This window comes from Trichosurus vulpecula, chromosome 3 (genome assembly GCF_011100635.1).
Source record: "Trichosurus vulpecula isolate mTriVul1 chromosome 3, mTriVul1.pri, whole genome shotgun sequence".
Classification (NCBI taxonomy): Eukaryota; Metazoa; Chordata; class Mammalia; order Diprotodontia; family Phalangeridae; genus Trichosurus; species Trichosurus vulpecula.
The window spans coordinates 334,021,502-334,165,680 of NC_050575.1; the positions used below are offsets into that span (position 1 = coordinate 334,021,502).

Below are 144,179 nucleotides of genomic sequence, written 5' to 3' on the forward strand. Positions count from 1 at the left end.
AGCCTACCTGTTCTCACTTGTATTTTTATCAAGGCTACATTCCAATCATTCTCATAGAAATTTTATAATGATGAAAAGGTTGGCATACAAGTCAGTAGTTGTTGAAGCCCAATTAATCACCTCTTGGGAGTCATAATGCCATTTGTAATTTTATTTAGTATTTGGGTGTCATTCCCTCTTTTAACTGGCTTGAAAATCAGTCTCACAATACTTTCAAAACTGCTTCACCTCTAACATACACATACACACACACTGCGTATATATACATTTGTATGTAGCATGTTTAAGTGTATGTGTGTATACTACAGATATAAAACATATAAATAGTATGTAGTATATATATATATATATATACATATACCCACATGCATACATACATACACACACTAAGGAGGCAGCCTGGGGCAGTGAAGAGTAACAAACTCGGAACTGTAGAACCCATGTTAGAATGCCAGTACTGCTTTCTACTGCCTTTATGACTCTGGGCAAGTCCCTTTCTCCCTCCAGCCCTCCTTCTCCTCACCTGGAAGGATGAACTGGTTGAACTAGATGAAACTAGAATAGAAATGATGACCTTACTTGGTTTGTTCCAGTTGTTCTTCCCGCTTTCTTCTTCCTCAGGGCTACTTCTTCATATAGTACTGAAAATTTTGCTCTATTTGTGATCCGTTCGTTGTCCTCCTTACAATTTCATCTATAAAATGTATGGTCAGAAAAGGGCATGTGCCAGTCATGTTATAAGGATGAAGGAGACTAGATAGAAAGTGAAAAGCAACAGAATGTTTAGAAAAGAACACTCCTAGGAAATTTAAATTTTAGCAAACTACTAAAAACTCCCTTCGAGTCTTGAGTTTCCGTTCTTTTAAAATGCTTCTCCAGAATAAAACAAACAATGGGTAACTTTAATGCCTAACAGATGATTCAATCATGCAGGATTTTGTTGTTTTGAAACAACTGCTAATTGACAAAAATATAGAATTGAAATTCTAAATAAAAAGGAAATCATGTGCCATGATATGCAATACCTACCTAGCTATAACATAAACTATTCCCAAAAAAATGTTAAAGAATTCCTCCTTTGAAGAGAAATAGAAAATAAAACCTAAAACAACAAAACTATACCATACAGAATAAACCAAAGAATTGCCAGTTATCCATAGGATCTGTCAGTTTCAAGGGCCAGCTATCCTAACAATTCAGAATTTTAAATAATTTTTATTTATTCTCCTAATTTAAGATATTTTGGGCAATTTACTTTGTGTTTGTTCTATTTCTTCTATTTGAACGTAGACAACTTGTGAACAAACGCTGTGTGTTCTCTTGCCCTTACAATTTCTCTACATATCTCGCTTAGTCTGCAAGTAATGACTTTAGTAAATAAAGGAGGATGAATTATAAATGAGTTAAGGGAAGGAGTTATATAAATAGTCTAGGATACAAAAAAGCAGGATGGTGAAGTGGAGTGGCTCCTGGACTGAGAATTAGGAAACCTGTGTTATATTCCTAGGGGAACTTCCACTAACTGTTTGATGTTGGACAAATCCCTTCCTTAACTTCTCTAGGCCCAAGACTCATCAGGGATAGGCCATATGTTCTGCTTCTCCTCCCATTCCATACTGGATGCCAATCTAAGAACAAAGACTCTTCTGTTTCCTCCTTCTACCCAATGGAGAAATAATCTAAATATTGAACATCACAGTAAGTCCTGATGCAGAGAAAAACTCACCTGGCTGAGGGGGAGTACTCCAAACATGCTTCACCACTCTATATAAAAAAATGGCTTTGGGACTACACCAACTTCAATCTGCACAGGCAAGACCAAGGACTGGATATCTACTCTGCCACCATCCCTGTTTAACTCCCCACTCCATCTTCCAGTTCTTTCATTGGGACTGATGGTCAAATCAATGTTACTTTTGCTACTGTGAAAGAGGTAACAATCTATTGTCCTATTGATCTAGTCAGTATGCTTCTGAGCTGTTAGATGTTTTCCAAGTCAAAGTTTACTGCTCTCTCATACCCTTTCATATCAACCCCATCTCTCTACTGTCCCTATCCCACTCTTCCCTACCCTACCATTGTGCCCTCTGGAATTCTTGGTCTATTGTTGACAAATTGCCCTTAATATTAGACCCATGCCCTACCTTCGGGAATCACTTTGTGTATATTCAGCATTTACTTATATGTATACATATTATTTCATCCCAATACATTGGTTAGGGACTATTTAGTTTTGCCTTTGTAACCCCTACACCCAGTGTAGGCTAAACAGAGTACCTGGCAAAGTGACTGGCATGTAGTATTTGCTTAATAAATGTTTGTTGAATTGAATTCATTCAATAAGCATTAAGGGTCTACTATGTACCAGGCCCTGGAGATAAAAAGGCAAAAACAAAACAGTTCCTTCCTTCAAGGACCTTACATAGTTTATAGTACATAGCACATAGTACAATGGGCACAGGGGTGGGGAGAAGAGGGAAGGAATAAATAGCATGTGTGATGTACACAGAGATATAAAATATATCTATAGATAGATAGATAGATAGATAGATAGATAGATAGATAGATAGATAGATAGATATAAGTATATTATATAATGTATTTGTATAAAATATGTCTAGAGTTAAAATACAAAATACACCTAGAGTTAAAACTTAAGGGAAAGTATTAACAAATGGGAGTTCTGGGGGAGGCCTTGAGTAGGACATTGCACATGAGCTGAGCCTTGAAGGAAGTTAGGGTTTCTTTGAGGCTGAGGGGAGGAGGGAACATATTCCAGGTATGGATGATAAAAAAGTGGTGGGAGATGACATGTTGTATATGGAGAAATAGCAAGTAGAACAACTTAGTTGGAACTAATCAAGGGCATGAAATGGAGTGGCACATCTGAAAGACAGACTGGAGCAGACTGTTAAGAAATTTTGGTGCAAAACAGAGGAATTTGTATTTTATCCTAGAGGGAATGACAAATCACTGAGGGTTTTCAAGCATGGGAGTAACATGGTCAGTCCTATGCTGTAGGAATAGCAATTTGTTGGTCACATGGAAGATAGTTTGGATATGGAAGAGTCAAGCAACCAAAAGGAATTCAGGGAATAGGTAATGAGTGTCTGATTTGGACTGGTGGCCAGGTAAATGGGGAGAAAGGGATAGATACAAAAAATAAAATGGAGATAGAAAAGATGAGACAAGACTTAGCACTTTATTAGATATAATTCGATATAAACAACAGGGATAGTGAAGAGTTGGGGATGATTCAGTAGAATACAAGCACTTTGAAGGCAAGGATTATTTTGGTTTTTTATAATTTGTAGCCCCAGAATGCGAACTATGTCTGTGTAATATTAATGGGATATGAAGATCTTCCCTGCTCATTAATATGCCTCACATGGAGCCCATTAAGGGAAGCTTGCTTAGGGGAGGCTTGCTTGTAGGAAGGCTTTCACACCTTTTGGTACTAAGTTAATTAGGCATTGAGTCATGAGGGTTGTGATCCCTTCTGGCTCTGAGAAATGTATATATACTCTGAGTTGGTATTTTGCTTTGGGGGCTTGCTTATGAGAAGGACCAAAGGACATTGTGATTTCCTGGTCGAGACTCTGAGTAGCCATATGTTCAGACTCTCCAGACTGCTCAGATGTAAAAGCTCTCTCCATTCAGTGGTATATTTAAAGTGTATAGCAATATTGCTTTGATTCAGACAGTCAGAGCCCTGTCTGTTGGTCTTTATGCTAATTTCTCTGTTTGTATTTTCTCTGACATTCAGGGGGCTGACTTTTCCCCTGAACTAATGAATGTAATTAAAGAAGATTGTTGACTCTTTTAAAATTGCTTTCCTAGAAAAGCAAATCAAAGAACCTGTGGTCTCAGTCCATCCTGGGTGTGCTAGGGTGCTTGCTGTTACAGTCTGGCATGTAGTACATGACAATAAATACTTGTTGACTGATTAAATGCTTGTTGGTGACTTCAAATTGTGAATCTGGATTCATGGAAGGACTGAGGAATATGGAATGAGGGATTTAGCCTAACTCATCTCTAAGGTTCCTTCTAGCTCTATCCTTCTGTAAATGTTTCTCCTCTATTCATCCATTTCCTCATGAAGTGAATTCAAGTGTTGTCAACAATTTTTAAAAATTAAATTGAAATTAAAATTAGTTGAAAATTAAATTGAAGCAGTCCTTTCTGTCCCTAAAATCCTCCCAATTGAATTCAACCATTTTTGTAATTACTATCCCTTTAAAAATATATAATTAGAGCTTAAGTATCCTTAAAAGCTTTCATTAAAAAAAACTCAAATATAAGCAACATTTATCCAAGTGAAATACTCTAAGGATAAACTTTCAACCTGTAACCTTAAATAAAATTTCCGTATTTGTCTTTTTTAATCAGTAATAAAAGTCAAAGATGTCATTTCTCATAATTTATCCTTTACCAACATACTATAAATTCCAAGTTGAAGAACTTTTTTCAGCTTTTCTACGTTCTATAATGAAAGTAAAATCAGTCAAAACTACTTTTATCAAAATAATTTATGCTCTAAAATTCCTCTAAGTGCAGAGAGAAAAATAATAATTTCCATTCCATTTTAGGACTTCGTTTCAGCAATTCCTGTGCTACATGACATGACATAAGGGGGAAGAATCATAAATTACTCTCACTAATATATCACAATGTTTAAAAGTTAGATTTAAATACACATAAAGAATCATATTGTTTTGTTTCTTCACTGACACCCAATACTTAACTAAAGTATCTACAAAACAGATCTTTAATTTTTTTATGATTTGGGGGTAGGGGTGCCATACTTGGGATTTCATTGGTATTGGGAAGTGATGAGAAAACTACCAATGAAATTTGGAAACTGCCCTCCAACTTAGTCTTAGTTGGCTTGTCCAGCCACACAGCCAGTACGTATCACAGGCAGAACTTGAGTCTTCCTGACTCTACATCTGATTCTAGCCATCACACATCATTCACATGCTTAGTATCAAAACGCAGGTCCAAATATTCACAGAGTGCACATATTAAGCATTTTTGTTGTGATTGACCCTTCATAAAATGAAGGAAGAAAATAATTAGGACGAGATTCAAGATATTTTGAGAGCCATATGCAAAAAAATTATAACATTGTTGAGGAAAATAGGCAAAAATAAAACACTGGCAGACTATTGTAATGATATATTTCCAAACTACAAGGATATGTGAGAGGCAGCCAGGTAGAGTAGAACATGACCTGGATTTGGAGGCAGGAAAATTAGAGTTTTGATCACTTTTGACACTTACTTCATGTGTGATATGCTCAAATCATTTAATGTCTCTGAGCCTCAGTTTCCTCATCTCTAAAGTGGGGATGATGATATTACTTTTAGTACCTACTTCACAGGATTGTTAGGAGGCTCACATAAGATAATATATGTAACATGTTTTGCAAATTTGCAAGTGCTATCTGTTATTAGCCTTTGTTTTCATTAGTGTAAGATATCACAACCCCTCCTTCACTAATTGGCCATCCTGGCTATGAGCTTCTCTTTTTTATTTGAGGGGGGAGGCAAGCTAACTGGTGTTAAGTGACTTGCCCAAGGTCACACAGCTAGTAAGTGGCAAGTGTCTGAGGCCAGATTTGAACTCAGGTCCTCCTAACTCCAGGGCCAGTGCACAGACTGCCTTCACCAGGCCAGTTTTTGAAGCTTTTCTCACAGACAATCTTTGTGATTTACTACCTTAATCTTTGGTCACCTCGATCACTGTGAAATGATAAAGTGAAGCAGGGATTTTGTTTTTAATTATATATTTAAATTACTTTAAATTTAATTTTAGGGGCAGCTAGGTGGTGCAGTGGATAGAGCATGGACTTGGAGTCAGGAAGACCCAAGTTCTAATCCAGCCTCAGACACTTACTAGCTGTGTGACAATGGCCACACTTAACCCTGTTTGCCTCTGTTTCCTCATCTGTAAAATGATCTGGGGAAGGAAATGGCAAACCACTCCAGTATCTCTGCCAAGTGAACCCCAAATGAGGTCACAGAGAGTCAGATATAACTGAAAAGGACTAAATAACAACAAAAATTTTGGAAGTTCCTGATATTCTCAATCCATGCTTAGCAACACAATAATCTATGATCTCAACCATTTAAAATACATAAGAACTGTGGCAGAAGGCAAAACACAATGTGTGTTACCACAACTATGCCCACAGTGGAAGCTTTTAGATTTAGCATTGTGTTGAAGGGCACTAGTTTTTTTCTGTTTGTTTTTTTGTAATGTGGTAAATTTGTTAAATAACTTCATCTCTCTAGTGGTTCTAGTCATTCCTGATTAATTTCTTTTTTGATCATTCAAGATAGAGTCTGTTCTATGATGAAATCAAGCCTCCACTGGAATTCCAGGCATTTTAGAGTATTTTTTTACGCTCAAAATGAAAGATTGCAAGTTTTCTCATGCCCATTTTGCGGACAAGAAAGAAACACCAAGCATATTTTAAAAGATGGGCTTGGTGTTTACAGCAATGAAAGACTTCAGGCAAATCAATTTTATGTAAATACTACTCTGCTAGAATTCCTTAATCCTCATCTGCAGTTCCCCCTCCACATTCCCCATCTGAGATATTTCCAAAGCACAGACCACCCTAGTCATGATGGTTAATGTTCAGAATTCTCAAAGAAATCAAACAACCATCCATAGAACATAAGACCTCATGACTTCTCATACAACAGATAATTTTCTACAAGTTCAGTTAAAACTTGCAAAGTAATTTTTCCTCTTCATCTAATCCTGGATTCAATCTAGGTCTCCTCTAGGGATGAAAGATTAAATCCATAGCATCACAGAATCTTAGTGCTTGAAGGGACCTCTATATATTTGCTTCCTTTTCACTTCCTCTCTGTGAAGTTTATTTTGGGCATTGTTTTCACCTTACAACCACTACAGATTGTTGTGAAGACTATCTTAATGAACATCCTCCTTAAGGATTTAAGGAGTTGAAACCTTATGACTTCTATAACTTACAAAGAGGTTCATGAAGTTAAAGCTGAGTATGAACCTTTTAAAACTTTATCTCTTGGAATTTATGCCCAATGAGTTAAAAGAAAAGAACGTGTTAAAGAAGACTTAAGAATGTAAGATTGCTTTTGTAAAGCAGTACACGCATAGATAATGGGGGAACCTGTTTAGAAACTGCTCACTGGCTCCTTCCTTAAACCACATGAAAGGAAGCCAAAGTCAGATTCCTGAAGGAGTCATGCTTGTCATCATTAAGTGATTGTGAAAGCAAGAATTAGTGCCTTAAAACTTTGAAGATGTGGATATGCAAGGTCACAAAAATAACTACATTTGGAGGCTGCTCCAAGCAGAAAATAGCTCCAGGACTCAACCTGCCTCAGAATGGAAAGGCCTTTAAAATTCACAACAACCTCTCTCTGGTAAAAGTTCAAGGCATCCCCAATGGCTGATACTCTGAAAACAGAATATGAAAAACTGTCCAATGGGGCCCAGTTCACAAGTGTATATACTTACATATATGCACACATACACACACACACAGACACACATCACCTCTCAGCTTCCATAATTCATAATACTGAAGGCTTCCTATCCACACCGCTGCATGTTACATGTCTTCCTAAGTCCCTCAAGTCTCTATAGTGAAAAAAGTTTCCAGAGTTTCCTTTGGGGGATCATAGTGAAGCACATGCTCTAATAGGCAGCTAGGTATTGCAGTAGATAAAGTCAGGAAATCCTGCATTCAAATCTGACCTCAGACTTTAGCTCTATGACCCTGGGCAAGTCACTTGATTGTTCTGTGCCTGTTTTGCCATCTGAAAAAAAAAAATAGAGATAATAATAGCAACTACCTTCCAGGGTTGTTGTGAAGAGAAAATAATATTTATAAAGCACTTTGCAAACCTTAAAGCATTATATAAATGATGGTTATCGTTGTTATTATTATTATCATTCCAGCTCTCACTGATGAGTCAGGTCCCCAGAATACAGCTACTACATTGACTCAAGGATCCAGAGGTAGCTCTTGAAGATTGGTGGAAGTCTTTTCAAATGCATAGCTCAGGAGCCCCCACCAGTGTGCTTCTTGCCACAATTGCCAGTTGATTGCCAATTAGCCAGATTTAATTAGCTTTTAGAAAGGGCTATGTACTAAGGTAAATAAATGATATAGTAGATAGAGCACTGGGCTTGGAATCAGGGAAGACTTATCTTCCTAAATTCAAATGTAGGCTCAGACACTAGCTATGTGACCCTGGGCAGGTCATTTAGCCCCTTCTGCCTCAGTTCCTCATCTGTAAAATGAGCTGGAGAAGGAAATGGCAAACCACTGCAGTATCTTTGCCAAGAAAAATCCAAATGGAGTCACAAACGTCAGACACAACTGAAAAAAATGACTGAAAATAGTAAGAACAATTGGTATAAAGCATCCTATTCCTAACAAAATCTCTACACAGTCTTCCACAAATACAAAGTCCGAGGGAGAGTGAACTGATGCTTAGAGAACATATGTGGCAAAGGTAGAACTCAGAGCTCCTGCTATTGCTCTTTCTAGAGCCCCACAATAGTCCCCTTAGTTATGGTGTTGCTTCTCTCCTCAGCTCTTTGTGGAGCTGTCAATCTGTGTTCCATATGCCCTCAATTCTCAGTGCAGCTGATCTGGGGACACTGCCAGGATATACATTGAAAGACGAGAAGTCATCTGGACCTCTGAGGTACACAAAATCCTCTTCCAGTCAAGGAGATGGGGAAAGGACTCTGCTCTTCCCCCAAGCTGATTCCTTCCCAGGGACTTAGCTGGAGTGTTTTCAAATCTCCTAGAGACTCTCTGGTTCTAAACCAGCTCCCAGGTTTGATACAGGTCACCCAAGGCTTTACCTAGTTTCCTTAGACAATCTAAATATTCTTCCTGTATAACTGACTTTTTCCCACTCACCTGTTCTCACCTAATTAAAGTATTAGGGTATATCTTTGTATCTATTACTCTAAATGAGGCAGAGTGACTCTATTGATTTATTCAATCAACCACTACCTTTTTAACAAAATCATAGACCTAGATCTAGAAAGGACTCCAGAAGTCACCTAGTTCAACACCTTCATTTTACATATTAGAAAAAAGGTCCAGAAAAGTTAAGTGACTTGCCCTATAAATGATGAGGACCTATTTTCAAATGACATTTTGCTGATATTTCAAACTGTGGAACGTTACAGAATTTCCTACATGAGATACATACCTCAATCAATCAATAATATTTATCAGGCACCTACTATGTGCCAGGCACTTTTCTAAGCACTAGGGATACAAAAAGAGGCGAAATATAGTCCCTGCCCACAAGGAGCTTACAATCTAATCTCTAACTCAAAAGAGTTCAACCTAACTACCTACAAAGGAAAAACCAAGTGGATAAAGAATGTTTATTGTCCCAGTCATGATATCTAATTAGATGGAAAAGCCATAGAGCTGGTCCATCCAATCCATTGCAATATAGTAAGCAGTCATTAAATGTCACTATGTTCAAGGCACTGTACTAAGTAATGAGGATGCAAAGTCAAAACAGAAATAAGTCTGTGCCCTCAAGAAGCTTACATTCCACTAAGGGATACAACATTCAAACAGAAAAGTGTCTGCCTAATAATCTGAAGAGGGAGAAAGCACTTACAATTAAGACATGTTTCCCTTAAGAAATAGCCTTAAAGGAAGCTAGGGATCGTAAGAGGCAGAGGTGAAGATAGAGCGCATTCCAGGCAAGAGATAGCCAATGGCAAAGGTATAGCACCAGGAGACAGAATGCCCAGTTCAGGGAATAGTGAGTAGGCCAGTTTGGATGAAATGTGGAGTACAGTAAGAGAAATAATATAAATTAATATCGGAAAGGTGAAATGAAGCCAGATTATAAAAAGTTTTAAATGCACAGATGAATAGATCCCAGTTTATCCTCTAGGCAATAGGAAGCCACCCAATATTGCTGAGCAGAGGAGTGATATGATGAGTTGTGTGCTTTAGGAAAATTATCTTGCCAGGTGTGTGGAGGATGAAGGGCCTAGAAACCAAATTAGGAGTTGTTGCAGTAATCCTGGTGAAAACTGATTGAGGCCCTGTCCCAGGGTGGTGGCTATGTGAGTGGAAAGGAGATAGATGGGATAAAGCATTATGGTAGAGTAGAAATAGCACTGTCTCTGGAGTCAAAGGACCCAGGTTCAAACACAGCCTCTGATGTTTACTACCTGTGTGACCTTGGAGAAATCACTGGCCTTTCTTGGTCCTGCAAAATGAGGGATTTGAAATAGTTGGCTTCTGAATTGCCTTATAGATCTATGATTCTATGATATGTCATGGAAATAGAATCAACAATGTTGTCGACTGATGGGTGGAGGGGAAAAAGGGAACATTAATTCTCATACGTTGGATAGACAATGTGGACAGACCACGATTGAGGACTGAGTGGAATGCTGAAATAGTGAAGCCCCCTCAGTGTGGGAAAAGACCTTACCTCTCCTACCACCCACCCACCCCCCTGCACCCCTCCTATATTTTTAGAAATTGCTCTGCTGAGAAAGTAGAGATAAGAAATTACATCAGTAAGGTCCTGTTTATCTAGCTTTTACTCCCTTTTTGTTTAATAGTAGTCCCTGGTCTCACACCTGTTTCTTTTGTTCTTTGTTCTGTGTTGCTGGGAAAAGATTCCACATTTAGAATGTGAGCTCCAAACCCAGTCAATGGGAAGAGGAGCAGTTGGGGGGGGGGGGGGGCAGAGGGAACTCTACGTTAGGGCCTATGTAACTTGCTTTGAGCTGTATGCCACACACGCATGCTTGGTGGCATTATCTTGGGCTACTCTGGGTGTGTCCTTTCTCATGAGAAAGCAATAAACTCCTTTTTGCCTTTTTCTCAAGAATAACCTCTGTTTATTTTTAGTGTGACTGTTTTCTCAAACCCACACAGGGACCATAATTGAACAGGAGACACCAAGTCCCTCCAAAAACCTATAAGAAATGGCTCTGAACCAATTCTAGAACTGCAGAACCCACAAAACAGAAGAGGGAAGCAGGGGTCCAGCCCAGGACAGCCTGGATGGTTGCTGGGTGAGGTCTTTCACGCTCGGACTGGGAGTGGAGCAGAGCCCAGCGTAGACCACCAGACCAACCAGACCAGGAGCCAGACGGAGCATGCCCTAGCGCCCTGAATCAGTGAGCTGCAGCAGTTACCAGACTTCTCAACCCACAAACACCAAAGACAACAGAGAAGGTTAGTGGGAAAAGCTGCTGGGAACAGGGGGATAGAGTTCAAGGTTCAGCCACAACCCCGGGGGCAGTTGAGGTGAGGCAGCTACAGAACTACAGCTACAGTTGCTTCCGGCCCCAGGCCCACCTGATGGGAGGAATTAAATGGCGAATCAGAGCAGGAGTGCAGAGCCTGCTGAAGATCTAAGTCCAGTCCAGGTTGGGGGTTCTTGGGGAAGGAGGAGTGCTGGTGTGGCAGAGCTAGCTGTAAGAGCTCTGAAATCAACAGCGCATCCCCCCAAGCTTGGAACATAGGACTCTTTACAAGCAGTCATACCCCGACAAAAAACTCAAGGGTCAAGTAAGCTGGCTGGGAACATGGCCAGGCAGTGAAAATGCACCCAGATTCAGTCTCAGACTTTGGAATCTTTCTTTGGTGACAAAGAAGACCAAAACATACAGCCAGAAGAAGTCAACAAAGCGAAAGAGCCTACAACAAAAGCCTCCAAGAAAAACATGAATTGGTCTCAGGCCATGGAAGAGCTCAAAAAGGATTTTGGAAAAGCAAGTTAGAGAAGTAGAGGAAAATTGGGAAGAGAAATGAGAAGGATGCAGAAAACCATGAAAAACAAGTCAATGGCTTGCTAAAGGAGACCCAAAAAATACGGAAAAATATTGAAGAAAACGACACCTTAAAAATAGACTATCTCAAATGGCAAAAGAGCTCCAAAAGCCAATGAGGAGAAGAATGCCTTGAAAGGCAGAATTAGCCAAATGGAAAAGGAGCTCCAAAAGACCACTGAAGAAAATACTACCTTAAAATCAGATTGGAGCAAGTGGAAGCTAGTGACTTTATGAGAAATCAAGATGATATAAAACAGAACCAAAGGAATGAAAAAGTGGAAGACAATATGAAATATCTCCTTGGAAAAACCACTGACCTGGAAAATAGATCCAGGAGAGACAATTTTAAAATTATTGGACTACCTGAAAGCCATGATCAAAAAAAGAGCCTAGATATCATCTTTCAAGAAATTATTAAGGAGAACTGCCTGATATTCTAGAACCAGAGGGTAAACAGAAATTGAAAAAATCGACCAATCGCCTCCTCAAATAGATCCCAAAAAGAAATCTCCTAGGAATATTGTCGCCAAATTCCAGAGCTCCCAGATCAAGGAAAAATACTGCAAGCAGCCAGAAAGAAACAATTTGAGTATTGCAGAAACACAATCAGAATAACCAAGATCTAGCAGCTGCCACATTAAGGGACCGAAGGGCTTGGAATGCGATATTCCGGAGGTCAATGGAGCTAGGATTAAAACCAAGAATCACCTACCCAGCAAAACTGAGTATCATGCTCCAAGGCAAAATATGGACTTTCAATAAAATAGAGGACTTTCAAGCTTTCTCAGTGAAAAGACAAGAGCTGAGTAGAAAATTTGACTTTCAAACACAAGAATCAAGAGAAGCATGAAAAGGTAATCAAGAAAAAGAACAAAAAAAAGAAACTGCAAGGGACTTACTAAAGTTGAACTGTTTTGTTTATATTCCTACATGGAAAGATGATGTGTTTGATTCATGAGACCTCAGTATTAGGGTAGCTGAAGGTAATATGCATATATATATGTATGTATATATGTACATGTGTGTGTATGTATATATGTATGTGTGTGTATATATATATATGTAGAGGGGGGGCACAGGGTGAGTTGAAGAAATAAAATCAAATTAAGGGATGAGAGAGGAATATACTGAGAGAGGGAGAAAGGGAGAGATAGAATGGAGTAAATTATCTCACATAAAAGTGGCAAGAAAGAGCAGTTCTCTAGGAAGGGAAGAGGGGGTAGGTGAGGAAGAATGAGTAAATCTTGCTCTCATCGGATTTGACCTGAGGAGGGAATACCATACACACTCAGTTGGGTATCTTACCCCACAGGAAAGAAGGAGGAAGAAGATAAAAAGGGGGGATGATAGAAGGGAGGGAAGATGGAGGAGGAGGTAATCAAAAACAAACTTTCAAAAAGGGACAGGGTCAAAGGAGAAAATTGGATAAAGGGGGATAGGTTAGGAAGGAGCAAAATATAGTTAGTCTTTCACAACATGAGTATTGTGGAAGGGTTATACATATTGATACACATGTGGCCTATGTTGAATTGCTTGACTTCTTAGGAAGGGTGGGTGGGAAGGGAAGAGGGGAGAGAATTTGGAACTCAAAGTTTTAAAAACAGATGTTCAAAAACAAAAAAAAAGTTCTTGCATGCAACTAGAAAATAAGATACACAGGCAATGGGGCGTAGAAATTTATCTTGCCCTATAAGAAAGGAAGGGAAAAGGGGTTGGGGGGGGGAGTGGGGTGACAGAAGGGAGGGCTGACTGGAGAACAGGGCAACCAGAATATATGCCATCTTGGAGTGGGGGGGAGGGAAGAAAATGGGGAGAAAATTTGTAATTCAAACTCTTGTGAAAATCAATGCTGAAAGCTAAATATATTAAATAAATTAAATTAAAAGAAAAAAAATAATTGAACAGGAGAAGGAAAGTAAGCCAGATTATTTTTTGAAAATTGTGCAGGAAAACAATTTACAAAGGCAAAGATATGGAGAAACATTAATTGGCTTATAAGAAGGTCATGCCAATGTAATAAAAATGGCAATACTACCCAAATTAATTTGCTTCTTCAGTGTCATACTAAACTACCAAAGCATTATTTTTAGAGATAGGAAAAATAATAGTGAAATTCACATGTAGAAACAAAGGTCAAGAAGCTCCAAGGAAATAATTTTTAAAACTAGGAAAGGAGAGCTAGCAGTGCCATATCTCAAACTTACCACAAAGCAGTACAGATCAAACAATTTGGTACTGGTTTAAAAATAGACAGGCAGGTTAGTGGAACAGATTAGATGGACAAACTACAAAACACACTAGAGATTGGTGATCACTAAACTCATAGACCCCAAATACTGGGACAAAGGTTCACTGTTCAACACAAACTGCTGGGAAACCTGGAAAACAGTATGGCAAGAACTAGGTACAGACCAGCATCTTCCAGCTTAAGATCCAAATAGATTCGTGACTTAAATATAAAGGATAACACCATAAATAAATTGGAGGAGCAAAGAAGAAATGAACTTTTGGATCTTTCTTTTGGATTTGAATAGGGGAAGTGTTCATGAGCAAGCAAGAGATAGAGAAGATCACAAAAAATAAAGTGGACAATTTCGATAGTATAAAATTAAAAATTTTACACAAACAAAACAAAAGCAGTTAAAATTAGAAGGGAAATAGGTAACTAGGGTCAAGGAGGGGATCTTCGCAGTAAGTTTCTCTGATAAAGATCTCATATCCAAGATACATGAGGAACTCATTCAAATTTACAACAAGAGCCATTCCTCAATTAAAAAATGGTCAGAGCATATGAACAGGCAGTTTTCAAAGGAAGAAATCTAAACTAACGACAAACGTGAAATATGCTCCAAATCACTAATATTTAGAGATATGCAAATTAAAACAACTCTAAGGCTCCACCTCAAACCCACCAGATTAGCGAAGATGAGAATAAAGGTAAATGACAGTTTTTGGAGAGGCTTTGAAAAACAAGCACATTTAGTGGAGCTATACATTGGTCTAGTCATTCTGCAAAGTAATTTGGAATTACGTCCCAAAAGTTACCAAGCTGTGTACACCCTTTGGTATAGCAATACCATTACTAAGCTTATAACCACAAAAAGATCGAAGAGGAAAATGATCTATATGTATGTACAAAAATATTTATAGCAGCTCTGTTGTGTTAGCAAAGGACTTGAAATTAAAGACCCACTTATTGGAGAATGGATAACAAATTATGCTATATGAAGTTAATAGATATTATTGAGTCCTAAGAAATAATGAACGAATGCTTCAGAAAAACCTGCAAAGACAAGTATGAATGGGGCAGCTAGGTGGTACAGTGAGTAGAGCACCAGCCCTGGAGTCAAGAGGACCTGAGTCCAAATCCGCCTCAGACACTTGACACACTTACTAGCGGTGTGACCTTGGGCAAGTCACTTAACCCCAATTGCCCAACCTTCCCTCCGAAAAAAAAAAAAACAGAAAAAAGACAAATGTGAACTAATCTAGAATGGACTGAGTAGAAACTAAAACAATTTATACAATATAATTATATTGTAAAAAAAAACTGTGAAAGACTTGAGAACTCTGACCAAGGCAATGAACAACAATGATTCCAGAGGAGTGACAATGAAGCTTGCTACTCATCACTCGAGAAAGAGGTAATGGACTTAAGAAACAGAATAAGACATATTTTTAGACATAGCCAATGTGGGACTTTGTTTTGCTGTTTCTGTGAATCGTCGTTATGTTTCTTCTTTCAATGTGACAGATGGAAGGATGAGGGAAAATAGGATAAGAAAAGAAAAAGAGAGGAAGCAAGGGAGGGAGGAGGAAGGAAGGAAGGGAGGGAGAAGAAGGGAGGGAGTGAGGGGATGAGGGGATGGGAGAGAAGGGGGAGAGGAGGGGAAGGGAGGGGAGGAGAGGAGAGGACAACAGGGGAGAGGTAAGGAGAGGAGAGAAAAACAAAATGAAGCATCTTTTTTAACCAATAACATTTATTAGGCACTTATTATGTGCCAAATATGCATTATCAAAGAAAACAAATTCCCACCTTGGTCATGTCCCAAAATATGTCTCATTCTGTACTTTGAGTCTGTCACCTCTCTGTCAGAAGGTGGGTAATCTGCTTCATCATTGGTCCTCTGGAACTGAGGTTGGTCATTGCAGAGTTCTTTTTTTTCTTTTTTTTTCTTTTTTTTTTTTTTGCAGGCAATTGGGATTGATTTGCCCAGGGTCACACAACTACTAAGTATTTGAGGTTGTACCCAGGAAGATGAGTCTTTCTAACTCCAGGCCCCTCTATACGCTGTGCCACCTAGCTACTACTTACTAGCGGTGTAAAGTGAATGGGTTGTTGGTACAAAAATACTTAGGACACCTCTTTTTGTGATGGTAAAGAACTGAAAACTAAGGGGATTCCCATCAATTAAGGAATTGCTGTTGTAACAAGTTATAGTATTTGAATATGTACCTCCATGAATATGATGGGACATCATTGTGCCCATAAGAAATGAAAAGGGGATAGTTTCACAGAAACTTGGGAGGATTTATAGAAACAGATACAGAAAGAACTGAGCAGAACCAGGAGAACAATTTATACAATAGCAAAAGTGTAAAGACAAACAACTTTGAGTTCTTTTTAAGAACTCTGTGCAAGGGCAGTTCCAGTGGATAGAGCACCAGCCCTGGAGTCAGTAGGACATGAGTCTCTTTTTTAATGAAAAGAAAGAGCAGACAAGCAGGGCATCTTTGGAAGTTACAGGGTGAATTATATACTCAAAAAATAAAGCATACATAATAGTACGTAACAGAGATCTGCAGTTTCATATATAATCCTCTTTTATGCATTTCTATAGATATAGAATTTCCCACGTTGTTAAGTTCAGAAGAAAAATAAACATTATTAAAAGAAAATTTTGCAGGGTTTTTATGACCCTGAAAGTCCCATCTCTCTAAGATTCCTGTTCTTCTGTTGATTGTGTATTGCTGCAAAATATAGAATACGAGAATACAATTAAACAATTAAATTTGTGGGTTACCCAAAAGAGGAGAGGCTCATGATGGGCTTATCAGCAATTGTGCAGTGGTGCGATGTTATCAGAGGTATAGTCCGAAAACAAAGTATGATGGGTTCTGTGATGAGAAGGAAAGACAGCAAATGGACAACGTGCCCCATTGGTAGCCCCGAAAGGACCAGAGGAAGGCTCCCTGCACCTAGGGTAGAGGCTTGTGGAGATTTATGAGAGGTGGGCATGAATAAGTAGGAATAGGATGAGAAGGCATAGTGAGTTGCTCACTGAAGATATGCGTACAAACTATTAGTCTGACTCTAACATGAAAAATAGATGTTATGATCTGACAAGACTGGGAAGACTTCCCCTTACCCAGAGGTGCCCCTTACTATGCCTGAAATTCTACATTAGGGAAGGGAAGACAGGAAGAGACAGGGAAGAGAGAAGGGGAGGACAGAAAGGGGAAGGGGGGAGGACAGAAAGGGGAAGGGGGGAGGCAAAGGGGCAGAACCTACTGGATGTTCATCTTTTAAACGCTGGGAGTAACTTGTTCTTTAAAAAATAAAATAAAAAGAATAAGCCTAATCCCTGTTAAAATCCTGTGTGTCCTGTGTATAGCTATACACAAGCATGTTTTTAACTGAAGGACTGGAGAAAAATGAAGTCTTATTTCAAACCACGAGAAAACATAGCCAAATGTGCCCCAGTCCAGTCTACATTTTATAGTTCCCCGAAAGGCAAAGCCCAGAGGGAGGGAGGGAAAGAGCGAAGAAGCTGAAGGTGGACTAGAAGAGGAGGTGGCGGGGGGCGGAGGGAAGGAACTGAGGCGCCAGGAGCAGGGTGTGGGGAGGCGGGGCGGGCGGGTCTGGAGAAACCCGGGAGGCCGAGAGAGGAGGGCGCGCGCCGGCCGGGGCGAGAGCGCGCGGAGAAGTGAGCCGCGGTCTCCCGTAGGGGCTGCCTCACTTGCACCGGCCTTGCGCCTCCCTCAGTCCCCTCCCCCTTTCCCTCCCTCTGTCCTCTTCCTCCTCCTCCTTCTGCAGCTGCTGCTGCAGCCAGACTTCACCAACTCAGACTTATCTAGCTTCACTCTTCATCGCACACACCTTTACTGCCCCGGGCTGGAGGGGAAACTGCACCCTTGCAGGTAAGAGGCCCCTGGGGCGATCGTAGGGCTTTTAATGTTTAGGTAGCGCAGGAGCAGCGACAAAGCGCAACAGTCCGTGTATGCAAAAGTTCATAAGTGGGTCCTGGTGAGAAACTGAGACTTGCGCTTCGGGAACGTGGGAGCGACTCTGCTGGCACACGGGTCTGCGTATGTCTCTGCACCAGTTAAAACTTTAGGTAGCAGGTGTGTACACGCGTGTGCGTGAGTGTGTGTGGTGTCTATGTGTGTATCTGTGTGTTTAGAGGTAGGTGATATTTCAGAATATGTGTCCATACATCGGAATGCATATAAGCTCGTATTTGCATCAATGGGCTTTTTCTTCGTTCAATTTATGTGTGCAGGTAAGTCAGCAAGTTTGCGTGGATGTAAATACGATTTTGTATGTTTCAGATTGCTTGCCTGTGTATGTGCTTGTAGGTATGTATGTGGATCAGCGTGGAGTGTGTGCTCTAAGCCAAATCTCGAGTCCTTCAAAACTGAGTTACTTAAAAGTAGGAGCGCTTAGTTCTGCAGCTCTGTCTCCTGGAGTTAGGTAGGCTCCTCAAAGAAGCTGGAAAACACCTCCATGCCCGCCCAGACCACAGCCAGCCGCGCCCCCAACGTTCCCAACCCCCAACCCTGGCTACCCTGCAACGCCTTTCTCTGTGCCCTCTGCCTGGAGGCTGTTCAACCTCCCAGGTCGTACGGGGGGGAGGGGGGGGACGATGAAAAAGGGAGCCAACCACTCCAGGTTACTTATCTTCATTGCGTGGGATTGTAAGGCTATACCACTGTTAGCTGGGAACCTCTATGGAAGCTCCAATAGGAGAACTTGTGCGGGGGAGGAGAGAGCTGCCAGGAGAGGACTACCGAGATGGGTGGGTAACGAGTAGGGAGAGGGAGGAAAAAAAATGCTTAGGAGATCTCTACAAAAATCCCGAACTAAGGAAATATGAGGGTTTTTTTCCTCGGGGACTTTGCTGGTCTTTGCAACCGGTTATCAGAAAGATAGCGAAAAGCCTCAAGAAATCTGAAGTTGTGTTAAAAAAAAAAAACCCACACATGACTCCTCTCTCCAAAAGACTAGTAATGAACGTACATTATCTCTTTTGAAATAGATTGTGGTTAATTCTCCCTCTAGGTGTGATATCCAATGTATATATAAGAACATCTTTATTGCTTTGGGACTTTGTATATGTAGATCTGTCTGCCAGGTGATGTACACTGCACGGTGTCCAAGGGGTTTCTGCTGCTTTTTTGCTACCTTTAGTGCCTAGTTTGGCAAAGGGGAAGGGTGGGATAGGGACCGATGAGAAAGTGAATTCTTAGTACAGGATGGTAGACAGCTTCTCCTGCCCTCTATTCTCCTTCAGAAGTTACATTACGACTCATGTCTTGTCCTTTCAATCAGCAAAGATATTAAAAATCCATTTGTCTTGTGTTTCCTCTGAGATTCAGGATGTTGAAAATACTCTTCCTGACCACTTTGACTCTTGCTCTTGTAAGGTCCCAGGAGACCGAGGAGACCATCACATACACGGTAAGGTTTGATGGAATTTGAGATAACTTCAGTTTATAGAGATTCTGTGACACTAGAGAAACTACCTACCTCTGGCAGCAGATGTGGGATTATACCCAGTGGTCTTTACCATGATGTGTGTAATAATTAAGCAATACTACAGCATCAGAGCAGACCTTTCAAAAGTTTATTACATCATGAACTGAGATAAGAACCAAAAATATGTTAGCCAAGGCAAGAAAAAAACTGATTTATAAACAAAAATGAAAGATATTTATACATCCTAGACATATTTATTAAATCAGAAAAAACCTGAAAGGGTAAGTAGGCAGTCATACACTAACTGATAAAGCCAAAAACTTAGTCACAGGTTGCTCCCAATTAAAACCTAAGTTAAGTACATAGAACATTACAGAAGTACCTTAGACCATGTGTACATCTAACTGGCATTTCTCAGATGAAGGGACACTAGTTTATTAAATGTCTTAAGAGCTATGTGTGTTTAATAATGCTGACAGCAAAGTCAAATGTTTTCATGCATTTAAAGTCCCCCATTAGTGAGAGACTTTACTCGTGTTAGTCAAAATCTAGTGTTGGGTAAAAAATTGTCTTAAAATGTACTTTGTGGAAATAGGTTATATGAAATTTTTATTAGAATACATAAAATTTCCAATAGTTCTTTGAGAAAATAATTGTATAGTTATGACCAATGGTTAATAAAATATTGGAAATATCTTCTCACTCCTCCCATTGCCGGGAATTGATGTGGTAAGAACAGAGGAGGGTCGGGACTGCCTCACTTCCGGTAAGTTTTTCACCCTGCTTGTGTTTTCTGCTTTCTAATAATCAGTGTTATGAGGAGAATACTAACATTTGCCCTGGCTTAAAATGTTCAAAACAACAGTTGATCCCAATTTGCAAATTTAGTAAGTTCTCTCCAATTACTGTGGAAATTTTAAAAAATTTTCTTGAAAGTAAGTGTATTACTGATAATAAACATCATCTCACTTTTGCAATACCATTTAATCCTCAAAATGCTAATTTTATCTGGCAAGATGTGTTTGTGTTATTAAGGCTAATTATAATGAAATACAATTTACTATAAATGATTTATTAATTTAATGATCAGATGATGATTTCTTCCTCTCCTGGGACTAAGCCAGGTCAGAGAAATACTAAATTAGTGCATCTCCTTTTTTTTAATCTCTAGGCTTAATGTTCACTTATTAATTCAGCCCAAAGTCACTCTTTCAGAAAGCTAAAATTAAATTTGCTTCCCCTTTATCCAATTATTTAATAAAAGACTGTTGCTTTAATAAATTACTTAACATAAACTAAAGAATGAATTAATCTTGTAAGTGAATATTTATCATTCACTTATACTGCCTTATACCTCACTTTACTAATCACCTAAAACTTTTTCAACCTTAGCAGTCATATCTGTGGATTTCCTAAGAGTACATAATTTCACGTTCTTGATTTAGAATCCACTATTCATACATAATAAAGACTTCCTAAGTGCAACAATACCCTTGTTGTACTAAGCCTATACCTGTTCTGACAGTATGTTTATGGCTCACATTAATACTAGATTTAGTTTGGTATATGCTTAATATCAGCTCTACATAAAACATATTAGTGCTAAGTACCTAAAACTAATTGGGAAAGCATTTTCAATTCTCATATCTATTACTTGAGTAAATCAGTTTTCTCTCATTAAGAGGATACATAACAAAGGATTTCTCCTTGTCTGACAAACATCCCTGTGTTACCCATCCATACTATGACCACATTTCATTAAGCAGTTATGTTAGCCACTACTGGAGAATGGTGGAGTGGGAGAACAACCTTCATGCCCCTTGTACAGATAATGTAACACAGTGTACATGGTAAGGCAAGGCAGTAATCAATCTCAGATTAATTAAGAGAAGATTGAAGATTGGTTTTGATCTGGTTCTTGAATGGAGTGAATGAAAGAAATTGGCAGAGAAATGAGTTAATTTTAGGGAATAGCATGAGCAATGGTGTGAAAATAGGAAGATCCAAAATGTGCAAGAAATAATGAAGAAATCAGAATAGCTCATGTAGAATATTAAAGATAGCAGCGCAAGGAAGTTGAACAGGATGGAATGGGTTAGACTGGAAGGAGTGGATTCAATGGTAAATTGAGATGGCAGTTCACAAGTTTTCTGGGCAGAGAGGTGATTTGGGGAAGAGTGTTTAAGAACTATTATAGTTCTATACTGGCAAGTATACAAAGGGTTGTTGTTGTTGAGTCATTTCAGTCGTGTCGACATTTGAGCTTTTCTTGGCAAAGATATTAGAGTAGCTTGCCATTTCCTTCTCCAGCTTATTTTACAGATGAGGAAACGGAGGCAAAACAGAGTAAGTCACTTGCCCAGAGTCATACAGTGGGTAAGTGTCTGAGGCTGGATTTGAACTCGTGAAGATGAGTCTTCCTGATTCCAAGCGCAGCGCTCTATCCACAATGCCACCTAGCACCCCATATAAAGGATAATAATTTTAAATTTTGCTCAGTGCTTTACATGTTATCTCATTTGAGCCCCATGACCCTGGGAAATAGGAGATAGGGTTACAGACTAGGAGTCTGTTGACATAATCTGGGGTCCAGGCATGAAGGCTCATGACTAATGTGATGATTATAGAATGGAACATATTTGAATAGGAGACAATGATGTAAAGAAATTAGCAGAACTGGGTGAGTAGTGAGGAATTTGGCATTCAAGGAATAAAAATGAATTCACTGACAAAGTGGGAAAGGAAGACAGGTTTGGAATGTCAGATGATATGGTTAGTTTTCACGTTATTAAGCTAACAGTATTAGCAGGATATCCATCTGTAGGATATCTGACCACAGATGACTACAGATATAAATGGAGAGATGATGAAAAGTTGAGTTTGTTGATAAAGATTTAGAAGCAATTTAATAAAAATGATCATTAAAGGCATAAGAGTAGATGAGCTCTCTGAGACTATAAATCTAGAGGAAAAAAAAACAGAAAAAATGAACTTTGGGGGAATTTCCACAGTGGCAGAAAGAAAATCAGCAAAAAAGTGAAAAAATTAGGAGGAGATCTGAGTCATATTGGTCAAATGAAGAAACTCTAAGAAAGTGGTCAGTAGAGCTGAAACAACAGATAAATCAAGGATTGGAACTGAAAAGAGATAGTTAAATTTGACTAATAAAAGGTGTGCCCAATTTGCATGCTTACCTGACTTCTTCCCAGAGAGTTAGATAGTACTCAAACACCCATCTCATGAAAGGTCCATGACAGAAAAACACATAGATTGTCACTACAACATAAAAATGATGCTTCAGAATGTTTTAAGGGAAAGTATGCATTAATTAACTGTTTTATGGACTCCCTTTTGATGTCTTATACACAGCAATGTACAGATGGATATGAATGGGATCCTATAGGCAGCAATGCAAAGGTAAATAAATTCTAAAAGCTTTATATTTTAACTTAACCATTTTTTATTTCATGAGCAATTTATTTCTATACATTTACTATTGTGAAAAAGTATGATATGCACCGAAAAGTGCCCTACTTGTAAGAAACATTTACCCCACTAAGAATATTCCTCACTTATATTATTACTGACTACAGATATTGATGAATGCGAAATTGTCCCAGATGCCTGCAAAGGAGGAATGAAATGTGTAAACCACTTTGGTGGATACCTCTGCTTACCTAGAACAGCTCAAATTATTGTCAATAATGAGCCATCACAGCCTGAAAGAGCCCCAGAAGCACCTACAGGTCGAAATAATTTGTCATTCGAAGGACCCCAGCTGACCCACAACGCGTGAACTCCCATCCTCCTCATCAGATTCAGTGTGTGGCAGGGTATGAACCAAGTGAGCAGAACGTGTGCCAAGGTAAGTGGATTCTCTTTTAAACATTAAAGTGCTTATTTTGTCATCACTTTATGATGAGACTGGGTCATAGAGACACCTGTTTTCTTAGTGGGTATCTATCCATCTGGAATTTGAAATAGTGTCATTCAACGGAGTGTCACTCTTATGCTTTTAAGATGTTTAGTTTTTTTTCAAACTAGCCACTAACTTATTTCCTTTCTGGGATTCAAGGACCAGAACTATGTTCCATGCTGCCATTGAATGATCTCCTCTAGCCCACCCACATTTATCATGTATTTTAAAACTTGATTTGACCACATTTCATTTGCACCACTGGTACTGTCTTCTGCCTTTTGTTTGGTTTTATAAAGAGTACTCATCTCTGTGTCACTGCGGCAGCTGTGTCACTGTGGCAAAAACAGTAAAGTTAAACTTACAAAGTTGATTAAGAATCTGGTGTTTGAAGAGATATAAGCTACTCACCAAATAGCAAGACTGTAGTGAGGGATTTTTGTGTCCACTTCTCTGTCTCCCTTCCTAAGAATAGCCCATTTAACTTACCACAAACCAATTGTTGCCCATCTGAGCAGTACCTTGGAGACAGGCTGTTCCAACAGACATTATCCCTCATTGTATAAGAAATGATAGGAGCATGACCAAAGTTAGGGCAAGCAGGAGAGTATATAACTACAAAGATCATGTCATCCATAGCAATCTAGGTCTCCATACATGGATCTGCCCTTTGACTTAGTGACACTGTATAATTCATTTCCCTTCTTTACCAACATGGGCCCAGGAGGACAGTCATTCATAGTAAGGTAAAATATTGCAGCCCTTGAGAGAGAGCACACGCTTTGCATTGGTCCTAAATATGAAAGGGAGAATACAGCCATGGTATTCAGTATTCTCAGACCTATCCCCCTGGAGCTATCTATGAGATTGTTTCTCATGCAATAGTGTTTGGTCATTATGACTATTTAATGTATATATCCTCCTCAAAGATACTGCAATTTGGAATGCCCCATTCAGTGAAGGATCAACATCTGTGAAATCCATCATATTCTGCCTTTTTTTATTCTAAGTACTCCCACATCATGTACTGACTAGGAACAGGATTGTGTCACTTTTCAGAGGATTCTTCATATTAGCATCTGTTTTTTGTTACTTCCATGAGTCAGTATTTAAATATTGATGATGAATTCTTAAACATCTGCATAATGTCCAGTGTATTTAATTCAAAGATTATGTCACATGGGATGGAAATTAATCTGATGATGCTGATAATGTACGTTATAGTGAAGTCTGACAAAGTGTGTTGAGTTTGTTGCAAATATATCAACTTTCTATTCTATTATTTAAACACATAAATTGGTAAGCTGGTGTGTTTTTTATGTAGAATTTGCTATAATTTTTTTCAAAGAGTATAACTCACTTTTAAAAGTGCTGATTATTTTCAGTGCCTTGATTTTAGGTATGTTTGTATCACACTGTCAACCATAGTTAAAAAAATAGTGTAATTTCCCAGAGCTGTATACAATCACTCATTCCAACTGGTACCATTGGTAAGTGATCTACAAGGTACCTAAAGGTTAGAACAAGGCCTAGAGTCGAAAAGAAAGAAAAGGGACAGATATGTAGTTATAATTAAGCATTCCTAGTACTAAAACTAATTCAGATGCTTATTCATTGGTTATACTGTAAGGTCACCATTTTTCATTATTGATGAGAATATATCTAAATCATATTTTCTTTTCATTGAAAAATTTAAGAGTACTAAAAATTAGTCTGAACTACTTGATAATACCAAAAAAACCCACAATACTTAGTTTGGGGAAAACTTAATTTGTAAGTTAGAATCATTAAATACTTCACATATAGCATGAACCAATAAATAACTGTTGATTAACTGAGTGCACACTAGTAACCTCCAAATCAAAAAGATTTTCTCTCTAATCCATCTTGTAAAAAAAATGTGATGGGGTCTGTATAACTTTCAAGCAAGGTTAAAAGTCTTTTGGATGACTTAAGGCACAAGCTGGATTTCTTCCTACTTTATAGTTTTGCAAACTTCTATAAATGTGGATTTACTTAATTGTTGTTAAAAGGAGAGTATTTCATATGATAACAACTGGCTAATCTGTCAAGGGAATCTGACTAACTTAAGAATAGTCACACTTAGGCTTGTCTTATTATTTAATCAAACGTGCAGTCCAGCTTCTTCTAATTGCCTACAGATGTATGACATTCGCATTCCAGTCCAGCAGCACTAATAATATTTATACCCAATGTGACGTGTGGTGGAGACCTCTGTTTAAAACAATAGTGCACTCTGAGGACCTATATTACTGACATCATATTGGAGTTTGAAGAGCCTTCTGCTTTAATAAAGATGCCCACTCCTTTTAAGTATTGTCTGGTCGTGCTGGTAATGCAAACACATTTACCATGAGCTGCCGCCTTCAAATAAATAAATGAATGAATGCCTAAAGATGAGTCACACTGGCACTAAACGTATCTCTCATTTCTCCCCACAGATTTTTCAACAGGTGGAGTTCATTGGCAGATAATGTTTTAAAACTGAGACTATTTTATAACTTATTTGCTGATAAGTCCATACTAGCTTCCTACTTAAATAAATTTTTCATTATACTTTAGCTACCAATTTTAAACAAGGTTTTATTAATGTAAAACAGATAATTGTATTTACATGCTTTTTGATAACTACTTAGAGATACTTTTTATTTAGTCATCAATGTTTCTACTGACAGTTATCAGTTGAATGAAAAACAGTCTTACAAAAATCTGAATATATAGTGAAATAAACACTATACATTTCTGCAATATTTATTTTTCCATTTTTTTTAGTTTTCATGGGAAACAAAAGAATTTTAACAGTGTAATATGTGACTTACAATTCTCAGTGGCTTGTTGGGCAAACTTGCACTACAAGAGTGTCCAGTAGCAACCCACAGAAAGATTTTCCAAGGGAAGAAGCTGTGTACATATAAAGTAGATGAAATTTACTGTTACTACAAATTAGACTTCTAACATGTAAATGACCTTTTACCAAATTAATTTTATATCATCATAACAATAGCTAGCATATATATGCATATGTATGTATATATACATGTATATGCGTGTGTGTGTGTGTCGCTTGAAGCTTCATCAAGCACCTTCAAATATCTCATTTATCCTCACAACACTAAGAGGTAGGTGCTATTATTATCCCTGTTTTACAGATGAGGAAACTGTGGCAAACAAGTTAAGTGACTTGCCTAGGATCACATAGCTTCTAAGTGCTTGAGCCTGGGTTTAAACTCAGGTCTTCCTGATTCCAGGTCCAGTACTCTATGGACTGCCCCACCTAGATGTTTTATGCCACCAATGCATCAAAATGTAAAGGAAAACTATCAGTTATACTGGTTTTGCTCTGTATCTAAGTCTTATTGCATTCTCAACATTTTTATAATATAAGAATCATATAATCTCAATATACTCCTTCAGTTTAACTGAAAATACCAGTTAAGACTAGGAAGGATTTCTGTTCTCAGTCACTTTTTCTGTTACTCATAACTTTTCAAAAGATGAAGACTTGATTGTGAAAATGAAACAAATTATCAAACCCCTGACCAGTGGGAGAAAAATAGATTCTGACCAGGGCAGGGGCAGGAGGAGGAATGGAGGAATAGATAGATAGATAGATAGATAGATAGATAGATAGATAGATCTATATGTTTTATATATTTCCTTTACCTAATGATTTAGTTAAGAGAAACAAATGTTAATGCAGTAGTTAATTAATCCAATCCTAAATTTTGTTCCTATATACAAGCAGCTTTTGAAAAGAAAGATTGTATCCTTAGATTCATGAAAATAGGGTTGAGCCCTGGCACTGTCACTTGGGAGGGCAAGCCCGAGTGGGGCACTGCTGCCAATGGCCTTGGGCAGCATGAGGCCACCTGGAGAGTGAAGAATAAATGAACCCTGAAAGGCAAAGAGGGAGAGAGCCAAAGACAACCTTACCTTAGCCACAGTTTTGCCTAAGGTTGGCCTTACTGAAACCGTTTTTCAGGGCTTCAAACATTAGTCATCAACTATCCACAGCGATTAGGGGCCCCTCTGATCACCTAATAGCCTAGGCGCTCCCGGGCTTAACCTCTCCAAATGTGGATGCCATGTGGCTAGAGACTAGGTGCCCACATTGCCTCATTTTGGCACCAGCCAGCCCTCAACCTGAATGACTGTGCCATTACTGAGTTCTGGGTTTCCTTAAATCCCAGAGCCCTGGGAGTGAGTAGACTGCAGTAGTTTCTTGCCAGTCTTAAACCCCACCCCACATCTTTCCCTGTTTTCCATGAGTAAATGTCAATTGAAATGTCTTGAAGAGGATTTGTCTTGAAGAAAATTTACTAGAAAGCACTATGATGGAGGAAGTCAGTCAACAAGCATTTATTAATCCCTTACTGTATGCCAGGCACTGTGCTAAGCATAGCAAATACAAGCTGAAAGACAGACAGTCCTTGCCCTCAAGGAGCTTACATTTTAATGGGAGAAGACAACATTAAAAGAAAGCTGAAAGCTGACATGGGGGGGTGGTAGAAATCTTGGAGTAAGTGCTTACCAAAAAAAGAAGGGACTTTTTTTTTGAGGGACCACAATGCTACTTGATAGGGTGACGGATTCACCCTAGGGCCATTTCCTCTCACTTGCACTTCCCTAGTCAGACCTTCCATGGAATTCCTCATCCAGACACTTAGAGAGGACCCTTCTTGTCCCACTTCCCCATTCCTCAGAGGATCTTCACACTTGTGTAGCAACTCTCATCTTGACATCCTATGCCCTTTCTCTCTCCTAATTGGTCTTCTAAACCAAATTCAATAAGTTGGATCTTCCTCTATTTCACCTAGTTCATCCCCTAATGTATAGCTGTCACCACTTCCACCTATGACATTCAGTCTAAGACTATGTGGCCCTGGACCAGACCTGGCCTCTCTGGATCTGGTTGTCCTTGTCCATATGTCATGGTTCTCACCTTCTCTTGGTAGCTAGTTCATTGGATCCTTACATCATACAATTAAATTCAGAAGGGATTGTAGAGGTCATCTAGATCAACTTCATTTTCCATATGAGGAAACTAGGGCACAGAGAGATAAATTGACTTCTAAATTACTATTCTTAGGTGGCCCCACCTCTCTCACATGCAGTATTGATTGTGGCAGATAACTGAATAATTTTTCTTGTTCTCAGCTAAAATATTTGCTTTTTCTCACACCTGGACAATGAGTCATTAATTGTACTTGAATCCCTCCCCATTTCATACTAAATATTTTTATAGTCTATGTATGAAAATTGAATAATCATAGAGCTATAACAACTTTTCTTATGCCCAAAACCCTCAGCTCTCCTTTAACTAAGTGGATCATTTAACCACACTAAGCATTTAGATCTAATGATGTTAGAACTGTCCTGGAGTTCTACCTAGAAACTCTCAAAGCCTTTGTGTAGACTTCTGTTACTCCTGGGGCAGCATGGCACTGAGACTCTTATTAGCTATGTTACCCTGAACAAGTCCTTAACCTCTCTCTGCCACAGTTTCCTCAACTATAAAAGAATGGGGGTGGACTTGTGCAAGTGAAGTGGGACTTTTGCTGTTTTTTTTTCTTTTGGAGTGTTCCTCAGCACTAAGGCAGTCAAGTGCCTTTGATTGAGTCTTGCCTTTGTTTGAATCAAGAGTCTTTGATTGAATCAAGAGTCCTTGATTGGAAACAGTACATATACTCTGAGGTTAGCATTTTGCGTTGGGGCTCATTCATTGGAATTGAAATTGGTTCGTGTGATTTGGCCAGACCAGACTCTGGGTAGCCATTAAGGAGTCCCCTGCCCTGCTCTGGCTTTGAAAACCCAGATGTTGGTGCTTCTCTGTCTGGTAACTATATGTATTGCTATGGTCAGACAGTTAGAAGCCTGTCTGTTGATTTGTGTTATTTTCACTGTTTATAATTTCTGTTTGTATCAGCTCTGAAGTTCAGGGTGCTGACTTTTTCCCCTGAATTAATGTATGTTTAATTAAAGTAAGATTGTTAACCCCTTAAAGTTGCTTTCCTTTAGAAAAGCAGATCAAAGAACTTGTACTAGTAGCCCTCCCGTGTACTGGCATAATTGGCCTTATGCCTCCACAGTAGCTGCAAGTAACATTGTTGTTACAACTTGCTACACTCTAAGCACCCTTCTAGTTCTAAATCTATGGTTCTGATCCTAAAAACAGTAGTATCTCTTAACTGCCTAATCAATGGGAAAATCCATACCAAATATACTTATTGCACGGTCCTGACTGACAGAGAGGTCAAAAAGCAAAATGAACATCTACTCAAAGTTTCTACCTTTATCAAGGAATTGCTAGTTATGTGAATTCCAGATAGATCGGTTATTCTTATAGACTATACACACAGGGCTTCAGTGAAAAAAGGAAAGCAACAGAAGTCTTAAGAGAGATTCTGGGTTGTGTAATTCAGTATTTATCAACATTATGATCCCAGACAGGTTTCTTTGGACTAGTCTAACACTCAGGTCAATCAATCAGTAAATCAACAAGCATTTGTTAAGCACCTACTATGTGTCAGGCACGCTGGTGGGTGCTAGTTTTATAAATACAAAAATGAAAGCCACATAAAAGTATGGTTTCTTATTCTTTTCAACTTTGTTTTCCTTTTAAAAGAACAAAAACAAGCATTTAGACACCAAAAAAAATTGCTTTTGTTGTTGTTTTTCAGTAGTTTCAGTCACACCCAATGCTTTATGACCCCACTTGGGAATTTTCTTAGCAAAGATAATGGAATGGTTTGCCATTTCCTTCTCCAGCTCATTTTACAGATGAGGGAACTGAGGCAACAGGATTAAAGTAATTTGTCAAGGGACAGCTAGCTAGTAAGTGTCTGAGGCTGGATTTGAGCTCAGGAAGATGAGTCTTCCTGAACTCAGGTCTGGCACTCTATCCACAGTGCCACTTAGCCACTCCAAAGGGAAGAGAGGGAGGTGGAGCTTATCTAGGGAAATAAGTTACATAAAGTATGGGAGGGTAGAGTAAAAGAGGAATATGTGGAGTAGGTCATTGGTATCAAACTCTGATAGAAACAGGAACCACTAAACCATTCATAAGGATCTGTACTGGCTACATATTGAGCCAGAAAACTACATATTGATGTTATCTTTGTTTTGTTTTGTTTTGTTTTTATTTATTTGTTAAATTTTCCCAATTATATTTTAATCTGATTCTGGCACCCTCGGGAGTGTTATGTGGCTCTCTGGAAGAGTAGCTGATCCGAGGGCCTTTTGTTTCATCAAAGTAAATAGAGACTGGTAAGTTAAAGTACACAATAGCAAATAATATCTCTCCATGTTATGCTGCCCCAAAGAAAAAGGTATGCCTTTTTCTAGGGAATTAGTTTTTGGACTCTTCAAGAAAAAGGTAAAGATTGAGGAATTCTTGGCCTTAGAAATAAGCAGCATTCCTCCCTGATTACACATCCTATTCGTTTTCAAAATTAACACTTCTAATAAGAATACTCATAAAATCTTCCATGTCTTTGCCAGTGTCAGTAAAGCATATAGCCATTCATTATTATCAGGGAAAATAATGGTAAAAAGTTGAAGTCATTTTTTTAAATTAGCATCAGTGATCTGAAACAGCCTTTTGATTTTAATTAATTTATTTTTAATAAATAATAAATTTATAATTATATACTATAACCTATAATATGTAATATATATAAATATAATTTTTTAATGTTTTAAAATAAATAATAATAAATAATTTAATTAAGATATGTCACAAATGAAAATAAACTCAATTCAGCATTTACTCTGTGCCTGGTATGTGCTAGGTACTAGGGATAAAAAAAGACAAAAACGAAATATCCCCTTCCCTCAAGGAGCTTCCATTCTGCCGGGAAGAGGGAAACATGACAACTAGGAGGATTCATAAACCTTTCACAGAAGAGATGACATCAATGGGAAACTGACCTTCAGACAACTAAAATCTACAGATTTTTGCCCCATATTCATTTTATTTATTGGTTTAAAAAACTGAACTACAATAGTAATAACTGAGTATGTAGTAATTTAAAGTTTCAGAGTATTTTCTATACCTTATCTCATTTGACCCTCATAACCACCCTTTGAGCTGATGCTGCAAGTATTACTATAAGGAATCTGTGGCTTGAGGAGCTTAAATGACTTGTCCAAAGACACATATTTAGTGTAGTTATAGTGTAAGAGGAGATTTTAACCCAGGTCTTATCAACTCCAAGCCTGGCTCTCTATCCACTGCACTACACTGCTTCAAGTCATCAGGTTATCTGTCTGCTCATATAAGTTCTTCCTTTCAAGTCTCCATTGAAATAAGTTGCCAGATTAAGTGATAAAGTTCTTTGTTGCCAGTATTCACTTTCTCTTAATACATTTTTATTTCCCTATGAGCCTGCAGTCCAAAAAAAAAAAAGCCTTCTCAAACTTAAATACTTAGATTCTTTTTCCAAACCAGAGAGGGTGTGTCAAAACACAACAAATTCAGGGGAGAGGGGGGACTTAATTTGTACTAGTCTTTGCATCAATCTGAGAACTCATGTTAACTGTCTCCCTAGAGTATGGAACAGGGAAGAATTCCAAGCAAAAGGCACAGTATGGCTGTTCTGAACAATTTTCTCTCTCTTCCTAAGTTAGTTCTTCATGTTTGGCTGAAAGTGTTATAAATTCACAGAACATCAGAAGTACTGTTTATAAATCTACATAGAAGAGATTCTGTGGCCAAAATCGAAGTGATTTTTAGTATCTATCACTTCTCATTATATTTGCTACTATTCTCCTTCTCCAGGTCATATAATCAAAACTGATTAAGGTTCTTTTTTAAAAAAATATAAATAAACTGATTATGAGAGTAGAAATACAAAATATGGCCAAGTTTTTAAATATTAAAGAAAACCAACCTTATGAGAAGCTTGCCTATTAATAGATGAGCCATCTGCAAACTAATATATTATGTCCAGACCCATCAAAGCTTTGATTCAAGGTTTTCTTTAATTAATGGCTTTTTAAAATCTTAAATTCATTAAAATAAACAAACCTTCTTAATTGTTTGAAAGTAAAATCTGCTAATATAATTATTTTAATGCCATTTTTGTTTAAGTGAACTTAATTGTTGGGGGGGAGGGGTTTGAGTACTGAATTAAATTTGTCTATACTTGGCCACTCTAAAGGGACCATTTCAGGCATACAGGATATCTAGCACCTCCTTACATACATGTAAAACTTTCAGGTTGGTATACATGAAAATTTACCTACATTCCCAAAATACACATTCTGATTCATTTATAAAATCCCCAATTAGATGAAAACTGCATTCCCCAAATTTACACACAGTATTCAGTTGGATATTCATTGATTGATGGATTTTTACCATCTGTGACTAGGGTGCAATTTAAAGGCTCAAAAAGCCTAGCCTCTGGTAAGAAGTCTATGATGTTAAGCAGATTATCCTCAGTGATTAAATATTTTATGCTCTCTGGGATCATCTATTATCTTTTGATATTTCCTTTACAGACATAAAGAAAGCTAAAATATTGTTTTGAAAAGGAAAGAAGATCTTAGCCAGCCTTCTATTCTAAAAAGAAAAACTTGAACTAACATGTATGGTTCTTCTTAGCGGTTGAAAAAGTCTCACTTTGACTTCTTTAATTTGCAACTTAAGTTACTTAACAATACAGAAAAGATTTTTTAAATTACAGTGTAACTAAGTAGTTTAGCACACCTGAGGTTATCATTTCCAAATAGCTTTCTACATTGCCTTGCTGTTGATCCACAATAATGTTGTTGTGGTCTAGTTAGCTCCATTCATTTTTGTGGGGAAAATACCAAATTTTGGTAGCATAATTACATAGTATAGCAAAGAACCTTGAAATCAGAAACTATATACTAAGAGGGGGATGGTAAACTCTGTGCTATAATTGAGTAAAATTATAGTATTAACCTCAAAAAAGTATTGAAAACATATAATACAATGTATATTTGGTCTACTAAGGCATTTCAATGCTTTTTGGTTAAGTCTTTCTATACTTAAAAAATCATTAAAGCTTTATGTAGTACAGACTAATTTTATAGAATTAATACTACCAAACATGGAATGTTAAGTTAAAGAGGTCACAATCGTCAGTTCTGAAGTTTTGATGTCATATTTAAAAGTAACTTTTGAGAATTCCTTTTATTTATAATTGTCTTTCACTTTAAAATATTTGTGTTTATTTAGTGATGAAATTGCTATTTAATTGTACATAGAAGCAAGTTTGGGAATTATCACCAAAAGCTTGATGTGAGGAGAGAGAGGGATAGGAAAGACATGAAAAGGATAGCTCTCATTTCTGCACAATTCTCAAAAAACCTACTGTTCTCCTTCTAGCAACCCAACCTTAACTTCAGCTCTAGAAAAAGGAGATCAGAGGCAAACTTCTATCGTCAGTTGGTTTAGGAAAATAAGAGGAAAAGAATATTGGCAGAATCTGCTTATTCATTCTGCTCCTTGGCTCTGAACAGTCAATTAGCACTCCTGTTTTGGTTCTCTGACCTGGCTACTGAGCACTGGCTTTGATTGCCAATAGTCTGACTTCGAAATCTGAGCTACAACCCAGATATTCTCAGAATTTATTAGAAGCATGTAATTAACTCCCTAAATCATGAGAATAATGTTTTGGGATGTAGGCCACAAAAATGGGCATCTAAAAAAACCAGCAAGTTGCTGTCATCTTTCTGTAATCCATGAGCTTTTTTTCATATATCAATGTGACACTAATTACCTGCTATCAATAGGGTTTTCACTTTTTAGTGTTTTTCTAGTCATGTTGATGATTTGTGCAATGGAATTTTTTTCAACCATTCCCCCTTAAGATAAATGACACAAACTTATGAGATGACCTCTGGGACTTAGGAATTCAATTTGTGATTATTCATAGGAAATAGATTTAGAGTTGAAAGAAACCTTGCTACATAGCCCAACACAGTCATTTACAGATGAGGAAACCGAGACCCAGAAAGGTCACACAGGGAGTCTGTGACAGAGCAAGGATTTGAACAAGGTTTTCTGACACCAAATCCAGTAATCTTTCTGTTATACCAAGCAGATTATTCTCAGGAAGGCAGTAGCCTCCAGGTGGAAGTCAAATTCAACCTTGCCTCGATGCACCTTTCAATCTCGTCAGTATACTATATCCAGTTTCAAAGAACAAAAGAGACATCTAGTTAATTATAGTTGACTGTTTACAACTGAGTTGTCAAGCATTTGAAGAGTTTTATTTGCTGTATCATCTGGTCAGTTTAGTTAAAAGATTTATTTTCTAATGATGGAAGATGATTCTTGTTAAAACCAGTTGATACAATCTGTAGAATGGAGTCTCATCACATAATAGTAGCAATGAGAAGCAGATTTAGTAAAAACTGCAAGCCTGAGTAACCTCAGGAATGTGTACTGGTCTTGCTTATTATTACTTTCTCTAGGAGAAGCCTCAATATTTTGTTTTCAGAAATCAACAAGTGGCCCAGCCTATAAAGACTACTCTTGCACTTGCTGAATTATTGGCACAGTTTTTCTTCTTAAAAACCAAAGAGTAAACTGGATTTTTCCCACATGTGCTTGGTTTTGCACAAATGCACAAACATATAATTATATTCTACATCTAAAACTCATCCGTGTGTTTTTGCAGGCAGTAACTATAAATTGAATGCTGAAAAATAGAACTGCTCCAAAATTAGCAGAAGAAATCATGTCATTACAAAACATTAACCACAATTTAACCACAAGTAGCCCTGTAGCATAACCTAAATAAATGATTGCAAACATTTAATAAAGCTGAGGATGAGGAAATTATGTGAAAGGGAGTTGCATTGCACAGATCCTGGTCTTAGCATGGATGGAATTTTGCTGTAGTTTCCATATGGTTACAAATTTAAACTGAGAAGAAACCAATTATCAGGCCATTTAAATCATACCCTGACCAGACTCAGAAGCTTTTGAATAAAATAAAATTAAAGATTGTGTCCTTCTCAAGTAAGTATGCATCTATTAAAGCTGTTGGATGCTACATAATTGGTGATCAAGTTAACTTCCAGAATAAAAAAAATCAACTGATAGGATTGTCATTCACTAATTAATGCAGTATTTCAAGGACACATGATTTTGTCAGTATATAGATTTCCTCCACATGTGCAAATTACAACTCTTCTTTGCCTTGGTATATAATGTTCATGAGATCACAGCATCATAGATTTAGAGCCAGACACCACCTAGTCCAACCACTTCATTGTACAGATGAGGAAGTAAAGCATAGGAAGGTTGAGTTACTTGCCCAAGGCCAGTCAGGTGGTAAGAATTAGAGGCAGAATTTGAATCCAGTTCTTTCTTCCAAGTCCAGTGCTCTGTCTGCTACACCATCATGCCTCACAAGAGTAGGATTTAAGTGGAGGAACTTAATTCAATTAAAGATAAATACTAATGAACTTCTACTAAAGACAGAATGCTATGTTAGGGCTTATGGAAAATACAAAGTATAGATAAAGCCCCTATGCTCAATCTAGTTATGGAAATGGTATAAATACATAAAAAGTTAAACAATAATACAGTAGCTACGTAACAGTTCCATAGAGCAATGCAAGAAATGGCATATGCAAGATGTGATACATTTACACAAACAGACAATAAAAAAAATAATGCTGACTTGTATCTGATAACAGGCTCTATTCCTATTAACCAAAGCATGAATTGGGACAAACAAGGAAAGCTGAGTCTTGAAGGAACTCTAGGGTTCCAAGATGTAGAAGTAGGGAGAGAAGGTAGTCTAGACATGAGGAGGAAGCCTGTGCAAAGACACGGATGGTTTGGAATAGAATGTATGGAGTGAACAGAAAGTAGACTAGAGCATGGGGTGTGTGAGGATGAGTAATATGTAGTCAGCCTAGAAATATAGTCCTGGAGCCAGATTGTGAAGGGTTTTAAATGTTAAATGTTTTGTTTAACATTGGTATTTTATCATAAAGTTTCTCTTTTAGTCTATTGGGGAGTCATTGAAGCTTCTCAAATAGAGGAATGACATGGTTAGATTTCATTTAGAAATACCAGTTGGAAGTTGTGTGGAGGATAAATTGAAGAGGGGAGACTGGAGGGAGGGAGACCAATTAGGAAACTATTGTAATACTCCAAATGAGAAGCCATTAGGGAATGGACTAGAACAGTTGTGATATGACTAGAGGAAAGTGGACAGATGCAAGAAATACCAAGAAGAGCAAAATTGATAAGACTTGGAATCTGATTGGATGTGGGAGGTAGTCACAGTGTCAAGGATGACCCCCACGTTGCCAATATAAGTGACTGGAAGAATGATGGGTGACCTTGGCAAATCAGGAAGATTCAGAGGAAAGGTGAGTTTAGTAGGAAAGATAATGAGTTCTATTTTGGACATACTGAGTTTGGGATGCCTTTGGGACATGCAGTTGGACAATCCAGCAAATAGTTGGAGTTGTAGGAATGGAAATTAAGAGAGAGATTGGGACTTAATGTGTAAATTTGGGGCATATCTGCAAAGAAGGAATTGAATCCATGGGTGCTGATGAAATCATTGTTGGGGGGGAGCATAAAGGGAAGAGGCCTCAGGGAAGAGTCCGGAGATGCACATTTGCAGAGAGGATGTGACATGAATGATAAACCCAGAAAAGAGGCCAAGAAGGATCAGTCTGACAGGCAGAAAGAGAATCATCATATCAGAACAGTGTTACAAAAACCAGGTGAGAAGAGTATGTCCAGAAGTGATAGTCAACAGTATCAAATGCTGTAGAGAAAGAGATAATGGATAATATTACTAATTAATTCTGTTTGGAAGAACTGTCTTGCTTCAACCCACACACCCAGTTCTCTGAAAAGACTATTCAGTAATAAGGCCTTCAACAAAATTCAACTTTCCTAGTCTTGTAGTATTATTTAAGTATGTCTTTTATTATAATCATTATTATTTCAGCATACAGGGGCTTTTCTATAGATATCGTTGTGTGAGGTATATCTCCTCTGAATCTATGGCCCCATTCAGATTGGTTATGTTGTGTCTTTTCATGAGCAGCTTAGTTCAAGACCTGGTATCAAAAGATCCCTGATCTCAGAATCTGTCCAGAAAGAAAAAATCCAGGATAAGCTTTTAGAAAATATTTTAGAAGCCAAATTATTCATTCAGGATTAATATCTTGCTTCCTTACCTAGATTTAGCTCATTTACAGTTGTATTTATATATCACACACACACCACACACACACACACACACACACACACACACATACACACACACACATACACATACCATTTATATAGAAAGAGAACTAATATTATCTGAAAGTGTACTAACTAAAATGGCATGATAAAGGAGTACATGGTAATCCACTTCACTTTTCTCTAAATTGTATTCTCTGCTAAATATGCCATTAAAGCTCCAAAGTGATGTGATTTATCTATCAAAAGAAAAATTATCTATCAAAAGAAAAAGGGGCACCTTGGACAGCTACCACATAGTTTTTTTCTCAGCTAGTTGTTCTAAGGACTCCTATTAAATGTCAAAAAGGTCATCTAATATAAAATAACCTTCAAATATATAGAGGCAAAAAATATAAATGTTTCCTTTGAAGACATAAATTTGCCTCATCTCACATAATGAAACATCATTAACCAATTTCTTTAATTTTGTCCTTAAGAATTACCCAACTTCAGCCCTCACAGGCAAATGTGTATTTCTTCCTGCAGCGTATTTTTTTTAATTGAGCAACTGTATTTATGGTGAAACTTAATATAATAAAATAGAAAATAATAATGTTCTAGAAACTGATTATATTACAAGCAGAGCCCTTTTACTTTTCGGACTTATAAAAGTTTTATCATCAGGAGACATTTTGGAACAGAATTCCATTCATTGAGCAAGGATAGAAAAATCTAGTCATTCATGATAAATTAATCCTCCTGTTTAGCTGTACACTGATCCCTATTTTCCTGCTTCAAGGTTCAGGTCAAGGAAGAAGCAGGAGGACTAATAATTACAAAAATCTGTGGTACGAGGATATCGTTGGGCATTTCCAAAGTCTCACCAGAATTTTATTTTCCCTTGCTGTTTTTATGGCTTTAACAATATCTAAATTACAAAGTCACTCAGATACCTCACATGCCTAACCCCCAAAGCAGTTCTTATTCCTTATTTCTTTATCCATCCTCCATAATCAGCTTCTTAGTCCTGGCCAAGAAAATATCTAATGTTCATAATTTTGCTTACAAAATATCTCCAGTTGAAAACAACTTTTAGCAATCCCATAACACTTAGGTACTGTGAAGTTTGTGTGCTCATTTCTTATTTTTACTCTTTAATGGAGAGAATTTAGTGAATAATTTTTAAACCCTGTATTAAATTTAGAATATTAACAGCATTGCCCTCCATGGTTTGGCTTTATAGTGGATATCAGTATCCCATGAGGATTTTCTAATATAGCAAGTATTCCTCTCTAAAGTTACCAGCCATCTGCAATAGCTCAGTTGATTGGATAGACTGGCTATCTAACATGATCCCCTTTTCTCTCCACTAGAAAAGTCAATGAGATTTTTTTCATCCCACTTAGGGATTCACTCATATATACATTAGTTTCATTGTTTAACACTTTCCGGAATGCAATAGATCAAAAGAATATTTCCTGTTCTGTCATTAATGTCCTAGAATTGTAAACTAACTTCAGAAATTTGCACCAAGACTAAACGTTGTTTTGTCATTTGCTAGTTGTGAGAAACACAGTTTGGAGGATCACCGGACTTCCTGGGTAGGGCCAAAGCCCTGAGGAAGAACCATGTGATAACCCCTAAGGAAGACTGTGCAGACCACAAGACTCCCAGAGGAAGACCAAGTGGTAGCCCCCACCCCAACTGTGGGCATCACAGGGCTTCCTAGGGGTTAGACCCTGAGGAAGACCCAAGAGATGGCCCCTTAGAACGGTTGTGGGGATCACAGGACTTCCTAGGGTTGGACCCTGAGAAAGACCTGAGTGATAACCCCTAAGGAAGGCTGTGCAGACCACAGGACTACCAGAGCAAGACCAAGTGGTAGCCCCCCTTTATCTATGGGGATCACAGGGCTTCCTAGGGGTTAGACCCTAAGGAAGACCCAAGTGATGGCCCCTTAGAACAGCAGTAGATCACAAGGCTCCCAAGACAGAGCCAGAAGACCCAACTGATAGCCTCTATCAATTAATTCTTTTACCTCCTATCAGTTAGACAAACCCCTTAACTATATAACTGACATTTAAAAAGAGTTAAACAATCCATTTTCAGGAGAATCAAAACTCGTTGCTGGTAACTAAATGACTTAAATACCAAGCTGGACATGGATAAATTTTTTTCAATGTATATCCCATGTTGTGTTGTTGGAATTATAAGACCACATATATAATTATACTAATTCCTCCTCTTCTGAATGGTTTATGCAATACTGTGTTGAACTGGCTTGCAGAAATATAAATCCAGGGACTAGTAGACAAAAGGCAAAGGAAGCTGAAAAAATGGCCAAGCTAGAGAGGAGCAAAATATAAAATATAAATCTTTGCATTATACCATAGTGTGGGCTCCTTAGTTTGGAATATGGCAGCACAGTGTATGGGGGAAAAAGAAAAAGAAAATAATAGGAAGGAAAAAACCAATACTGCAAAGAGAAGAGAATGGGACTAAGATGATGATGGAAAGAGATATTGGCCAGCTGTAATGGATCCTAAGTCTCTAGTAACTATAAATAAGTTCTGTCAAATAATCTTAAGGGTATTCAATTCAACAAGCATTTATTTAGTGCCTATTGTATGCTATGATTGGTGCTAAGGATACAAAAACAAAAATGAAACAGTGTGTACCCTCAAGAAGCTTATATTCTACTAAGATATAACTATCAATATCCACGTTTCCATGTACAAACCTATTTATGAGGTAGGCCCTACTTTAAAAGCAATACAAATCTTGCTGAAGGAAACAGGCTAAGAAGGCAAAAAAAAAACATAAAACTTAAATAAATGGATTTTACCGTAGGTAAAATTTGACTGACTAAGAAGGTTAAAAACAATGGCTAACAAAACTTTAAGGTTTTCTTTTGTTTCATACTTAGTGAACATCCATACTTTGTTTATGCTATCAAAAAAACCTTAGGATGCCTGTTTAACAGGAACTGACATTCATTTCTCCATTCAGTTGCCAAGAACAATTAGAAAATGGAGACCATGTTTAATAACCTTTTTAATGTGCTTTCTGTACACAGATCGATGAAAGATGAGAGATGGCGAGAATAGAGGTGAGAAAAGTGGAGTGGGGGGGAGAGAGAGAGACAGAGACAGAGATGGAGAGAGAGACAGAGACAGAGAGAGAGAGACAGAGAACGAGAATAGGGATAAGAGATGTTACGAGATTATTATAAAGTATATAATAGAGGACCAGCCTTGGAATCTAGAAGACCTGGGTTCAATTTCCCCTCTGACACATACCATCTGGGTAACTGTGGGCTTATCAACGGTCATTTAATCCATAGGTCTTCAAACTTTTTTGTCATATACCTCTATCATATAGAGAAATAGGTAGAATATTATTAAGCACTTAGTATGTGCTAGGCACTGTGCCAAGCACGTGGCATACAAATACAAGCAAACAGGACAAACAACTTACTTCCTCAAGGAACTTATATTGTAATAGAGAAAGACAACACATAAAAGGGATCTGGGAAGCAGGGAGGGGCACACAGCAGCTAGCAAGGAGGAAGAGAAGACATATAGAAAGTCAAAGCATGAGTGAGGCAAACCATGGTTGAGGCTCTTCCTGAAATGGAGTCACCAATTAGGAGAGTGAGGCCTGAGGACAGAGTTTTTCTGGGGTGAAAAGGCAGCATAAAAAAATTTTGGAGCATGTCCCCTAATATGTCTATATGCATATATTTATTCATTTGTAAATTATATACCTATATTACCATACTAATAATTAAGTATATTATTAATGTATATATTTTATATACCAGAAAATATAATATAAAAAATATGAGATAAAGATGAAATCCTAGCCACAGGAGGTTACTTAAAGGTGCTAGGGAAATTATCAGACATGTCTTTTAGAAAGATCATTTTGGCAGTTGTGTGGAGCATAAAACAGAGAGAGAGGAGAGGTTTGAGCCAAGGAGACTCAATAAAAGGTTGTTGAAAAAGTCCAGGTGAGAGGTGATGAGGGCCCAAACTATGGGGGTAGTTGTGTGAATAAAGAGAAGGAGGAAGATACAAGAGATGTTTCAGAAGTGGAAATGACAAGAGTCACCGACTGGCTATAGACATGTTGGATGAGGGAGAGTGAGCAGTTGAGGATAACAGAGATAGTGAAAATGGGTAACTAGAAAGATGATGGTGGGGAAGTTTGGAAGAAGAGTCAGTTTGGGGAGAAAGATAATGTAATAAGGTCACAATAAGATGAAGATAGCAATCGATCCATGCCTCCTTATCCTGAGTGACTTTCTTTAAACCACCCAAAACAAAAAAAAAAAAAGAGAGAGAGAGAGGACTCTCCCTTAGCAGGTAACAAACTGCCCTGAGGCTCAGAGTTTGAGGGACACCTGTTGCAGCCATATGGTGATCTGGAAGGCATGGGAGAGTTTGCCCAATGGCAGTTGTGCAGCTGCTGAAGGTACCTAGACAGCATTAGGTTATAACTGCCCCTGAGCGTACGATACCCAGTTCAGAAGCTGGAGCAGGTTGGGAATTTGTACAGAGAGGGAGAAGAGGGAGGAGGAAAGTACTGGGGGCTAGGTATATGTGTGGATGAATTGGAGGCAAGCCCTAGGATATCTGTTGTGGGGAAAGTGAGATGTGACCCATCTTCTTACTCTCTGATATCACACGTCCCTTGGGGTGCTAGCATGGTCCTCACTTTGGAGATCACTGATAAATTTCTGGGGCAGTTGTCCAAGACGATGAGTTACAATGGGGCCATTGATCTACATGACTACAGAGAGTTTCTTTACAGAGAGTTCCTTGTGCTGACACAGATCTGGACCAAAATAACAACATCTGTGTATACATATATGAGTTTTAACAGGGGAAATGGTTTTACACAGGGTAAATCATTCAAAAGTATATTTTCTAATTTGCTTTTTATTTTCAGTATTTTATAAAACAAATTAAAATGTAACTGTTACTCTTAGAGATATTATTTTTAACTGCCTGTCAGTTAATATGATTTTTTTTTGCTTTAATGTAATGGGAAGGCAAAAGATGAGGATACTAAATAGTTTTTTAAAAAAACTTCCTGATTATTGACATTTGCATAAGTTATAAAACTTTAGAAGCTTATTCAATATACAGTACTGATACATATAACATACAGCTGTAATTTTTTATTAATAGGTTTTTTTCTTCTTTATTTGGATGGTATCTTTATCAGGAAAATATGCCAAGGCATGTTAAAATGTGCCCTCAGAAGAGTTCATGTGTATCTATGACCATAACATGAATGACTCAAGGACAAGAACCCAAAAGTTTTAGTGTTCTGATGCTTTATATCTGTAAAATAGGAAGTATGATGGATGATGTAGGAGATAGGGTGCTAGACTCGGATCAAATAGCACCTAAAAGTCAGACCTAGTAGTCGTGTGACCAGAGTCAAGTCCCTTTTCTGTCTGAAGAATTAAAGGGAGAGGGTTAGGACTCAGTGCTTTCCGGAGTCCCTCCTAGATCAATGGTAACTAGTAGGAGTAGTTTGCTAAAAGTCTGGACCATAACACTGAAGCTTTTAAAGAGTAGAAATTTTTTATCTTGTAGTATATTCAGGAGCTAAAGATTTTTAACTCAATTCAAATCTTTAAGAGTTTCTTCTGTACTACACAATGAATTTATAACCCCTCAGAGATTAGGATAAACTGTTTTGCTTATGATTATATGATGATAGACTTAGATCAAGATAGCATCAAGAGCCCAGAGTAGTTCTTTCTCCATTTCCCCCAAAGATGGATTTAATGCAGGGAAATAATTTCTTAGACTGTGCTTAAAAGAAAACAGAAAGTAATGATTAATCCAGAATTTCAAAGACAAGGCAAGACCATTTTTAAGCATCTACTGACTTTCTGGCATTGTGATAATAAGCACTGGAGTACAAAAGAAGGCAAAAAGGCAATGCTAAAGGATCACATAATGAAAAGGAACTTATTTATACTTGATATATCAATCCTCATAATGTATTTGCTTGACTAACCTCCCCTGTCTACATCAGAGACATTATTAGTCATTGTTAATATGGAATAATATGCTTCTATATTTCCCAGCTGGTATTCAGTCTTAGGCAAAAATTTACAGGGTGTATTACATTTTTTTGCTTGAGCTAACAAATGATTGTCTTTCACAAAAGAATGACAACTAGAACCATAATTAATTAAAGTGCTAATTTTTGGTTCATGGTTATCAACGTTTATCACTATTTTTCTGGAGCTTGACCTTTCTAGTCACATCTGGATTTTTAATTTCACCCCCCCCAAAAAAAAAACTAAGTAGGAGTTAAAAGAAAAACTTGTAACCCCAGAAGGGCAGGAGCCTGGATGATTCAGATACACAGCTTGATGGGTGTGGTCAGAATAGGCAGTGTACTGTCCAAAAGAAGATTGGGGCTGCTTCTAATATCTTTCTGGGAGGTTTAATAAATCTGATATATTTTCCTCATAAAAGTGAAATTTCTAAAAATGGTATCAACTTATCCTAAATGACTTAATGGCTATCCTTTTTGAGTTCTCTGTTTTGATTTTTAAAATTAAAAAACACTTTTATTTGGGTCTACACAGAAAGAATACCCATGAAACAAAAAGAAAATAGAAAAATATACATGCTAAATTAATCTGTGCAGATTGGCATATTCTCACATTTCACTGGCATAAAAGAAATTCAATAAACACCATTTCTGGTTTATATTAATTACTTTTTTGTTCCATTTGGGAATTTGTATTTTGGAGGAATTAAGAGTATGACAGCAAATTCAGAACCTTCTAATTTCAACACAAACTTTCCAGTGCTCTGAGGAGTAGAGTAGGGTATACAGCTGGGTAGTATAGGGGATAGGGTATGTGTAGACATGGAGTCATAGAGAATTAAGTTCAAATCTAGCCTCAGACACTTAAAAGCTATGTGGCCCTGAGCAAACCACTCAACCTCTGTCTGCCTCAGTTTCCTCATCTATAAACTGGGGAATAATAATAGCACCTACATCCAGGGTTGTTTTGAGGATCAAATAAGACGATATTTGTAAAGTAAATTGCAAATCTTAAAGTTCTATATAAATGCTAGCTATTATTACTAAGGAAAACAATGGTTTATTGTTAGGAGAAAAATGATGAAAGAGAAATGAGCATACATGATAAAAATGTTTGTTGAGAAGTTTGAGCTAAATCTTAGCATACAAACAAAAAACAGAAGGCTATTTTATCAGCCCCATTTTGAATTAACTACAAGAAAAATGCTTGGCATCAGTGAAAGAACAAGAAAAATGCTGTAGCATTTAAGAAGAGAAGTGACCAAAGTGGATTCTGTAGGGAAGATGGAAAGAAATCAAATATTCCTAAGTGGCTTTAAAAACCACATAATACAGTACTGTGTGAAGGACGGTCATTTTTTTCTTCTATTCACTCTCTCATCTGGGTTTTTCCATGCTTGTTCAGTTTTTAGATGCCAATATTAAACATTATGCAGCTCTATTAAAGTGAATTTAGATGATGAATGGGTGCCATGCAAGCCAGGTACATGCCAGCCTCTGGCTCCAGCATAAGAGGATTCCCAGGGGGTGAGCCTGATCCAGGGCTATAACCAGGTATTCTGGGCAGTTCCAAAGTGGGGGCCCTGGTATACATTACTTACTGGGGTAAGCCCCAGGGTGTCCAGGTTGGAAAGAGAAGCTTTGTTTCCTTCGGTGTTCTTGGTGTTGTACTTTGATTGTATGGCATACCTGCCTTTCTATTTGTGAATCCATTTCCTTGACACAAGTAGTCCCTCTGAATTCTCTCTCCCCTCATCACTAAATCCAGATTGATAGTTTAAGGATTGCCCTTTCTGCTATTTACTGTGAAAGACAGATCCAAACCAGTTTGTTTCAGGTTTTTTACCTTAACCACATAGCTACAAAGCTGAGTAGATAATCAATCATCTTACAACTAAATCCATCTGGAATAAATTTGAAGAAGTGGTCATGTATGTTTCTTTCTTTAAAAAAAACTAAAATCAGAGTTGATCATTTCAATAGTTGAGAGGGAAAAAAATGTAATATAATCTGTAAACAAGATTTATTCCCTGCCCTTCCCTTGCTACCCCAGTTCCCACCATCCAATTACTATGGAGCTTAATCTACCTGAGGGCAGCATAAGAATTTCTGGGGAAAAGGGATGCCTGTTTCCCCCTAAGCAATGAAGTCATAATCTTTGCTCTTGACTTTGATTAAATGAGGCTAGGATACTGTCCACACATTTCAGCACCCAAACAGGTAGAGACCACTTTGGACACTATAAATTAGAATGACAGTCAATAAGGAAGAGCATGTTGTTAGGAAGCCACTTTCCACAGCTCCATGCTCTGCAGATTCTAAATAGAAATTTAGGCATCAAGGACCATATTTGTTTGTTTTTTAATAGCCAGCCTTTAATTCATAGAATTACAGAATTTCAGTATTAGAAGGAGCCCTAAAAGTCATCCAACCAAGATCTAATTAGAACTCTGACATCTCCAACAAATTGTCATCTGGTCTCTGCTTGAGGAAAGCAGGCCTGTTATGGGAAACCCACTAATCTCCCAGGATATCCCATTCCACTTTCATTAAGTTCTAATTATTAAGGCAACCTCTTCTGCACTCCCCAATCTTATGAAGTAGGTACTACAAGTATTTCTTTCCATGTAATAGATGAAAATAGCAAAGCTCCCAAAACATTTGCCCATAGTCATGCAGTTGATAAGGAAAATTTGAATTCAAGCCTTCTTGACTTGAATTCTAATGCTCTATCTACTATGCTTGGATAAGACAGAAGTGGGAAATGATCATGCAAAAGTTTATATGTAGCCAGATTAAGAGAGTCTTTGAATGCCAGGACAAGACTTTGGACATTCTTCTCTAACTAATGGGGGAAAATGATGGGGGGGCAATATGATTCAGGAAGAGATGGGTTCAAGTCCTATTTCTGGAACATTCTCACTTTGTGACCCTGAGAAAACCATAAGATCATAGATTTAGAGCTGGAAGGGAACTTACAGGTTATCTTGTCCAACCCCCTTATTATACAAATGAAGAAATTAATATCTCCATGCCCCAGTCAACTTTCTTAAGACTATGTATGAGTTGCAAAGCAGTTGCGGATCTGCGTTGATGGACGGAATAAGGAGCCACAGAATACTTATGAACCAGAGTAACATAATGAAAGCATTAACTTCAAATACTTTTAGTGTGGGAAGCAAAGCAATTACACATATGTAATTGAACTTTGCTAATTTATCCTCATTGTGATTAGTCAGTCTGATAGTAAAAAGTAAGGACATTTCTCAAGAAATAGTTGTACTAATTTCAAATACACCTAAGACTTTATAGGTAGGAAAGTAAAAAACAAACTTAGATCTCTATCATAGAGAACTTTATTAGAACTTTAATAAATAGTCTAAAATAATTTATAATGAGCCCATTCATATTTGGAATGTAAATGCTATTTAGAAACAGTATTTTCACTCTTAAGTAGGGTAAATGCTTTCCCAGTTAATAGTAGTAATTGTTCAGCAATCACATTTATTCTAGATAAAGACAAAGCCAAACATTAGCTCAAAAAGCCATGAGTTCCCTATCACAAATTCCAAATTAGCACAATCCTAGTTAATATTGTTTTAACTGCTATTTTGGTTCCATGAAGCAATATGCTATCTAAATAAGCTCTTGAACAATCTTTTAAACCATTGTTTGCTATCTTCTACCTATACCTAGTTAATTGCAGAACATTTAATAATTTTCACAGTAATGTAGTTGGAATGACTGGGGACAAGTCCCCTGCCATAAATGGTTTAAAGATAGAAAGTTGAAACCAATATTCTTTTCACATTTTCCAAAGCAGTGACTATGTGAGGGCAATGAACTCAACCTAGAGTTAGAGTTACCACTCTACTTTTAACAAGGTGCTTTGAGCCTACAGGTAATAATAGTTGGAAGGTAATAAGAACTCATAGTCATATAGAACTTGTAAATTTGCAAAGTACTTTGGTCAGAACAACGTTTTCATGTAGGTAGGGTAAGTATCCCCATTTAAAAAGGATAATAAAAACTGAGGCCCAGAGAGATTTTTTTCTGCCACCAACAGCTCATTGATCCAACCCTTCTACGAGGAAAAAATGGGTAAAGAAGATAAATCCATTCTCTCCTCTGCTTCTATGGAAAAAAAATTTTCAGAGAAAAAATTGTAAGAGAAGAGAGTGAGACAACAAAATCTTAAAAAGTTGAAGTTTGACTGCTGGACTAATAAAAGCAGAGCTTAGAGGATTTGAGGATATATTGGGTAGCTTATAGTAAAACTCCAAAAGAATTTTAACTATGTTTAGATCCCATTTTATTCAATCTTGACTTTCCAACTTTTCTTTGAAGACCTCCCCACAGCCAAAATCTGGCAAAGGTAAAACACCTGGTTTATCCATTTATTGGCCAATTTAAGTTTCCATCTTGGAACACCTCATAAACAGGGAGTATGCCTTTACTTGTACTTCTCAGAGGTGAAGGTCTGCTTGAGATGATCTATATTGATTGTATAAACACTCCCTTTTTATTTCCCATTAGATTGGAGAATCCTGACATGTGGCAGGGAATTTGCTTTGTGAGAAATAGCACAAGAGAACAGCATACGCATAGCACTTCAGAATCCATAAAAATCACTTCAAAGTAGAAATGAGCTTAGTTTGAGTGCCCAGTAGAATATATTTTATTAATAGAATGCCTCAGATCATGTTCAAATATAGATCTTTCAAAGAACTCCTTCTAATGTGACTAGTTAACAAATTTCAATAGGCAAATCTGACAACCTTTCATTCTCTGCAAAATTTAGTCTTTGGTCCATAAAATACATTTTATTTTCTCCTACAGCCTATTTCTGACAAATAGGTTAAACTTGTTAGGCTTTTTATATAATTAATTGGAACTGACTTTATAAGTGCTACAAATGTAAATAAAGATGCATGTCATTAAAAAGAAAGCTAAGTTCTGTTATTATGAACTTATAATGTCAAAACCTAAGTTCTTGAGGGAAAGCAAGTCTTTTATCAGAAAAAAAAAAATACTCCACAAGCTGCCACTTTTGTTTTTCTTGCACAAAGTATCATGACTTGCTGGGTATTCATCTCTCAGGGTCTATTGTAGGGAGGATTTAAGTACTTTCTTAAGGCTACAGCTAGGTCCTAATTAGTTCAAATCCCATGAAGTGGTCATATGTATTTGAACACACTCGTCAAAGTTATAATTATGTAAAATATGCTAACGGATTGTAGCCTAATGGAAATATACAGTGCAAATTCAAATGATGCAACCACTGGGGGTTAAGGGAATTCATTAATTGCACTAACAAGGACCTAGCTGTAGTTTGAAACTAAAATCAGAACATAACTAAGAATGAATCTAAATATTAATCTAATTTAGTGTACCACCCCACAGACCTCTGAAAAAATAAAGTAGTGTCTATGTAATGGTGCACAAATCTCTAAACATATGATCCTAGCTATCATTTTAAAGAAATAGATGAAATTATTCTTCTCTTTAATATGCTTATATTAGTCTCTATACATGTGTGAAGCATCATTTTTAAATGAATATTTCATTTTTATTACTTCAGGAAAACGGAAAGAAACATGGAATCTAAAGTGTCATTATAAGCTAAAAGCAATGCTTTCATGCCACTGCTGCTGCTCCCTTCTTCATCTGTCCATTTCTTTTTTCCTATATTCCACAGAATTATATACTCATCTCCTAGGTCAACTCGAGGCTTGGGAATTTACTTTATTTTCCTGGTAATTTTAAACAAATTAACAAATGAACAGTCTTTAAAGTGAAGAAGGTGGTACAAAATCTTGAAAAAAAAACCTGGGGCAATTTATTGACAATACTCTCTTCTCCCCAATCCTTCCACACAACCCCCTCCACTGTCTCACTAATGAGAATATCATCTCATGCTTGAGAAAATAGAGACCATTCACTCTGAACTTCCTCTTCTCCCCTTCCTTACATCTCACAACCTCTAGACATTATTTCCATTCTCTGCTCCTTTGCTCCAATCTCTGATGATGAAATGACCCTTCTCTCCAAAGCCAATACCTCTCTACGTGTGCATTTGATCCCCTCATCTTCTCTAGCAAATCATTCCCCAAATCATCCCTTCTTCCTCTCTTTCTCTCTCTGTCATTTCAAGCTTCTCTTTATTTCCCTAATGCCTACAACATACTCAGGTCTCTCTCATTCTCAGAAAGAAAACCTCACTAGACCCTAATATTCCATCAAATTGTCATCTTATACCCTCTTCCGCCCGGTCATACCTTTTCAGTCCCCAGCTCCCTTTTCTGTGTTGTTTCCTTCAAATAGGATGTAAGCTCTTTGAGGGCAAGAACTGTCTGAAATGCTTTTATTTCTATCTACCATGCTTAGAACACTGCCTGGTGCATAAATAAGCACTTCATACATTTTCTCTCCATCGGATCCCTTATGAAATTTCATGTTCTTAAGTTTGGTCCATCATTCTGGCCTACTTGTTAGTGAACAAGTTAGCAATCTGGAGCTTCATGGCACTTACGAATGTGAGAATAGGAGAATCCAAAAATGTTAAAGCTGAAAGGGACCTTACAGATAGTGCAGTGACTTTATTTTACAGGTGAAGTAAATGAGGCTCGGAGAGTTGAAATTTCATAAGTAACAGAACTAGTACTTGACCCCAGGTTTTCTAATTCCAAAGCTAAGTTTTACTATGACATGCCAGCCATGCATATATATGTCCCCAGAGGAGTGGGGACTATCGAGAAACATAAAAAAAACAGACTTAGCCATAGGAGCATCAGTAAGGGGTGTTTCAGGACTTCATTGCATCCCCTCTAGCACAGGGATTCTTCACCCTTTTGTGTCATGGACCCCTTCCATCCCCTGGAGACCCCTCTCAGACTAATATCTTTAAATGAATAGAATAAAATACATAAATCAATTGTATTGATAGTTATCAAAATATTTTAAAGATCAAGTTCATGGACCACGGATTTAAAACCCCTTCTAATGTTTCAGATTGTGACCCATTCTTAGACTTGTGTGTGATGTATCCTCATGTAAATCCTTCAAAGGGAATCCTCCTAATGGGCCTTTGTGTTATTATGATGGTAACAGTGCAGCCCTGGTTTATTCATCTCTTTTCCCTTCCTCTCCATATGTTTACTGGTCTACTTTTCCAGTTGATATGTTTCCTTTTAGGCCACTTCTGATGTGCAAGTGTTTGTTGTTGTTCAGGTCCCCTAACCTTTCACCCATCGAATAGGTGTTGTTGCGCAATCTTTAGATCACCCACAATTTTGACAATTTGGAGATTGGGATTTTCCATGACTTTTAGCCATGTAGCATTATTGGAGGAATTTTAGTGTTTAGGAGGTAGATTTTTTGTTCCAGTGAGAATCACGGATCATTGAAAGTACTGCTTAATATTTGTAAAAGTGCTTAGTCCCATGGGGCAGCTAGGTGGCGCAGTGAGTAGAGCACTGGACCTGGAGTCAGGAGGACCTGAGTTCAAATCCGGCCTCAGACACTTGACACATGTACTAGCTGTGTGACCTTGGGCAAGTCACTTAACCCCAATTGCCCTGCCAAAAAAAAAAAGTGCTTAGTCCCATACCTATCACATAATAGGTATTACATAAATGCTTATTCCTTTCCTTTCTTATTAATTTTAAGTACCGTAGAATATGTCCTCTCTCTTTGAGGCCTAACATACACCTAATTTGCCTTCTCCTATAGTGAAAGTATCCTTTTTGTCATTTGAGATTAAATTAGGCTTTTAAGTGGAATACTGTACTGTTTCAAATGTCATTTGTCACTTTTAACATTAGCGCTCAGTCAAATGCTTTCTGAGCATTTGGATTCATACAGCATGACTTTTTTATTCAGCCCCAAATCAAAGTCATGTGGATTCTAAGATTAAATGTTTCTTCATTATGTACATGTGGAACTGATCAACAAGCAGTTTTGGGGAGTCTTCCAAGGTCTGCTCATCAAGAGGCCATCAGTCCAATTTTTGTATTTCTTACAAACCCTCAATGAATCTGACCCTGAGCTCTGATCTATATAAATAGCACTCCCTTCCTGTTCAGCATACTTACCTACCAGTGATCACAATGCACAAGAAAGTGATGAGCTCTAGAAAATAATCCTTTCTCCATAAAGTGCTGTTCTTATTTAGATAAACCATTTATTAGATTGATTGGACTAGATCAGAGATTTTAAACCTGGAGTCCATGTTTTTTTTTATATTTTGAAAACTATTTCAATATAATTGGTTTCCTCTGTAATTTTATATGTTTTGTGCACTTTCGAAATATTATCCTGAGTCCATGACTCAAAAATATTAAAACCTCTGAACTAGATGTTCTTTTAGCACCCTTCTAGCACTGACATTCTTCTGTCTATAGCATGAGGCTTAGAAGAATATCCCTTTCTTTTTTGTAAGTAGTATTTTATTTTTTCCAATTACATGTAAAGACAGTTCTCAAAATTCATTTTTATAAGATTTTGAGCTCCAAATTTTTCTCCCTCCTTCCCTTCCCTCCCCCTTCCCCAAGATGGCAAGCAATCTGATGTAGGTTATACATGTGCAATCATGGAAACATATTTCCACATTAGCTATGTTGTGAAAGAAGAAACAGAACGAAAGGGAAAAGCCAAAAAACCAAATAAAAATTGAAAATACTATGCTCTGATCTGCATTCAAACTCCATAGTTCTTCCGCTGGTTATGGATAGCATTGTCTTTCACGAGTCTTTTGGAATTGTCTTGGATCATTGTATTGCTGAGAAGAGCTGAATCAATCATAGCTGATCATTACACATTGTTACTGCTACTGTGTACAGCATTCTGGTTCTGCTCACTTCACTCAGCATCAATTCATGTAAGCCTTTCCAGGTTTTTCTGAAATCCACCTGCTCATCATTTCTTATAGCATAATAGCATTCCATTACATTCATATGCCACAACTTGTTCAGCCATTGTCCAATGGATGGGTATCTCCTCAATTACCAAATCTTGGCCACCAAAAAAAGAGCTGCCATAAAAATTTTCCTTTTTTATGATCTCTTTGGAATACAAACCTAGCAGTGGTACTGCTGGAGCAAAGGGTATGCACAGTTTTATAGCTCCTTGGGCATAGTTCCAAATTCCTCTCCAGAATGGTTGGATCAGTTCACAACTCCACCAACAATGCACTAGTGTCGCAATTTTCTTGCAACTTCTCCAACATTTATCATTTTCCTTTTCTGTCATATTAGCCAATCTGATAGGTATGAGGTAGTACCTCAGAGTTGTTTTAACTTGCATTTCTCTAATCTAGTGATTTAGAGCATTTTTCATATGACTATAGATAGCTTTAATTTCTTCATCTGAAAACTGCCAGTTCATATCTTTTGACCATTTATCAACTGGGCAATGACTTGTATTCTTATAAATTTGACTCAGTTCTTTACATATTTGAGAAATGAGACCATTATCAGAAACACTTGCTGTAAAAATTGTTTCCCAGCTTTCTGCTTTCTTTCTAATCTTAGTTGTCGTTGGTTTTATTTGTGCAAAATCTTTTTAATTTAATGTAATCAAAATTATCCATTTTGTATTTCACAATGTTCTCTATCTTTTGCTTGGTCATAAATTCTTCCCTCCTTCATAGATCTGACAGGTAAACTATTTCTTGTTCTCCTAATTTACTTATGGTATCACCCTTTATATGTAAATCATGTATTCATTTTGACCTTATCTTGGCATACGGTATGAGATGTTGGGCTGTGCCTAGTTTTTGCCATGCTGTTTTCCAGTTTTCCCAGCATTTTTTGTCAAATAGTGAATTCTTATCCCAGAAGCTGGAGTCTTTGGGTTTATCAAATGGTAGATTACTACAGTCATTTACTATTGTGTCTTGTGTACCTAATCTATTCCACTGATCTACCACTCTTTTTCTTAGCCAGTACCAAATAGTTTCAATGATCACTACTTTATAATATAGTTTTAGATTTGGTGTGGCTAGGCCACTTTCCTTTGCATTTTTTTTCATTAATTTCCTTGATATTCTTAACTTCCAAATGAATTTTATTATTTTTTCTAGCTCTATAAAATAATTTTTGATAATTTGATTGGAATGGCACTGAATAAGTAAATTAATTCAGGTAGAATTGTCATTTTTAATATATTAGCTCAGCCTACCCATCAGAAATTGATGTTTTTCCAATTGTCTAGATCTGACTTTATTTGTATGAAAAGTGTTTTATAAATTATGTTCATATAGTTCTCAAGTTTGTTTTAGTAGGTAGACTCTCAAGTATTTTATATTGTTTATAATTATTTTAAATGTAATTTCTCTTATCTTTTGCTGCTGTGCTTTGTTGGTGACATATGAAAATGCTGATGAGTTATGTGGGTCTATTTTATATCCTGAGACTTTGCTAAAGTTATTAATTATTTCAGATAGTTTTTTAGTTGATTCTCTAAGTATACCATTATATCATCGGCAAGGAATAATAGTTTTGTGTCCTTATTGCCTAATCTAATTGCTTTGACTTCTTTTTCTTTTCATTGCTAAAGCTAAAATTTCTAATACAACATTGAATAATAGTGGTGACAATGGGCATCCTTGTTTCACTACAGATCTTTTTGGGAAGGATTTTAGCTTATCCCCGTTACAAATAATGCTTGCTGGTGGTTTTAGATAGATATTACTTATTGTTTTAAGGAAAGCTCCATTTATTCCTACACTCTCTGGTGCTTTTAATGGGAATGGGTACTGTATTTTGTCAAAAGCTATTTCTGAATACATTGAGATATTCATATGATTTCTGTTGATTTGTTATTGATATGGTCAGTTATGCTAATAGTTTTCCTAATATTGAGCCAGCCCCGCATTCCTGGTATAAATCCCACCTGGTCATAGTGTATTATCCTTGTGATAAATTGCTATAATCTCTTTGCTAATGTTTTATTTTAAATTTTAGCATCAATATTCATCAGGGAAATTGAACTATAATTTTCTTTCTCTGTTTTGGCTCTTCCTGGTCTAGGTATCAGCACCATATTTATGTCATAAAATGAATTTGGTAGGACTCCTTTTCACCTATTTTTCCAAATAGTTTATACAAATGTTGAAATTAATTGTTCTTTAAATTTTTGGTAGAATTCACTTGTAAATCCATCTGGCCCTGGAGATTTTTTAGGGAGTTCGTTGATGGCTTATTCAATTTCTTTTTCTAAAAGGGTTTAGGTATTTTATTTCCTCTTCTGATGATCTGGATAATTTATATTTTTATAACTATTCATCTATTTCACTTAGATTGTCAGATTTATTGGCATACAATTGGCCAACATAGCTCCAACATTATTGCTTTAATTTCCTCTTCATTGGTGGTGAGTTCACCCTTTTCATTTCTGATGCTGGTAATTTGGTTTTCTGCTTTCTTTTTTTTTTAATCAAATTAACCAAAGGTTTATGTATTTTATTGCTTTTTTCATAAAACCAGCTCTTATTTTATTTGTTAGTTCAATTATTTTCTTAGTTCAATTTTATTACTCTCTCCTTTGAGTTTCATAATTTTTAATTTGGTGTTTAATTGAGGATTTTTAAGTTTTTTCTTTTTCTAGTCTTTTTAATTGTATGCCCAATTCATTGATCTAGTCTTTCTGTATTTTATTCCTATAAGCATTTAGAGATATAAATTTCCCCCTAAGTACTGCTTTAGCTGCATCCCATAAATTTTGATATGTTGTCTCATTATTGTGATTCTCTTTGTTGAAATTATTGATCGTTTCTATGATTTCTTATTTGACCTACTCATTCTGTAGTATTAGATTATTTAGTTTCCAGTTAATTTTTAATCTATCATTTCATGGCCTTTTATTACATATCATGATCTGAAAAAGATGCATTTAATATTTCTGCCTTTCTGCATTTAATTCTGAAGTTCTTATACTCTAATATGTCGTCAGTTTTTGTATAGGTGCCATGTACCACTGAGAAAAAGGTATATCCCTTTCTATCCCCATTCAGTTTTCTCCAGAGGGCTGTCATATCTAACTTTTTAAAAATTCTATTCACCTCCTTAACTTCTTTCTTATTTTGTGGTTAGATTTATCTAGCTCTGAGAGGGGGGAGTTGAGGTTTCCCACTACTATAGTTTTGCTATCTATTTCTTCCTGTAACTCACTTAACTTCTTCTCTAAGAATGTGGATGCTGTACCTCTTGGTGCATATAGCTTTAGTACTGATATTACTTCATTGTCTGTAGTACCATTAAGATGTAGTTTCCTTGTCTCTTTTGAGTAGGTGTATTTTTGCTTTTGCTTTGTCTGATATCAGGATTGCTAACCCTGCTTTTTTTTACTTCAGCTGAAGCATAATATATTCAGCTCCAGTCTTTTCCCTTTACTCTGTGTGTGTCTCTCTGCTTAGAATATCACTTTCTAATATTTACAATTCAAAACTTTGCAAAATAGGTTAACTTCTGAGTTGTGATAGAGTAATAGCTATGCTATTCCGTAAGGTGGTCAACTCACCATCATTTTCAATTGCCAAATTTCTTCTACCTACCTGGACCAGAAAAAGGTATTAAAGTGTAAACTTTCACCTACGTCTCTTTATACCTTGACCTTTGAAGCACAAACATTACAGCAGTATCTCAGTGTTAGGAATTATAATTTCACTATTTGCCATTTGTCTGAGGTCAGAGTTAATCACTTTTACTCTGAAGCACCAGTCTTGAGGAAAACTGCCCAGCACACTTAACAGTGAGCTAGTGAGAGTTGAGAGGAACACTTTGTCACTTGTGTATTCAACAGAGTAGCTTTGTCGATGCACAGCATGATAGGTTTCTACTTATGATAATTGTTACTTGCTGGGAGCTTAGGATAGGAGGAAAGGAACTCAATCTGGGAATTGGATTTTTTAAAATGGCTTCCCTTTCATCAAAGAAAAAAATTATTTGGAAAAAAAACAACCTCCCATCCTCTGGTTCTCATTCGGCAAACTGTGATAATTAACACCAAACTAGTTTTTTGTCATATTCACTATGTTAAAGGAAAATTCACTGACACTATTTCCATCAGGAAATTTTTTTCACCAAATTATTTCACAGTAAAGTTTCTTTCCCTTATTATCTGAAGTATATGTTCACCCTTAATGAGAGTTGTATTTGAAATGTACATTTTTTTTAAATTCCATTGTTTAATTATAAAAATATCTTTTTATTGCTATGAAAAATTGTAGTAAACATCAACAATAATTCATTCTGTTTTATTTTATTAGTATGAAATTTCCTTTACCAAAGCAGATGGCATCTATTCTGCAATTTATAGTCTTCTTCGCCTGTGATACTTGAATGTTAACTGACTTGCCCAGAGTCACATCCAGGAAGGAAATAAGCATTTATATAGTACCTGCTATACAGTGTACAGGCATTGTGCTAAGCACTTTTACAAATATTACTTCATTTGATCCTCACAACAACTATGTGAGGTAGGTGCTATTATTATCCCCATTTTACAACTGAGGAAACTGAGACAGGCAGAGTTTAAGAGACTTGCCTAGCTAGTAAGTATCTCAGGTCACATTTGAACTCAAGCCTTCCTGACTCTAAGTCCAGTACTCTATCTACTGTACCACCAGCAGCTACCAGTAGCCAGGATATGAAAGCGGTGAAGCTTGAATTCAGTTCTCCCTGACTGCAAAACCAGTTCTTTATCCTCCATACTGTACTCTCTCTCAAATTAATAGGGCCAAAGGAATTTAGAGCTCTAAGGAACCTTAGTGCTCATCTATTCTAATCCTTTCATTTTATCGAAACTGAAGGATAGAGAGGTTGGAGGATTAGCCCAAGGTCACACAGCTATTGATTTATTAAATGCAAAAGAGTCCTGTATTCCTTGTAGCTGGTTTTATATTGGCTCTTTTTAAAAAATTATCAACACATCTTGTTTATATAACTTATATTTCAATATGTTCTTCTTAGGGTAGGAAAAACTAACATCAGAAGTGGGAAAGTAGTTTTAATAAAAACAATAGAGTGTCCATTTAAACTTATAATTCCATGCTATTAAGAGAGCTATGGTGTTTAGCTACCCCTGGAAATAGTGAAAAGAGTTTTTTCACAATTAAAGATCACTTATTAGGACCCCTTAAGCCAAGTCTAACAGCTTCACAATAAACAAAGTTAACCAAATCTGTGCCTCAAGCCAAAAGTCTTTATTAAAAGTTTTCCATAAATAAGTCATTAAGTTAAGTAAGAGAAAATAAAGCTAATTTTGAGATCAGAAATTTAAATTGATTCCTTTTCTTTGGGAAAAAAAAGAAAACAATATTATAGAATCTATGGGAGGACTTTATACTGTAATTATTTTAAGGAATAAATACCAAATCCAGGGAAAGTAAAGCAAAGCAAACTTTTATATTACTTGATGCTAAGTAATCCACTTTGAGGGTTATTTAATTTGTCTATCTCTCAACTCAAATATGTGACATCTCTTCCTTTTGTGTTTTGTGTATCACCCATTGTTCCTTTTCATAATTTTTTTTCTAAATTTACCAAACATTAACAATCCAGCAACACCATAGCTCCTTTGAGAGTAGATATTGTATCTTTTTTTCTTTTTTTTTCTTTTGGATCCCCAATACTCTGACAGATTACCTGGCAAACAGTAGTTCCCTGACAAATGCTTGCTGATTTGATGGTTGCACGGTTAATTCTCCAAGAGAAAGGTATTCCCAACACACTTGTACAAACGAATTGAAAATTAAATGTCAGCTATCCTGAAGAAACAAGTTATTTGTCCAGTTCAGAAAGAAGGGTCATTTCTAGACTACTTTTTGTTTCTTTGATTAGGGAACTCCTTATCATTCATGTTTGCCTTGGCTCCCCAATTTAAATGTAGAGAGAATTCTAAAAGTAGGAACCTGAAATTTCATTTTACTCTGGAATTTGGGAATTCAAGAAAGCTAACTTCCAATGGGAATTTCAGATAAAATGTTATAAGCATATTTAAAGAGCAGAAGAATGTATTTTTTTTATTTGGCTTCTTCCTGAGAAACTTTTTGAAATGAAAACACTTAGCTCTCTTAAGTATATTCATTAAACAAATAATTTTTCCCTTTTCCCATCTTGCTCTTAGGTATTGTTTGTATAAACACTTAGACAATTATTTCAATGCTGCTGTTTCACAAGAAGCTAGCAAATGTGATAGATATTCATTTGCTTTTTTTCCCCCCAATATGGTAGAATTCAAAGAGAGCCCACGGCATTAATCATTTGTATCTGATATCAACATAAAATTGAAACTGATTAGTAAGATGAGGATAACCTTGCCTTTTAATGGTCCCAATGTTCTCTGGCTTCTAGTAATAGAAATAATACAAAGCACTTTTCTCACAACAATCTTATAAGATAGATAGTGCACATATCATAATCTCTGTTTTGCACATGAGAAGACTTAGGCACACAGTGGTGACCTGACTTGTGTCAGAGATTGGCGCTCTCAAGGCCAGTGCCCTTACCAGAACACTACAGTGCTATGTCTGAGACTAATGCAATATCATGAAAAATTAAAACAACCAAGAACCCAAAGGGCAATGGAAGACTCCTGGTGGTTGGAATGATAGCATGTTACTAAGAATGACTTGCCTGTGAAAAGAAGCCTCAGAGGCATCATATGGAAAAGTAGGTTAGACAGTCACCTAGACAGAATGAGATCTAGATGGATAGCCCCAGGGCTAAAGTGGTACTTCATACTCTAGAGGATTGAGACCCCACTTCTACAATAATGATTGTGGACAAACAAAGGGGCCAATGTGGAAGTGAAAATAGAGTGCTAGGCCTAGTGTCAAGAAGACCTACATTTGAGTTCTGCTTCTCATTATTTTCTGTGTGACCCTGGACAAATCCCTCAACTTCTTTGTACTTTAGGCACCTTCCTAGGACTTACCTACAAGGTTAGAGATGGCTGCAAACTGCCTACTACCTTGAATTCTCCATACTGACAATAATCAGACAGATCATAGCTTTTTGTGTATTTGGGTAAGAGCCTAAGGAACAGACCTTAAATCCACAAAGAAGCTGTGCTTCAAGTTGTGTTCTGCGAGAATAAATAGAATATTGTACCAAGTGAAGCCAAAGTTCAGAAGGTAAATAAATCCAAGGGAGTAGGCAATATTAAAGGAGTTCATGGTGAGAGTCAAAGTCAGAGAGTTCAATACAGAATATATCAGGGGAAACGTACAGATAGAGTGCAGGCAACCAAGGAATGATAATTAGGACCTTTGTGTCTTTGCTCAGTCTTGTAAAAGTCTCTGGCTAATTGGCTCATGTGTTTAATGAATGGTACTGATGAGTCATGGAATCAATTTCCACATGAGCCAGTTAACTTTTCTCTCTTCCACAGCCATAGACCACACCTCTAACCCCCATCTGACCATTTCACAGATAGGTGCCAGTGAAATGATCATTTTTCTCACACAACTTCACCATTCCAGAAAGCACACATTCATGGCATTAGTGTGGTAGATGGTAATAACATGCTCAGACACACCCCAACTCTATTGTATCAACATCAACATGGACCTGGATAGCATAATAAAAGGAAGGCCTTAAGTGGATTCTTTATGGAGGATTTATGGGAAAACATAAACAAAAATCATGTTGTCTGAAGAGGAAGGGAAAGGTTGCAATCTGTATTGGTAGGAAGAATATCTAGATGTATTAAATCATGGATCCATCAAAACATACAACAGAATATTATGATTGTATTGAAAACCCTAAGAGAAATAACCATAATCCCAATATGGAACCAAAGCAAAGAGTCATTTCCTACTCGACTTTGTGGCATGAAGGTCTCAGGCACAAGATCATCATTGTTTACCTATAACACCTTGGCTAATAAATGTGAAATGCCTTAAATCATATTGAGAGTTGCAGATTCTCCCTCATCAAAAGTCATCAAAAATATACTATACCAGAAGTTCCCAAGCTTATTTGACTTACTGCCCCCTTTTCAAAAAAAAAATTACTTGGTACCCCCCTGGAAGTCTACTTTCTTTAACCCTTTAGTGGGTTTTTTTTTAAATTTGCATCATTTCAAAAAATATAATTTTTTTTAAAAAATGACATCTCAGGGGCAGCTAGGTGGCATAGTGAGTAGAGCACTGGCCCTGGACTCAGGAGGACCTGAATTCAAATCTGGCCTCAGACACTTGAGACATATACTAGCTGTGTGACTTTGGGCAAGTCACTTTTCCCCAATTGCCTTGCCTTCCCCCCTCCAAGAAAAAAACAAAAACAAAAAAATGATACATCTTAAATTTAATAGTTTATTGGAAACTTGTGAGTTTTTTTCCTGCATTGAAATTTGGAGGACACAAAATGGTGTCATGTAACAATATAGTATTATATTGTAAACACATCATTACATGCACATATTCCTGCCTATACACACTGGACTTCCTGACAATGCATGACACATTCTCCTGCCAACACTTTCTTGTTAAGACCTGTCAGTGGACTTGACCACTGATCAGTCAAAACTTGCATTTTGTGTGTTTATCCAGAAAATAATGTAATCATTACAACTTTAACTCTGTTACACAACAGATGAAACATGTATGAATGATTTTTCAAAGTCTTCTTCTTTCCTTTGCTTCCACCACCTCCTTATTTTTACTCAACACCCCCCATTTGCACCTGAGGCTACTACTGCCCCCCTGGATTGTCCCAGCACACCTGTCCCTGGGGACTGTATCACCCACTTTGGGAACCTCTGTGAGTAGACTAGCTGTCCAGGTTAGTACGCATCTGACTAAAGGACCCTAAGTAATCACTGAAGATCAAGTCTTTTCCAACCTTGCTTTGTCTAGTAAATTAACTTAAACCATTAGAAACTTGGGTTGCACAGAGAGAAATTACATGAGATCAAGAGAAGGAAGTTGAAATGAAGGGGCAAGCCAGAGCACTTCTGCAGAGGAACAACTTTTAGGAAAAGAAAAATTCCCTCAGTGGAAAATGTCAAATAGAAGACAATTACCTATGGCCTCCAAGCAGCTTGCATGTATGGAGGAAAACTAGCAATACCTGTTCGTAGGAATACGTGCAAGACAGTCTGATGCTAACCCCCTTTAAGCAATGAGCATCACAGCAGGACCAATACACAGAAGACAAAGAACCTAGGAATCTTGTCTAGCTTCATCCCTTGCTCCTACTTATTCACATGCATTGCCAAACCAGAATTACAGAGCTAATTTAGAAATACCAATAATTCATTATTGTCCCTTTTTGCCTCAATGTATCAGGTAATCACGTGCCATTTCAGAATCAGCACATTTAACAGATGGTTTCCCCACTTTAACATTTCAAGAATCTGTTATTTCACCAGTATGGATACTTCCACTATGAAGCAGTCTGCAGTCAATCAACAAACATTTTAATTAGATCCCAGGTTCAAGGCACCATGTTTAGTGCTAGGGATACAAAGAAGAAAAAAAAACACCCTGCAAGGAGCTGACATTTGAAAGTATTTGAGAGTTGCTGTGACCAAAAACATTAATCACTAATATTGCAACTAACCTAGCAAGAAACATCTGTGAATGTAGCTAGACTGGTCATTGGACAGCAAACATAGAGTCCATCTGGCCCTATGGTCAAAGCTTTTCTTTTCATCTTGGTGCAGCTTACCAGCATTGGCACTCTGCTGACCTAACCACAAGGAAGGAACCAAGCAGGACATCAATGGAACTTGTCACTGATACTCTTTCTACTGCTGACAATATCAGGAAAATACAGTGGTAGAAAGCTCAGAAAGCAACAACTGTGTATTTGAGTCTTATTTAGAAAATATTTGGAAGCCAACAGAAATTCAGAGAAAAATTACCAAGGTCAATACTGTTTTCTATAAGTAAATTAAGTAGCATGTCTCTATTTAATAGTCTGGCCACAAGCTTCTGGAATCTGGTGCAGTGATGAAAACAGGAGTGATCAACTTGGTCTGACATTATTTAATTTTGACAAAAACAATGAGGTTTCCTTACTGAACATTCTTTTCCTCCAAGTGGTTGCAAATTGTTTATTTGTCCCACTGTCATTCAAAATATCAAATTTAAACTTATCATTTCTGGAGTCATCTTTTCCTCCCTTTTTAAAATTGAATCTCAATAACTGAGTAAGATGGAAACCAGGAGTCTCTACATGGATATAATAGATCATTTATAAAAATTCCAGGATATATCCCTGAAGTTAATTTACTTCTTTACAAAGTACTCTATTCCCTGTAAGTTGTGTCATGGAGTATCCACTTTGGTAGCATGCAGGCAAGCAAAGAATGATAATTAGGGCCTTTGTTTCTTTGCTCAGTCTTGTAAAAGTCTCTGGCTAATTGGCTCACGTGTTTAATGAATGGTACTGATGAGTCATGGAATCAATTTCCACATGAGCCAGTTAACTTTTCTCTCTTCCACAGCCATAGACCACACCTCTAACCCCCATCTGACCATTTCACAGATGTGTGCCACTAGTCACAGGGGAGAGAAGTCAAGAGAGGGTTACTGGAAAAAGCAACTAAAAACACATGCAGTAGCATCATTTTTACATATGAATGACAGCATATTATTCCGTTATGAAATCCAGGACAGTTGACTTGGCAGTTTTTGCAAAGACTTAAGTCCCATTGTTTAAAACAGGAACACTGAAAGGACTTTGGAGTGCTATTTGTTGAATTTGGGAGAGATTTTTGTTTTTAATTTAGACCACAATGAGTTATTTACCATCTCTTTTGCAGAACTGATAAGCAATTAGAATTATTAACCTTTTGTTGGACATCAGTAAAGATAGTTTTCTTCTGTTACTTAATATTGACACTCACTTTCCCTCCCATGACTATTTAGCATGGATAAATTCTAGCTGATTATTTCAAAAGGGTGAAAAAGCTAACTTGGACTGGGCATAAGGCCCAGATTAATTTGATCCCAGTATTGTGAAGGAAGAAGCAAGGAAAATAAAAAGTCTTTGACAGAAATCGTTGATAATTGGCTGAGGATTGGGGAGGGAACCCAGAAAACTTGGAACGTTATGAATGTTATTCTAATATGAAAGAAAGGATCAAGGGAGGAACCAAAAAACTACAAAGTAACAACCTTCATAAGGAAAAATAGGACAAATGAGACAAGCAATACTTTTCTCTGCAATCCTCAAGGAGCAGGTTGTTCTAGATAGCAGAGTTTTCCAGAGAGTTCAAGTTTTATTCCCATAAAGTACAAAACATTATTTTATTTTCACCATGCTGTAAATGCGTTTTTGAAATGTACCCCATTCAATTAAGCCTTTTTTTAACCAAGCCTTCTTAAATAGAGTGTATTGAACATAGGTAAGCCTTTTCTTGATGACTCGTTGTCATCATTATGAACATCGATGATTATATGGATCTAATAAAGTACTGCCTTTTAGGACTTCTGGCTATGTAAGCTTGTTTGACTCTATAGCAAATGAGCCCAGATTGCCATATATTTTGCATTCTTGTGTCTTCTCTTTATAGTTTTTCTTTTTCTACTCTTGCTGTCAGCTCTTATTTCTTGAATGCATGTTTATAGCAACTTCTGTCTCCCTGTCAATTTTGCTCTTTGTGGGCTTTAAAATCAGATTACCACAGTCATTAGAAATGTATAAAAAAAACAGGAGTAAATAGTCTCAGAGCAAGGGCCTAATAGGTTGTCTTTTGAGTATAAAATGCATCAGCTATATACCATGTAAAGTCCATTTTTGCTTCATAAGAACTCCTTTGTTTACCTAGTGGTTTCTAGCTATATTCCAATTAAATGAGCTATTACTCTATAATGAGACTGAATGAATTCAAACTAATAAAGGTTTGTTGAGTTTGAATTTGAATAGCAAGCGCTTTATAAATATTTCCTTTGTATTTATCAGTGCCTCACACGTTGGCACCGAAATGCTTGTTGATTTGTTGATTTGATATCAAATTGTCATGGAGAAGGAATTATGCACTTAAGCTTTTTTAAAGCATTCAACTTTTTTCAAAGAATCATGACAATGAAGGTGGTTTTTAAAAATATGAAAAAAAGTTTACAAACGTGCTGTACCCAAGATTATTCTATAGGGAAAAGAGAATAAGTATGCATTAAGCACCTACTATGTGCCAGGCACTGTGCTAAGCACTTTACAGATATTATCTCATTTGATCCTTATAGCAACCCTGGGAGGTGGGCACTATTGCATATCTGCATTTTTTACAGCTGAGGAAACTGAGGCAGATTGTTCAATGACTTGCCCAGGGTCACACAGCAGTCATTATCTCAGGCTGGATTTTAACTTAGGTCTTCCTAATTGCAGGCCCAGTGCTCTATCTACTGACATCTAAACTACCACCTTCATAAAAAGTCTTTGCTTTGCTTAACTGTATTTAAGGAGCATGACTATTTAGAGGGACATTAAAGAATAGAGATAATGAAATGGCTGGCATTTGTAAAAATCAGATTAAACTGAGGGTGTCTAATTAGAAAATAAAAAGTTAAAATATTTGGAATAGTTGGAAAGAAGCCAACACATCTGTGAAAACACATCAAACAAATTCTAAACAGCATTAGGCAAGGAGACTTTTAAGCATAGGTGGATAATAAAGCCAGGGCTTATGCAAGTGAAGACAGATTTATCAATGCAATACATTCCCTAAACTCATCTTCTGAAAATAGAGCTCAAGGGAGCTCTATGTACAGGAGATGATACGAGACAGCTCTGAGGCCTTCTTTTCATTCAGTTATTCAATGATATTTACATAGCCTCTGTGTGTAGGACATAGGTACTGTTTGGTGATACCAGAAAAGCTCCATGGTACCTATAGAAATTTGTAATAAATTTCAGAAGGTAAGAACTGTTGATATCTCATCATCTGGGATTTTGTCAGTCTGCACACTTCTTCCATTGGCACAGAACACAGCCTCCATTTCTGTTCAAATTTGACTCCGCTGCCCTAGAGGTCAAACTAATTCAACCCACTTTCCCCAGCAGAGAATTGTGCCTAAACCATCCCAGACAGATCGGCATATACCCAAATCTCAAAATATTCCAAGGAAGGAATAACTGTAAGTGTTGTGTCTGATACTCACTAGACAGTTAGATAGTAGTTATTTATATCAAACATAAATCCTTCCTGGCATTTTCTCTCATATGTTCCCAATGTGAAAGGGCCCCAGTTGGAAACCAAACACAAACTGAAGTTTTTAAATACATACAAATCAAGAAACGCCTGGCATTTTCCCTGCCAGAATTTTTTTAAATCTCCATTAAATAAAAATTGTAAAGCATCAACATTGTCCTAGGTACTATACCCCCACTCAAGCATGTGCCAAAGATATGGTCTTTGTCCTAAAGGAAAGTGGTGGTTGGGTTTTTTTTAATCTTTCCAAGATCATTATGAAAGGGACTGGGGTAGACATTATGTCCCCTTTATAGATAGGGAGAGAGAGGGGGGAAAATATTAGGATCCTTGCCAAAGGCTACACATTAAACAGCCAAGCCATAAAGAATTCAGGTCCCCCTGCTTCCCAGTACTACTTTAACCTTAGTTCTATAATATCTCAAAAAAAATTATCATGAATTATTCCATTTTAATAGAGATCCAACACTGAGGATCTTCATAAATCAAAAAAAGGCCCTGGGGGGAACTTTGCAGAAATGTTTTGAGCGAAGTTAATTCTTGCACTGGTGAGAACTCACTGAAATGCCCATGTGCAGTGCAAAGTTATCAAGTTGTGGAAAGAACATTGCAGAGATTAAAATGTTGCATAAGACAGAGAGCGAGCAGCATGAGTCAGGGGTTTGGGAAATATGAGTCACAGAATAAGGAGAAATTGCCAAACTCATGGTTTAGAAAATGAGGAACTAAGCAAGGACTGAATGGACATAAGTGAAATGGGGACACAATTGTCCCCATTAAGCTCTGAGAGAAAACAAAATGTGTAATGCCATGACACAGTCAATAAGCATTTATTAAGCACCTACTATGTGCCAAGCACTGTGCTAAGCACTGGGGATACAAAGAAAGGCAAGGCTCTCAAGTTCATTTTGTGGGGGGACAAATACATATAAGATAAATAGGAAACAATCAAGAGGAAAGGCATGAGAGTCAGTGTTTCAAAGTGTCTGAAAGGGAAAGCAAAGCATAGGTCAGACAGGTTTATTTGAAGCAAATGATGACTCAACTGAAGATTGTGTTGCCAAGGTTAGCAATAGGGATACCACAGTATATATTAATCACTGAAGAAAGGAAAGAGGTGGCCACATTTCTGGAAAATGAGGGAATTTCAGGTATTAGAATAAGGAAATGTGACTTGATTTGTTTTATAAAATTTTACAAAGTTACACTATTTTTAGTGTTTTGTGGCACATTTTAATCTCTGTACTATATTATTATATATCCAAGCCATAGCCCTTAGCTTGGCCTTCCACACCTTCTACCACCTGGCCTCGTTTCTTCTTTACATGGACTATTTGTTTCAGTCAACTCAATCTAATTACCACTCTCTACAGACAACCTATTTGTTCTTGACCCTCTGTTCTGTGTGTACCACTCCCTCTCTACTCTGTACCATCTCCTCCCTACTCTTCTATAACAAACCCAACCTTCAAAATCCGACTCCTCAAGAAACCTTCCATGATTTCCAGTTCTGCTTACATTTTTTATGCTATAGCTCTCAAAGTTTATGATTAATCCTATGATCATGAGATCACATATTTAGAGCTGGCAGAGACATTAGAGGTCACTGAGTCCAGCCCCTCATTTTCCAGAGGAGGAAACTGGGAAAGCTTAAGTGACTTTCCAAAAAGCGCACAAGTAGCAAGTGTCTGAGGCAGGATTTGATTTTGAGCATTCTTGTCTCCAAGTCTAGTAGTCCATGCACTATTCCATGCTACTCCAAGACAATACCAACTGTGAGAGTTATTTCATTGGTAACTCCAAGCTCAAGAATTCCTAAGCTAGGCACTGTATCTTCTAAAGAGCGAGGAGCATTCTGCTCCTCAGAGAAAGAAGACAGTAATCCACGTGGTCCAGTGCAGTGTCCTAATTGGAACACAAAACCAAATAAAAGTTCCTGCTCTTTCTAAAAGGGCATCACAGTAAGCTACCCAAAATTTGCAATTTAACCAGATGTTGGAAGCAGTGGAAACCAAACCTGAGCAGCATCTGGCAGCATCCAACAAGGCAACATTCTGCAGTGTCCAGTACAGCAATGTCTGGCGGCAATCCATAGAGCAGCACCTATTGGACCCTAGAAACCAAGGTCAGCAAGAAACATTGTAAAGACATTAGAGTTCCTATAGCATAAGAGATAGGAGTTGCCTCTCCCCAGGTACATACTGGCCACACATATGCCTTTCTACTCCTTTATGTGTATCTATTTTCTCTACTCATCCTGAGCGTATTTGGGGGAGAGGACATCCCAGGTTAATAGAAGACATGTTTTTCTTGCCCTACTTTTTCAGTAAATACCTTTGCTTTGAATTCATTGTGTCCTCTGACTATTAAAAGTAAACACATTGGTGCAGGCTCATGAGCTTAGCTTTAGGAGTACAGATGAACAGAGTACCTTGAATATGGGATAACTGTTCTTTAGGGAACCTAGCCTGTGAGCTACGGGGTACATCCAACTCAACAGATAAACATTTAAATAAGTTGTGAGACTAAGGAAGGGCATTTGGGTCAGGGAAAACAGCATGAGCCAAGGCAAGAATAAGTAGAAGAAAGAACTGACAGAGTTAATGATTCACTGATGCCCCTTACATCTTGTACCCATGGTGCTCAATAAATGTTTAGAAGCATTACAGAAACAATACTATTATATCACAGAGATATCACTTGGCCCAAGGGCTGCATGCAGCCTACAACACTCCCTAGTGTGACCTGAGCCAGACCAAAACATAATTCCGATCTGATTTTAATGTGTTGGTGTATTCATTTAAAAAAAGAAACATATAAACGTGTATGATTCTAAGTCAATATGCAACCCCTCAGGAATCCTTATATACTGTACAATTCAGTGACCCTCGTTTCTTTTTAAATTCAACACTACTGCTCTATTCCATACATCCTTCAAATCCTGATAAAGGATTTTTTTAACAGTTTAGCTTTGGTGCATAAGGTATTTTGTTTTCATCTTTCTGAGTAATTAGTTTGTTTGCTGAGAACAAGATCTTGTTGCTTAAAGCTGCTTCCTAAACCCTGGAGCAACTTTGCTGACATTACTGCCCATAGAAAGTAAAATACTGATTACAGAGGCTGACAAATGCCTGGATATCACTACACTTGGGATGCAAATACAAAATGAAACACTTCCCTCAAGGACCTCATATTCCTGATTTATTATGGGATTAGAGGGGGAGGAGGAAGGAGTGAGTGGAGGCATATGCTTTATTGAATTCGAAGTAACTTCAGTTAACACTACTAGTGTTTATCTAATATCAAATTCTTGCCTACTAAATAGACTTCCCTAGATACATGGTTTTCAAGAAGTAAAAGGTTTAGGCAGCACTGATTTTATTTATGAAAGCTAATTAATTCTAAACTTACCTCACAAGAAAACTCAAATTCTCAATCAGTTTTATCAAAGGAGATTTTGGAATACAAAATAAAGGGAAATATAGGAGAGTCTCAAACTATAAAAAATGTGAATGGGGTGGAGACATTATGAATAGAGAAGTCTTGGAAAAGTATCAGTCATTTATGAGGTTTCCTTAGAAAATGGAGCAATACAAACACAATCCATAATTGACAGCCAGCACTTGCTAAATGGGGAATCTTGCCATATCTGAATCTAATATTTCAGTATCTCTAAGGGCAGTTATCACTGTAAGTCCTGGCAAAGTTTCTTGACCTAAAACAATAGGAATCCTGCAAGTCGTTTTTCATGAGAGAGTCATAAAGTACTGAAGAAATCCCTACAGGAATGTTTTCATCAGCTGCAAACGAGAATATAATAGAAGGCATAAAGATTGCACAGATTTCCAAGGGGAGGTAGGCTCCACCTCTGGCACAATCCATAGAAAGAAAATAGCTGGTAATTACTGCCTCTCAGGAGACTGTGCAACAGCCAAGGGATTTTACAATACATTCAGAGGAATATGTCAGTACGCGTCCATAGGTGTCACATTGGTGTATATCTGTCTGTCAAGTATATTTATCTAGCAGTATAATTTTGGTTAAATTAAGAATCTGACAGGGCATTTTCATAAGCCCAATGCAAGGTTAAAAGTTAATCTTTCAAGAGTTGATATGAAACAGGTGGATGTCTACACTTGTCTATTAGCACCAGCCCCTCCCTTTTCCTCAGGGAAAGAACCTGTCATATCATTTCAGTGTCCAGTCAGTTTGAACTGATGTCTGAAAATCCTACCCTCTGCCTGAACCCAAGCTATTCCATTGGCAGAACAGGGCAACTCAGGAAGATGTTTATGCTTTAGTAATCTACATAGACATGTAAAAGACAAGTCTACAGCAAAGTGTGAACCATAATTAAACCTTCCAGATTTGAAGATGTGTTCTTAAAATATTTGTATACTTTCTATGTGTTTGGGGAGAGGCAAGCATTGAGAATTAAATTCACATTGTCAATGGTCTATTTTCTACTGAATCTTGTGGTCAAAGTCATTTTTATTTAGTACATAAAAGAATCCTTCATTTTTTCCAAAGCACCACCCAGGGTCTGCCACTGTGATGTTCTAAAATCTCCCTTGCTTGTATAAACAGCCACTTCAGCTAAGAAATTGGTCAACAAGAAATCACAAGTTTTGAGGAATTTGTTGATGCAGTTTATCATCTCCAGTTGCTGAAAGATTACATAATCTTTTCATTTATAACTTTACAATAAGGATCATTCAAAGTAATGGTTCTATGATATAGAAAAGAAAACTGAAATTAAATTGTAAAAATTGCTAATATTATATATGTTAGGATACATATTGCAATATGTAGTATATATGTGTATATATATATACATGTATGTATGTATACAAACCCAGAAACACACAGAAAAATCATACTTTAAGCTCAAATTAAAATTCTTCCAAGTAACTGCATCATATGTTAGATCTGAAATTAAAAAAAAAAACTTCTGTCCTTTTCTCTTGTAACTGGCCTGATATGAGATTTTCACACATGTATGCATGTTAGAGTGGGAAGTGGGAATGCATAATCTGACATTTTAAGTTCTGTTAGAAAAACTAGGAAGCTTTGAGAAATTAAGCATTTTCGGTGATAGTATTCTATTGTACCCCACTAGGATATAGTCAAATGTGTTTCAATTCATTTTGAAATTTGCAATCGTTTTATTCTTTACATTCAAATTATAAAGTTTGCAAAAACTTCAGTAGTATTTGTAGGTCATGAAACAGATAAATTGGTAAAAATGTGAGGTTAAAATTTGACTATTGATAGAGTTCAGTAGAACTTGATTAAGAAGGCTACTTACAGAAGTTATGTAGTTTGATTTCATCATTGTGAGTATTCTTTCCATTGGTTCATATCGAGGTCCCTCCAAATATTCTCATGCCCTTCATTACTTATCCCTGTCTTTCCTTAAGTCCTTTAAGGAGGATCAACACAATGGTTGGAGCTTTTTATCCAGTCCTTCTAGTAGCAGAGTCTTCTGAATAAAATGGAAACAGAAAATTTCAAGACGAAGAGATAGAAATAACAATATCTTTCACAACAGGCTAAAACTACTTCTCTATGTCTATTTGTTTTTGAAAGACATCGATGAATGCACGACAGGGACTCATAACTGTAGGGCAGACCAAGTCTGTATCAATTTAAGAGGATCTTTCAGCTGCCAGTGTCGCCCTGGTTATCAGAAACGAGGAGATCAGTGTGTCGGTAAGTACTCTAGTGGGATAAAACATGCCTTTTCTGGATGACATTTCAATTTTAAGTGTAGAGGTTCTTATGATAAACCATCTCTATATTCATAAAAGATGACAGCTAACGGCGGGGGGAGAGGAGAGGGAAAGGGAAGAGCACAAGCCTTTATTAAGCAACTAACTATATCCCAAACACCGTATTAAGTACTTGAAAAATGTTATCTACTCTCCTGCCACCAGCCTGGACCTGAGTGCTAAAGAAAGTGCCTGGCCATTATTTGGACTCTAATCTTTGACTCTGCTGACTAAACCTTAGGGTTAGAAAAAGACAGCCTGAAAAATCAACAGGGACTCAGTTTTTGCTCACCTCTTTCATTGTCAATTAACAACAGTTTATTGAACACAAATGGCATATAAAAGTCATTGTTGCTGAAGAGAGATAGAAAAAAATCAAGAGCACACAGTCTTCTCAAAGACAAAATAAATATTGACAGTAAAGCAAATAAAGACTGTAAGCTACTTGAGAGCAGGGACTGTGTTTTACCTTTCTTTGTATAACACTTAGCAGTGTTTGGCCTATAGTAAATGTTTAATAAATGCTTATTGACTGATTTGACAAATATCCGTTAAAAATGCACAAAAACACATGGAATAGCAACACACAAACATAACTTAATAGCAAATAACTGTGAAAGTTAGATATTCCTATAATACTATTTACAATAGGACGAAATTTGACAATTTTACAATCTTGTGTCAAAAGTTCTCATTCAGATCATGCAAGTTCATTTTGAAGATTAATACTTAAAGGATCTCAGTATAAATCTCTTTAACCATCAGGTAGCTCCACCACATAGTAGTATCAGAGACATTAAAAACTCAATATGAATTATATATAACACAATTCTAAATTAACTAGACATTTTCCTGAAAATATTAACCTTTCTCTCTATTGCTTTAGTGTAGACTTATATTGGGAAATACCCTCAAATACCCACTAGGTCCAGAGCACCATGCTTAGGATCTTAGGTGATGTGATGTTTAGAGAAGACACAATCCATAACACTAAGTAATTGACAGACTAGTAAGACCATATGACACACAATCAAATATCTAAAATACAAAATAACAGATGAGAGACATAGTGGTAGACTGGAAAGTATCCTGCTGTTGGAATCAGAAAACATGTTGGAGTCCTGGTTCTTAATGCTTATGACACCATGAGCAGTCACTTAGCCCTCCTAGGCTTCACTTTTCCCATCTTTAAGGAGGTTAGAATAGTTGACCTCTGAAGTCCCTTGCATCTATAAATCTAGGATATTATAAGCATATAAGGTGTACAAGCAAAGTATTATGTGAGATACAAGAGAAAGCGCATTACTGACAGCGTAATAAGGGAATGTGTCACGGAAGAGGTGGCACTTGAGTAGAGTTTTAAATGATAGATAGAATTCAAAGAAGGGGTTTCAGGTGTGGGGAATAGTATTGTCCAAAGAGCCTTGAAAATGTCTCTGAGGAAAGGCAATAATACATGGCAGGGAATTATAAGAGATAAATATAAAGTAGTACCAGACTGTAGGTGACCATCGGTGCCAAACAGAAGAGCTTAACTTTCCTCAGTAGGCAATTGAGAGCCATTGCAGTGTTTTGCCCAAAGGAATGGCCTGACCAGACTTAACCATAAGGAAAATTGATCTGGCAGTGATTGAAATGGATTGACTTGAAGGTAGAGAGAACGGCAGTAGGAAGACCTGTTGGGAGGCTACTTCAGTAATCTTGGCAGGTGGTAATGAGCAGGTTATATAGCATTGGGAGTAGAGAGAGATTGCAGAGATTGACTCAATAGGGCTTAGTTTATTTGTTGGCTATGAGAAGATGAGGGGTGGGATAGAGGAAGAGTCAAAGACAGTGCCAAAGGAGATCTTGTAAATATTGATGCCCCTGACAAAAATAATGAATGCAGAAGAAAAGGCAGGTTGGAGAGAAGGCTTATAAATTTAGATCTGGATATCTAAGTTTGTGGTGCTAAGAATGTATTCAGAACTGAAACTTTGGAGCACAGCAAACAGATCTTAGCCGAAGGTCCATATTTCAGTGTCACCTACATAAAGGTGATAGGTGAAGTCAGGAAAATGGATGAGAGATTAGAGAAATAAAGAAGGTCCAAGGATAAAACTTGAAGAATACTCATCTAAAGAGGTCAAGATAAGAAAGGGGAGACGGCTAAAGAGGCAAGGAAAGAACAGTGATAGAGGTGGGAGAACCAGAGAAGCCTGGTGTCTCAAAAGCCAAGGGAAGAGAAAGTGTCTAGAAAGCATCTGGGGTTTGGGAGGTAAGGGGAGATAAGAAGTATCAGATGCTACAGAAGTCATAGGGGATAAAGACTTTTAGAAAGGTCACTGGACTTGGTTATTATTATTGGTAACCTGAGAAATAATAATAGCTAGTGTTTATGTAGTCCTTTGAGGTTTGCAAAATACTTTATGTATCATCTCATTTGATCCCCAGAAAAGCCTTTGAAGGTAGGTGCTATGATTATCCCCATTTTACCAATGAGGGAACTAAAGCCAAAGAGCTTAAGTGACTTCCTCAGGGCCACAAGCTAATAGGAGTGTGAAGGAGGATTTGAACCCAGGCCTTCTTGAGTCCAAGTCCAATGCTGCATCCATCCATTATGCCACCTCAAAAGAAAATTTTAGTGACTGAGTGGGAGTGAAAGCCATATTTCAAGAGGTTTTGGGGGAAGAGTATAAGATAAAGCAGTGAAGATAGCAATTTAGGCTACTTTACCAAGGATTTTAGATATGGAAGAGGAAATAGGATGATAGCTGGATGGTATATAAAGGTCAAAGGATTTTTTTTAGAATTAGGAAGATCTGAATATGTGGCAGATAGGAACGAAGTTGGTTTGAAGAGAGTATGTGGGAGAGAGGACTTCTGGACCAAAGTCCTGAAAAGGTGGTGAGAGATAAAGGTATTTGCATTAGCTAAGAGGAAGAATAATTCTCTTCTGATCCAGGGGTGAGAGTGGGTAGCGCTACTTTTCTAAAGCATGATTTTTATCAGCCCCATTTTACAGGGTAAGCAACTGAGGCACAGAAGGGCCAAATGACTTGCCAAATATTCAGTGATGGGCCTAAACCTAGGTTTTTGGGCTCTTGCACATGGATCTTTTCCAACATATCACCCTGAAATTTGAATTCTGGTTTATCTTACTCAGGTTTTAGATATTCTAGAGATATAACCCCCTAAATGACACACTAATATTTGGAAGCAATCATTATATTCTCTTTAAGTTTTATGCCCACACACGATATTGTTCATAACTGATTTGCATAAATAACTCACCGCTCTTCTTAGGAGCTTGTGATGAGTGAAGGAAAAGACATCCTCCCATCTTCCTCACATCAGGGTGAAATTTAGACCAAAGAGTATTCAAGGTAATGTTAGCTATACCCCAAAGTACCAGGTATAGAAAAAAATGTTTTTGAATTTCCACTTCTTCATGAGATTTATTTGTACTGACACTTCTAAACTGGGGGCATAAACACAAACCACTGGGGAATATGACCGAGCAATGATATTTTTGTTCTGTGATATCATAGACATAGATGAATGCAGCATCCCTCCTTACTGCCAGCAAAGATGTGTGAACACACCAGGTTCCTTTTATTGCCAGTGCAGTGCTGGATTTCAGTTGGCAGCAAACAACTACACCTGTGTAGGTAAGCCTTCTCAGGAAGGGATTGCCCCCTTTGCTTATTTAGGTCTCCAAAAAAAGCATATCTCCCACCATGGCATGGTTATTTCCAGTTTGATGTTTTTTTGTGGACTAGTTTTCATCAGGATCCTTTAAGCAATCCCTAAACAGAAAAAGACAATAACCAATCTGTTTTCCAAAACATATCAAGATGTGAATGGAAAATTTTTTTACTCTTGGTTTTATTTCTCCTCTGTGTATGCATTAAAAAGAAACTACAGAGCAGTTGATGTACACACACCAATTAGTCAATAGCGTGTGAAATAAGGGTTGGAGATGCCAAAGGGACTGGGGGTTATTGCAAGTTCATGTACATAAACTTTCCACTGACAGCACCTCCAATTCTCACAAGCTGCTTCTCTCTTTTAAGAATGCACTGTCACGGCACACAATTTTAAGATTGGCACGACATGGAAAGAATCTAGCACGGGAAAAAATGCCTTTTCACAATATTTTCAGTGCCTCAGAGCATTGCAAAACTCCGTATGGGTCTCAAAGGCCCATGTTATAATTGTAATGGAATTTAACAGAACCTATTTAAAAAGTAATAAATAGCACAGATAAATCTTCACCACGGCATGCTGAGAGACCATATCAGTGTGTGTTTCTTATATCAATTATTTATAGACTTGGCATTTTGTACCTGAAAAAAAGAAAGATGCTGGAATGTACAGTTTAATAGCAGCACTAAATTGTTTTTGGAAAGGTTCATCACACGTTAGAATAGCTGTCATTCCTCGAAAAATGATTCCAGTGTTTCTAAAACGGAATGTAAAGCCCCGATCTGAAATTGTTCCAGCATCTATGAAATCTAAATTGATGTTCTCCAATGAGCTTCTGCGGGGCAAAGGATTCAGCTAGGGAAATCAGCCACTTGTCATCAGCTGATGCAACTGGTACAAAGAAAGAAAATATGCTTAAACATATGAAACCTGTCCTTTCAGATATCAATGAATGCGATGCCAGCAATCAGTGTGCTCAGCAGTGCTACAATATCCTCGGCTCATTCATCTGTCAGTGTAACCAAGGATATGAGTTAAGCAGCGATAGACTCAACTGTGAAGGTGAGTTATTTCTCAAATCATATCTAATGTGAACAGGATGAGGATAGGGGTGGCAGAGAGTGGGGAGGAACCCCGTACCTTCTGTGAAATAAATTTTTGCTCAAAGAAATTCAACTTTGAATTCCAATTAATATAGTTTAGATAGAAAAGTAGCAAGGTGGTACAGTGGATAATGTCAGGAAGAGTCATTTTCCTGAGTTCAAATCTGGCCTCAGACACTTACTAGCTATGTGACCCTACACAAGTCACTTAACCCTTTTTGCCTCAGTTTCCTCATCTGTAGAATGAGCTGGAGAAAGAAATGGCAAAACACTCCACTATCTTTACCAAGAAAACCCCAAATGGGGTCATGAAGAATCAGACATGACTGAAAATGACTGAACAACAAAGAGAAGCCCATTTGGAGTATGAGTTATCAATGGGAAATGGAAGAAACCAAAATAAACATGGCATTGTGATGAGTGACAAGTAGGCCATTTAACTTTCATCAGAGAAGAATGTCATGGAGGCACCTGAGTACCGGATAGGGATTCAAGGTGGTTCCAAGGCTGCCACTGTCTGTTCAGTGATGTGACCATGATCAAGTCACTTCAAGCTCAAGTTCCTATAGGCTTCTGATCCCAATTCTACTATTTACTACCACAGTCTTAGAAGTGAAAATGACCTTAGAGGTCATCCAGTCTTGTCCTCCTCATTTTTCAGATAAGGAAACTGAGCTCCAGAGAAGTGAAGCAATTTGTCCCAGGACACACAGGAAATGAGTGGAAGGATTCAAGCTTGGATCTTAGTACTCCAGATCCAACACACTTTTCATTCTCTCTGTGACTTAACTGCTCAATGCCTCAGTTTCCTCATTTGTAAAAGGAAGAGGTAGGACTATGTGATGTCCTATTTCCAAAGATAGAATCTTACATAATCCAGAATCATGGAGGTACTGAACCGAGTCTTGTTTCTTTGTTATTTAGTTGATATGGGAAGGAAAAGTAGCTTATCCCTTGAAGAGCATGCAAGTGCAGAGTCCCACAAGTATAATTCAAAAGGCATGAGATTTTCCTGAGGGTGATATCATCCACATTTCATTTCCCTTTCCACCCAAAGGATCCTCCAAGTTTCACTTGGGGCCATGAGAGTCATACCCCACCCTGCAAGCCCCACATCATGACTACTGTACTTCAGACTAAAAAAGAGTTGCTCCCTGGAACTTGCCATTGCCCCTTCTGAGCAAATGAGAGGGACATCACCACAAAGAAATGCAAAGCACTCCTTGCCTCCAGGCCTGAGCATGCCATTTCCCAAAGCTTGCCAGGCCTTCCCACCCTGCCAGGACTGGGACTTTTTTATTCGATCTTCAGATCATCTTTATGGCTAGTTCACCCAATTTCTGAGAAGTTTAATTTTTTAAAGTATGCTTTAAGACTGCTTACTCAACAACAAAGGAAATGGTTATAATTTATTAACTAGTTCGTTCATTCTGGATGAGAAACTCCCCCAACACCCAAAAAAAGATTCCATCCAATTCACTTTGTGCTCTGAAGAGCAGCTAATATTTTTAGCTTTTGCTAAAACTTGCCTTGGCTTCTCATATTGTAATTCTGTTTGTGTTTTAGAGTTTTATGTGTTTCTTTCCATTCTGTTGCTCATCTTGAAATATATATATATATATATGTAAAATATGATAAAATGAGCACCCAGTATAAGTATAGATTTTTTCTTACTCCCCTACTGGACTGTAAGTTGCATAAGGGCAGTGAGTGTGCCTTATCTAAACTTTGTTTCTTTTCCCATAAGGAACATAGGATCCTGCATGTATCAGGCACTTCATAAATATTAGAATTGTATTTTTATTATACATATTTGTTTTTAAAATAGAATCATATAACCTTAAAGCTGGCATGGACTTCAGAGAACATCTAGGAGTAGCTAGGTGGCAAAGTAGATAAGAGTGTCGAGCCTAGAGTCAAGAACATTTGAGTTCAAATCCAGCCTCAGAAATTTATTAGCTGTGAGACCGTAGGCAAGTCACATAACCTCTGTTTCCTCATTTATAAAATAGTGATGATGATAATAGCACCTACATCCCAGAGTTGCAAGGAGCCAATGAAACAATAATTGTAAAGTGTTTACATAATGCCCGACACATAGTTAAGTCCAAAGGATATATAAATCTCTTTTACATTTCCAACAAGTTGTCTCTGAACACATTCAAGTGACCAGGAACTTCCCGCCTGCTTTCACATTCTTGAGAGGAGGGATTATTTCATTTTTTGTATTTATATCCCCAGCACCTAGCACACTTCTTGGCACATAGTAGGCACTTTGATTGATTGCAGTGAATTGGTTGAATGCAATTAGCTCTTGTTCTCTTCTACAGACATTGATGAATGCAGAACTTCAAGCTACCTTTGTCAATATCAATGTGTCAACGAACCAGGAAAATTCTCCTGTGTGTGCCCTGAGGGATACCAGGTTGTTGGGAGTAGAACCTGTCAAGGTGAGTTTCCTTATCTCAGTACTTTTTAAGTATTTGGCATTAGCTGGGAATTTCACATGGGGGAGGCTTAGAAGAAAAAAATGCTGAATTTTCTACCGCTGACCTTCATTTCTCCATGCTTGTGTCACATTTCTAGCTCTTTCCTCCTTCATTCAGCAAGAAAGGTATCAAAGCTCCTTGCCTAATTGCACAAATGATTTAAAACCTTAACTTCTCATGAGATTTCGGAGCCAGGTTTTTTTTTTTCCTTAGGTCATTTCTTAGCTTTTCATGGATGGAGCTTTTATGAAACACAAATCTTAGCAACACAGAACTTTGTTATGCTGTGTATGATCAATAACTTTCCAGTATACCAGGAAAAGAAATTTCTGCAGTGAGCTTGATTCTCTCAGTGCTCAATCTTCAAGTAAATTACTTAGGTTCTTTTGGAAGCTATATATAAGTTGTTTTAAGACTATCAAGGCTCTAAATGAGAAAGTCACTTAAGTTCTGGGAAAATAGGACTTCTTTTGTCATAGAACTTGTTGCCTATCTGGACATAGCTGGAGTTCTTTGGAGAAAAAAAATCCTATTAATCTCCGTGTTTTTAAATATCCTTAAGAATAAGGATATTTAAGATTTATACCTAGAAGTAATAAGAAACCACCTACGCAGTATAACTTTAAGGATTCAGGAAAAAACCTTTTTGGCCAAAAATATGCCTCTCTCACCTACTCTGTAAAATGTGAATTTCTGTTAATGTGGAAGCCAGATTCTACTAATGTGGGAACAAGGTCATCTGCAATAAAGCTCAAAGTGCATATACTAAAAATGCACACTCAGGTATTAATAAGTGGTATCAGATCCTTTCTTAAAAGCAGGGTTTGGATGAACTCAGTTATCTTATATGTACCTACTTATCTGCACCTTGTCTCCCTCATTACAGTGGGTTCTTTGAGAACTGTATTTTTGCCTCAAGGCTCAGAACAGCACCCATCACACAATAGTACTTAATGAAAATTTGCTGGCTGGGAATATGCTTGGAGGTGACTATAATTCCCTTAAGGGCAGAGACCATTTTTCATTTTCGTCTTTCTAGCCTCATGATGTGGGTAGAAACAGCGAAGTGGTACAGTGGATAGAGAACCGGGAGTCAGGAAGACCTGAGTTCAATTCAGCCTCAGCTTTAATTCAGCCACTTACTAACTGTGTGATCCTAGGCAGGTCACTTAACTTCTGTCTGCCTCAGTTTCCCCAGCTGTAAAATGGAGGTAATAATAGCATCTACCTTCCAAGGTTGTTGTGAGGACCAAATGAGTTAATATTTGGATCAATGTGAGATAATAAAGAAGGCACTTAGCACATTGCTTTACATAATAGTAGGAGCTATATAAACACTACCTTTAATTATGACCTAGCACAGTGCCTTTCATATATTAGGCTTTTAATAAACGTTTGTTTAATTGAATTGAATCTACCTTGGGCTATGCCTGAATAAGCTTATTAACATTAAATGTGAGGTATTTTTATTCTGCATACTCCTGTTTACCTAGAGCCCAACTGCTAAAGAGAGCATAAAGAAACTCGGACCAGGGTATTTTTTTAATGAAGCTTAGTTCTTTTAAGGTATAAAGGAAAAAAACCTTTTACCTTATATTCTCTAAGCCTATCTGCCTTGTTGTTGTTCAGATTGAATTGAGCTGAACAGCTCCATCCTTCACATCAGCATCCTTACTCCAAGTTCTAGAATTTTCATAAACCACCAAAATCATAGAGCACCACTAAGTGCTCATAAGGCAAAAGCAATCTTTTAAAACCCATCTAGATAGACAAAGGAGTTAAATCGAAATTCACATTACTGGAGGTCATGAATGAGACTGCAACATAAAGGTTCTTTTTAGCAGTTTCTAGCCTTTAATTAACAAACTGCTCTTGGCTTCTGGTGCAACTAGAGAACAAATGGTACCTTTATACTTCAAAAACTAAAATAAACAAAAAATATCAAGGGGGAAAGTCTCCTGAAAGTTATTCTGGTGCAATCTAAGATTTCTATTAATAGCCCCATTGAGTTCATAATAAATCTCTTTTAATCATTGGATCTTAAAAGTTGTATGACTTTTTCTAGAGATTTAGGTTAATTATAGACAAGTCAGAGGCCCAGAATGTTCGTTCTTTACTTTCTTTTTTTTTAATAAAATGAAACATGAAAGACATTCATTTGGGTGCCATTTATCATGTTGTAGTGGAAATAGTGGTGACCAGGGCATAATCTTGACTTTGTGACCATGGACAAATCATGTGACTCTTCTATATCTCCATTTCTTCTGTTAGATGAGGTTAACACCTAGCCCTCTTCTACCTCACTAGATTGTTGTGAGGTTCAAAGTACATAATGGACATAAAAATGTTCTGATGAAAGGTAAAGCAATATGCAAATACATTACGTTAAGGCAAAAATACCTGTTCCTAGTAGTTTTTAAAAGGAAAACAAATACGAGTCTTTGAAATGGCCTAACTGCTGTCCTTTCAGGAATCATGGTGATGATGATGTAGGGATCTCGGCAGCTAGGTGGCATGCTGGATAGACCCCAGGACTTGGAATCCAGAAGACCTAAGGTCAAACTTCTGCCTGAGACATTAATTAGTTATGTGACCCTGGGCAACTAGCTTAATTCTATTTGCCTCAGCTTCTCCCAGAATTGTTGTGAGGATCAAATGAAATAATGATTGTAAAATACTTTGTAAACCTTGAAGGACTATGTAAACAATAATAACATTTATATAGCAATTATGTAGTGCCTAATATGTGCTAGGCATTATGCTGAGTGATTTACAAATGTTATCTCATTTGATCCTCACAACAGCCCTGGGAGGTAGGTGCTGTTAAAATCCCCAGTTTTTAGAGTTGAGGAAACAGGTTAAATGACTTGCCCAAGGCCACACAGCTAGTAAGAGTCTGAAGCCAGATTTGAACTCATTTATTGCTGACTCCAAACTTAGAACTCTATCCACTGTCCCACCTCTCTGCCTTATTATTATGACTAAGATTCCAAAAGCTTCCCCCCCAAAAATAAAATAAACCTAGAAAAAAATCCTAGAAAGATGGTAGAATGAGTAAAAAGCCCCAAAATGTGAACTGAGAAGGGGCAAGAAGGGACTTAACATTACTAGATCTCAAGCTATATTATACAGTAATAGTAATTAAATTTCGTGGCACTGGTTAAAAAAACAGAAGAGTGGAGCAGTGGAACAGACTAGATAAGCAAGAAGCATAAGTAATCAAAAGCAGTTACATCGAGGAAGGAATCCCTTTTTGACAAGAAGTGCTAGGAACATTGGAAAGTAGTTTAGCAGAAATTTGGTGGGGGACAGCATCATATACCATATTAGCACAATAAGTTCAAAATGGATAAATAAACTGAATATGAAAGGTCACACCATTAAAAAATAGAAAAGAATGAAATCAGAAATCTATCTCAGCTATGGCAGGAGAATTCACCAAAAAAAAATAAGGAATAGAGAAAAAATCATAAAACATGAGATAGGCACTTGTGATTACATGAAATTTTAAAAATTTTGTATTAATAAAATCAAGAAAGACAGAATTAGAAGAGAAACAAGAATGGAAAGTTTCCAAAAGAATTGTCGACTATAAATGACCATTTCAAAACTTGCTCCAAATTGTTAATATTAAGATAAGTGACAATTAGAACAACTCTGAGGTTTTTAATTTATAAAGTGGCAAATGGCAAAATGGCAGAAGTTGGGAATACTCAGTTTTGGAGGGGTTATTGAAGAAAGGCATATTGGTGGAACTGCGAAATGGTCCAACAATTCTGCATATCATTTTGAAAGTATTTGAGAAAAAATGCTCCTTTGTCCATACCCTTCAACCCAGTAGTGTTACAACCAGGCATATACCCTATAAGAAAATAAGTCAAAGACAGAAACTAAACTCCATTATATTCCAAAATATTCACAGCAAGTCTCTTTGTGGCAGTTTAAAAAAAAACTGGAAATGGTGTATCTATGCCCATTGATCTGGGGATGGCTGGAAAAAAAATTATGGTATATGACTATAAAAGAATGTTCTTTTTTCAGTAAGAAACAATGAATTTGAGTAATTCAGAGAAATGTGGGAAGAGAACAATATACATAGGGATTACAGCAATGTAAATGAAAATTTCCCTAAAAGGAAGTAGAATTTGAAATAACTGAAAAACTAGGAAAGTCTCAGAGAAGAAATAGTGAAGATAGGAGACTATTTTATTAGTGTGTATGTTATCAGATACATTTGTTATATCTAATACTTTTGCTTAATTGTTTTATCTTTGTCATGAGGGAAATGGTGGGCAATAGCTGTGACACTGATGCAAAAGGCTTCTATAAAACATATTTCTAAAAGTTAAATCACCTCCATTCTTTGTAAAAAGTTCTTTCTTTGTAAAATCAGAACTTGACATTTATACACCTTTATTTTTGTATGAAAATCATTCTGACGCATCATCTCTAGATATAAATGAGTGTGAGACAGCAAATGAATGCCGGGAAGAGGAAATGTGTTGGAATTACCATGGTGGATTCCGCTGTTATCCACGAAACCCTTGCCCAGATCCATACGTCCTGACATCAGAGAAGTAAGAAAAGTCATACCTCTCTCAAAGATGGCACTGTTCAGAACTCAGAAAGTCAAAACAGTTAGCATCTTCATGAATAAATGTCCATTCTGAATGCTTTCTCTTTTGTTTTGTTTTGCAGTCGTTGTATTTGCCCTGTATCAAATGCGGTGTGCCGAGATCTCCCTCAGTCTATAGTCTACAAGTATATGAGCATCCGATCAGATAGGTCTGTGCCATCAGATATCTTCCAAATCCAGGCCACTACTATTTATGCCAATACTATTAACACTTTCAGGATTAAATCTGGAAACGAAAATGGAGAGTTCTACTTACGAGTAAGTATTTTACATTAAGTCTCAGCTATGGAAAGGGGTGGCAATATTATTTCTTGATAAGATGCAAGTGTACAGCACCAAGTCAAGCATCTCCAATCAGTCTTAAACAAAATTAGAAAAATAATCCTTAAAAGTTTATTGGGGGTTTTTTAATCTCACAAGTTTTTCTTTTTTCACATGTAACCAAACACACACACCATTTTTCTAAATGGGTCAAGAAATGTTCTCCTTCCCAAATGAACCATGTCTGTTCATTTAAAGTCATTTTCTCTCCTTCCCCTCCATCTGTCACTGAGCCCTTTCTTAGAGGGTCTCTCAAATCTACTCTTTCTTTACAACTGTCACCACTCGAGTTTGGGCACTTAACACATCACAACTGGGTTATTGTAGCAGCCTCCTATTACACTTGGTCTCACTGTTTCCAGTCTCCCCCTGTGCCAGCCTACATAATCTCAGTGAGTTTATTTTTGGTCTTAAATCTGGCACCTTTTAAGATAGGATCAACACCCTTTACGGAGCAGTTATAAGTTGGTAGGGGCCATTTCATTCTAAAATAACCTTATTCATGAAGTTAAAACTTTCTTGAAAATCCCTTTAGGAATAGTTTTTTCTTAATCAACTTTAAAAGTCAAGGTTTTATTTTAAGAAAAGGAAAAATAAACTGGGAAAACTGTGTTTGTGGTAAGGTTTGCATATTTTTAAATGTTTACATGTTTACACTGTTCTGTGATGTGTATGTTTCTTTGCCAATGTGCTAGATATGATTAACTTCTTATAACTAACTTCTAAAAAGAAAAAACGTCTGTCTATAATTTGACCTTACAACTCTTTGCCGCTCCTTTTGTTCACTTATAAAGAAGCATAGATTCATTCAGTATTTAATGTCTAAAATCTAAAGTGCTAGACATGAAATTTATTAGGGTAATTTTTTTTCTTCCTCAGCTAATGCTAAGTCAGTAATATTGGATCATATAAATAACCATGATAATACGCAGCAGTTGGATAGAAACATCTCAAAATCTTCCACTGGAAAATTAACTTTAAAGTTTAAAGTAAGCATAATTTAAGATCTGAAGAAAGTAATTCTGGGACAACTCACAAGCAGTTAAAAATGGGGCAGCTAGGTGGAACTGTGAGTAAAGCACCAGCCTTGAAGTCAGGAGGACCTGAGTTCAAATTTGACCTCAGACACTTGACACACTTCCTAGCTGTGTGAACTTGGGCAAGTCACTTAACCCCAATTGCCCTGCCTTCCCCCCCTCAAAAAATGGGGCACAGTTCAATCTGTCCTTTTCTGTGAACATAAATATGTACTCCTTGGAAGCTGAGTGTAGTTCATCCTGGGGTATTCCTTAAAAGTTCACTAAATCCTTTATTATTTGTTAGTAGTATGGTACATTCAGATATAAATACCACAGCTAGCTTATTTACAAACTAAATGCTTTCCCAAATGAAAATAATGAATCTTGCCTTCCATAAGTGAAATAGAGCACTGACACTGGTTCTAAAACTGGTTCTAAATTTTAGCCTTTTTTTTCTTATTTGATTCAACAAGAATTTTAAAAATGACTACGGGAAGAGTATGATATCTCATAGTGATAGGGATAAAAGCATGGTTATTTCATATCCCATAACTCAAAAGAGTAGCCGAAGCAATTGCTGCAGAATTTCTCCCCATGAATTTTCAGAGATTCGAGAACTTCTTGTTTAGTAACTACTATGTACCCCTCACACCCCATCCCCCCTCACCCCCTATGCTAGATGTATTGAAGGAAGAAGAAGAAATATTAAATGTACTCCTGCCCTGAGAGAGCTTATAATTAGATGAAATTAACAAATCTAAAACAAACATAGAACAGTTCTGTACCAAATGAACTGCTGCCGATGATAGTATTATTGAAAAAAGAAAAAAAAGAAAATTTTTTAAAATTAAAAAAAAAAGAAAGAAAAAAGAGTGTGAACTGCTGCAGTTAGTCAAAGAAAGCTTCCTGGAGAAGGTGAGAGATACACTGAGCTTGGACGTGCCCTCTTGAGTACGGTGACTACAAGTTGAGTAACTGCTATCAGATAAGCAGGGACAGCAGAGGCCAACGGGCTACCTTTTCCACAGTATCACATGATATCAGTCAATCTTCATTTTTCTATCAAATAAGTTCTGACTAAAATTATCACAAATATTAATCATCAAGTATTATAATTTTTCTTTGTGGGCAGGGATAGTGTTTTTGTGTCCCTCACAATTTCTGACCCAGTGCTTTGTACACAGTAGGTGCTCAATAAATACTTGCTGAAGAAACATTGTATAAGAAAAGCTATGACTATCACTCCATTTCTTCCAAGCTTCAACACAAGTTTATGTAAAAAGTCATAACCGATCATTTCCATCAACCCTCATCTTCTCGCTCTATCAACTAGTGTTAAGCATGCGTTCATACTCTTACTTCTCCAGTCTTATTTGCCCTTTGGATTACCTTGCAATAAACAGAAAGAGAGGGGTAAAACGCTATAGGGTGACTCCCAGGATCTCCATCACACCTATTTAGTGCAGGGGTTCTTAATCTGGGGCCCCTGAACTTGTTTGTTTTTAATATTTTCATAACTGTGCTTCAATGTAATTTATTTCCTAGGTAATCCTTAGTTTATGTATTTAAAAACATTATTTAGAAATGGATTGTCCATTGGCTTCACCAGACTGTCAATGACACAAAAAAGGTTAAGAAATACCTAGTCTAATCCAACTTTTTTGACTTTACAAGTGAGGAAACTAAGCCTCAAGGAGTTAACATTGACTTTGCCAAAATCACACAAGTAGTAAGTAAGCAAAAGAGAAAAGATTTTTAGACTTGAGTCCTCTGACTTCAAAGCCATTGCTCCTCACACTGTACCATGAGCCCTCTTACTTTCAGTCCAAAGGGAATAATTTCACTCATGTGACCATTTAACTAATGTCACTCAATAAGCATTTATCACCTAACTTGCTTGAACATTCTACCTCCTTCCAATTATCCACTTTCCATTTGCACAACATCAGTTTCTTTAATAAGCTTTGTGGTCTGACTACTGTTTTACACTGTGTCTCTGTCAGAAACATCTGAAAATAGTTTTGTTTCTGACTTTTTAAAGAGGCCAGGCCCTCTTCCTTCAACATTGTAAAATTTCATTCAACCAAAACGCAATAGTGTTTAAACAGAGATATATTGTGGTTTCTCCATAAATGTCTTTTGGACTACAGAAAGATTTGTAAGTTGTTCAACTCTGCAAATTCATGATGTTATGTAGAATAAAGGGATATGGTACCCTCCCTTGAATATAAAAGTGATTGTTCAGTACTTTTAATATGCTTATTAGCATAGGCATACTAGCAAATGACTAAAGATTAAACATTTAAATTTATTGTATATGTTTATTATAGTTATAGATATTAACTGAATTCCCACACTCGGGAAACATTAAAGCCTGAGAATTTGCCAACCTTAGAACCTACTCATGAACTTACTGACCCATTTAGAGACTCACATGCTGAAACAACCATTTGTATATTGCATATCTATAATTTTGTTATTTATCATCTTTAAGACATGAGATTATAACATTTAGTCATAGAAAATCTTTAAGAGGCACATTATGGCATTGAATACTCTCTGAAGAGTATGTTAAATACTTTTAAATGACATAATCACAAATCACTCAGACTTTTTCGCCATCCTTCTCACACAGTCCATGCCTCCCCTCCACCAAAAGGGAGTCAGTGTATTCCTATCCCATTGAGACTCTTCATGAGCCCCATTTAGGGTTTTCTTGGCAAAGATACTGGAGTGGTTTGCCATTTCCTTCTCCAGCTGTATCAGTAAGGCAAGATTCATGACCTCGAAGATGACCATGAACATGCCTGTATTAGTTCAGAATCACAAAGTATAAGAGATTCTCTAGGTAGAAGGCAGGAGAAATATAACATTTATGTAGAAATCAGAGGATCAAATCCCAGAACCAGTAATTCCAATTCGCTATAGCGGTAATTGTATTCCAAAACCAGTAAGTCTACCTCAATGTAACAAGGAAATTACACCACAGTATTATAGCAAGGAACCAAGTCATCCTGTAACCTTCAACCCCTGCTGGGGCCTTCCCATAAACACTCACAAATCCTAACTGTTTGCCTGCATTCTCTCCCCCCTCAGTTCTCTGGTCTCTGCAGCTCCCTGATTTCCACTGTCCACTCTACACTCTCTCTGCAGCTCTGTCATTCTTATTTCTCCTCCTTGGGCTCAAATCTGAATTCTGAATTCTGACCTTACAATGGCTACCTTCTGGGTATATGTACTCTTTTTAGGGCCCAAGGGCTTCATGCCCAATCAACAACAGGGTGTAGGCCTGGGGCTTAGTGCCTAGTGAGTAAAAGGGTGTAGGCCTGCCTACAAACAAACCTCTAATCAATCTTTCCTTAACTAGCCCCACCTGAGGCCTATTGAATGGGGGAAAAGGAGTTTTTAATCACTGATTGGCATCACAAGGCTGTAGGCCTGCCTCTAATCAAGCCTCCCTTAACTGGCTCCACTTGAGGCATATTGAATGGGTGGGGAAAGCTCTTTAATCACTGATTGGCATCACACCAGCTCATTTTACAGATGCAGAAACTGAGGCAAACAGGGCTAAGTGGCTTTCCCAGGGTCACACAACTAATATGTGACTCACAAAATGCAAGGTGTTTGTTGACAATGAAGAACGAATCACAACATCCCATTGAGATAATAATACCACCTTGACTTTTTCCACTTATTTTAAAAATGATCCACTTCTCATCTGAGTGGTCTTTATCTAAAGTTGGGTTTAATTAAAAGGAAAACTATAGGCATGGATGGAAACCTAGAAGACAAGGTATTGTCAGGAAGGCAGAAATTGGGTACGTATAAGAAGGTAATAATGGTTGGAGGTGAACAAGGAACAAAGTGAACTTAACAAAGAGTCAGGTTGCATTGGAAAAGGGTGGGGTAGTGAGATGATGCCTTCCCTGAAGATTTTCCCACAGCCCTTAAAAGGGCTATAGTTGTTAGTGAGAAAAGTAGCAGCCTGAGAGGAACTTGTCTTCTTACTCTCCTTTTTTTTTTTCTAATTTCAGCAAACAAGTGCCATAAGTGCAATGCTCGTGCTAGTGAAGTCACTATCCGGACCAAGAGAATATATTGTAGATCTCGAGATGTTGACAGTCAACAGCATAGGAACCTTCCGGACCAGCTCATTGTTAAGACTAACAATAATAGTAGGGCCATATTCATTTTAGTCATTCATCAGAAACCACCATAGGCACTTAAATCAGCCAAAGAATATTGTTATCTTAAAGCACTTAATATTTTATTTATAGACATATCTAGTAAGCCTGCATCTGTAATCTGTACACTCACCTATAATTCAAAAAACTTAGCACCGTGTTTATAAATGGGCATTGTCACATACTGTCAAGATTCAAAGTTTGCCTTTATTACTGTATCTGAATTAAACATTAATCCAGTAAGCAGGTCTAGTTCAAGAGGTCTATGCATACACTATCCTGTGAAATTTTAGAGTTGGTTTGGTTTTTTTCCTATCACAATAGGACAAAGCAAACGATAATACATGATACTTATAATAGTTTAAAAAAATTTAAATATGCCTCTACTGACAATCACATAAAGGAAACAAAAATTTAATATTAAGTAACATACAAGTAAAAATTTATCTAATAGGTTAAATGTATTTCTTTTTTTAACTGCCTTGTAAGAAAGAGAAAAGGTCAATAAAAATCTATTTCTTTAGAAAATGAGGACCTATCTTATATTTGTGTTGTTTTTTACATCTGGCTTAGAGGTGGTTATTTATTACATGGCAGAGGAAAGATTGTATTGAAGCTCTGATTACAATACAATGATGTTTATTTCCAAGGGCCATCCTAATTTTCTTTTTAAAAAATTATGGACTGTGATTATTCATTCTTTCATTCAATACATTCAATAAACATTTACTAAGCACCTACTATGTGCCAGGCACTGTAAATTTTGTCCAATGGTGCATGAAACTTTTAATAGAAAATTATGGTGTTGAAAAATATTTTCAGTGTTCTTTGTCTGTATAAGAAAATCATGACTGTTTCTAGCCCCATGGGACACCTGTTGTCACTGATCTGAATAGAGTCCCAAGCGACATGAAACAAAATGAAGCTAAAAATACGATTTTTTCAGAATTCTTTTGCTGGAGGGGTTTGGCTTTCTGAATAGAATTTAAATTCCTAAAGTTTGCTGCCTTATAAACATAGCTTTTAATTAGTACACGACATGTGCACAAAAAGAAAAAAAAGCAGGGGTGGTCTTATGTATAAGACTTGAGATTTTATTCCTTATGTCCACGTTAGAGAGGGGCTGGGAAGTGACATTCAAGTGAACAATATCAAATTGCCTTTCCATTTATATCTGTGAAAATGCTTTAGTGTCCTCTTCTTTGTCTCAAATGTAACAGTTTTTACTTTGATGTACAAATATATTTTTTATAAAAATAAATGTAATTCTTATAGTGGACCATCTAGTCTCTGGCCTGTGTGAGATTCTGACAGCCTGTATGATTTTGGTTTCTGGAAAAAAAATCAGAAGATTATTCCAAATCTGTGCCCCTTATGGGAGGTGGGGTAGCACATTCTGGTAGTTAAGATCAATTAATAGGATTTGCTCAAGGAAGAGTAACCCTTCTGAGGAATGAGGTCTTGATATACAGAAAACAAAACAAAAGAAAAACAATATTGTACCAGTCAATGCAAAGTTTATAGTTTTACCTGTGAACCAAATACAAAGGTTTTGGCAAGAAGTGGAAGGACTTTATAGTCAAAAGTCAAAACCGAGGTTAGTTACTGCAGGGTTGAACAAGGAAATTCTCTGATTGAGCAATAGCTATTGACAAAAGGTTGGTTTATCTCTTATAACTTCTTCACCCAAGACATGATTATTTTTTATAGTGGTACCACAGCCATGACTGCTGTTTGTTGTGCATATCATCATCGTTGTGAGCCCAGATACTACCTTTCCTTCTAGAAAGTGTGGCAAGTGAAAGATGGAGTGACTAAGGAAACAAAGATTCGATCTTCCAAACATATCAATTTATTAAGCAATGCATGCTAATTGCCTAACAAATTGGAACCAGATCACTTCCTCAGTTTAAGGCTAGATCCCGAATAGAGGGGGAGACAGATTTTTATACAGTAAAAATAATTACTCGAATGGGGCCAATTGATTAAAAGGAAACAATACAATATTAGGTAATCTGATTTCTAGTTGGATGAAAGATCAGGGACTTTCCAAGTTGGGAGGGGGAAAGTGAACAGGTGTAATCCCGTGAATTCAGAAAAAGAGGTGTCCTACTTCCCCCCAACTGTCTGTGAACAAAGGAATATGGAAATAACACCTAATTGTTCAGTACAGAGCCAGTTTTCAGATAAGACACATGGGTTGCTTGAGGTAGACAATTGTGAGAAAACTCCTTGCATCACTGTTTGGGGCTGACTGAGTTTCTCGTCAGCATAACTTAGGTCCTTGGTTAAGGGTCTCTAAACAGCAGGAAGAGGTGGTTCAGTTTCCCAGCCATACAGAGCTAAATTCAAAAAATGCAATAAGGTTTTCTCCTAATTCCCACAACTGAATAAATGTTCCTCACAAGACCGAATTTGGACTAGACCCATAACTGAATACAAAGGGAACCGAATTAGCCAGAGAAATGAGTCGCAAGATGGAGTCAAAAGCAGAACTAAAGTCTGTGACTTGATAGGATAGAGTTAGAAGACCTTTTGCAACCCTGAGATATACACATTGTCCTCTCTTCCTCTTCTCAGGGCCATAACCCTTCATAGGACAGAATATTACAGATGCAAAGGACTTTGCAAGTCATCTACTGCCGTGTCAAACTCAAATACAAAAAGGGACAACCATAAATAAGGATCCCTACAAGCCACATATTGACAGTTTCAAAATGTAATATTATCTATGTTATATTGTATATTATTTGTTAAATACTTCCCAGTTACATTTTCTTCTAGTTCAGGCCACACTAAATGGTGTTGTGAACCACATGCAGCCCACAGGCTGTGTGCTTGATGCCTCTTATCTACAATACATTCATTTTATACATGAAGAAACTGAGAGGCAGAGAAGGGAAGTTTTCTTCTCTCCCTCCTGTAGGCTCATGTCTCCTCTATAATTCCCCTGGACCCTAAATTTCCCCATTTCCCCTTCTCCCTAGACCCCTCCTCAGTGGTTTCTCTAGTCCTCCTATGGCTATAATATCCATGGTCCTTTTGCCTCCATTCCTTATTCCCCCTGTGCTATGCCTTGTCTTACTTCACCTCACAAGTCCCTTCCAGTCCACCAGATGCTTGAGGGAGTCTGTTGTGAGTCATGGTTCTCTTTGACTATATATTGTTATTGCTTTCAAGATTATTAGGGTTGGTTAGGATTTAGGGACCAAGGTGAGCCCACTACAATAAGGACTGAGCAAATACAGGATTTGTCTGTATTCTGTATAAAATAGTCCTAATTAATGAGGCCAAATGGCTCACCACCAGTATTATGTGATTATGTTATGACCTTGCCTATGAGTTCCCAAGATCTTTTGGTATATAAGTTTCAAAAGATAATCAGATCTTATCTATTTCTAAGGCCTCCTCCCAGGGATGCTATCATGGTTAAGCCCCAGTTTTTACACCACTTTTTTCTGTACCAGTAGAATGTACTGCAAATTGGCCTGGATAGCCCCTGACTTACTCAGGTAGTTGTCGCTGAAAAATCAGCGATGGCAACCATAGTTTGTTGAAGGGAAAAAGTAGGCTAGGGTGAGGTGGGGTGACTATTTCATTATTATTACCTGAAAGAAAGTAAAGTGATTAAATTGATTGTTCTAAAGGCACTTGGACAATGATGGATGCCGTGTTCTCTCAATATGGTGCCTTCATGCCTCAAAAGCAGCCTTTACTTTGAATAACTATTTCTTTTAGGTTAAATAGTTCTTTTCACTGCAGTCAACATGAGGGATAAATATGCACGGAGCCAAGCCACAGAAGAGAAGAGTGATTCCTATTGTGATTATTGGATGCATCAGCCATAAAAGAATTATACACACATACACATGAAACCAACATGGCTAAATTGTATAATTGAAATAATTTAAATAGAACTCCAATTCATTTGGCCATAAGTTCAGTGTGAGTCACATTCTACCTGATGCTTGATGATGTTGGAAAGTATAGAAAGAATACTAGCCCTTGTGGTACCATCATTTCCATGACTTTTGCCAAGATTTTCTCTGGACCTTGATTTATCCCACCTATAAATGGAGATAATGGTAATCTTATAGTTGATTCCAGGAAAAAAAAAAGTCATGATTTGAATTATGAGAATATATATGAAAATATCCATTTTTGTATTAGCACTTCATCTCATATTATTGTCTTGTGTATGTATATGTATGTATTATACACACACACACACACACACACACACACACACACACACACTGTCCACTGATACTAGAAAGGGCCTTAAAGTATGTGATGTGACCTTGGAAGTTGCCACTGCACAGATCCTTTGACTGAGAAGCCAGGAATAGGGTAGTAATGCATTGCAGAATCCCAACATATCTGTCGCTTCCTTCACAATGTGTTAAATGAAAACTGTAGAAAAAGAAAAAAAAATAAGCGATGGTGCTAGCTTCTCTTCTACCACTGCCTCTAGGGGGTAACTGCTTCAGCAAACTGAAAATATATGGAAAGAGAAAGAAAGTTCGTTCAATACCTCAAGACCACCTGAACATAGGACGATGAGATTATTTCCTCTGCAAACTTCACAAATCAAGTTTATTGTTGAACCTTGTTTCCATGACTCCAAGCAACTGCTTATGTTTTGAATAGCCATGCATGTCTCTAACTTTATAACTATCCTGTTGAAATATAGAACAGCTGCTGGACTGGTCATATGTTATGCATATGGAGCCCACCGGGGACAAAGCCCACTGTTAACATGTAGAATTAGTTTTAATGCTCTCACATTTCTATACCAAGTCATCATCTCGAAACTATGGCAAGGTTCCATACTTCCCAGCTGGGAGAACACCTGTAGAACACAAACCTAAGAAGCCATGATCCATCTGGTACCAAAAATCAAAATTGTTTCATCTGGCCAGTAGACCGAGATATCAGGTCCGCTGAACAAAACTGGGGCAAAAAATAAATGAACTTCTCCTATTTGGTCAATAAAGATGTCTAGGTAAGATGTTTGTTAGCAGAAGACAGGCTTATTTTATAAGACAGGTGTGATTTAAAAGAATTTTAAAAGATATGAATGCAGCAACTCAATTTTAGCCTTTCCTAAGAAAACACTCTTCCATATCAAAGCATTGTCATTTAACAAGGGGACACAACACATACTAACCCTAGTCAAGCAATTTAAAATTCTCTTAAATCACACTTCCCTGTCTTATAAAATATCCAGTTTCTGTTCGATTGAACCCCAGGTTCAGTTTTAATTTCCCTGAGCCTTAGTTTACTCTTCTGCATAAAATAGGGATAAAAAAAAATACTTTGACTTTCTGCTTCACAGGCTTGTTGTGAGGAAACCACATTGTAATCGGTAAAGGTCAGCATATAAGGGAGCCATAACACTTCCTTTAAACTCAGTTGATTTCTCACCTCTGCAGCAAAAGACTGAGGTGCCCTATCAGCCAAACTTACCTAATCTTGACCTTATAAAACATACCTGGTTTCTGCTCATCCTAAATGTGGGGATGTTACATAAGGGGAAAAAATGGAAGGTTAATTGTCAAATGGATGGTATATACACTAAATGAGATGATTTCAGAAATGGGAAGTAACAGGAAAAAGATTCATGGAAGAGGGACCTGAGCAGGGCCTTGAAGGACAGGTAAGCTTTGGATAGATGTAGAGGAATAGGGAGAATGTTCTAGACCAGGCAGATGCTGAAAGTCAAGATGGAGGGGCCCTTGCACTGGCATGACCCAAAGACAGGTCTTTAGTTAGTCCCACTGATGACACTAGAAAAGTATAAGGGGAAAAATGTCTAGAAAAGTTGCTGACCCTTGGCTTATACTCAAAATCTGGGAAATGCAAGCAGCTGAGTGGCACAGTGGTTGAGTGTTGGACTTGGAGTCCAGAAGACACAAGTTCAAACCCAGCTTCAGACAATAACTATGTGACCTTGGGCAAGTCATTGAACCTGTCTGTGCCTCAGTTTCTTCACTTATAAAATAAGTATAGTAATAGCACCTCCCTCGCAGGGTTGTTGTGAGAATAAAATGAGATATTTGTGAAGTGCTTTGCAAGCTTTAAAGTGTTATATAAATGCTAGCTGTTATTATCTCTTCTTGTCATAGTTAGCTTGGTCTTTGAGCCACATTCCTATTAGTCTCTCTTCATGGACTGGGTGCAATTAGTTGAGTGTGTCTGAATTGGTTGCCCCCAGAAGTCTTTTTGCCTTTATTTCCGACTAAGATTTGTTGATCAGACAGTAACAAGTGAACAGAGACTCCAGAGAAATCAGCACTACAAGCCTGCACGTACTCTTGTTCCCAAAACCAGCCTCGTTATTCTAATATATGTGATAGAGCTGAATCTTTTTGTTTTGGGAGAAAGAGGTCTGGACCTGGGATTTCATCAGAGTGCCAAGTGAGGCTTACTCTAGGACCTATTGTTGGCCAATCAATGAGAGCCAGATTGATTTTGGCTTAAGGCAGAGTCCTTAAAAAAGAAATCTAGCCTGTAAACCCCCCAGATATCTTGTGTGGTTTCAGTGATCAAAATTTATATTCCTTTGGGCAGAGTAGCAGCAGGTAAGGTCATGATTCCTCATGTGGACAGAGGGAGTGGAGGGAGGGAGAGAAGGAGTGAAAAAGGGAAGGAGGGAAGGAAAGAAGGATGGTTCTGATGGTTCTGAGTGAGTGTAAATAGCAATTGTCTCTGTTTTGGCCAGAAACCCTGAGGGTCTTCCCCTCCCCTCCCAGATTGATTATGGTTTGTGTTGTGTTGTGTTGTGTGTGTGTGTGTGTGTGTGTGTGTGTGTTTTCACTAGGTGAAATAGGCCATTCTTTGCCTCATTTCTTACCTAGATTTAATCACCAAATGGGCATTGCCTCAGACAAACTAAGACCTGGGAAAGAACTTAGCTTAAAAAGGCCAAGGTCTCCCATTGCATCCAGGGCCATCTCTGGTCATTCTGATCTATGTCTTGCCACTGGACACAGATGGCTCTGGAGGAGAAAGTGAGGCTGGTGACTTTACACAGCCCTCCCTCACTTAAATCCAATTCAATTGCAAGTCATGACATCACCTTCTTGTTGTCTTGGTCCTCTTTGAGAACAATGGACAAACAACAAACAAATGATCATCAGGTTGGGTAACTCTCAGCGTAGAAATTCCCTCCACCAATACTGATGAACTACTCATCTGTATCTTAGACTTAAGAGAGTTGTCTGAGAATTTGAGTATATTACCCATGTTATCACAACTAATATTCATCAGAGTTAAGACTTGAGCTCATCTCTTCGTGCCTCAAGGTGGGCCCTCTATCCATTACTCCACACTGGTGGACAGAGGACTGGACAATGAGGATAGCTATTCTTTCCCCCAGGTAAGAAGAGTAGTCGATGGGAGTAAAGGGCAGACGGTGATTTCCCATTTTATTTTGAAGCCCAATTCTTTTGTTTCATATTTCTTCCTTTTATCATCCTCCCCCTCTTTCAAAGTCAAGGATAAGCAGAAAGTTAGTTCCCGTATTTCTGTGTATTCCTGTATTTCTGTGTATCCAATAAGATAAAGCATCCCCATGGGAGGCCCTTCCCAGTGATTCATCCCTACCTCAAAAAGGATAGTCTTCTATTACTTAAAGAAGTAACTGAATAATAATGAAAAGACAATGTAGATAGAAGGGAGCTTTTGGAAAGAGCTAAAAATTAAAAATACATCATATTTCTATAGGACATTATGGCTTACAAAATGATTTCCTCACATCAACCCAACCTCTGCTACTTCACAGAAACTGCCATCTTCTATGTTTTACCTATGCAAAGATCCATTGACCAACTTCACTCGGCGGCAATAATAGTCTGCTGGTACTTGTAATTTATACTCTAAGTAAAATGACTTCCCTGTGACTCCAAGTGGAATTTCCCACAGATGGTCCTGTCTAGCACATGCTAAACATTAGGACACCCACCTAAATAAACCTGAGGCTTCTTAGAGCATGGCTGCATGGCTTCCCCGAGGCCTTTGTGACTGTTGACGACTGTAGTGTGATTTCAGAGCTGAGTTCTGTTATCTCCAGATATAAGAACTGAGATATCTCCAGGTAGGAAAACTCCATATGACATATCTCTAGATATAAGAATAGGGAGCATTTTAGGATGAATTTCATAGAAAAAGCCCTCAGAACCAATTTCATTGCGGCATCTACTTTGGAATTTGCTGTCAAGTACAACAGCATAATTTTAGATCAGTGGTTCCTAACCTTTCTGAGTATTAAGATCCCTTTTTAACATCAAAAAATTCTATAGAGCCACGCAAGATAAAAGTTATACTATTAGCATCCACTGATTGAGAAAATACGTAACAAAAAAACTACTAAGAATTTAGTAATGTTTTTAAATGAATTCATATTTATTAGCTCCAATATCATCGATGCACATTTTTTAAAAGTAAGCCATATGAGATATATTTATTCCACCCACAAAATGCCAACGCTTGGTGCATATATGGATTTTCAGACCTTTGACAACAAACTCTCTGATGCTGCAGAGGTCTGAGGCCCAGAGGCTAAAAACAACTTCTTTAGCTCTTTTTGTGGTGGTGCAGACTGGGAAACTAGCAGGATCCCTCTCAGTTAGGGAATGGTTGAACAAATTATGGCATGTGAATGTAATAGAATTCTATTATGCCATAAGAAAAGATGAAAGGAGTGGATTCATCAAAACCTGGGAAGATTTATGAACTGATGCAGAGTGAAGTGAGCAAGAAGAAGAGAACAATCTATACTATAAAAAAGCATTTAAATACAAACACCTTTGAAAGACTTAAGAATTCTAAACCATGCAGTGACCAACCATGATTCCATAGGGCTGATAATGAACTGTGCTACTCACCTCCTGATGGACAGGATGGAGAATGAGATGGACATTTTTGGAAATGGATAACATAGGAACATATTTGCTACAAGGGTTTTCTTTTTCTTTTTTTATTTTAAATGGGGAGTAGTTAGGAGAGATAGAAAGTAAATACTTGTTTATTTAAAAAAAAGAGTGATTGCTTTAGCTGGAAGATATTTAGGCCTAAGTATCTAAGTGATTGTCTAAACATTTGAGTTTTAGAAACAACCAGAGCAAAAAAAAGGAAAGGAAAAGAAATCTTTAAAAGTTACATCCTAATATATGTCCCATATGTCACATTTCCCTGTTCTGGAATGCCAGTTAGAATTGTATCCCCAAAAAAATACCTGTCACAGTTCCAAATATAAAAGTCAATATAGAAGATATGTGGCTTTAAGAATTCCACAAATACTGACTGATTCAGTTATGAGCATGAAGTGAAAACAAATTGCCATAAGGCCTTATCTAGAACAAGAAAAGGTAAAATTTACCAGGTACAATAATCAAATGAGATAGTTTTTTGTTTATCTTATTCCGCCTGGAGAAGTATATGCCAAATATTGCCAGTCTAATTAGAAAAAATTTCCACCAAAATCTCAGCAACAGATTTTAATGCCTTCTTGAAAACTGAGTTGTCAACCAATATAAAGATCACCAAACTGGGGCAGCCCATGACAACCAAGAGCCTGATTCTTACAGTTCTGTAGCTAGACATGACATAACTTTGATTAATGGTTCTCAGGGAATTCTTTCCATTTTTGAAAGCATTTTTAAAAAGCTGCATAAACATAGGCTGGGCTCTAATTGGGGGGAGTCCAACTTCTGCCTGCATCAAAACTGTCAGGATTCAAGCGGACAAAAGGAGATGTGTTTTGAGGAGATTGGCTTTTTGTAAGTTTTCCCAATTCATAAGATGTATAGCATCTCAGCCCTGTAAAACAAACAAACAAAATGTCTGGTCCATTATTTAGCTGTAAAGGAGGCTGCGGAGATTTGATAAAGTAGCTAGCTACCTTTGCATGATAAAATTTCCATACTATTACCCCAGGGTCCAATAGTAGTAACCTTCATTATTGTGGCTTATGTTCTTTAAGAAAATTCATTAAAATGCATTGCCATGATACTAAAAATTACAACCAGGGAAGCCCAAGGCTCCCAAGGCTCCAGCCTGGGTTTAGCCATGGCAGCTGCACCTCTTCTGAGCCTACATCTCCTCTGTTGTCGTTGTTCATCCTTCATTCTAGAAGAGGACCAATGAGGGTGATTTCATGAATTGATTTTGAGTGAGACAGCTCAGCAAAGTCATCAGCCTTGCTCTCTCCTCCAGAGTCATCAGAGTCCAATAGCAAGACAAAAGTCAAGACAATTGATGATGGCCCAGAATGCAGTGGGTGACCTCGACCTTTCTAAATTAAGGTCTTTCCCAGGTCTCAATTTCTCTGAGGTTGCACCCATTCAAAGAACCAGGGCTAGGTAAAAAGTAAGACAAAAGGTGGCCCAATTTACCATCCCAAAGCTATCAAGACCCTTAGAGTTTCTAGCCTTAACAGAGAACGATTGCTATTTATACACATTCTAAGTCATCAGAATCTAAACAAAGAGCCACAGAGGCTTGGTCTGGGCCATTTAATGAAAATCAGAATGATTTGGGTTTAAAGGCTAGTCTAGTAGCTCCATTTAAAACACAATGGACTTTTTAAGCCTTTTTTCAGAGTTATATTTCAAGAAATCAAAAATGAAATCTACACTGGACAAAAGTAAATTGTCTCAGCTTTTTAAAAAAAAATAATGAAGGAGGAGGAGGAGGAGGAGGAGGAGGAGGAGGAGGAGGAGGAGGAGGAGGAGGATAAAAGAAATAATAGCAGCATTTCCCAAGTTCTGTTCGAATTGTCTGGCTGGGTTCCCAGAGGGCAGCTACTACTACTCTCAGATCACATGATAAAGACAGTTAATACAAAATGTTCTCCTAAGAACCTGGTTTACTCCTTCCCACAAGTACACACAGCATCCATGGGAGGAGGAGGCTTAAACTTAGGTACCATAATGGTAGTGAGATCCACATGTAACAAATGTGTATGACAAGGTTTAATTCGCATCACCTGTTCTGGAAGTCCTTCTCTCTGTGTAGAGACCTCATGCAGAACCCTTGTTGTTGTTGTTGTTGTTGTTGTTGTTGTTGTAGCTCCACAGTCCTCCAGGGGGCCTCCGCCATAGCCTTGGCCTCTAGGTGATTGCCATTTTGAACTCAAGTAACCAAGTTGCAATTAGTCATTTTCTCCTGGAGTCACCACAAGGATGAGCTCATGAAGGAAAACTATGAAAGTGTGTCTCCCAAGGAAGGAGGGCCCTGAGGTGACAAAATCAGATGAAACAAAACATTACATGAACCAGCTTTCGCATGAAGTACTCTGCCATATATTTAGGTATCTCCCTCTGCAGGATATCATGTACAGAATGCCTCTCTCAGAAGCTGAAGGAGGCAATGACACTGTATCTGAGAATAGTGAAAATTACAGATCCCCATGCAGGCCACTTGTGGGAATACATGCCAACTGGCTTTACTGATTCCAGTTTTCTAACACTCAACAAGATGCCAGACATTGAGCAGCTCTGTGTCATTCACCTTGAGAGGCAATGGTCCATGGCCATGAGGCCTTTAGCATTCCTGATGTGCTAGAAGCCTTGCAAGCTTGCTCAAACTTACTGGGCACGGAGATTTCACATTTGGAGTTGGTGGAAGCCATCTGGATGTATAAGCCTTAAGTTTATATTTTGGGGAAGTTTCATAATCATAATGGAGCTCTTCCCATCCCTTCTGAAAACAAACTGAAAATTCCCATAGGAGCCAAAATTCAAATCTGGCATCTAGTAGGGGTGAATGTTCCTGAAATTCCTTGTATCCCAATGCTTAGGCACCTGTATTTGAAGTGGGTGAGATTCACCAAGCCCCAGTCTTTTAAACATTTCCTTTGCATCAGTGTATGTACTTTTGTCATGAAGAACGGTAGAGGGTCTACAAACTCTTTGAAGTGTACCATTGGTAACAGGATCAACTTCTGCTTGAAACCTGGAACAATTAGAGTTGATTCCAAGTTCCTTTCCTTAGAGGTCTCATCCAAGATGTAGTTGGATACAGTTGGCAATCAGCTTGTTTTTGAAATTTGCACGCTATTGTTTTGGAGCTATTCTCGAAGTAAATCTTGGCTACCTCATCATCACTGCCGCTTGAAGGTTACATGAAGTTAGAATGCAGCCTTCTCTAACCAAAGATGGCATCTTTTCTACACCAAGGATGGCAGAATTGATGTTCCCACAGTTTCAAACCTTCCACTTGGGATATGTAGATGAGTTTTTATCGTGACGCAAAATGATGGGTGCTGATTTGGTGAAGCAAGGCCTCGCTGATGTAGAAAACCCTGGCATCCTCACAGATAACAGGACAAGGCCATCAATGAGGTTTGTTTTTTTTTTCCTGTATCAAACACCTGCTCATTTATAATTGCCTTCATTTGCATAACCCAAATAACTGGATCACAGACCATTCAAGATGGATAGGGTTTATTGACCTTATCTTGGTGAGACATTATGCACTAAAACTTGATTCTTTCCATCAGTTTGTCAATTTGTTGCCAGTCTTAGAGTTTATCTCTTTAGACCAGATGTTTCAAGAACCATGCAAAGATTGTGCACATGTTGGTCTGAGTGCAGGTACAGGGATTGGCATTTCATCAGCCCTTGTGAGCAACAAGAATTCCAACAATGAAAATGACAAACATCAAAACATCAGCCCCAGGGGGCAGAGCCAAGATGGTGTCTGGAAAGCAGGGACTTGAATTAGCTCCCCCCCAGGTCCCTCCAAACACCTATAAAAATGGCTTTGAACAAATTCTAGAACTGCAGAACCCACGAAATAACAGAGGGAAGCAGGGCTCCAGCCCAGGAAAGCCTGGATGGTCGCTGGGTAAGGTCTATCACGCACAGAGCTGGGAGCAGAGCAGAGCCCAGCATGAGCCGCAACTGGACCAACCAGACCAGGAGCCAGGCTGAACATGCCCCAGCACCCTGAGTCAGTGATCTGTGGCAGTTACCAGACTTCTCAACCCACAAACACCAAAGACAACAGAGAAGGTTAGTGGGAAAAGCTGCTGGGACAAAGTGAAAGGAGTTCGTGGTTCAGCCACTACCCTGGAGGCAGCGGAGGTGATGCAGCTCTCAGGATACTTACACAGCTACAACTGCAGTTGCTTCAGGCCCCAGACCCACCTGGTGGGAGGAATTAAGTGGTGGATCAGAGCAGGAGTGCAGAGCCAGCTTAGATCTGAGTCCAGTCTGGGTGGGCAGTTCTTGGGAGAGAAGGAACACTGGTGTGGCAGAGCTTGCTGTGTAGAAATAACTCTGAAAACAACAGCACAGCCCCTCAAACTTGGGACAAAGTACTCTCTACTCTACAAGCAGTCATACCCCAACAAAAAACTCAAGGGTCAGGTAAGTTGGCTGGGAACATGGCCAGGCAGAGAAAACAGACTGATTCAGACTCAGACTTTGGAATCTTTCTTTGGTGACAAAGAAGACCAAAACATACAGCCAGAAGAAGTCAACAAAGTCAAAGAGCCTACATCAAAAGCCTCCAAGAAAAACATGAATTGGTCTCAGGCCATGGAAGAGTTCAAAAGGATTTGGGAAAGCAAGTTAGAGAAGTAGAGGAAAAATTGGGAAGAGAAGTGAGAGTGATGTGAGAAAATCATGAAAAACAAGTCAATGACTTGCTAAAGGAGACCCAAAAAAATACTGAAGAAAATAACACCTTAGAAAATTGACTAACTCAAATGGCAAAAGAGCTCCAAAAAGCCAATGAGGAGAAGAATGCCTTGAAAGGCAGAATTAGCCAAATGGAAAAGGAGCTCCAAAAAAACACTGAAGAAAATACTACCTTAAAAATTAGATTGGAGCAAGGGGAAGCTAATGACTTTATGAGAAATCAAGATATCATAAAACAGAACCAAAGGAATGAAAAAAATGGAAGACAATGTGAAATATCTCATTGGAAAAACCACTGACCTGGAAAATAGATCCAGGACAGATAAGTTAAAAATTATTGGACTACCTGAAAGCCATGATCAAAAAAAGAGCCTAGATATCATCTTTCAAGAAATTATCAAGGAGAACTGCCCTGATATTCTAGAGCAGAGGGTAAAAAAGAAATTGAAAGAGTCTACCAATCACCTCCTGAAAAAGATCCCAAAAAGAAAACTCCTAGGAATATTGTTGCCAAATTCCAGAGCTCCCAAATCAAGGATAAAATACTGCAAGCAGTCAGAAAGAAACAATTTGAGTATTGTGGAAACACAATCAGGATAACCCAAGATCTAGCAGCTTCTACATTAAGGGATTGAAGGGCTTGGAATATGATATTCCAGAGGTCAATGGAGCTAGGATTAAAACCAAGAATCACCTACCCAGCAAAACTGAGTATCATGCTCCAAGGCAAAATATGGATTTTCAATAAAATAGAGGACTTTCAAGCTTTCTCAGTTAAAAGACCAGAGCTGAAGAGAAAATTTGACTTTCAAACACAAGAATCAAGAGAAGCATGAGAAGGTAAACAAGAAAGAGAAATCATAAGGGACTTACTAAAGTTGAACTGTTTTGTTTACATGCGTGCATGGAAAGATGATGTGTATAATTCATGAGACCTCAGTATTAGGGTAGCTGAAGGGAATATGTGTGTGTGTGTGTGTGTGTGTGTGTGTGTGTGTGTGTGTGTACATATAGACAGAGGGCACAGGGTAAGTTGAATATGAAGGGATGATATTTAAAAAAATAAAATCAAATTAAGGGATGAGAGAGGAATATATTGAGAGATGGAGAAAGGGAGAGATAGAATGGGGGAAATTATCTCACATAAAAGTGACAAGAAAAAGCAGTTATGTAGGAAGGGAATAGGTGGCAGGTGAGGGGGAATGAGTGAATCTTGCTCTCATCGGATTTGACCTGAGGAGAGAATAACATACACACTCAATTGGGTATCTTACCTCACAGGAAAAAAGGAGGAAGGAGATGAAAAAGGGGGCATGATAGAAGGGAGGGCAGATAGGGGAAGGAGGCAATCAAAAACACTTTTGCAAAGGGACAGGGTCAAGGGAGAAATTTGAATAAAGTGGGATAGGATAGGAAAGAGCAAAATATAGTTAGTCTTTCACAACATGAGTAGTGTGTAAGGGTTTTACATAAGGATATGCATGTGGACTATGTTGAATTGCTTGTCTTCTCAAGGAGGGTGGGTGGGGAGGGAAGAGGGGAGAGAATTTGGAATTCAAAGTTTTAAAAGCAGATGTTCAAAAAAAATAATTTTTGCATGCAACTAGGAAATAAGATATACAGGCAATGGGGCATAGAAATTTATCTTGCCCTACAAGAAAGAAAGGAAAAAGGGGATGGGAGGGGAATGGGGTGACAGAAGGGAGGGCTGACTGGGGAACAGGGCAACCAGAATACAGGGCATCTTAGAGTGGGGGGGAGAGTAGAAATGGGGAGAAAATTTGTAATTCAAACTCTTGTGAAAATCAATGCTGAAAACTAAATATATTAAATAAAAAAAATAAAAAAGAAGAGAAAAAAAAGAAAATCAATGCTGAAAACTAAAAATATTAAATAAATTAAATAAATAAATTTTTTTTAAAAAACCATCAGCCCCAATGTGCCCAATAAATAATTCCCAGAAGGTCAATGACCAGAACGAGGAGAACAAAACCTGCCAGGACAGACAGGTCAAAGATCAGTAGATTGCCATTAAGGCATTGAATGAAATATAAGAAGTGACTCACAAAGATAGAATAGAAATGTATGCTCAGTTCACAGCCAGACTATTTTTCCCATGGCATTTGTGGGAAATCCATCAACCCACCAACCCATAGAGGTTGATGAAAAGCAAGCAGGACCCAGCAGTCTTCAGCATGCTGCAAAAGCGACATCAATTGCCCTTCCTGATTCAGACAGTAAAGTTGAGGAAGAGAGTATGGGAGTCCCTGGAACCTGCATTGCTAAGACTAATTCTCAGAACTACTCTGACTAAGACAAAATCAGAGAGCCAGTAGAATACAGGCAACTTCCAATGAGTGAAAAAGGCAAGATGCCATTTCAAAAGAGATACAACTTCTGTCAAGTGGGCAATTTGAAATCATCTCTATCAAGGAAAATAGCTTTGAGAAAGGCTGCCAGGTTACAACTGAACAGAACAAAGCAAAAATGAAAGCACCCAGCAACATGCCAAAGAAGAAAAGCAAAGATGTTTATCCCAGTTGTGACAATAGTCTGGGTTCTGTGGGCAATTCCCCCTTATGCAATGCTGTTTCTCAAAGCCCCGACTTTGTAAGGGTTGTGATTGGAAATTTTGGTGAGCCCAGTACCACAGCACTAGACCCATCCTAGCCATGTATCTCCTCTCCTTGTAAGACTGAAGGCTCAAGGATCATAGAAAGAGAAAATTCAGTTTCCTCCAGGTGTTCCTGCAATAAGTTTCAGAAACCACATAGCAGAACTAGCAGATGTTCTAATGATGAACAGCCTTTGACCAGTAGAGCATGTAAAAGGTCCCAGTGGCATAGGATCAGAATTTTCCTTTAGTATTCTCCCAACTGATAGGTCTCCAAGCCCAGTCAATGACAAGAGGACTAATGGGAATGTCTATGGAGCCACAGGGGATAACAGGAGGAAGCTCCCAATCTGAGAGTTTTGAAATGTAGTATATGAAGACTACCCTCAAAGACCTCTAATGAGAGCCAGGAGCAAACATTCTCATGTACCACTGGTATCTGAATCAGAGATTACCAAGCCAAAGTCATATCATCCAATGAAGTGGAAAAGTACAGTTGATACGTCCACGAATACCAGCTAGCCTACTATCAAAGATGATCACGTACAGTTCTTGTTCTGAAATTCAAAAATCTTGTTGGAATCACAATGACCAACTGTGGAATCACAGATATAACACTAAAAGATTGTCCTAAGATGATGTTCATTCATACTACAAGATATAAAGTCCTGAAGCACTTGAAGATCAAGAATACACCAACTGCAAACCAATTTGACTGCTCAGTGCCAGAAACTGAACACAAATCAGGTACTAGACCAAATCATAAACCTGCCACCAAAGAGAAATACTTTTTGCCCAATGCAGCAGGTCAACACTCTAACTTTGGAATAGAGATATTCAGTGCCCTCATTCCTATCACAATCTGTATCACTCACAACTTTAGTAACCCTCCAATGTGCAGAACAAAGTTCACATTCGCAGTTGAATGGACACAATAGCAAACATAAATCAAGAATTCATTAAGTATGAGTTCTTTCTTGAAGCCACACAAAGTGAAGGAGACTTGAATATACCAAGTTCCCTTGGGGAAGAGAGATTATTTTCTAGAATGTGTTATGAATGGAGCCTTATATTCCATGATTATAGAAGTCCTGTGGCTTAGGTCACTATAGACAGCAGAGCCTAATAGCTATTCAAAATATGACTTTGAGGATGATGAAAGAATCACCATCTACGATACTCAGAGGAAAGGGCAGCTATCTGCCAACATCTGTATGGCAACAATAGAGGAGGAAATCTCAAAGTTGCTTCAACTGAAGCAAGGAGTTTCTCAGTGAATGGTTACCATTTTCAGCCAGTATTGTGATGTCAATGGAGAGCCAGTAGAGGATGACTATGTATGATTGGGTCGAGTGTGCCCAACCAGCCACTGGTCACTCCCACTTTCCAGTTACTTCTCTGACAGAAAACAAGAGGATATGTTGGACTACCTTAGTGTACTACCATGTCTCAGGGCCAAATCTTCGAAAGGAGTCAGGTACCCTAGCTTGCTTTTTTTTAGCATACATAGTAAATACACAAGAACATCAACAGTGTGTACAAAGATTTGTACATAATGGGAATATGGAAGGGAGAAGTTTCTTGGGCCTTAGACTTGATATCATATGTTTATACAATTTAACTTAAAAATCCATATTAATGAAGGCAGGTAATACTGAAGAGTTGACACAGTTGTTTGTTTTTTCTTGACTCTTTTGATTCCTAAGTGTCTCTTCATGTGCCAAGCCAAGACTTCAGTTGCTATATTCAGAAAAATCATTGGCATCTTCTTAAATCTGTGCCTTTTTCTTCCTGGGCAAGTTTGTTTGAGTAAATCTATTGAGCAGTTTGTATGTCTCTCGTGCATTAAAAGAAAAAAAAAATCTGAATGCTGTACCAACCTGATTGGAGAGGGTGGAATAAGATTTTCTGTACGAGATGGTATTATCTATTTTTTAAAAGTATTACAGTTTCCACATTTCTTAAAACCAAACAAATAAATAAAAAAGGCTTATGGGCTGAAATTTCCTGAGTTTGAAAACCTGAAAAAAAATTACGACACTCGTTGATTTTTTCCAATGAAAATTTGATGTATTTCCTTCAAAGGCAGGCAAAGAAAGCATCTTTCCTGGAGAAGAACCTAAATACGGAACTGGCAAAGGGGAGTTGGGGAGGAGGGAGAGAAGAGGCAGGAAGGAATGACAATCTAACGCTTACTTCATCATTTCCTCTCCTCACTTTTATTTGTGCCCTCTTACCCCACCCACGGTTGTTTTGGAGCCAGCTCAGATCAGCTTGTGAGAGCCAATTGTTAAATTTTCAGGAGCATTTACACCTCAGAAATGCTTGCTTTATTGCTCTGTTGATTGTCTAGAATTAAGAAAATGATGCAGAAAAATCTTAATAATGCAGATTAAACTTAAAAGTAAGTTGTGTGAACATTTTTTTGAGAGCTAGTTTAACATTTATCGGCACACCCTTGCCTCTACCCCCGTATTAGAATCTGCTCTCGAGAAGGGACCTGATGTCAGTTATCTACACCTAGAGTATTTCAATACTTCAAGAAGCAATCATTTCATTCACGTAGATATTCCCTCCCCTGATATAGACATTCCCTCCACTGATATAGATATTCCCTCCCCTGATATAGATATTCCCTGCCCTGATACAGATATATAGCCTTAGTTGGTAGCTTTCATGAAATTTGTTATAGTCAAAAAAAACTTGTTAGCAATGAGAGCTGCAGAGAACAAGAAGAATAATTCTAGTCATTATTTGTCAATTATGAAAAGGCATTTGATTTGGTAGAGAAAAATGAAAGCTTAAAGGCCGTCCTCCACTACGTATGTGCCAAAATCAACTGAAATGTAGTTAGGTGGTGCAGTGGACAAAGCCTTTGACTCGGAATCAGAAACATCTAAGTTCAAATGTGGCCTCAGGGAGTGACTAGTTGTGTAACCTTGGGCAAATCATTTCACCTCTGTTTGCCTTGGTTTCCTCATTGGTTAAATGGGTATAATACTATCACCTACCTCTAGGGTTGTGAGGCTCCAATGAGAAATAATATTTGTAAAGCACTTTGCAAACCTAGGTGGAATTATATAAATGCTACCCGTTGTTAATCAACCAAGCAACAAGCATTTATTATGTACCTAATACATTCCAGGCACTCTACTAGACTCTGGAGACATAAAGACAAAAGTGAAACAGTCCCTGTCCTCAAGAAACTTATAATCTACCTGGGCAAAACAACATGTACACACGCAGGTTTAAAAAAAAAAGATGCCAGGTAATTTTAGAGGGAGACTATTACTACCTAGGTGTTGGGGGTGGGAAGAGGGAGAATCGGGAAAAGATTCGTGCAAAGATATTCCTTGAGCGACGAGTCTAAGAAGCAGTGAGGATGACTACTTCCAGGAACAGGGGACAATCGGTACAAATATATGAAAAAGAAGAGATGAAGGGCACGGCATGAGGAATGATAAGAAGGCCAGGACTATATCATCTGTGAAGAGGAGTAATGTAATGTGTAATAATAAGGCTGAACAGGAAAGGAGAATTGCACCATTAGGACCAAATTATGAAGGGCTTTAAATACCAGAGAAGTTGATACTTGATCCTAGAGGTAAATTAGAGCTATTGGAGATTTGTTTTCATTTTTTTAGTGGGGAGTAACATGGTCTGACCCTCATTTTAAGAAAATCACTTGGCTGCTGTGTGGAGGATGGATTGATATTGGGAGAGACTTGAAGCAGAGAGACCAATTAAGAGGCTATTTGAATAGTCCAAGTGACCAATGACGAGGGCCTGAACAAGGGAAGGGGGTGGGGTGGACCATGCGAGTGGAGAGAAGAGGATTAGACTGTAAATTTCAGATAAATGGTCTCATCTGCATCAATGGAGAAAGTTTCCACACCGATAAAACTACACAAATAAAATTTCCAGACCAGGAAATAAAAAGATGCTAAATTAAATTATAATGAATTCAGACCTGTTGAAGAATAAGGCAAAATTTCATTACAACATGTTCAAGACTTGGCATCCTTCCCTTCTGTAAAAGCAAGCCTAATTAGCCCCGTGGAAAGCCATAGATAACAAGTCTAGTCCACTTAGCTTCATGAATAATATGGAAGATAATAAACAGGAGAAACTGTTTACAAATCATCAGGGATTTATTCCACTCTTCTCTTTGTGCCTGGGCCTGAGCAAGAGGCCCATTTAAAAGGAAACCTTGGAGCTTCAGCCCATGTGGTCCCTTCTGTTTTCTCCTTCTTAGCAGTGATTCCCAACTTCTGCAGAACTGCAGCATCCTAGTGCGCTTAGGTTTAACTTATTCTACTTCCTCCCCTTTCCAAAAGAACATTTTTTAAAATCTTAAATTGATAATAGGAAAGCATTTTGTTCAAAGACCACTTTGACACTATTTTGATGCCCCTTGAGGAAAGTAGAAACAAATCTGAGGCATCCCAAAACCAAGACTGCAAATAATTACCTTAAATTATAATGTTACAAAGTTCAAGGCAACTCATCTCAACAATTAGTAATTACCTACTGTCTGCAGAGCATTATAGTAGGCCTGTGGGTGTGTACAAAGTTTAGGTAAGACTAGAGTCTATGCCCTCAAGGAGCTGACATCATAAGTACTTTAGTGCAAAAAAAAAAAAATGTTTTGTGAGATCCAAGGTGGAAAAGGTGGCTACCAAATGAAAGAGACCAAGGAAGCATTTGAATTGGACTGTCAAAAATGGGTAGGAATTCAACAGCTTAAAAGAGATTTTTAAATTTCTGGCACAGGAAACAGCATGAGTGCAAGTATAAACAGGAAAGTGAAGGGCATAGCAGTACTTTTTGATAGTAACAAAGAAGTGCAAACAAAGAGGATACTCATCAGCTAGGGGTTGGTTGATAAAAATAGTGGAACATTATTGTGCAGCTAGAAATAATAAATATGAGGAATTTGAAGATACATAGGAAGACTTTGTTTGACTGACACAGAGTGAAGTAAGAACTAGGGAAACAGTTTGCACAGTGACTTTTCTTAACGGTGAGATGGAGGACTACAGGACTATGATGTTGTATGCATTATCAGATTGGTCACTTCTTTGCTTAACTGTTTTTTCTTTATTAAAAAGGAAAGTTTAGTTTGGGTGGGCAGGAGGAGGGGGGAGGATAGACCCAGAAATGTCTGTTATATAAAGATAAAAGCCATAAATGTTATTTTTACAAAGGAAGAAAAGAACGAAGAAACCTATTTAGAAAACAGAGAGTAGTCCAATTTGACTAGCATATAAAGGTAAGCAATATGAAATGACTAGAAAGGTTGGATGACACCAAATTGTAGAGGGCCTTTTACAACAGGCAAAGGGATGAATGAAAAGCATTTATTTAGTACTCACTGTATACCAAGCCCTAGACTAAGGATTCAAATACAGAATCATTTACTTAGAGAAGAGTCCTTGCCTTCAAGATGTTTACATGCTGATAGCGAGAGACAACATATATAGGAATACAATGTCCAGGGAAAGATGTTTTAGTCTGGTAAGTCACAGAGATGGCGAATGAGGTAAATTGAAATGTCCTTTCTTGAAGCCATGGGAGTACTGATTTGATTGATTTTTTTTTTTACCATTTCCAGAGCAAGAAATGAAAAATGTAGGAGGAGGGGGTGAGGCAAGAGGAAGAAGATGCCCAGAGGCAGGACAGAGGTCAAGAAGATAGCCAGAGTGGACAGCTGGATTATATGTAAAATATGGTCTAATAGGTCATAATCAGGATAGCTCCAGCCCAGGGCAGGAGTTCCAAAGCTGAGTAGAGTAAGTCCCCCAGGGCAAGCTCTCTGGAGGTCTGTGGGTTCAAAGTTTGCAGGGGCAGGTGTATGGAGAGAAGATGGCTGGGGTAGACAGTAAATTAGGATGTCAGGTATCTCAAAAAGTATATGAACTTTATGTCTAAGGCAACAGGGAGACAGTGAAGTTTTTGAACGAGTGGCACGTACATAATAATAATTCACATTTATAGGGCACTTTTTAAGATGTACAAAGTGCTTTTCTCACATCAACCGTGTCATATAGATCCCATGATTATAATTATTCTGGTTTTCCTGATGAAGAAACTAAGGCTCATAAAGATAGGTAACTTGTCATAGACACATCACTGGTAAATATCAGAGCTTGGATTCAAACTCAAGTCACCTGACTACACATGTCATATTCTTTCCATTAAACCTCATTACCTCTGCGTTAGTCTGACAGAGGTGTGAAGGATGGATTGAAAAAGAGCAAAAAACAATGGGGAGACTTACTAAGAGGCTGCTGCAATAGGGCAGGTGGGTGTTAATCAAGGCCTGATGAGTAGCAGGGATTGGAATAGAGAGGAAGAGAGATCTTACAGAGACAGAATTGACAGGACTGGATGTGAAAGCTGAGGCAGAATGAAGACTCAAAGACAGTGATAATAACCCACATTTATGTTGTCCTTTGATGTTTACAAAATATTATTGTCACAACAGCCCTATGAGGTAAGCAACATCAACAGTATTGTTACATTTTATCAGTAAGGAAACTGAGGTTCAGAGAAGCTAAGTGATTTGCCTGAGCACTCGAGCAACTGTCAGAATAAAGACTTGAAAGCAGATTTCCTGTTTCCTGGTCTAGTATTGCTTTCCTGACACCACACTCCCTGTCAAAGATAACACCAAGGTTTCCAATTCTGGAGGCCCAGGTGAACGATAGGGGAAGCAATCGAGTCAGAAGGAAGAACAGGCTTGGCCTACGTAAAGACAATAAAGAAAGACACCTAGGGTTGTGAATGCAGGCTACAGAACAATAGAAAGTCCAATATGGAACTTGAAATCTGAAATCCTTTCAGCCTACAAGCTGCCCACCCTTGCTCATGAGGATGGAGAAATAAAACCATCTGCTACAAAAGCATCAAAGAAACCTCTTTTTTTTTTCTAAAGGGCCAAACCAAATCAAAGAAGATATTTCATCTTGAGGACACTGAATGATATCGATGCACATTTTTTATTCTACAGGACGTGCTCAGAAGAGGGTGGGACTAGTTTCGGTGTCAAATAAATCAATGGAAATGATAAATGAAAAGCAAGAGATGAAAAATGATGTAATGCAAAGCTATTTAACTCTGCCAGATGCTCCCGTAGCAAACAATGCTGAGCACAAAGCAAATTAAATCTATGACTCTTTATCTTCTCAATAGTTTCCGTAACAAGCTATTTGGTGTGGCAGCAAGATCAGTCCCTAGCTCTTGACAGTTTTATAGTTCCTGGTCAAAATTTCCAACCGCAATTTGGTCAGGGCTGACTTTAGATTTTCACATAAGCAGTTTCCACTTGCACATACACAATTTCATCCTTTAGGGTATGCCAATAAGCCAGGTTACATTAGGCCACAGACAAAGAGAAACTGACCGAAATAAAATGGGAAGCCTGGATTCTACCCTATGGAGAACAAAAGGATCCAGAATGTTTCCATCATTCCTTCTCGCAATTACCACAGAAAAGCATGTCAATTACCAATATGTCTTCTGATTTATAAGCTGACCATGCAGGAAGGAACACAGAGAGCATAGGGGTAGCGTGGGGGTATTGGAAACACAGCTGGACTTAGAATCAGGAGAAACTTAGCTTTGAATGTTCTCTTCTATGCGCAAGTCACTTAGCCATTTTTCAACTCATTTTACTCATCTCTAAAATAGTGATGATACCTACCTCACAGGATTATTGGAAGGATCAAACGAGACTTCCTTATAATTAGAGCTATCAAAAAATGGAATGGCCTGCCTTGAGAAGTAGTGGGTTTCCCCTTACTACAGATATATTCAAGCAAAGGCTGTGTACATCCTGGGTTTCTTTATCTGTGAACACATTCAACATCCCTAGTAAGACATTCTTCTACTTCTCTTGAGGGCAAGGACTATCTCTTTTGGTTTTGTATCCCTAGCATCTCTAAGTACATCATTATATCATCTGCAGCCTTCTTTACTATACCATGGTGCCTATTGGCATAAAAAAATTATTCTCATGTAACATAAATAGTAGCCTTAACAATAATCTTTAAAATATGACACACAATTATCCCTGGAAAGGAAAAACAGGTGGATTGCAATTTACACATGTTGTAGGCTCAGCGAGTCCCATATGGGTATGAGGATATCTGGACTTTCCCACTTCTAGCAATGAAAAAGAGGAAAAAAGAGAAAAAAAAAGTGAAAGCAGAACCAAGTCCCTACTTCTCTGCTCAACCAAAAAGAAAGAAAGGAGGAAAAGTAAAAGGCTTTTTCCTTGTGGCCAAACAGGAGAGAGAGCAAGAAAGGGTAAGAGTAAACATTTCAGAAGCCCTGTCTACTACTTCCAATCAAACTAGGTCATATGCTTCTAGTCATCTAAATCCAAGCTAACTTCTCAACTACCCCCTCAAAAGGAGTTACAATACCTAGCACTACGTTGTTCTCAGCTCAGAATTTTCTGGGACCCTGCTGCCTTACCCCAGGCATTTTCTGCTCTGCCACCATATACTTATCAACTCTTCTTCTTCCTCCTCAGCTTTCCACCTTGCTCTGAGAACCCAGATCAATATTGTAATTATGTGTAATAAATCAACATTGCCGTTGTTTCTGGAGAAGACACGTCATGCTCCACTCTCCACTCCTGTGACTTCCCGAAATAAAATTCTATTCTCTGGCCACCACTTCTTTTTATGAGTTGCCTCCCTATAAGAATACAAGCACCTTGATGGCAGGGACTGTCATTGCTTTTGTATTTGTATTCTGAACATAATAGCACATAATGAGTTCTTAATAAATATTTTTAATCCATTCATTCATACATTGGAAGTTCTACCAGCTTCTAAGCAGTAAGTTTTGGAATAGCAGGAGTATGACATCATCATCATCACCTCTAACATTTATTCCATTTTTATATGTGTGTACATATATGTATATATTAAAGCTTAAAATAGCACAAAGACTTTTGGGACACCTTGCATAGGGCTTTTAAAGTTTGCAAAGAACTTTACAAATATTATCTCATTTTATCCTCATAACATTCTGGGAGAGAAAAAAAAAGAGAAAGTCTCCCTTAATCCAGGCCATATAACTTCTCAGGGATGGCATAACTAGATCAAGGAGGTGAATCTTCTATTCATTGTCAAAAGACATCCTGTGAATTTCAAGAACCATAGTTACACTGGAAGGAGCTAGATAGGAGATAGGCTCTTTCATGACCTTATTCATACAACTATAGGGTGTAAGTTGATAACTGATAGTGTCAGGGAAAGTGGGAAGCTGAGGATGCCTCATCACATGCCTGAAGAAAACCTGGGTGGGAAACTGAAAAAGATCTCTCCCCACCAAATGTTTTATAGACACTAAGTTATTTTGACTATTATAAATACCCAAATTAACTACAAAGGACCTATGAAGGAAAATGGTTTCTGCATCCAGAAAAAGAACTGATATGTAGAAGTCTGTATAGAATGATTTCACACACACACACACACACACACACAGTGTATAATGGTAGCCATCTTAGGGAGAAGGGAAGAAAAAAAGGAAAATAAAAAAAAGTTACATGATAATTATATATTTTAAAAGAATAGTAAGTTGTACATAATAAATTTGCAATTTCATATGCAATCATATTTTTAATTCTATTATGTTATGGAAATGCTTGTATTATTTCATAAATTAAAAACAAAAATTTTTTCAAGTATTCCAGGCATAGAGATGAGTTGTGGAATGTCATATTTGGGGAACAGCAAGTAGGCTAGTAGGAGGGATGGGAGAAGGGAAAGGAAAATGCCTATTATGTGACCTAAACACTATTACTTATAAACATTATTTCATTTGACCCTCACAATAACCCTTTGAGGTAGGTACTCTTATTATCATCATTTTAAAATTGAAGAACTTAGGCAAACAGAAGTTAATGACTTGCCCAAAGTCACAGACCTGGTAAGTGTCTGACTTTGAACTCAGGTCTTCCTTATTCCATGGCCAGCATTCTATCTAGTGCTCCATCTAGTTGCTTCCAGTTGGATGGAATGCAGATTGCAAGAGAGGGAGTAATATCAAATATGAGAAGTCCAAGTGGAAAACTGTGAAGGGTTTTAAATGCTCAGCAGATAGTTTCTATTTTATCCTAAAGCCAATAGGAAGCTCCTGAAGCTTGAAGCCACCTGAAGGAAGGTGATACGGTTAGACCTATGCTTCGGAATATCCATGGAGCAACTGTTTGGAGGATAGACTGGAAAGAGAATGGAAGGAATGAGTCCAATTATAGATTATTGCAATAATCCAGATGAGAGTGCTCTAAAGCATTGACCTTATAAATGGAAAAAAGGACCCAGATGTGAGAAATACTGTAGCAGTAAATGGGCATAGAAGAATGCCTGACACATAGTAGGCATTTAATAAATACTTACTGATTGCTTGATAGGATTGATCATTTAACATTTATACTCTAGCCCCACTCTTTCAGGACTAGGCTGCCTCACTGCCCCTGTGTTCCACAGTACTCTGAAGGGTGCATGGGGTGCTCTTCCCCATTGCCATTGACTCAAGCCCGACTATCTGTTTCCCCCATTTGTTAGAAATCTGTGACTAGTGCCCCATTTTACCATTTAACATTGGTTGGTTTTTACAAAGGGATATTTACTTCAAAGATGTAGCAAAAACAAACATACAAACAATCCCCCCAAAACCTTGGAGGCATAATCTCCCCAACACCATCTTGGTCTCTGGTGGAGGTCACTCTCAAAACTTAACTTGGTTCTTATATAGTATTGGTCCCACAAAGTTCACATGCAAAAGTGGCATTTGGGCTGGGGTCCTGAAATTTACTCCCAAAGGTCACACCTTGCTGCCTTCGAGCATCAATATTGGGTTGACTATAACATCAAATCTGCATTTACTACTCCCAGATTCCTATAACTTTGTACTCCCAACCCAGATTGGAAACTCCACTCCCTGCACCCAATGCAATGAGTGAGGAATCACCTTGCTCCCCCAGATGTCTTTTTGAAGGTCTCTAAAGCCAGTCAGACAGCTTTTCCTCTCATCACAGAGTTAGTCCACTGAAACCAGTTACAGAAGGTCCACACATGCTTCAGTCTCTTCAAGGCACTTCACTTACACATCATCACAATTCTCTTAGAAGTAGCTCTCTAGCATCTTCCAGATGGTAGAGAGACATCAATTCAGGTGGTCTGGACCTGTGCCAGACCCTCATTACAATAAGATTTGGCAATTGATCAGATGCACAGATGAGTGAGGGGATGAGTAAAAGTGATGAGTCAAAAATGGACTCTGAAGTTGTAAACTGGCATGATTAGAAGGAAGGGGTTAACTTGTCAGAAATAAGAGAAGTTATGAGGAAGAATGGGTTTAGGGAGAAAGATAATGAATTTGATATACTTACAAAACACTCAGGCAGGGATGTCTACTAGAGAATGGTGATTCAAGTCTGGACCTCAAAATCCACTTCAGCTGGAGGCTCAATAGATAGAGTGCTGGGCCTTGAGTCAGAAGACGAGTTCAAATTCAACCTCAGATACTATATGTGTGACTCTGGGCAAGTCACTTAACCTTTCTGCCTCAGTTTCCTCATTGTAAAATTAGGATAATAATAGTACCTACCTCCCAGGGTTGTTGTGAGGATCAAATGAGATAAAAATTGTAAAGTATGAGATCTTCTCTAAATACCCACAGTGCCATCTTTCCTATATGTCCTCCAATTACTCTTATCTTTCTGTATGATTTGCTCGACAGACATATCACATCCTGCCTTGAATTGCTGTCTTGGATTATCATTTATCTCTCCACATGTGTTAATCTTGTCTCCCATCTAGGTTGCCTACTAGACATTTCCACCTAGAGGTCTTACTAGTACATCAAACTCAACACTTTCAAAACCGAACTCAACTTCCCCCAAAAAACACCTTGGTCCTCCTCTACTTCTTGTTAACAATTCCACTATTCTCCTAGTTATCAAGGCTCAAAAATCATGGTGCTCACTGATTACTCCTGTGCCCCCAACATCCAATTAGATGCCAAGTCCTAGACTGGTGAAAAGAAACTCAGGTTGATAGCTCTCTGTCCTTCCTTATCCACAAATCTAATCAAACCAACAACAATAAAAATCATTCCTTATTGTGGTACTTGATTCTCACTAAATCTGGAGGAAACTACTTTTCTTGAGTTAAGTTGACCTCATTCATCCTGAAAACATGATGTAGGCAGCAACTAGTCAATTATTTATCATGTGGCTGTTCTTTTTTTTTTCCTCAAATATAAACATCATTAAAAAATATACTTGCATTGGTGTAATTGCCAATCTCATTTACCAACACACAACCTTCAACTCAGATTTAATGAACCTATTTTGTTTTACGGGTGCTACAGAAGACTTGGCAAAGGAAGAGATTGAATGGAAAACATGAACAAACTTGCTACATACTAGTTTCAAGGGAGGGGCTTACAATCCCCTTCCAATTCTAAATGCCTATGATTCAAAACCTAGTCAAACCAGAGGCACACAACTTTAATAGGAGCCGGAGAATTCTTGCTTTTCTCTGATTTGCATAGATCTTAAATAGTCAACAATTTCAGTGGAATATGGAAGATCCCAGGAGATCATGGCAGCCTACTCAGCAGTATTTAAAGAGAATTGTGTTCTCATCTGCCATACATGAGGGACCCCCAACATACTCCCATGGTAGAAATCATTGTGCCTTTCTTTTCCAAGCAACAAAGAGCTAGAGCTCTCAAGAGAGCCTAGATCACAATTGACAAATAATTTACTCAGTACCTATCATAGAACAACACACCTAATACATGAGCAATATTAAGAAAGATCATTATCATTGTTACTGAATAACTTTGTAACTTTCTTTACATGAAGTAGTTATGGTAATTAGCATAACCCTTCATAAGGATCAGGTCTCCTAGCACCTCCAATCGAGGTTGTAGTGAGGTCAGCCTAGAGTGAACTAGATTCACTGAGTTGCCACCAGGGCTTGGCTCCATCTCTCAAACTGGAAACTTCTGCACTGGAACCCTTCCTCCACTAGACTAGTTTACCACTTGACTAGATACCTCTGCACTGACTTCTTGTTTTTATGTGGTAGCCCAAAAAGTCAGTCAGTTAGCCAATAAGCCAATTATTAAGCACTTACTTACATGCCAGACATCGCTCCAACCACTGGGGATACAAATACAAGCAAAAAGAGATAATCCCTGACCTCAAAGAACATACAATCTAACAGGAAGAATAAAACACATAAAAAGAGAACTGAACAGTGTTTAAAGATTTGTATATAACTCTTTTTTGTCTTCTTTATATGTTCAAATAGTCATTTTATTTGGATTCAGATCAGAATAAATTTTTTTTAAGAATTGTAAAGGAATTGGTCTTTTTTATAGATTTACTCAATTTACAATTGTTAAGAGTTCTGTATTTTATTAATCTAATTTTTCTTTTACAATTTTATGAATTCTTGCCATGCTCTTAGAAAAATGTTATTGCCTTCTTCTGTTTCAATCTTTAAATATACATTAACATGTTTTTAAAAAAAAAAAACTTGCAAATTAAATAACAGAACACACCATTTTAAAGTGCAACCCATATTTTAAAATACTTTTTAATGATAACATGATTGCTATTTTTTAAATTATAAAAGAAAAATGAAAGCCTCAGGTCATAATTTTAGAACTGGAAGGGACCTTAGAGGCCATGAAGTCCAACTCTGTCATGTTACAAATGAGGAAGCTGAGGCACAGAAGTAAAATGAATTGCCCAGGGTCACATATGTCTCTCAGACAAGATTTGAACTCAAGTATTCCTGTCACCAAATCTAGAGCTCTAGCTACTAAGCCACCCAGATGCATGGCATTGTCAGAGGATTAGATAAAGCCAGCAGTCATGCTTGATTTGTGCTACAAAGACCTAAAATTACAGTGTCCAAGGAGGTGGTGTATCATAAAAACAGAAACTGCCTATACAAGAGACATATGTTGTCTAACACTACCATTATAAAACAGTGTTTTCACATTCCCAGTGTCTTATAAAAGAATAGGGCAGGGGAGGAGAGCCCTAACTAGTATTGGAAAACCACAGCTTTGCCTCCAGATACTGACATGCAGGGAGCATGCTCACTACCCAAAGTGATTACCTGCCACTCTCACTTCTTCACCTGGTCCCCATCTGCCACACTCTAGGTCCTATTGCTGTGCCACCTCTCTCTAGTCCCATATAGTAGACATTTATTAAGCACTTAAAATGTCAATATTTTTAAGTACTTAGCACAGCTGGCACGTAGTTGGCACTTAATAAAGACTTATTCCCTTCCTTTCAAGTCAATATGTGCTACTTAGTGTGTACTAGGCACTGGGGATACAAAAAGAAAATGAAGAATAGTCCCTGTTTTATATTCTACAAAGGATATGCAACATCTAAACAGATAAGTATATATACAATCATTTGAGAGGAGGGAAAGAACACTTATTAATACCTAAGTGAATCAGAAAAGGCTTCCCACTGGGAACAGCATATAGGATTTAAAGGAAGGTAGGAATTCTAAAGGGCTGGCAGAGGTAGGAAAAAGTGCATTCCAAGCTCAGGAGACAATTACGTGTGTGTGCGTGCGCGCGTGCGTGCGTGCGTGCGTGCGTGTGTGTGTGTGTATGTGTGTGTGTGTGAACACCCCATATGTAACCTAGCATTTCACAGGAATGAAGGAAACAAGCATTTATTAAGTCTACAATGCTAAATAATCTTTACCCTGTCATGTGGGTGCTAGTATTATCCGCATTTTACAGCTAAGGAAACTGAGGCAGAAAGAAATTAAATGACCTCCTCGGGGTCACACAGCTATCAAATTTCTGAGGCTGGATTTAAATTCATGTCTTCCTGACTCCTGGCCAAGCATTCTAACCACTGAGCAACTTAGCTGCAAGGCACCCTTTTGTCTGTTTACCTGTGTATTCTAAATATTTAGCCTAATGCCCTCGCATAATAGATGCATGTTGAGTTCAACTGAATTGAAAATTGAGGGACAGACAACTTAGGGTCATATAGATTGGTGGTAGGAGACAGGAGGCAAAAGGACCAAGATAGGTGATGCTGACCATAGAGAAATGGTGTGGAATGGGGAGCAAGGGAAGAGATAGATACATATGATGGGTTATAGGCTCTGGGAACCCCCTTGAACCCCACCTTGAATTTTCCCACTTGATCTGGCATTCCATTGAGGCCATAAGCTTTTCATGCCCAAATCTGTTACCCTTAACCTAGCCCTCCATTGTCTGTTGCCTCAGGCCACTTCCCACCCTAGATACCCATGACCTAGTCCAGCCCTCCATTGTAGCCTTCAGCTATTTCCCACCCTTAATTGCATTCCTGGAGTCTGACCTCTAGTCACCCCAGTCCCATCAAGATGCTCCTTAGACTCCTCCTCAAGACCCTCCCTAAACCCCTCCTCTAGTCACCCCAGACTACTTGGCCACCCCTAGATCCCTCCCACAGTCTTTCTGTATATGAGATCCATCTTGCCTCCATGAAGGCACTCAGATTCAATCTAGCTAAATTCAATCTGGCCAGTCACAAATGCTCAGATTCCTTAAAAGTCTAACCGATGGTGAGACTCCTTAAGAGTGGTGAACTTTTAATAAACTTTGTTTTTCTCTTTGGCTGAAAGAAGGCTTGGGTCAAATTCATTCAGGCAGGACCCGGCGTGTGGGTATTTTGGGGTCCCTAGCACCCCTAAATCTCAATATATAGATTTTTTTTTAAAGATAGCAAATTTTGGATGCTAGGTAGCACAGTGGAGAGAGCTCTGGACCTGGAGTCAGAAAGACCTGAGTTCAAATGTGACCTCAGACACTTACTAGCTAGGTGACCCTGTTCAAGTCACTTAACCCTCAGTTTGCCTCAGTTTCCTCATCTGTAAAATTTGGTGGAAAATGAAATGGCCAACCTCTCTAGTACCTTTGCCAACAAAACCCCAAATGGGGTCAGGAAGAGTTAGACACCATGACAAAACAAAAATAAAGAGGGAGTTTACTTTGCATATTTGTTACAAGGAGTTTTTTTTTTTCTTTTCCAATGGGGTAGGGAAATGGTGAGAGGTAGAGAGAACAAATATTTGTTCATTAAAATATATATAATTTAATTTTTAAAATTTTAGAGCATTAATTACTAGACTATGATTTTTCAGGCCCTCTTAACCCAGGTCCTATATCCATGTACCTACTTTAGTACTTTCAGGAATTTGGTTGGTTTAGTTTTCTCTAAGCCCTTCCCCTCCAACATCCCCATCCCCCAAGCTCCTAAGAATAGTTCAGTGAATGGCTCCACTACTAAACATTTTATCTGTTTACTTAAATCTTCACTATCTGTATCTTTTGATCACCTTCCAAGTTTTGTTTCAATTCTTATAATTCATTAGTATAAATTACATTTCAATTTGGCACAACCTATATAACTTGGAGGTATGGTTACTTTCCACTGAAGATGATAAAAGATTCCAATGACCACAGATTGCAGCCTGAAAAACTGCCAAGTCTTCAGGTGAGCCTCTTCCTAAAGTACAGCCTGAAGAAAAGAAAATTGCTGAAATAGCTCTTACCAAAAAAGATCGAATTGCTAAATTAATCCAGTCAAATTAATGCAATTCAACAAGTACTGAGTTGCTTTATTTATAAACAGAAAAAAAAGGTGGGGGACTCTGTTCTCAATCTAACAGCTGGGTTTTCTCTAATTTCCCAGAAAGGCAACTAAAAAGTCATTTGGAAAATGAGTAAAACAAAGTTCGTCAACCAACAAACATTTATGGATTGTTCAGAGTATGTGTGAGGTACTGTGCTTAAACCATAGACTCATACATCTAGGGCAAGAAAGGCTCTCAGAGGCCAGCTAGTGCAACCCCGTCATTTTACAGAGGATTGAACAGTGGTCCTAGAGAGATGACTTGTCCAAGATCACAAAGTTTCAAGATCACAAAGGTTCAGAGGTGAGATTTGAACCTAAATTCTCTAAATCTAGTGTACTAGATGGGAAATACAAAGAAGTGAAAGTTTTAGCCATGTCCTGCAAAAAAAAAAAAACCTTATAAATTAGCTGTAGAGCCAAAACATTGTTGAATGCAGCTGACCATGGTCTGACTGCTGCTGACCTTACTGACTGTGACCTGACTGAAGCTGACCTTGTCCTTGTTCCCAAACCCATGAATTGCCTGAGGCTGACCAGATGTTACCACCACCCCACCACCACCACCACCACCACCATCACCCAATCCCCACCCCCGCCCAGACTCTGGCTATTTTGTAAAAATTCAACTCTTCCCTCCCAAGATTCCCAAGCTTTCTCTATGGACTTTTGGTTGTTATGGAAAACAACTTACCTTATAAAATCTAGTATGTCCCAACCCCCTACCACATGCAGCTGGGTTGTTCAGAGATTTGTACCCATCTCCCTCCATCCTGGAGCTCTTTAAGAACCTCTGGCCTGACCTCCTCCTAGGGTACTCCAGTACTTTGGTACTTCCAGTCTACCCCAATTACAATCCCCTTTGGTAGTATTCTTTATTTCAGGTTGACAACATGTAAAGAAAGATAACATGAAAACATTTAGATTTAATATGTTAAAATACCACATGTACTGTAATATGTAAAACATATAACACAAAAATAAACATTTTCACGTGACACATGAAATATAATGTGTAATACATAATATTTGCATGTGATATGTGAAATGTAGTGTTTGCATGCAGTTTGTAAAAAATATATGTATTTACTTATAGTATTAAATTCTAATATTTACATTTAACATTTCTTGTTGTTGGGTCATTTTTCAGTCATCTCCAACTCTTCATCACCCAACTTGGGGTTTTCTTGACAAAGATACTGGCATGGTTTGACATTTCCTTCTCCAGCTCATTTGACAGATGAGAAACTGAGGCAAACTGGGTAAAAAACGACTTGCCCAGGGTCACACAGCTAATAAGTGTCTGAGGCCAAATTTTCATTCTCTCTATCCGTGGTACCACCTAGCTGCCGTGTAACATAGAGTATCAAAATATGGCATTTATGTATCATTAGTAAAATGTAACATTTGCATGAGATATGTAAAAAAGATAAGGCAGCACAGACACTAAGTGTTCACAGAAAAAGAGGAATTGTGGGTTTGTGGTTATCTGGGAAGGAATGTCGAGCTGAACCTTAAAAGATAAATAAGATGTAAATGAATAGTCGAGAAGTAGAGGAGACGTTGGAGAACAGAATTTTCAAGTGGAACAAATCTCAGAGGTGATTCAGTCTAATCCACTCATTTTACCAATTAAGAAATTGAGTTCCCTGAACATCTTCTGTTAATCAAGTACACCCGATGGAATCCTAATAAAGCTGCCCCCAGCCCCAATATTCTAATTCCTGAACAGCAGGCCCACTGCCCCAACCTAGCCACCACCCCACCACCTCCTCCCACTCAATATCCTAACTTCTTCATACATGCCTCACAACTCATTAGAACAACAAGTGTGTCCATGGGATGGGATCCCAGACACTGCCTCGAGCTAGCCACTGCCCCCAGCTGCCACTGCCCCCAGACCCATTCCTCATATTTCCCACAGAAACAGCAGGTATGTCCATGCATTCAACCACAACCACAACCACATCCATCTAGTCTCAGACAGGATCACAATACTCAGCCAATCAGAAAGCAGTCCCACCAGGATGCCCAAGCAGGATCTGGACCCCAAAACAATAGAAAGGACTTTCCTTAAATAGGCACCTGTGCAGTAATAGCAAAAGCTGTCCTTTAGGTGAACTTATGACATAGAGAGGCTTATTATAATATCATTATTATACATACATATCCCCCCAAATGAGTTTTTCTGTATGCATTGTCAGTAGCTGCATGTGCTCCACTGTGGCTGGGACCCCTTCCTTATTACCTAATCCCTTAACAAACCCCTCCCACCTTTTTAATATTCATAATTTCTGTTGTATAATTGCACCTTTACCCCATAAAAATCCATCTTGCTTTCCATGAAGTTGCTGGTTCCTCTTGGAACTTAACCTTCTTCATGAGAGGCATAAATCTCAATAAACGCCTATACTTAGATTAGAGGTGATCTGACTCTGACTTCTTTGAGACAGTTCCACCACAACACATCACGAAACCGCAAAACACAGATATTAAAATTACATCCCCCCAAAAAAGGTTCAGAGGGAGGATAAAGGTTGGTAAAATTAATAACAATAGTTATAAATTGTATTTCTAGACCTATTTATAATGCTGTATCAGTAAGGGAAGATTCATGACCTCAAAGATGACCATGAACATGCCTGTATAGTTTGGAATCCCAAAGTATAAGAGATTCTCCAGGTAGAAGGCAAGGGAAGTACAACATTTATTTGGACACCAGAGGATTAAATCCCAAAACCAGTAACTCCAACCTGACATAGCAACAGTTGTATCCCAAAGCCAGTAAGTCTACCTCGAGGTAACAACAAGGAAATTATAACAGTATTACAACAAAGAACCAAGTCATCCAATAACCTTCCCCCCTGCTGGGGCCTTCCCATAAACACTCACAAATCCCAACTGTCTGCTTGCCTGCATTCTCTCCCCATCTCAGTTCTCTGGTCTCAACTCTCTGCTCTGGGCTCTCTCTGCAGCTCTGTCATCTTAGAGTTCTTACTTCTTCTCCTTAAGCTGAATTCTGACCTTAATGGCTACCTCCTGGGTATATACACTCTTCTCAGGGCCTGAGGGCCTCATGCCCAAACAGTAAAAAGGTGTAGGCCTGGGGCTTAGCACTTAGTAAGTAGAGGGTCTAGGCCTGCCTCTAATCTAGTCTCCCTTACCTAGTCCCACCTGAGGCCTATTGAATGGGGGGAAGGGGGGATCTTTAACCTCTGATTGGCATCACATATGCACAAAATATTTTCCTCACAACAATAACCCTATGAGGCAATTATCACAAATGTATGAACACTCTAGGGTTCTCCTGGTTACTAGAAGCCTGTGTGGCCCTAATGTTACATCAAGTAGTGACAAAACATAGAAACACATGCACCTTAGAAGATTTAGGAATTTATCTCAACAGGATTTCCTGCTTCTCAGAGCCTTTCTGAGCCTCAGGACCATTTCAATCAGTGAACATTTATTAAGTGCCTACTATGTGCCAGACACTGTGCCAAGCAGAGAAATACAAAAAAAGGCAAAAAATAATCCCAGGCTTAGGAAACTTACACTCTAATGGAATAGTTAGTACAATATACACCACTGACCTTGGTAGTAGCTTAATTAGATCTGCATCTGTTTGGAGGGTTGATTTTTTTTTGTTCTGACCCTATCTGTGTATGACTGTTGGTACGTCACTTGATGAGATCAAACAAATATTAAGCACATTGTACTGTGTTTTTATTGTCACTTACAATTCTGCAAAGATTAAACCACTACTGTATACTCTGCTAGGTGCAGAGGGAAATAAAAACATTTAGCTAAGTCATGGTCCCAGCCTTCAAGGAGTCTTTCAGAAAACTGAAACTCTGAAACTCAGTCTAGGTTCTGTAAGCATCAGTTTTCTTATCAAAATGGGAGATCTGCAGCAAGGCAATAGAGCCAAAGTGCTAGATGGAGTGCCAGAACCTCAAGGTCACAATGACCTGGGTTCAAATTCCACTGCACTATAACTTTAAGCTGCAGAATAATTGTCCATCTGCCTTGGTTTCCTCACTGAGAAGCTCTCTAATGATAAAATCACAGGTAGGGGTTTAAGAAAAAAGTGCTTACAATCCTTACTGAGAAAGAGACATTGTGAGGCAATCACAAGACCCTATCTATACATGTAAGCTGGAAGCTACTGTTAACATGGGATTTCTCTTTTAACTTTAGCAGAGTTTATTAACTCAAAATTAGGATAAGCATATAGAATAGACCAAGGAGGAGGGGAATGGTGTGAGCCAAGTGTTCATAGCTAAACGCATACTGAAACATCTGCATCTGCACTGGAGAATCTGGGATAACAAGCCAAGAGGGACTGAATTTCATGATATGCACGTTATCTAGCTATATGACTTTGGGCAAGTCGTTTCAGTGCCCCCAGTCACCTCATTTCCAAGATCAAAGGGTTGGACTAGATAATCTCTGAATTCCCTTCCAACTCCATCTATGTCTAAGGTCCTCTTCCAGCTATGATTCTATGATCCACCACACCCAAGTGCATCTCTTCATAGAATCATGGCATCTCAAGGCTGGAATGGCCCTGGAGAGGTCATCTAATCCTCCACCACCACCACCACCACCCTTGACACCCCACACCCACACCCACACAATTCAAACAATTCCCTGTTTTCCTTCAGAGCCGCCAGAGCCATTTGTTCTGTGAACTAAACAGTTATTAAGCAAGCCTTGGGGGTGAGCTTCATTAAAGTTCTGTGATGACAGTTGAAAAGGAATGTTCTCTCTCTCCCCAAAGGGCTGGAGAAATAAGAAGAGATGGTAGAGAGATGGGGGGTGGGGGGGGATGGGACAACGTATTAGTTAGTTGAGAAGACAGACAAAGGAGAGAGGAAAAAAGAGTGAAATAAAGATTGAGGAGGAAAAGCCTAGGAAAAGAATCAAAAGGAATTTGGGGACAGATGGTTTGGGTTTTAATTTGTTTTGACTTTTTTTTTTTACAAAGGTAATGAAAGCTTACAATACAAAAGAAACATTACAATATTCTGCACTCTGGAAAGATGGGAATTTCTGAGGCAGGCAAGAGGTAAAGGACTGAAAAAAAGGAAATATCAGTCAGGCTAAAATGTCTCAGCCTACCTTATATTTGTTTTTCAAGAGATTAAATTGAGTAGCTAACAGGAACACTCTGAAAAGCTTTAATTTTCCTTCCATGCTCCCATGGCTTCATATTACTTCTATACAGTGTTCTTTGTTTGTCCATTTGCACTTTCACAAATTGAGGAGAGATATATGAGTACATGGAGGCTCCTTATATTGGAAAGACTCCAATCTAATGTAGCCCTGGGCTTGCTTCACTGTCATTTTGGGAACTCCTTTGCTCTCCCTTCACTTAGGGGCAATGTGCTATAGGAACTTTGAGCAGTACTTTATTTATTAATGGGCCCTCTAGACAAAGGTAGATTTCTACCCCTACTTCCTAATTTTGGAAGGTGGGTTAACTCTTCCAAATGACTGGCTTTCCCAAGCAATAATTGAAACATCAGGAGGGCAAGAAAATTTGAATCAATGTGCTTGTGACTGATGTGCTGTGTGGAACCTACCAGGTAGTAGGTACAAGGGAAGAAGTAGTGGTTTGGGAGTCAGAGGATGTGGGTCCCAATCCCACCTCCCATGATCACTATCTCTACGACCTCAGGTAAGTCTTATTTACCCTTACCCTCTCTGTAGCCCAGGAAAGTGGGGGGGTGGGGGGGGCGGCTAGATCAGATGGCTCCTAAGGTCCCCTTCCAGCCCTAAATACATGATGCTATGAATTCTTCCCTAGGCTGAATGCCTTGCTCCAATATCAATTTTAAAAGTGAAATATTGATGGGGGACATCTGGAAGAGCCAGTCTCAACTTGAGATGATGGGTCCAAGACCCAGAAAGAACTCCTTCCTCTAGTGGGGAAAAACTAGGAAAAAAAATCAGCAGGGAATAACTTCAGGGTAAATAAAATTTTTTTTAACAGAAAAAAAAAAAGAAGTCAACGAGAAGGCATAGTAACTCCCTCTCGGCTCAAAACTGACTCCCTGGGAGGGGCTCCCCAGAGCAGCCTTCGAGTCTGTTGACTTGTTTTTTTAAGCTGCTAATGTAACTTGCAGTTACAGTGGTTTGTTTTGTTGTTGTAACATGGTCTCCATAGATGTGCATTGAATTGGTGCCCAGCTGCACTGAAGCCAGTAACCATGCAATCGAGAGGTTGTGCAAGCACGGCAGATTACAAGGATCCAAGGTATCCAGTGCCTGCCTTCCACAGCCCCTCCTCTTACCTCTGAAGCTCTGGCTGTCCAGCCCCTGCCACAGAGCCCCGCTACAGGTCTGGGATCAAAGATTCTTAACCAGGTGACTAGGTAAACAAATGAGACAATAAAACCAGAGATTCACTTACATAAGTGTGTGTTGGAGAGAGAACTATCTACAGTAAAGTGGACCAGACAAAATTGTGAAGGTGAAATTACCTTTCTCTTCCCCTTCCTGTGCTCTTTTCCCTCCCTCAGCAGAAGCCAGCTGTACTGATGTGCTCCCCCCACTCACCCAACTTCTCAATCAAACAGGCTTCCACTAAAGGATCTGGGAGAAATTCATTCACAGCAAGAGATACAATGACTGATGAGATAAAGTATTACAATTCATCTTTACTGAAGGCAAAGCCATTTTTTTTGGCATAAGCCAAAGGAAGAAAACCACCTGTGGAACCAAAGGCTTCTGACTAATCTTAATTTGTCATTCTCGGTAGCAACATATGTTTTGGTGTTCAGATTTTTAAAATGAAACTCAAAGATTCTAGATGAATTTTAACCTCCAAAGAGAGGCTCTGTCCAATGAGCTGTAGATACAACTATAAAAGCTACAAGTCCAATCTCTTAGGTCTCAAACAAAACCTCCTTAACTGCTATGTATCCATTTAGAGCCAATTCCAGAAGATAATCAACAGCATTTATTAAGTGCCTACTATGTGCCAGGTACTACGCTAAGTGCAGGGAATACAAAGAAAGACAAAAGACAGTCCCTGTTCTCAAGGAGCTCACAGCCTAAGGACTGAATCTACATCCTTCACTAGGTTACCAAAGGGGCATACAGTGGTGGAGGAAGAGGAGGAGGAAAAAAGAGGAAAAGGAAAAGCAAAAATAAAAAGTGAAAAGCAAGTGAATATGTAAGAGTTCAAATAAAAGTGATGGGGGGGGGGGCCGGTTGCGGTTTCAAGGGCTGTCAGTGTGATATGGCAGCCTGAAAGGCCGTCCCAGCTGTAAGCTCCTTTAAGAAAAGCATAGCGTAAAGCAGACCTGCACAACTCCTGAACTTCTTTGGACCGAAGATAGGTTAGACTAGAGACTAACTGGCTATGGTTGGTTGCCTGAGAGCCTACCAGGCCGTATGTTGTGCAGGCCTGGTATGAAGGATGAGGAAGGCGACTGTCCCACTCTGTATTCTTCAGAATTGTACTTGCTTGTGGGTGCCCAACACACTGACTCTCGAGACAGTGAGGCGACTTGAAAGAATACCACTGAAGGCTCAGAGGAAGGAACTGAGGTTGCTTAGCTTGGAAAAGACTTAGAGGGAATATGTTATTTGTCTTGTGAAGCCCTCTCCTCTGGAAGAGGGAATAGACAATCTATTGGGTCTTAGAAGTCAGAATGAGAAGCAGTTACAACTGCATTGCAGGGAAGCATATTTTAGGCTCGATATAAGGGAAACTACCCTGACATTTTAAATTGTCCAAAAGCAAAATGGACAGTTCCCCGTCACTGGTGACAACCCCATGTCTGGATTTTTCAATGGTTTTTGGGGGGTCTAGGTTATTTATTCCCGAGGTTTCCAACCTCATTTTGCAAATGAAACTGCTTTCTTCAAAGTTACAAATGATCTCTTAAATGCAAATCTAATGGTTTCTTCTTAGTTCTCATCCTTTTTGACCTCTTTACAGCATTTGATACTGCTGACCACTTTCTCCTTCTGGATATTCTCTTCTCTTTGGGTTTTCATGCCTCTACTCTCTCGGACCTCCTCATACTTGTCTGACCGCTCCTCAGTTTCTTTTGCCGGTTTTTCACCCATGTGTCATACCCTCCCACTGTGGGTGTTCCTCTCAACTTTATTACAGCCCCTTTCACTTTTCACTTTATTCTATCTTTCTGCCTTTGCAATCACTCTATATTCTACTCCTCCCTACAAACTCCATATTCCCACCATTACGACCTGTTTGCTTTTCCCTCACACAGCACACTACCTCCTGTCTCCAGGTCTTTGTACTGGATGTTCCCTTTGTCTGGAATGCTCTCCCTCCAAAACTCAGACTCTAAGAATCCATGGGTTCCTTTAAGACTCAGCTCAAGTCTGACTTCCTCCCAGAGGCCTTTCCTGGTCCCTTTTGCTGCTAGTCTAAAATTGCCTTCCGTCTTCTCTGTTTTTGTCTCATATGTTTTAATTTCTGCACATTGTCTCCCCTATTGGAATGTAAGTTTCTTGGGAGCAATGCTGTTCTTGTCTTTTTTTTTTTTTGCATTCCCAGTGCTTAGCACAGTGCCTGGTACATAAGAAGGGCATAATAAATACTAAATAAACCAAACACCTGATCCCATTTAAAATAACCAACAAGATAGTGTAGCCAGGTATTTTTATCAGGTAGGAACAACATTTATCAAATCAATCATTCAACCGAAGGAATTAAACTAATGTAGGCTCTGTTACATGCTGTGGGGTCTTTTTTGTTGCTGTTGTTGTTTAATATAAGCCAGTGTAGAACACAGTATTTGCGTATCTGGCAGCTTAGAAAAGAGAGTAGTTCTAGTCAATGACCACAAGGGAATCCCTTGGGAGGGAGAAGGGGGAATGGTGAGGCAAGAATAAGATTAGGCTGATCTTGTGAACTTTGGACTTCTCATTGGCATCTTAGTCCCATTATAGAAATAGCAGTGCATGTACCAGAACCAAGGACACCCTGAAGAAAGATAGCTTTGACAATTAAAAGGAGCCCAGTAGAGTTATACCATACCTAAGGAAAGCATCTTTAGGACTCTACAAAGGAGATTTCCAGAACCTGCTGAGTTATGCCCCTGGGTGTCTGAGCAGCCTTCTTAAGGACCATACGGCCTGCCTCCTGGCATGAGGAAGGGACTAGAAAAAGTGCCCTGAAAATTGTCTGCTTCACACAACCCCGGTCTGCTTACCACAGCAGGCAGGAACACCACCCTGCAGTCAAAATACAAAAAAAAAGTACAAAAATTTTTGCGAAGATGGTTCCATGGAATAGTACATGGAATGTGCACATGCTCGTGGACAACAAGAAATCCAATAGCCCTGAGGGACCAACAGCTCTTTTTGCAAGATAACTCAGCAAATACCACACATGAATTGCAGCCCTGAGTGAAACAAGGCTGGCAAATAAAAGCCATAAAAGCCAGTTTTCTGAAGTTGGGACTAGATACATGTTTTTCTGGAGTGGCTACTGTGATAAGGAGCACCATGAAGCTGGTGTAGGTTTCACAATCAGATCAAATCTAGTCAGAAAGTTTGTATGCCTCCCAAAAGGAGTGAACAATAGGCTCATGACAATGCAACTGCCACTTGCAGGAAAGTGCCAGGCCACCATCATTGGTGTCTATGCTCTCACCATTACAAATCCTAATAAGGCCAAAGAAAAATTCTATGAGGACCCTCACCATTAATGTGCTGAAAGGGGACAAATTTGTAATTCTGGGTGACTAACACTAGAGTACACACAGACTAGCAGACGTAGCAGGAAGTCTTTGGGAGGAATGGAGTCAGAAATAGAGACAGCAACTACTAAAGACTTACGTGTCTCGTGACCCCATCACCAACCTTGTCTTCCACTTACCTAAACACACTAAAATATTGTGGGTGTACCCTCACAGCAAGCACTGGCATTTAATGGACTATATCATTATCAGGAGAAGAGACAGGCATGATGTGAGACTGATGAAGTTGATGTGTGGCACAGAGTGCTGGACCGATCATAGACTTATCCTCTCCAAGATAAACATTCAAATTCAACAAGAGCAGTAGCCCCAAGGCAAGACAACTATCAGGAAACTCAGAGTCAACAGATTAGAAGCCCTTCTCCATGCTTCTAACAGTTCCTTGCTGACCTGGAGGCAAGCTAAGCCAACACACAGTTAGCAACGGTGAAGCAGAAAAGGGGTGGGCAGGTTTCAGAGATTTGGTGTACAACACTGCGTTTGCTCATCTGGGCTAGAAGACTTGCAAACATCAGGATTGGTTTGATGAAAATGATGGGGAAATTCAGAAGCTACTAAATGAGAAATAAGAACTCCATAGGATTTACCAGCAGGACAGTTCATTGGTCTTCAAGAATGAAGCATTTAACTCCATGAAAAATAAAGTTCAAATGAAGCTTGGAGAGATGCAAGATTCTTGGCTTAGTAAGAAGACAAATGAGATTCAATTTTATGCCTGGTAGTAACAATTTAAAGTGCGTCTACAATGCCCTGAAGGCTATTTATGGGCCAAAGACATATGATTCATCTCAACTACTCAATGCTGATAGAACCACATTAATTAGTGAAAAGGACATGAACCTGGAAAGATGGGCTGAATTTCCATAGTGTTTTCAAGAGACTGTCATCAACCAATACTGAAGCCCTTGACTGTATGCCTCAGATTGTAGTCAATCCTTCTCTAGCAAAACTTCCAACTGAAAAAGAGGTTTTGAATTCCATTAGGCTCCTCTCCTGTGACAAAGTACCTGTTGCCGATTCTATTCCACCTGAGATTTATAAAAGGAAGGGGAAGGGGAGAGGTCCATTGCTCATAGAAAAACTGACTGAAATTTTCTGGGTTATATGGCAAGAGGAGGTTATCTCCCTAGGAGTTCAAGGATGTATCCATTGTCCATCTCTATAAGGGCAAAGGAAATAGATTGTCCTGTGACAATCACATAAGGGTCTCTCTCTCAGTCATTGCTGGCAAGATTCTTGCCAGAGTCTTCCTTAATAGGCTGATCCTTTCACTTGGAAAATGGTCATCTGCCTGAGAGCCAGTGTAGCTTCAGAAAGGGCCAAGGGATGATCAATATGGTATTGCTACCCAACAACTCCAGGAGAAATACCAGAAGCAGAGCAAAGGTCTGTATACAATGTTCATCACCCTGACCAAGGTCTTCAATACTGTCAGTCCTGAGGGCTTGTGGAACATCCTGGTGAAATTTGGCTGCCTGGAAGAGTTCATGAGTATTGTATGCTAGTTTCATGATGGTATGCTTGCCTGGGTTCTGGATAAAGGACGATGCCCTCACACTTTCCCAGTCATAAATGGAGCGAAGCAGAGCTGTGTGTTTACTTCCATGCTTTTTAGCATGATGTTTTTTGCAATGTTGTCAGATGACTTCAACAAGGATGAAAATAGCATTAAGGTCAACCACCACACTGATGGTAAACTATTTAACTTGAAAAGGCTAAAGAGAAGACTATAGTGGAGGGGGCATTGGTGTGTGATTTTTTTGTTCACAGATGATAGTGTACTCAATATTGCCTCTAAGGCTGAGATGCAAAAAAGTATGGATCGATTCTCTGCAGCTTATGCTAATTTTGGTCTGACAATCAACACCAAAATAGAAGTTCTCCACCAGCCAGCATCACACCATCATGGACCCTTTGGTTACAGCAAATGGGGAAATTTTGAATGTGGTGGATAAGTTCGCTTACCTTGGCAGTCTATTTTCCAGGGATGTCCACATAGATGATGAGATTGATGCACACATTGCCAAAGCTAGCTCAGAAAGAAAGTGTGGTCTCAGATCCTTAAAATCTGGCCTGCTTGTATTGGCATCACAAATAGCACAGATCATTAAAATCCTGCCTGCTTCTATTGGCAACACAATAAACCTTGTCTCTGGCTGAAAGTTTGAGTGGTCGAACCTTTGCCCTTTGCCCTGTCATTTTGTATTCTTAGCACCCCCTGACCACAACATATGGTTCCCCGACCAGGAAACTGACTACTCTCAAGCACTTCTCCAGCCAAAATTAGAAGGTATGTAAGCCTCCCCTCTCTCTATCCTTTTCTTGCTCTGCTGTTGGAGTCACTCTCCAAGCACCTAGGAAGGCTTGGAGGTGCTTTTGGGGCCTGACACTCTTAGGTTCTATTTGGGCCAGACGGTTATGAGGTCATCTCAACCCAGGCACAGCTTCCACAGCATAGAAGACAGATGCCCTATCTGGAAGCATGTGTCTAATTCTCTCAATTCTCTTGGATGCTAGGGAACTGGAAAAACTGCAGGTGTTTGTTGGTTTCCTGAGGCTTACTCTACACCCCAGGACCCTTCGTCACAGAGGGACTCCCCATCCCCATGCCCACACTTGCAGGATCTCTCTTCTCTTCTGGTCTCCTGGCCACCAGATCCTTGCAGCCAGACTCAGTGGCTGCAAAATCCCAGAGATTTGCCACTAGGTCAGAACTGGAAAATCTTGGTCTCCAAGACCTTGAAAAGAAAAATTTTGTGCCTGGCCTCTATACAATCTAGAGGACCAAGAAAAATTGTAAAAGTTCCAAAAAAAGTGTGAAAGAAAAGAGATCTTAGGTTACCTACCAAACTGAAGGTCTGAAGAGCCATTGTGCTGACTTCATTGTTGTATGCCTATGAAGCCTGGACGGTCTACCAGTGTCATGCCAGAAAATTAAATCTTAGGAAGATTCTAAAGATCACCTGACAAGATAATGTACCTGACAATGAGGTCCTCTCTCAACTGCTAAACATTCAAACTCTACTAGAGAGAGCACAACTCCAATGGGCTGGCCACATAGCCCAAATGCCAAATGCACACCTACCTAAAAGGCTATTTTACAGACAATTCACACAAGGCAAATGGTCACATGGTGGTCAGAAGAAGTACAAAGACACTCTTAAGGTCTCTCTGAAGAACTTTAATGTCAATTATAAGGCGTGGGAGACTCTGGCACAAGACCACCCAGCATGGTATGCCTGCATCAAAGAAAGCACTATACTCTACGAGCAAAAGCAGGACAAAAACCAGGGCAGGAAGAACTTAGAACCAAGGATTTTCGTTATAGAAAGCATCAGTGATAGCTAATCCTCATGACTTAAGGAAATTACAATAGTTCCCTGTAGGTCCCATGACAAAAATGAAAAGTTAATAGTTAAAAACTAAATCCAGCTATTTTATTATCTGTGACTGCATAAGCAAAACCATAACTAGGACTTAGCAACTGGTGTTTTGTCCTATGACGGGAAATTGCCTGAAACTCTCTCCTTCCTCATCCCTGACTCCAAGCTTCCTTGGCTTTCTTCAAGGTAGCACTAAAGCCCCACATTCTACAAAAACTTTTCCCAGTCTTCCCTAATCTTAGTGCCTTGTCTCTGAGGTTATCTCCAATTTATTCTCTATATGCCCCTTCTCTATGTAGGTGCTTGCACGTTGTGTCTTCCCTTTGAGAACTGGCACTGTCTTTTGCCTTTCTTCATATTCCCAGTGCTTAGAACAGTGCCTGACACTATAGTAGACCCTTCATAAATGTTAGTTGACTGACTGCCTGACGGTTGAATGAGCCTTCTTTTGTGACCTTAATTAAGTTCACTCTGGGGTTTCACTTTCCCCCTCTATAATATTAAGGAGTTAGACTAGAACAGGAGTTCTTAACCTTTTTTGTGCCATAGTCCCTTTTGGTAACCTAGTGAAGCCTATGGAAACTTTCTCAGAATAATGTTTTTAAATGCATGAAATAAAATACTTAGTATTAAAAAGGAAACAAATTATATTGAAATAGAGTTAACCAACTATTTTTTTGAAAATAAGGTCCCATGGCTGACGTTAAGAACCCTTGGACTAAAGTTCTTTCCAGTCAATATGACACCTTGAAGGTTTTATGTTTTTTGACAGGGGTTAGCTTCAAGCCTTCTTTCAGTCACCTCTCCAAAAGCATCTATCTGTTCATTCTACCCCATCCCCACCCCCAGTGATCAGGCTTTTTTCAATGCCAAGTGAGAAGGAGCAACTAATTATTCCTGATAACTAGTTAGTGTTGGGGCTGAGAATGTGGTTGGGCAACCCCTCTAACAATGATCTTAAAGCATCCTAAAGTCCCTCTCTCTATTCCTATGGGGTGATGTTCATCTCCTCAAGTTACAGAGCCTTCTGCATTGTTTGCTTCAGTTTGTGGTGCTTTTTCCCAGGGGGAAAAAACAACCCTGGTTTTGGCTGTGGGGATAAACACCTCTCACCCCTAAAGAGCCTCTTACTCTCTTACTCCAGAAAAAGTTTAGTACACAAAACCTTCACATATTGGGTGCATAGGAAATAATTCAGAGGATTTCCAAGCAGTCAAGAGAATCTGAGGTTTTAGTCTTTCCTCAAAAAAAAAATCACTCCCATAATTTCATTATGGCCAGTTTTGCTTATTTTACATGTATTTATTCAAGGATTTCTAAATCTATGCTGGTCACCGAATCAGCTTCCCCAACTCAGGTACAATAAAAATATTAATTAAAACACACGTAATTAGAAACACCCAACAGAAAACCTAAAATAACATAAAAGGTGCTTTGTCAGTAGCAATCACATAAGATAAAGGTGCCTAATTAGAACTTGTAATTGACTCATCTGGATTCTCAACAGTTTCTTAAACTTTCACTGAATAAAATTCATTACTGAATCAGACATCCTATGGCTATTGGAGCTGTTAACTCCCTTCTCTTCTTTTTCTTGATTTGCCACAGTCCCTACCTGCCTCCTGTTTACTTTGCAAAAAGAAATTCATAGAATTCTCACTTTGTTCATTTGGCAATGAAAAATTCATAGAATTCTCAAGTTTGGCACAAGATATTGGTGTATGAAACTACATAGCCACAGGCCTCCAGCAAGGCAAGAGTCATAAAATTGGGACTCGTCAACTGAAAAGTTCTCTTGCATTAGTAAATGTCCTGACTCCGTCTGAGGAAGTTCCCTCTTCTTTAGGCTCTAAACAACTCCAAGTCTACTGAGAGATATCCTAGTTAATACAGAATGCACCATCTAAGGATGAGGAGAAGATATTAGCTGGAGGGGGAAAAAAAGTAACATGGATTTCAGACAGTATAGTCACCTCTAATCTGGGGGAAAATGTATTTGCTAAATAACCATATTAGATTATGACTGGTTCCCTCCTCCTCTACTTCTAAAAATTCCCTAAATTCTTTATTTGTTTACATAGCTAATTATGCTTGAAAAATCCAATCTAGCATGGGCCTGTTTAAGAGGTAAGATCTTGTTATTTGCAGGCATGTTGTGTCAAAGACTGGTATCCAGTGAAGGTTGCCTACTATGAAAAAATGAACTCATTATAAGTTCCTTTGTTTTAAGGACTCCCAGGTAAGACTAAAGTTGAGCATGACCACCACCATCCCCCAATAATCTACCTCAAAAACAATGCCATAAACTCATAGAAACAGCAGGGACTTCATTCCATCCCATCCCCTCATTTCACAGCTTAGGACTTTAAGACCCAGAGAGGATGAATGACTTACCCAAGGTTACATAACTAACCAGGAACTAGGTCTTCTAACTCTCCTAACAGTCAAATAAACTGAGATTTGAAAGAAAAGTATGATCACATAGCATTTAATGGGGGGTGGGAATTTCATTATTTCCTATTTCAATAGATTCCAATTTATTCTTTTTTTTCCTTAAAAAATAAATCGCGACAATATCTTAATACAAAGTGGCCATTACCAAAGTTGATAACTGCTTTTTATCATACATCTTGCCCATGTTATGACTCATACCAATTATATACAGTGGGTTTTTTAAAATACAAAATTTTATGATTTTGTCATGTTGGCTAGGTATCTTTTGATGTCCTGCTACTGCATTCTCAAGTGGGAGAGCCAGAGAATGGGAGAATGGCAGGCTGGTACCAAAGAGGAAAAATAACATTTTTCTTCACTCTTAACCTGCATTCCAACTTTTTATCTTGAATCCAATTCCTACCTAATTAGTTCAAGAGCAAGCAACTCTAACCAAGATTAGGTATTGCTTTCCTGTTTCTGAGAGCTGGGCTTTCACCAAATGCAGCTCTCCTATTACCTTTTGAATTTTAAATCAGTCATTTTGGAGCATGGTGCTTGTTTTTTCTTCAATATATGCATCCCTTGGGATTACATTGAGACTTTCAATGGCTCTCTGCCTGCAGTCAAGGCAGCAAAATGTCTACAAGATCCTGCTTTGTCCCACAGTTGGCTTTTACTGCAAAGTCCTACTTGTAAAAGAAAGTTACAAGTCAGTTTCTCAGAAACACTCATTATCCAACGAGTCCCAAATCTATTTCTGGTCCTCTGATTTATTTTGGTTCAATGTTTTTGTTTCAATATAATATTTAATAGAATTTGTTTTACCTGATGATATTGGGGAATGAAGTTACACCTAAGAGAATTGACTAGATAAGTTATGTTTTACATACCTTCCAAATATTTAAGATTTTAACAATATTTTGGTTTAAAGTGCTAAATTATTCAAATTATGTATTCAACCTGAATACAGATTTAAGTTATTAAAGCTTAAAACTGCACTAAGGTGTTTGGACCACCTTGCATAAAAAGTCACACCATTAAAAAAAATTAGAAGGGAATAAAATCAGGCACTTTTCACAGCTTTGGCTAAGGAGAAAATTCATGAGTAAACGAGGAAGTGAAGGGATCATAAAAGTGAAAACAGATAACTGGGACTATGTAACATTTTAAAACTTTTGCATGAATAAAATCATTAAATACAAATTAGAAGAGGAAAAAGCAGAGTAGGGAAAATACTTAACACTAAATATCATTGTCAAAAGTCTGATATGTGATGTATGCATGGTATTGACACCACATGGTGGTGCGGTGGCTAGAGCACTGGGCTTGCAATCAAGAAGACTAATCTTGAGTTCAAATGTGACCTCAGACACTTACTAGCTGTGTGACCCTGGACAAGTCACTTAACCCTGTTTGCACCAGTTTCCTCATCTGTAAAATGAGCAAATGCCCTTTAGTATCTTTGCCAAGAAAACCCCAAATGGGGTCACAAAGAGTTGGACAATTACTGAAACAACTCAACTACAAAATAAGATAGAGCCATTTTTCACTGAATAGCTTTGCTTAAAGAGTACGAACAAGCAGTTCTTAGAAGAACTATAAACTATCCAGGATCAAATGAAGACATGTTCTAAATCACTAATAGTAAGAAAAAAATGCAAATTAAAAGAACTCTGAGGTTTCACCTCACTCCAAGCAAACTGGCAAAGATGAAAGAAGACGGAATTAGGCAATTTTGCAGGAGATAAGGAAAAAACAGGTATACTGACAATTGCTTATTTTGCCTGATCATAATGAAGTGTTCATTCTGGAGGAGGTGAACAAGAAATGAATGTAATGTAAAAGCAAAAGGCATCAATAAAGCATATGTTAAAAATAAAGTGCAAGAATTCAGTTATTTTGTTTGTTTTTACTCAGAATTTCATTCTTGAGAGCTTTCTGTACCTCCTGAGCTGATTTCTTACGTAGAATTTTAGTCCATGGTACCTGCTCTAAACCAATGAGGTCAAACCCAAAAGAAATGGGAGTCACTAATCTGTATATAAGTCTCCTTGTTGCATATTGACTTAGTTTTAAAATGTAATGTTATCTGGTTCCTCCCATGAATTCTAATTCTTCTATACAACATGACTAATGTGAAAATATGTTTAATAGGAATGTATATGTAGAGTCTATATCAGATTACATGCTGTCTTGGGGAATACGGAGAGGTGGAAAGGGGAGAAAATTTAAAACTTATGGGAGTGAATGTTGAAAACTAAAAATAAATAAATCAACTGAAAAAATAAAATGTAATGTTATCTATGTTTTATTGTGTTTTTGTTTATTTTGTCAGATATTTCCCAATTATATTTTAATCTGTTCAGAGGCACTCAGGAGTAGTGTTGTCTGTGTATTTGATACTTCTGCTCTAAATCTTTTTAAATCTTCCCAAAATCTAGGGCTCATGTCAGCACGTGCAAAACAGAATTCACTATCTTAACCCCAAAACTCACCCCTCTTCCTATTTCTGTTGAGGTCCCTACAATCCTTCCAGTCCCCTAGGTACATAACCTTGGTCTTATCCTCAGTTCCTCACTCCTATTCACCCCTCATATCCAACTGGTGACCAAATCTTTTAGTTTCTACTTCCACAATATTTCTTTCTCTCTATTCACAAAAACCTACCGTCCTAGTTCTGGCACTCATCCCCTCTCACTTTGCCTACTGTAATAGTCTGTTAACTGATAACCCTGCCTCAAATCTCTCATTATAATTCAACCTTCACACAATGGTCAAGTGATTTTCCTAAAGCGCAGGTCTAACCATGTGACTCTCTTACTCAAGAAACTCTAGGGACTCCCTATTACATCTGGAATCAAATATAATCTCTTCTGTTTGGTGACAGAATCCCTTTACAACCTGGACTCATCCTACCTTTCCAGTCATTATGCATTCCTCTCCTTCATGCTCACTACAATGCAGTCAAATCGACCATCTTACTGTTTCTCACACATGGCACTCCATCTCAAGTCTCCCAGACTTTGCAGTGGGTTTCCCCCATACCTGAAATGTACTCTCTCCTAATTTTCACCTCTTAGAATTTCTTTAAGGTCCATCTCCAGTACTACCTTTGACATGAACATTTTACTGATCCCAGCTGTTAATGCCTCCTCTCCTAAATCATCTTCCATATATTTTTATATACTCTTCTATGTTCATGTAGGGTTGTAGATGTCTAATAAATGTTTTTGATTGTTTGATAGCAGATCATACCCAATTTCCCTTTCCTTCTATATTTCATAATTTCTAAGATAGTCATGTCCCCAAAGCTTTCATAATTTCCGTTTTAACAACCAGTTCTTTTTTGGGGGTGAGAAGTAGGTCCAAGATTAGTTTTTTAGTCATTATCTTGATTCACATTGAGTTTATTGGTGTTGTTCAGTCATTACAGTCGTGTATGACTCCTTGTGACCCCATTTGGAGTTTTCTTGGCAAAGATACTGGAGTGGTTTGCCATTTCCTTCTCCAGCTCATTTTACAGATGAGGAAACTGAGGCAAACAGGGTTAAGTGACTTGCTCAGGAGCACACAGCTAGGAAGAGTCTGAGGCTGGATTTGAACTCATGAAGATAAGTCTTCTTAATTCCAAACCCAGTGCTCTATCCATTGAACTACCTCACTACCCCCACATTGAGTTTACAGTCTATTAAAATCCCCACATCTTTTCTGTATATGGATATGGATAGTTACCTAAGACATGCCCCCCCCCACCCATTGTATACTTGTGAAATTGATCTTGTGAACTCAGGTGAAGAGTGCTATCCCTATTAAATTTCATCTTACTAGATTTAGCCCAGCGTTCTAGACTGTGAAGATCTTTTTGGATCCTGACTTTGTCATGCAGTGTGTTAGCCACCCCTCCCAGCTCCATGTCATCTGCAAAGTTGATAAGCATAACATGATGCTTTTCTACAATTGTTCATAAAAAAGGATCAAGCACAAATACCTAGAGGAGTTCATTAGACACCTGCCACCAATCTGACACTGACCTATAAATGGCCAGTTCGAATCAACCTAACAATACTATCCCCCTTTTCTAAATTGCTATAGTTCTATTCTATAATACCCAATTTAGCACTTAATTATATATTCTCATTTGCGTTAGGCAGCTAGGTGACACAATGGATAGAGTGCTAGGCCTGGAGTCAGGAAGACCTAAGTTCAAATCTGGCCTTAGATAACTAATAGCTGTGTGACCCTGGGCAAATCACTTAAATAATTTGCCTCAGTTTCCTCAACTGTAAACTGGGAATAATTATAGCATCTAAGTCCCTGTGTTGTTGTAAAGATCTTACTATACCATAGAGCTGGCACATAGTAGGTGCTTAATAAATACTTGTTTTCCTCCTTCCTTAACCTTATTTCCCAACTATATCGTAATTATCTTGAGGGGTAGAAACTGCTTTCCATTCCATTTGTATCCTACATATCATGTAATGCTAGGCACAATAGTAGGTGTTAAAAAAAAAACTTAGTAATACCAATGACCAGGAAATCATACTGATCTTTAGGCTTGGTGACTTCTATAATGGGGATGGGAAGATGGAACATGACAGTTGTTTTCTAGGAATTGGGAAAAGGAAGGCATTTTTCACTTACAGGAACATGTAAAAACTAAAGCACCCATATAATAACAAGATGTTAATTTAGCCATGAATTACTTCCAAGTAATTTGGGAAAGCAAACCAGTAATTCTGGAAGAGTAATTTGGTATATAATTGTACTTTTCCCTTTGTTACCTTTGAGCAATTAACAACACTGAAAACTGACTTTCTGAACCATCACATAGTCAAAGATTATGAGGAAGCAGGTTAAGAGGGGAAAGACAGGACAAATAAATAGGCCTGAGTTTGTAATGGTGGATTTGGAAAACTATGAATTTGGAGTTGAATGACTTAACTGTTGAGGTAGCAGAGTTAATAAGGATGTTATGTGTAAACAATTTTTGTTTTCTTTTTTAACCTCAATTTCTCTGCTCTTTTTGTTTTGTTTCTTGTAGCTGCAGTTGCCATGAGGACAGTAAAGTTGTGACCTGCAAGTTATGCTAAATATTTATATTTGAAATGGAGGCTTCACTTAGATCATTCAGGTTTATTGGCCACATGCTCTGGGAGTGGGAAATCTACACTCATCACACATAGGCTCACTAGTAAAAACACTTGGCTCTTGGTAGCCAAGAAACCACAGAATCCATTGGCTCTGTGAATGAGAACCTTTCCCCTTCTCCTGCCTGGCCCCTTCCCCGCAACAAAGAAGGTAGAGGATTCAATACAAGAGCATCAATACAAGAGCTGGAGATTACAGATCAACTGTGCTGCTGTAAGATTATGGAGGTGTTAGAACAGAAAAGAGACTGAATGCAAGTCTTACCTTAAAGCTCTTCAAAGTCACTCCTTAAATTAGCATTGGGTGTTGGAGGTCAATATTTGGTATTAAATGGACTATGCAGAAGAATTAGATGGCCAGTCCAGACTGAAAGTAATAAACCCCTTTTATTTAACATGTTTTGGGAGAGGTCACCTGGCTTAACTATATGCACCCAAAAGAACATAGAGGGAGAGGCAGAAGCAACAAGGGAGGGGTTCTGTGCCAATATCTATCTCGAGACTGGAGCAATAGTTTGATACCTCCTCATACCTAAAAAATTAAGGCAGCCACTGATCTGCTTAGGGTCTAGGACTGATACCTCCTAACTAGGGTTGCATCCCAACCTAATTTCCCCAAAGATGGATGGGAAAGGGCAGAGGGGGATCCAACCAGGAAAGTCAAGAGAAAGCCTCCGATACTCTGAGCCTGGTAGGAAGAGAAGGTCCAGGATCATCTTTTGAGAGACTGTTCCTAGGACTTGGCACATTGGGACAAAAACCTCTCTGGGACACCTGGCTCTATCTTGACTGCTGAGGCAGCCCAGGCAACAGGGCAGTTGATGAGTTCTATGAAAGAGGTGAAGTCTTACTCAGGAAAATCTAGGGGGTTCTCACTTCTAAAGTCACAGACAAGGAACAATCACTTAGCTATGACAGTAGAAGTTTCTAGTTTTCAAGGCATGAAAGAGGGGTAGAGGTAGAAGGGAAGAGTTTCCAGGCAGGCAGAAGGAATGTGGTTGGGTAGCTGGTTTGGTTGTTGTCCTTCATTCTCAAAGAGGACCAAAATAACATCACTCTATTGGGGTCAAGGTACAATACATCCAGCTGTGGCTGATCAGAACAATATAAGCATGGAAAGTTCTACCACAGGTCAGGCACAAATAATCCATATAAACATTTGGAGTGGAGATGTCTCTGGATTTGCATATCTCACTTTTCTTTTGAGCAACATCAGTTCTGCTTTGCTTGTAGAGCACAGAAACTTTTTTGATGAGGGCATACCATGCTGGGTGGTCCTGTGCCAGTGTCTCCCATGTCTCACAATTGATTCCAAAGTTCTTTAGAGAGACCTTGAGAGTTTCCTTTTATCACTTCTGACCTCCACGTGAGCATTTGCCTTGTGTGGGTTCTCC

At 38.2% G+C, this 144,179-nt stretch overlaps 1 protein-coding gene and 1 pseudogene across 1 annotated transcript; both read left to right on the forward strand.

Moving 5' to 3' along the window:
• The first annotated feature begins 17,858 nt into the window (after positions 1 to 17,858).
• On the forward strand, positions 17,859 to 90,393 carry EFEMP1 (EGF containing fibulin extracellular matrix protein 1). Its single transcript, XM_036749522.1, is given in 13 exon segments — positions 17,859 to 17,982; positions 19,435 to 19,522; positions 22,910 to 22,937; positions 22,940 to 22,957; positions 23,134 to 23,292; positions 23,295 to 23,405; positions 71,494 to 71,616; positions 75,206 to 75,325; positions 76,305 to 76,424; positions 78,796 to 78,915; positions 83,408 to 83,531; positions 83,653 to 83,848; positions 88,965 to 90,393. Coding segments are annotated over 12 exon segments (1,362 nt in total). The 5' UTR covers positions 17,859 to 17,982; positions 19,435 to 19,441; the 3' UTR covers positions 89,127 to 90,393.
• Positions 90,394 to 100,300: 9,907 nt separating this feature from the next.
• Positions 100,301 to 106,720, forward strand: LOC118844825 (annotated as a pseudogene).
• Positions 106,721 to 144,179: the final 37,459 nt, after the last annotated feature.